Source organism: Urocitellus parryii, chromosome 5, assembly GCF_045843805.1.
Source record: "Urocitellus parryii isolate mUroPar1 chromosome 5, mUroPar1.hap1, whole genome shotgun sequence".
Lineage (NCBI taxonomy): Eukaryota > Metazoa > Chordata > Mammalia > Rodentia > Sciuridae > Urocitellus > Urocitellus parryii.
The window spans coordinates 17970475-18114653 of record NC_135535.1 but is presented as its reverse complement, the minus strand read 5'-3'; the positions used below and the strand labels follow the sequence as shown (position 1 = coordinate 18114653).

At 39.8% G+C, this 144179-nt stretch overlaps 1 protein-coding gene across 1 annotated transcript; it reads right to left on the bottom strand.

Annotated features, from left to right (window-relative positions):
- Nucleotides 1-33027: 33027 nt before the first annotated feature.
- C5H12orf42 (chromosome 5 C12orf42 homolog) lies at nt 33028-120245 on the bottom strand. Its single transcript, XM_026398226.2, is given in 6 exon segments — nt 33028-33101; nt 33104-33481; nt 37393-37791; nt 88413-88494; nt 114593-114661; nt 120235-120245. Coding segments are annotated over 5 exon segments (987 nt in total). The 5' UTR covers nt 114647-114661; nt 120235-120245.
- Between the last annotated feature and the right edge of the window lie 23934 nt (nt 120246-144179).

Genomic DNA, 144179 nt, shown 5'->3' with positions numbered 1-144179 from the left:
ACTCCTAATGCCCCCTTTCTGGACTAGGTCTCACATTGTTGACACATGAAGAAGCTCTTTTTAATTAACTGGATAGGAACTTAATATCTTCACATATGCAAGGCAAATCAACTTGCCCAGGCAACCAGATACACCAAGCTTTGTATATTAGTTCTGCTCTTTTGCTTGCAAGTCAAACTTCTAAATCATGGGCATTAAGGTAAGGTCTCAAGTACCAGTTTTGTACTCAGGTGGTTCTTGGGGGAAATTAGGATACGTTAACTAGTGGCACAAAGTGCAAGGTGACCTAGGAGGCTAAAAATTAATAATCATAAGAAGAAACCAAAAGGTCTCCAATAAAAATATCCAGGAGACTAATTTGCTGAACACCACGTTGTCCTCACTGAATATGGCTAAGAGAACATTGGAGCTTTGACAAAATATGAAACCGGGAATTAGACATATTAGACATATTATTTTCTGAATTAGACATAGCTTATTCAGAAGCCATTTCTAACAAATCTGAAGTGAGAGTTTTGCCACCTTAAGGTAGAGGTCAATATCTAGGCCATATTTTCATTCTTAGGATTAGTGCCACACTTTGGTAGTGTTTATGCCCTTAGTTGTCCCCTGATCAATCACTTTAACAAAACTGAGGGTGGTTATCCCCAAAATACAGTATCATTTCTTCTGACACTTTCATTCTGATTTTTCCCACTTAGGATAATTGTAAAACTTTCTTATAAAATTTCTTAGTTGTATGTATACATCTTCAAAATGTTCTGGGCTTTTTAACAGTTCTCTTTTATCTGAGACCACAAACTCTGTGTTTATTTATGAGATTATAAACATGTTAAGAACAATTATCATTATTTATATTTATTTATAAAGGTGCCCCATCATATATGGTTCTTCACACACACATTCTCCAGATCAGGAAGTGTTGTCTTTTTATATTTCTGTGTTCCCTAAAACTTAACCTAGATGATTACCTAAAAGGAACACTCAGTAAATTATTCTTTGAGTGGAATTAAACTTGTTGAATTAATTTTTAAAGATTTAACTCTGCTTTGGATAATAATTTTATAATGTTTATTGTTCCCCTCGCTCAAGAAATATTTATTGAGCCTATACCATGTCCTCAAAGTACACTGGATTTCTTTAAGACATTTTTTCCCCAAGATAACAAAAAGTAAGATCATAGAACTTTACAGCTACAAGGAAATTTAGAGGTTATTAGGTCAACACACTCTTCTCAAAGAAGACAAAGATATCTTACAAGAGTTTGCAAAAGCGAATTTGGACAACTAAGTTTGCAAGACTAAATGCAGAGCTGAAGGGAAAATAGCTAGTCCATGGTAAAATGAAAACTTAACACTCAGATTTCTTAACTTTGCTGCAAGGAACTTTCTCAGTCATGAGATACTTTTTGAATTTTCAAGTATGTTTATAGTTTAGAAGTTCATAAGAGTATGCTGTTTATTGAAATACCTGAAAATTGGGGGGGGGTAATTTTTTATCACCATAATGCTACTTTAATAAAAGAACTCTGGCCAGATGTGGAGGTGCACGCCTACAATCCCAGTGGCTCTGAAGGCTGAAGCAGAAGATCGCAAGTTCAAAACCAGCAACTTAGTGAGATTCTGTCTTAAAATAAAATATTTTTTAAAAAGAAAGACTGGAAATGTCGCTCAGTGGTTAAGCAGGTGCCCCCCAAAATAAAAATAAAATGAAATAAACCTGTATTAAAATTTGCATAATTTAGTCAAGAAATTTAAAATTGTATGTCTTGATTCAATAAAGCTACTTTGGGGAATTTTTCCTAGGGGAAAAAAAAATAAAAGATACAAAGATTTGTGTACAAGACTATCACGGTGTTTTTAAAATAAAAAAATATCTAAATAAAGACTGTAGTATATATGGTAGAATACCATGCACTTTCAAAGGATGTGTAATCATACATCAAAATATACTTAGTCTAATATTAAGTTCTAAAAGGCATACAGTCCATTTCTGATTTTGTAAAATGAAATTGGATGTGTGCACCCGTGCGTTCTAGTCTGAGGAAAATTAACTAAAATCACGACTGCTCATTTCTAAGTAATAAAATCACCAGTGATTCTGTTCTCATTTTTTCTTCATGCCCACTATTAAGAAACAAACACATATGCAAATATAATAAGGGCAGGGAAAAGGCGTATTACCTTGGAGAGAACACCTTTTCTTCATGGTTCACCGAGCAAGTGGCCAAACTGAACAGTCACCCATAAGGAAAAAGGTGGATTTCTATGAAGCCCCCAAACTCCCCAGTTTCATGTCCCCTTCACGGTTGGCTTTCCGTAGTGTTCTTTCTCCTTGTGGACTGCCACAGGGAAGGGGCAGGGGTGACACTCTCAGAGTCCCCAAGTCCCAAGGAGACACTGCCTCTGACAGCCCAAGCCCTGGCAGGACAGAACTCTACCTGTTCCTGGCAAGGCGCCTCTCTGCCCTGCCACATACGCTCAGTCTCACCATCCTAAGCGGCACTGAGAAGATAAGGCTAAGCCACACACCTCCACCTCCCTGCTTATGATTCTAGGTCACCCCTATATAATCCAGACTCTCATCCTCTGTGGATGTATGTGACGAGTCCAGTCTCTCACACTGCAGCATGATCCCCAAAAAGATTCCACTGTAGTCTTTGGAAGGTGTGTGATTAGCGGCAAATAGCCCTTGATCGACCTCTTGATGACAGTTCCCTTCAGTTTTGATCTTCAACTGAAAGTCAGCTGAACACCTGGGGCTCCTGCTTATGAGGAAGTGGCCATTTTCTCTCCCATCCTCTACTGTTGCGCCTGAAAAGTGGGTTATGTTTCCTCTTTGTTTTTCACTGTGAATCACAAAGTAGTGTCCTCTTCCTTAAAAGCAAAGTTCATGCTATCACAAAGTATCCTGCCTTGGAAATACGTCTATCCCATGTCTTGCATGGCTAGCATCAAACCTGAGTCAACGACAACGTCTCTAAAACGTGTCTCAAGAGCAAATCCCCACACGAAGGTCCACCTGGTCTCAGGTCACAGATGAGATGCAAGACACTGTGATTATAAAATGAATTCTGCCCTGTGCATCCATCCTACAATGAGATAAATGTTCGCCATAGACATGTCTGAAATGGTCAGAGGAGGAAGTGGTAGGATTGACAGTAGACTGCCCATGGGCCGCTGTGCCCCAGAGAGTAAGAAAAGGGGTGCCACCAACCAGGAGTCCAACATCTGATGACTCAAAGAGCCCTGTGGACCTTGCCATTGGCAAGACCAGGCATAGTGCAGGCACACAATAGGGCCTCCATAAACGCTTATTAGCTAACTGACTAGTAGGTTTAATGCCTTCCGCACTCCAAACTAAATATAGCCTGCATAGTCCCACAGCCTGACATTTCCCCAACCATAACCCACAACTTAGCATGTTATTTTTTCTTTTAGCTTGAGTGATATACTGAAAGACCAGAATTTGTAGGGTCTGTGTCTATGATGATTAACTTCAGGGTTCAACTTGACTGGTAAGGCATTATTTGGGTGTATTTGTGAGGGTATTTCTGAAGGAGGTCAGCAAGTGAGTAGGTGGAACTGGGTTAGGAATCTCCGCCCTCAATGTGGGTAGACAGCCCTCAATGGACCAGGGGCCTAAAGAGAATTAAAAGACAGAGGAAATGCAGATTTGGTCACTTCCTCCTAGAGCAAAGATATATTTATTCTCCTGTTCTCAGGCATAAGATCTCCAAGTTCTCTGGCCTCTGGACTCTGGAATTTGTACACACACTCCTCTCCCCTGGGTTCTCAGGCCTCTGTGTTTGGACTGAGTTACACCAATGGTTTCCCCAGTCCTGAGACCTCCAGACTTGAACTGCCATAGCACTGGCTCACAGGTGGGCTGCCTTGGAATACTCAGCCTCCATGATCATGTGCATCAATATCCCTAATAAATCCCATCTCATATCTATTATCTATCAGTGTGTGTGTGTGTGTGTGTGTGTGTGTGCGTGCGCGTGTGCATGTGCACACACAGATATATTGAAGAACCCTAAATAATACGGTTCCATAGAAAACTTAAAAATAGATGGAAATAGAAGCTAACAATTATGCTTATTTGGAACTCCAAAATTAAAATCTGAAGTGGGAGCATACTCTATTTATATGACACTTTTATTTGGGTGGATAATCATTTCCATCTTTTCTAGTTCTTCCTCCCCTCCCTTACTTATCTTGGAGAATGATCCTAAGCAATATTATAATTCCTGTGTTAGTTCAGGTTGCTTTTGCTATAACACAGTACCATAGCCTGGTGTCTTATAAACAACAGAAATATCTTTCTTATACCTTTGGAGCCTGGAAGCTCAAAACCAGGTGCAGTATGATCGGGTTCTGGTGTGAGCTCCCTTCTGGGTTCTAGACCACTGTCTTCTCATTGTGACCCCACAGGGTAGAAAGATGGCAAGGGAGACTTTGGGATTTCTTTCTTCAGGGCATTAATCCCATTATCAAGTCCTCATGACCTAATTACCAACCACAGTCTCCCCTTCCCGATACTATCACATTGGGGGTTAAGATTTTAGCACATGCACTGGGGGGAATATGAACACTCAGTCTGTCACAGATCCTTTGCAACACTTGCAGTTTTGAGCAAGTTACTTACCAAGTGTCTCCTATGTGCCCAGCCACAGCAGCAAGTGCTAGAGAGGAAATAACAACCTTGACTGCTCAGAGCCTTGACCTGCTTATCTTTCACTGAAATGGCAGATAACTATTTCACATATTTTGGTTCTACTTTACTGTTCTCTTCTCAGAGAATTGGAATCGTATCATAAAGTAACAAAAACCAATATTTCAATAGCAGCTGAAAATTAACAAAGCAATTTCACATCCAATATTTTTATTTGATGCTCAAAAATGCCCCATATGGCAAGAAGAGGAGTTAGTTCTGATGATGTCATTATACAGATGATGGAGCAAACACAATGACATTAGCGGGACTCATTCCGAGGGTATGTAGAAATTGAGACATGGGGTGGGTGGGGGACCTGGGAAATGTCAAGATGATGAAAGCAGAAGCAAGCATCTGGTCGGTTCATCACCGCTTCAGCAATTTCCTAGGTTTTTTGTCTTGTCTAGTTTTGACTTGCATACAGCACACGCTGCTACAAACAGCCCTGCATGAATACTTCACCTTGATGGGGATCTGTTGGTTGAGACCAGCTTTGATGTGCATCCTGAACAGATACCTTCTCATGGGCATTTGGTGGGAAGGCCCCTCTCCCTGTGTAATGTTTGATTCAGAAATGACACTAACATTCTGATACCCACATATCCAAATAAAAAGAGGAAGTCCTATAAAACAAAAATCTACAGGACTAGCTGTATTTTTGTCAGTGTTTTTATGCCATAAGGCAGACGGCCCGCCCTGGGCTGTCCAGCTGATAGCTATGATTTGGAGAGTATGTGTGCAGCATCACGGCAGACATCAGGAATGGAGAATTTCTATGAGATCTGATCTGATCAGCCCCCTTTTCAAGATCTTTCTCTCCAAATAAATGTCGGTGCATTTGTATCCCTTTGTGGCTTTCAAATTCTGAAGAAATAATAAAAATTAGGTCACAGGAGTGTCAACCTGGTCAAGGTAGCATGTGCAAAAGCGGGAGCCAGTCCTTGTGCCTCCTTCCTAGAGGGAAGGGTGTACAAAAACTAACCGCAGGCAGATGGAGACCAGGCTCACCTTGACTGTTTCTTACTTCATTTGACTATTTAAACTTTTTAGTTTGGTTCTTTTCTGTTCTACATCATTAAAAAAAATGGTGGTGTATTTTTAGATTAAAGAAATAACATATTCTGTGAGCAGGTGGAGAGCTAGAAAATTCCAATCACCAGGTGTCACACTATCAAACTGCACACACCCGCTGTAAAAAGTGGAAAAATGACCTTCAAGGGCACCTGGGGAAAATTCCAAGAAGGGTCGGACGAGGATCATCCTAACCGCTGGCAACCATTTTGTTTTTACAACCTGACCACAAAGAAAACAACCCTGACAGAGAAATATACCAATTAGGAACACCATCTAAATCCAGAACAGCACACAAAGAGCAGAACGGAAGCAGTCAGCACCTGTTTTGAGAGTTACCTGCTCTGACCCACCTTACTCCTCAGCCTGAAAGGGCTGCTGCAGCCTATCTGTGGGAATCCGCATGCCCTCCCCATTTCAGACAAGAGGCTCTCAGTTCCAGGAAGCCTTCTCTCACTCCAGCCAATCAGCAAACATTTGTCATTCACCAACACTAAGCCAGGTACCGAGGGGCCGGCAGCTGTGAAAGCAGACTTCGGCCTGATGTTGTCAAGGACCTAATAGAAAGAGAGAACCTCTATATTCAACAACTGAATGAGTACCCAGAGGGGCCAGGCATTCTTCCAGAGACATGTATTACTGGGGGTGAATGTCAAAGTCCAGTGCTAAGTAAAAAGACAGAGATAGCATATATGTATCGTCTTCTGCATCCTTGGGGAATTGGTCTAGGTACCCCCTGTCCCCGGGAATGCTAAAATCCACAAATACTCAAGTTCCTCAAATAAAATGTTCTCGTATTTGCATGTAACCTACACACATTCTTCCATACACTAAATCATCTCTAGATTATTTACGATACTGAATATAGTATAAATTCCATCTAAATAGTTGTGACACTATATTGTTTAGGGAACAGTCACAAGGAAAAAAGTCTGTACATTTTAGAATAAGATGCATTTTTTTTCCCCAAATATGTTCAAACCCCACTTGGTTGAATCCAAGTGATATGGAACCTGCAGATACAGGGGACAGTCTAGTCTGTGTCTGTGTGTACATATATACATACAGACTGTGTTATTGAATTTATGCCAGTGATGTGTGTAGATGTGAATTTATGTAAAACTTACGAGCACACAAGTTGTAGTCACGATTTTTTATAAATACAATTAGAATTATTAATAAAGCAAGGATAAATAGCATTTCCATAATAATTTACAACTTACAAAGCACTTCTGATCAGCATTTTATCTAATGCCCAGAAATAGCCCAGTGCGGCAGGAAATATAGCTAGTTCTGATGACACCATTTACAGGTGACGAAGCCAGTGAACAAGAGATATAAACATGGAGACGTCGAGTCTGCCTGAGGTATTTCCATTCTTTTATTTAAATGCCATAAGATATTCTGCTTTATATAGTACCGAGAGCCAATTGTTTCCCTGTCTTTGTTTTCTAACAGATTGTGAGCATCCTGAAGGCAGGGATCCTGCCTCAATCTCCCTTTGATACCCCTGAACTGGTGCCTCTCTGGTTACGAGGTAAGTAGTAAACCTTTGTTGTAAGACACACTCACACCACAAACTGGGAAATTAATCCTAAACTGTATTAGCAGAGTCTGTTTTCTTTTCTTTCCATCTTTCATCAGAATTCAAGAATGAAAAAGGAAAAAAAAATTAACACCACCACTCAGGACCAAGCTCACAACGTCTTTTAGTGTGGCTGCCGGGAGTCCTCCTGAACTAGTAAGCAAGATTTGTTTGCATTGTACTTTGAGAAAAATGAGGATTTGGTATCGATTTTTCCCCCCCCTGATTCAAAGAGAGTGCAGGTGTTGAAGCACTTATGAAATTGATTGACTCCCCTCTAGCAGCCAATTGATAATAAGTTTAAGCTTCAGAGTGAGGCTGTAAAGGTTTGATTATAGGAACAATAGTCATAGTCATGGGTTCATAAATCTTAAGAGAAAGGATGCATATGTCAGATATCATGCATGAAAAAGTTGTTCTTTTATCATGGATAACTCTCTATTGTGTGGAGGCCCAGTTGATCAGCGATTCCATTATTTGAATAAGTATCTGATGTCTTGTTTTCTTTCAAGGAGGCAGGTGCAGGAGGAAGCAGGAAGGCTGCCAAGAAAAATGATAAATTACCATTCGGTACCGGCGACCAGAGCTCCAGGAACACAGGACTGCCAGGAATTAAGAGGGGGAGAGTAACCAGAAACGAGGAGGGAAATGACTTCTGACTCAGCTCCAGAGCTGTGTGCTTTTTGTCTTCATGATCTTCATGGTACCGTAAGGGTCTGCGTCCCTTACTTACAAAATGAAGTACTGTTTCACACGACCAAGCGCTACCTCCAGATATGACACCACACCTGCTGGGGTCAAATGAAAATCAGAGTCGAGAGACAGAGCTGGTCAGTGGAAGCCAACAAATGACCCAGGTAGACAGATGGGAAACCAAGGTGCAGTGCTGCTGCAGCGCCAAGGGAGAGCCCCTGGGCCACTCTCAGCCAAGGCCTCCTGCCCACGGTCACCATGTGGAACTGGGGTATGCTCGTATGTGTTGTGCATCACACACGAAGACTCAGAAGAACAGAAATCCCAACAATGTCAATAGTGACACATCATCACACATGGATTTTGGAATCAGTCTGTTCTGTGATTATCTCCTACCTACACATTATATTTCTGGTTGTCTTATCGTAAGTTTATAAATCAGCATTTCATGTTCATGCAATGATTCTGTTGAAATGACCATGGACAAGGGCTGTTCTTCATTTATTGAATTCTATAAGAATTTGTTGAGCACCTAAAATGTACCTGGCACTCATCTGGATGCTGGGGACATAAAGACAGGAGACTCAGACCATCTCCTCCAGTTCACTGTTCAATGAGGAGGAGACCAATAGGACCACAGGAGTGTGCTCAGTACTAGGGGGATGATGCAAAGACGTCGTGGGAGAGAGTGGAGGGACCAGAGGAGCCACGCAGCTCAGGAGAGGGCTTCTGAACTGGCAAAGGGAAGAGAAGAGCTATTCCAGGCACTGGGGTAGGGGGAACTAGCTGGAGATGTGGCTGTGCATAACACAACTCTTTCCAACCCTCCAGCTGTGTGTCTGGAACTCCAGATGAATGTGTGAATGATAAACTGTAAAATGAGAAGGGTTCTCAGGGTTTATCTCACAAAGGATTCTGGACTTCAGACCAAGAGCTTTGGGATTCAGTCTGATATTCATGAGAAGAGACTGCAGGATCTTGAGGAGCCATGTGATCAATCCTCATCTGGGAGTAGAAAAGGAAAGAGGGGAGGCTTTGCTTTCCAGGAAGCTGGCACTCTGGGAAAGGGGGTTTCAGAGGATCGGTAGGAGGTCTCCAGGCTCCAAAGGAATGGAGACCATTTCTACCAGATGGGAGGGTATGGGGAAGAAGAAGGAGAGAGGGGAAGAAAGGAAGGAATAAAGAAAGAAGGAAACAGAAAGGCAGGGATAGAGGATGAGAAAGAAAGGAAGGAAGAAAATTTCAACAAAGCATTAAAAACTAAAGAATATCTTGGTTACATTTTAATTCTTTTTTTGTCTTGTTTTAATCATTTAGTAACATCTAAGAAAAAAAACATCAGATTGATAAGTAAAGGAGGTCGTGACTAGTTCTCCCCTTATCAAAATAGAACATTTAGGCCTTCTTTATTTGGTAATATGAGAAGATAATTTTGAAATCTTCCCAGAACAAGGTAGGAAATAAGCATGAAATAAAAGATAAAAACAAGAATCCAGAAATGTGAACTCTATTATTTGTTTTGCTGGGAACAAAGTAGTGATTCTGGAAATGCTTATTTGGTCTTTCCACAACTCTAGACAGATCTTGTTGTATGTTGGGAAACAGCGATGTGGCTTTTACAAGCCACAGTGGCCTCTGTCACCTAGGGCACTCCACAGTTGAGGCTCAGCCCCTGGACGTGGTGCCAGCATCGTCGGCAATCTTTTACAATAACTCAACCACAGAAGTCAGAGGGACCAACCACCGTGAAATGTCATCCTCAGGAAGATGCAGGGTTTAGATGCAATTTCACATACAGGTAATATTAAGTCAGCTCTTGTCACTTCCATTCGTGACCATGTCAAACAGCAGTCCTAGACAGTGGCTTTGATACAGGTGGGAATCATGCAAGCCCAATCGGGCTCATCAGCTGTGATCTGGGTTCTACCATTTGCCATTCATATAACTCCAACAAGATAATCTCCCTGAGTCTTAGTTTCCTAATAGGGACCATAATGCTTAGTTCCCTGGATTATTATGAGGAGTAAAATGAAACAGAAGCAAATCCCCTGACTCTGTGACTACTTATCGAGTGTCAAGTAAATGGAAGCTCTAGAAGAAAGACAGAAAGGCTGGAATTCTCTGGCCAGGAAGAAGCAGATCAAGGACACAAACCACTAGAGAATTTAGTCATGTGGGACCTACTGAGCCCCTCTCAAACATTGCATGTGGTACTATTTCCAGAATGTACATTGAAATGGTCTGATATTTTCAACCATGTTAATCAGCCTTTCAAAAACAAACACAGGTTGGGTGCTGTAGTGCATGCCTGTAATCCCAGCGGCTTTGGAGGCTGAGGCAGGAGGCTTGTGAGTTCAAAGCCAGCCTCAGCAAAAGTGAGGTGCTAAGCAATTCAGTGAGACCCTGTCTCTAAATAAAATACAAAGGGCTGGGGGTGTGGGTCAGTGGCCAAGGGCCCTGAATGCAATTTTGGTACCCAAAATAAGTAAACAAACAAACACAGCACTGAACAACAGTCACACTGTGTTTTAGTGGGGGACTCACCACCCTAACTGCTACAGGAGACCTAACAATGTAATGTAACCTCTGTCAGGAATGTTATAACTTGGGAATATCAATTAATTCTTCATCATATTTTCTTATCTTTAAAGTGAAAGACTTATACTCTTCATCTTCCTGATTGAACATCTATCAAGTTGATTAATATATAGGATACTGTGTCAAAAGACCTTGAGAATAAGGAGGTGGCGTGAAAATAAAATGACTAAATGACTTTATGAATTACTTTACAGTGTGGTGGAGTAAATGAGTATAGAGCACAAAGCACTTTGGGGGGCAAAACGTTGACCACGGCAGGGTTATTTCTAGGCCTCTAGCACTCTGAGCATGTTGCCCTTAGAGACGCTTAGTCACCTGCTCAGCTGAACATATTTAGACCAAGGACGGCGATGATGGAAAGTACATTAGTCAGCTTTCCATTACACAATGAACACCTGGGGTCATCAACTTAGAAAGAGAGGAGGTTTATCTTGACTCACAGTTTTGGAGGTTTCACTCCATGATGGTACCTTAACCTCATTGCTTTGGGGCCTGTGGTGAGACAGCACATCATGGTGGGGAGCATCTGGTGGAGAAAAGCCATTCACCTCGTAGCTGGGAAGCAAAAGAGAGCAACAAAGAAGGAAGAGACCAGGATCCCAGTGGCTTTTCAGGACACGCCCCCAATGACTTAAAGACCTCCCACCAGGCCCCAGTTCTAAAGAGTTCCACCACCTCCTGACACCACCACAGGCCAAGAACCAAGCCTTTAATCCACGGGCCTTTAAAGATCCAGTTTCAAACTACAGCACTGAGTACCTACCATGTGCCCGACATGGTGCCAAAGCTCTGCACCCTCTCCACAGCTCCCTGCACACAGTGAGGCCCACAAAGAGATTTCAGACTCCTCGCCAAGGATGTTCGGTTTGTCCCTGATGATATGAGGCCTGTGAACCTGACCAAAATAGGTGGAGCTACCCTCCTGAAAGAGTGGTTTAAAAACTAGCTTTCAAGTAATGCGTTTTTACTCAAGAGAACCTGATTTTCTCCATACCGAGATGACAGCCGCTTTTCCTTCTAATAGAAAATGAGCTCCTAGGAAATAGTGCACCATCAAGACTGGGTGGCACTTGGCCTTGGAATCGTCCAGAGTCCCTTTCTCTGCATTGAGAGATCGGGGAGTCTGAACTCTGCATCCTACACAGGCAGATCCAGGACCCAGGAAGGACAAGTGACTTAGGACACACAGCTAGCCAGAGGCCACTCGGTGAGCGGGAGCCACAGGCTTCTGACTGGTGTGCGACCTGCCTTGCTCTCTCTTCCTGTCACCCAAGCATGCGTTCTTCTCAGTTTCTCGCCAGGCTCTCTGCTACCGAGAAATCACGAGTTCGTTCTGTTCACACACAACACCTAGCTGGCTCATTTGTTCCAGTTTTATTTTCGTGCCACCTCTGTGTTCCCCTCGGAGACAAGGTAGAACATTCTCTCGCAGGTTGCTTCCCTCCCACTCCCACACCTGATGCCGTTTCACTGCGGGGATGTTAGTCATTCTTCCTATGCTGGGGTGACTCAGTGTGGGACCATCTGGGAGCTAGAATTTTAGGAGCCTTCACCCAAATTCAGTTTAAAAAGGGTCACTAAGTTTGGAAAAAATAAAACACTGTAATAACCAAGTATTAAGAATTCCTTGAGTGTACAGAGCCTACTGTATAATGTAAACTAGGTAAAAATTTAAAAGACATGATGACTGCTTTCATAGTTATTTTAAAAACTAAGCGCAGTGTTGAATTGTGGCCACATTCGAGTATAAAGTGTCTAACTGCTACCGCGCACATCCTAACTTTGTGACTGTAACGGCATCACCTACTCTATAACCTCAAGACATCACTGAATTCCCCCAACCTATTGCTCATCTACGAAACGAAGGGTCCAGACTCTCAGGTTCTTAATTCCTTGACTGAAGACCTGTCAAGTTTATTAACATAGAAGATGCTTTGTCTAAAGGCCTAAGAGGTGAGAAATAGGAGGTGGTATGAGAAGAGGATCAGTGAATCACTTTAAAAAACCAAAAACTGAGGAAAAGAAGAAGAAAGGGATGAGGAGGAGGAGGAGAAGGCAGAAGAAGAGAAAGAGCCAAGGAAAGACGGGAGGAGCCTCTCTCTTACTTGATTATGTCTCAGGTCCAAGCCAGCATTAATCTAGCTGCAGTTTCAGACTTGGAGTCGGGTCCTTGATGCCGGCTATTTTTAATTGTAAAAGTCACAGGTCAAGAAGGGAAAGCAAAAAGAAGGATGCTTTTGACCTTTGCATCGTACTCAATGCAAGGAAAAAACCTCTGAGAGTGGCCTCACACCCTGGTGCCTCTGTCCTTTCCAGAGTGGCAGCTGGACATTACTGAGGGCTTATTCTAGGCCCTGAAACCACACCAAGTGCTTCATTATGTATTTGTTCATTTCATCCTCACAGCAACCTAGGGAGGTACTGTTAGCAATCCCATTTTACAGATAAGGAGTTTGAGACAGAGAGAAGTTAAGTTACCTACCCAAGACCACACAGCAGTCAAGTGACAGATCAGGATTCAGACAGTGTATCTGCAGCCAGTGCTCTTTTGCACTCTGGACTCCTGTGGGAGTCCTGTGTGCTTCCTGAAATACATAGTTAACCCTGGGGTACATCTTTAAACACTGACTCCTTACCTCCCTGGGTTGTAATGTATAGAAGGCTTGACCAGTTTTTTCCTCTTTCCTTTAGAAGTCTCAAGTTAGAAATCTCCATTTCTCAGACTACAGAGCTAACCTCATCATCTGTGTGATTATTCTTCATTTTTCACTCTTTTTCACTGTGATTCCTGGGGCAGCTGGTTTAGAATGCATTGACTCCTCTGTGCATAGAAAAGGTATTTGGTTTTCTCTGGTGTCTGTGTGTCTGCGTGTGAGTGTGTGCACACTCTTGCTTTAAACCATATTTTCCTATGGATCAAATAAATAAATCCTTCTAAGGTTTAGCATTGGCTGCCTGAAGAGAAACAAAACCAGAAATACAGCTTGTTCAAATTTGAAAAACAACGTTTCCAGCTGCTCTTCTTTCAGTCTGGCCAAACACTTATGCTTAATTTGAAATTGGTTTCCTTTAATTTTTAGCCTCCTAAATGAGATGACAGCATTGAACTCTTTTTCCCTCCTGGCATCCTGACTCCTCAGTTCTATCTACAATTTAGTACATTTTAGTTTTCTTTTGGAAGAAAAGATGACTTAGAAGAAAAAAAAAAGATCACAACTTCATTTTTATCTTTTTTTTAATTTAAAAGCTTTATGCTGAATGCCTTGCCTGAGTTCAATTTAATTTCCATACTGAAATAACAACTTTATATTGTTATTGATATCTCCAAGACAATTTAAGACTCAAAACCCCAAAAGAAGTTGTTTCTCTGAGTGATCTTTTAAAGTTTCAGGGATTGTGATTATGTAGAAAATCTGACAAAAAGCAAAGAAAATAGGTTGATATTAAGAAAAAAGAATTTAACTTTTTTTTTTCTTTAGTGGGACCGGAGATTGAACCCAGGGACACTCTACCATTGAACCTTAGTCTTTTTAATTTTTTGTTTTGAGACAGGGCTCCCTAAATCGTCCAGGTTGGCCTTGAATTTGCCATCCTCCTGTCTCTGCCTCCTGAGGAGCTGGGATTACAGGTGTGTACCAACACGTCCAACTTATAACAGTTTATTTAAAACTATAAAAAATATCATGAATAATCATAAACACATAATCTTGAAACCTATATTAAGCACACTGAGTTTGGGAGAAAAACATAAAAAGTCAACATTGACACACCAACTTAATAAAGACATTAAAGTCATGCGCTTAAGGTCCTTTCCATCTCCTCCCAAAAAAGTTCTAGAATCAGGTAGTTTTATGCCAAATTTCAAAGATAACTCTGATCTTAGATGGATTGTGGCAGAATTAAGAAAAATTTTTAAAAAAACAGCCCATGAATTTATACCCAAACTAGGTAAGGACATATAAAAAAGAAAGTATAGTTCAATTTCATTCAATAAAACAGATAACAAAACCCCAAATAAAATATTACCTACCTGAATCCAATAGAATATTAAAAACTATAACATGATCCAATAGGTCTGGGTTTTTTGTTTGACTGATTGATTGATAATTTAGCCCAGGAAAACAAGACAGGCAGACATTTTTTTTTTCCTATTTCATTCAGTTCCCATGAGTAGACTAAAAGAAGAAAGACTAATAGTCATCTCAGTAGGCATAGGGAAAAACCTTTAACTGAATTTTAATGCCAAGGTAATGTAATCTTTAAAAGTTAAAACTCCAGATAGAAGAGAAGTTCTATAATATAACAACATACTACCCATCAAAAAGCAAGTATAAGGGGCTGGGGCTGAAGTTCCATGGTGAGCGATTGCCTAGCATGTGTGAGGCACTGGGTTTGATCCCTAGCACCACATAAAAATAAACAAATAAAATAAAGGCATTGTGTCCATCTACAACTACCAAAAAAAAAAAAATTTTTTTAAAAAGCAAGTGTAATACTTAATTTTAAAAGTTTCCCTCATTTTCTTTAAGATTCCAAAAAATGATGAGCACTCTCATCATTATTATTTTTCTAGTGTTTGTGGAAGACCACAATACTCTCTCTCAGTACTTCCTGTCCTCTGCACCAAGGCCCTCCCCAGCATTTTACCCCTAGCAATGGTGGACTTCAGACTCCATTGTTCAAGTTCCACCATCTCATGTCCAGGAAGATATTTTAAGAGTTTCCACTGGTTATGCTGTTGCTCTTTTCCCTCTGTGAGCTGCTTCTGCCTGGATCCCAGAAGAAAGGAGTCTGAGCTGCTGCCAGTCATAACCAACCTGCTGCTGCTAGGTAAAGATATTGAGACGAAATCTTTAATTTTGTAAACTTTGCTATGTCGGGGTGATATGATTTATTATTGTATCATAGCCTAATGAAAGCTGACCATAGTATCCACTGGAGGTTACAATGACTATTATTTGTACTATTTGAGCAACTAAGAAGGCTAGGATTTTTTATAGATTATTTTGATTTAGTCTTCTTGATCCTACTAGAATTGATATATAGTGATAATTAGTATTACAATTAGGTCAATTGTTAATGGTACTTGGAACAGGATTATGATTAATGCTAGTTTTTGAATTTTTAAAAAAATTATATAAAAAGACTAAAAGAAAACTTTAAAAAATTGTCATTATTAAGTGATATAATGATTTTATAATAAAACTCAAAAAATGCAAAACACTATTAAGACTAATCGAGGTTAGAGAGATTTCTGGATATAAAATCAACTAAAATATCAAAAAATTACAGTAGCAAAATCATACAAGCAGAACTCATTCTTTGTGGAATGAGAACTCAGAACTCATAACTGCTGGCTCTTGTGATTTCTTTTGCAGAATCCCTGAAAGGTATTAGGGACTCCAAGAAGTTTTTGGAACACACACTGAAAAACCATCTTAGTTATATGCATTAGGCTTTCTGTGATAATGTTTTGTGACAAACAGTCCCCAGTAACAGTGTCCTACAACAATAAACCTCTGGTTTGTAGACTGGGTCATAGGTCGGCTGGGCCTGAGTTTAGGTAGACTTGACGTCAGCAGGCTTCCAGAATTCCAGGTGTGCTAAGTCTGATCATCAGGTTCCTCTTTGGATTCACTGGAACGTTATCAACTACCTCCATGTTACCTTTGTCCACCAAAGAATAAGGATGTTAAAAGGCATTAAGCACATGTACTCTTCACAGGAAAGTAATGATTTGTCTCCTATAAGATCTTGCTTAGAAATTAAAGAAAAAGTACATTGTCAAAGAAGAAGTGTATACCCTAAAATATACACCTTCAGAAAAAGAAGAAACCTGGGATGTTTGATTAAGGAGGAAAAATGAAAACTTAAATATATACAAAAATTAGAAAAGCATTAGTTCACAATATTGGATACTGAAAAAATAACAATTTATAAGACAGAAAAAAGAAAAGAAGATCTTCTCAAGATATTTCTGGGTGACCTGATAGTTTGACCCATGGAAAGCAAGATTGTAGCTCAGAGGTGGCCAACCTTGAATTCAGGGTTAGTTTACAACCACGCATCTTAAAATAGTTCTTCAGGGGCTGGGGTTATGGCTCAGCAGTAGAGAGCTTGCCTAGCACATGTGGGGCCCTGGGTTCAATCCTCAGCACCAAATAAAAATAAATAAACAAAATAAAGGTATAAAAAATTTAAAAATAGTTTTCAACACTGTATCAATGAAACTATGTAACATCCTTAAGGTAATAATTTGCTGATATGAAAACCACATATATTTCTGTACGAAATATCACTTTTTAAGAGCAAATTACTACACTAGCAAAACTCATAACTGTAATGTTTCCTTACATATTTCCTTGAAAAGTAAAGAGAACTATAAATCACAGTTTAATGCCATGGTGACAGCAACACCAACTGGGATCTTACTGAAGAGATGCTCAATAAGAAGGAAACAATGGCTGACCTCAGGATTTTTGCTGACTGAACCACACAGCAGCTCTGCACAAATCTCACTGTACTGGCAGCATAAACAAGACAGTGAGCTTGGAAAGCAGTTCAGGAACCATGAAAAGCATCTTAACTAGGTCAGTAATTTTCAAGGACCTGTTTTATTGATGAAAGTTTATAGTTTCAACAGATTTTTGTCCATAATGTTTATACGTTCAATAACACTTTTCATGAATCTATTCTGAGCCAGAAACTGAAAGGATTACTCGTCTCTTAACAGAAATCATACCTGCTACTTCTGTTACCACCACATTCAGCATCCTGCCATCTCAGAAATATTTGATTCATTAATTTACTACTTTAAAGGATCCACTAACCCTCGTTTGTGATAGATTACAGAAACTCCCTTGAAGAACCTAAAGGATAAGAAGTTTGTTCTCACCTTCGATAGCCAGGATGATCCAGAGACACAGAAACAATATAGTAATATATATCTGTATCTATATATTGAGAGAAAGAGAGACAGACCGATAGACAGACACACAGACAGAGATATAGGAAGATAGCCAGAGTCAGGGAGACAGAGTCAGGGAGATGGAGACAGAGAGACACACCATATTAGCTATGCATTGCTAAAAAAAAAAAAAAAAAAGCAACTTAGAGGAGGAAAGATTTATTTTGGCTTAGAGTTTCAGAGGTTTCCGTCCATGGTCAGCTGGCTCTATTACTCTGGGCCTGTGGTGGGGCAAAGCACCACAGCAGAGAGGGTGTGGTGGGGCAGAGCTGCTCACCTCTTAGGGACTGGGAAACAAAGAGAGAGTGGGCAAGGAACCAAGGACCAGACACACCCTTCCAAGGCCTGCCCCTGGTGACCCACTACCTCCAGCGAGGCCCCACCTCCTGCAGCTTCCAACACCTCTCAAGAATGCCATCAAATTATGAACCCATTAATTAATCCATTGATGAGGTCAGAGCCCTCCTGATCCAGACACTTCCCAAAAGCTCCATCTCTGAACATGGATGCACTGGGGACCAAGCCTTCAACACTTGAGCCTTTGGGGAATATTGCAGGTCCAAACCATAACAAAGACAGAGAAAGATAGAGACAGAGAGAGACAACAGAGACAAAGGTAGGTAGAGAGACAAAGGGTTTTTAAAAGCATTGATTCATGCAATAATGGAGGTTGGCAAGATCAAAATCTGCAGGAGAAATCAGCAGAATGAAGTCCCAGGGAGAGTGGATGCTGCAGCTCAAGTTTGAAGGCCATCTTCTGCAGAGTTTCCTCTTCCTTGGGAGAGTCAGCCTTTTTCTTTTGACCTTCAACTCATTGGATACAGCCCATCCACATTATGGAAGATAATCTGTTTTACTCAAAGTCTACTGATTTAAAATATGAATCTCATGTTTTAAAAATACCTTCATAATAATACCCAGACATGTGTGACCAAATATCTGTGGACCCTGGCCTTACCAAGTTGACATAAAATGAACCATCACATGCCCAAATGCAAAAATGGGAACTACTTCCATGGAAATCCTCAGGATCATTCCTGATTATCAGCTAGGTCTTTTCCTATGGTAAAGGAAAATGCAACTAGTCGTTTCAAAACACACTTTTAGAAATTATATTTTTTTTCTTCTATGGAAAATATTCACTTTAAAAAATCATCTCTTTTTTTCTTCCACTAAGAGAAAAAAAATCAGAAATCACAAAAAAACTCCCTCAAAATTATAATATTGTTTGGTCTAAGCATTACATGACTCCTAAGGTCGGGGACTGTCCAGTCGTGTGGAAGGAAGATGGCGGACACAAGAAGAGGCTGTGTGGAGCAGAGTTTGGGTAAGTGTGGATGACTGGTCTCTCCTGGCACACGGGGCATGTAGGTCCCCCAGCCCCATCACCCTGGGAATGTGCTGATAGGAAACAGTGCCCCAGAGAGGTAGGCAGGGCCGTGGAGGGCTTCTTTTGGCTGCTCGCTGAGCATTTCAGAGACTGTAAGTGGGGAAACTTACTCCGGGCTCCATGCCTGTCCTCCAAAAGAACCTAATGGCTAATCCTAAAACAGTAAAATAAAATCCAGTGATTTTTCTCAGCCTTACAACCACAAATGTGCCTGACAGCCAAGGCTTGATAAGTAGGCAAATAATGACTCCTCATTTCCCCTTCCTCCAAGCTCCTGGAAACCATCATCCTAATCTCTTCTTTTATGAGTTTAATTATTTTAGTTACCTGACATAAGCAGGATCGCTGCAGTATTTGTCCTGGGTCATTTCACTGACAATACTGCCCTCCAGGTTCACTCTTGTGGTCACATCTGATGGGACTTCCTTCTTTCTTAAAACTGGATAATATTCCATTGCCAATGGGAATCAAGTTCAGTTATACAAGATGAATAAGTTCTAGAGAATACCTACAGTTAGCAGTACTGTATCGTACACTCCAAATTTTGTTCAGAAGGCAGATTTCAAAGTAAGAATACCCATCTCCAACATAACACACACACACACACACACACACACACACACACACATACAAATGGGCAGGAGGATACTTTTGGAGGTGATGAATGTCACCTTGGTTGTGGTAATGGTTTCACAGAGGTATGCTTATGTCATAACCCATCAAGTTATATACATTAAATAAGCAGATTTTAAAACAATTATGTCCCAGTAAAGCTGCTAAATATAGGTTGCTAATTATATACTTATTTATGTATACCTTTTATATAGCTAAACATATTAATAATATAAAAACAGGCAAGCAAACGTTCAGAAGCAATAGCTGGCAGACAGGGAAACTGCTAACAAAATCAGTTGTCACAAGAACACCCCTTCCATCCATGGTGATTCCTGTTTCCATCAGAAAGAAAAAGTGTCATGAGAGAAGGGAACAAGAGTTCAGCATCCTGATAGGTTTTAGCGGAAGAAGAATTTTTTTTTTTTTTCTGAAATGCTAGCTTGGACTTCTTCTAGGTCTGGGCACAGGCTGGACAGGCAGGCCAGCGCTGTCCTGCTGTACCGCAAAATGGGATGTCACAGCACAGAGACAGCAAGGGGTGCACAGAGGTACAAGGTGTGATTCTTGGAGAAGAGATTTCCTGTTTTCTTGCTGCTGTGTTTAGGCTCATGGCAGGGAACAGACCCAGAAAACAGAGGGACTAAGACCAGAAGTACAAGTTCATCACAGGAAAAAATGTCAAAAATAGGAACTATTTATTGACTTCCAGCAGTTTCCTGGACACTGATAAAAGCATTGGGATTTTAACAACACAATTACTTCTAATAACACTGAATGTGTACACTGTGCTAATTGATTGTGTCCTTGACAATACTACATCATTTAGTTCTTAACAGCAAACCTAAGAAGTGGGTACTACTATGAAGGACATTAGGTAGGCAGGGAAACGGAGGCTTTGACATGTTAAGTAACTGATCCGGGTCCTACAGGCAGTCAGTGGTGGAGGAGGGTTACGGCCCCCAGGACCTGTTCTCTGATATGACAGAAGAGAGGCTCCTTAGAGGAAGTCACATCTAAACTGAGTTGGAGGCCACACAGTCCTAAAACACTGGCAATGTGTACTTCAACCACCCTCTTACTCTAAGGTGCAACCACATTCCCCGGACCACAGTTGCATGGCCTCCAAAGTGATGTCCTGCCTCTACTCCAATATGCTCTGTTCTGAATTCAGAGTACACCTGTCTACATCCAACACTCCAATAGCTTTCCCTACTCTCAAGAGGAGATCAAAATCCTTAGCATGGCCTCCAAGTCCTCACAGTCCAGCCTCCACTAACTTGTCCAACTTCATCTTTGACAACAATCCCCATACCCACTGGGCTCCAAACAACACTAGCCCCAAACACACCAGCCTCTTTATTCTCCAGGGTCTTCCACTGGCTGTGCTCACACCTCAAATACACCTTCTTTATCCTTCTATTTCTTTGGACTACGAGCAAATCCATTTTTTTCCTACTATGCTCTCTTACAGCATCACGTACCTCCCTCCCACTGGCAAAAAGCCCTAAATAAGATAGATAATGTCTTTACACCGGACACTCCTGATGCCCCCCAATACCTTTCTTAGGACCTAGTAACTGCTCAATAATATTTTGTAAAAGAACTGAGCGAGTGCCCAGCTTATCTTCCTTCAGATCTGGAAAACTAAGGCTGAGAGGAAGTAACTCAGCCAAGGAAACAATATTCAGAGCGAATGCAATACATGTTTTGTGAAAAGACTATTCTAATTATCAGGAGGCAGCAAGTAGCATGAAAGCTTTGTGACAACTTCCCTGAGGACATCATTGGGGGATGAGGAAGCACTTTCAAATGACAGAAGCTCATCAGGGACTTGTGATAGAAGTTGTCAGTCTCTCCTCCACCTTGACACCTTGGGAATCCTAATCAGGGCGTTCTCCATGGTGAGGGTTTCTTATATTTTTGGAACTTCAAAACTCCTGTAGATTTCAATAACCAGATGGATGTTTTATTCAGAGCAGCAATGTGCTTTATTTCTATTTGGAAGCAGAGAAACAATGTTTTACTAACAAGTGTCAACCCTGGGTGATGACCCTGGTATTGACTTGAGGCAAACTGGTGGAAAGGAAGAATGAACTAGAAGTGAAATACAGAGCAATCACTCCCCTGTCTTCATGGAGATCCCCCCTGATGCTCTGGGATGTAAGGATGAGCCACTGACCTCCCGAGCTTACAGGCACCTCAGTCGAGTTCTGTTTATCTCCAGGTGACCCAAACAGATGAACGTAGCTACTCTAGCTCCAAGGAAGTGTGGAAATGAAATGCTTTTAATCTGGTGCATTGCTGTCCCGAATGAAACAGAGGTTCTGTTAATAAAAAGGGGACATTAGGGGCCAGGTAGACAGTCAGTAGTGCCTGCATCAATCCGGACGGCCATTGAATTTGGAAGCTCAATCAACCAATGTGCTCATAACCTCTGCCCAGTTCAAACATGGGAAGTTCTAAACCACCCCACCACCTCTGGGGGAAAAAAAAAAATCCATCTGAAGCCAATCTGTTGCTTGCGTGATAGTTCTGGTCGTATGGCCACTTCTGAAACCCTAAGCCCTGGAGCCAAAGAGGAGGAAGGCTGGACCGTCCCAGGCCTTCCATCACTGCTGGCCTCCCCCTCCTTTCTCAGGGCAGTAAATGACCATCCGCCTTCTGCTCCCCGATGACCAAATAGTGAAAATAATTTTCTTTGAGAAGACTTTGTTCCACCTAATTTGTGAGTAAAATTGGGAAAGGGGCAGCAGGGAAAGGCCTCAGATGATGAGGAAGTGAGGAGACCTGCTCTCAAAGCTACCACACACCACTCATCACTTGTTTCTAGGCAGAGGCACGACACCCAGGGAGAGAGAGGTCATGGACCACGTGACCCGCGCCGCCAGGGGCTCCCGGGGCCCTGCTGCTTCCCCTGAGGCACGCACAGCTTTGCCACCAGGCAGAATTCACGGCCCACCTTGGTTTTCCATAATCAGGGGCTCATTTCAGACTGTGGAGAGTTTCTGTGGAAAAACCAAGTGGAAACTCTAGAGCCAGGACAGCCAAGGTGTACAGGACATCAGGGGCACCCAGAAAACAGGGCAGGGTCATCACACAGTTCACAAAAGGAACCCAAGAGGAAATAAGCCTTGATTGCCTTATCTGGTTGAACGTGTCCTTATTTGAAAAGTGCAAGTCCTTTTACCTGCCATTTTCAGTAAGCATTTGATCTTTTATTTTTTTTTCACTCAAAACAAAGATATTTCATCATTTTCCATCACGAACGTTTTCTTTGTAACCTCTGTAACCAGATCTCAGTTTTTCAGACTTGTAAAAAGGTTCTCTGCATTGACTTTGCCTCTCTTTATTGATAAATCAGAGTGGCTTTACAAGGTTCTGAAAGATAGATAAGTGAACATCTCGAAATCTCCCTTAGGGGGCTGGGGATGCAACTCACTGACAGGGTGCTAGCTTAGACTGGATGAGACCCTGGGTTCCATCCCCAGAATCACACACACACACACACACACACACAAAACAAACAAAAAAAATCCAAAATCTCCTGTAGCTATTTCTTACATTAGCAAAACTCCTAATCTCAAACTCCTTATTAGTTCCTTCTTCTATGAATCCTAGAATTTTTTCGGTACTATGGAAAAATAGAAATTGAAGCAAAAAAAGTGAAAAATCACTTATAAGAAGGAACAAGGCAATTTTTTTATTTATTTTACTTTAGAAACACATCCATGTTATTTTGGTTCAATCTGTTCTTTTTAGTCACACTTAGAACAAGGTGTCAGGTAACAACCACATTTAATGGAAATACACAAAAGGTCAAATAGAGAAGCAAATTGGGTAGGTAGGATTCTGTTTTCATATCATTTCATATGTGAAGCAAATGGTATTTCATCATATACTTGGCAAGCCCCAGTACTAGTTCTCAAAGAGAAACCCTCTGATTTTTCAGATGAAAACTTTACCACACTGATAACCAAAGCCAAAAAAAAAAAAAAATCTATGTAGATCTAATTCATCATGACCAATGTGAGTAGGCAAGATGATTTAATTCAGAATCTCCATGTCTATTTTTGGTTTAGGCTAAGTCTTTTCTGACTGATATCACCACTTTTTTCCTAAGCTCTACAAGTCAGAGAGCATGTTAGATGAAATACTTAGGAATCTTTCTAGACATAGGCAAAGGATGTCAAAAGTTATATCTTATGTATCTTGACCGGTAACTCCACTTTTAGGAATTAACAGAATAAAAATAATCAGAAGAGTACAAAAATATATTAATTATATTCATTACAAAAAAATGTTTATTGTAATGAAATTTGCAACTAAAATGCTCCAAAATAGTAAAATGTTTAATTAAATAAAATTCTCTTTATTTAAAATGGTAACAAAGATGACTATCTGTTGGTATTGCGAAATACCCACAGTTCATTGTGATGAGGGGAAATCAGTTTATAGAACTATAGGCATAGTACAAGTCCATGTTTACAAAAAAGAGGTTGATATGTGAATATGCTAAGCAAAATCCATGCAAGGGTACACTCCAAAATGCAAACAATCGTTGCCAGTGTGTCATTAGGCCATATATAATTTCTGCTCCTTTAGACCTGTTGGTAATTTCTTTTGCTTCCTTTCCTTTTTATAAAAAAATGAGAATACTATTCAAGAAGTGATTTCCATTTTAAGAAAAAAAAGAGGGGGGCGCACTAATGCCTCCCTTCCCATCTGGGTTAGTGACATGCGTGCAAAGGGCCTAAAGAGAGAGGTGGAGAGAGAGCAAGAAGGAAGGCTTCAGCACACTCAATGAAAACCAAACAATATGCATATCAGCATCTTAAGATGTACCACTCTGCTGGGAAAACCCAAGACAAAAGAATTATCGGACACAACAGTTCAAAGCATATTGCACCTGTCAAAATGTCTGTCATCTTCTATAGAAATGCACCATTCTAAGAGAGAAAAGGAAAACTTTAGAAAAGTCACTCAGGAACAACAGCTTACTTTGTCTCCTTCCTCTAGCCAACTCCTCCATCTGAAAGCCATTGAGCTCCATGCTAAAGATTGCCTGGAAGGACCAGACAATGGGAAGGTCTCTTTCATTGTCAAGGACAGTTACACTTTGAAGATGACGCTCAAAAGAGGTTAAAATGGGTCAACAAGCAATTGTTGGGCCTATGCAAGGACATGTGAAGAGAACATTGTTAAAGTCACACACACACAAAAAATCTCGATCTCAAAGAATTCAACTCTAACCTAGAGGAGGTGTGGGAAGGAAGGAACTAACACGCAATACTGATTTCACCCCAAAGAAGGGTTAAGGGGGGAGGGGACTGACCTCAAGAGGATTGGTTAATAAATAGTTTAGGGGAATTTTTTTTCGTCATTCCAAACATCCAGCCACATGATAGATTAGAAATACAATTGCAAGTGAGAAAATGGGATTTTAAAAAGTGATATCAATAGATGTAAGTGGTGCTAAGTCTATGTGAGCCATTCTATTTTTCAGAATTATGTTTTCTGGATGCACTTTAGGAAATCTGAGCAGTATTTAGTCAGATGATTGGCAAATGGCTGGGGAGTAAACCAACCATTGGAATAGTAGTGCATATGTATGTGTGTGTGTGTGCACAATTTCTTAGATATCTCAAATAAAGAAAACTTAGAAAGCTGTCCTAGAAACACTGACACAGGGCGAAGCAGCATGGTAAATATGCATCAGCGTGCCTGGGTGTAGGGCCCAGCTCGGCCACTGACATTGGACAAGTAATGTCACCTCTCTATTCTCAGTTTCTTCCTGTGTACAAGGGGATAACAGCAACATGCCACAGGGTATTGTGAGAAACAAAGAAGATAACTGCATCCAGGAGAAAGGAAAACCTTTGTCTACACAGACCCTGTGCACTGATGCTTGCAGCAGCATTACTGATAATAGTCTATGCAAGGACATGTGAAGAGAACGGGGGTGGGAACAACCCCAACCCACAAGCAGATGAATGGATGAGCAAGATGAGGTGCATCCGTGCAACGGAATACTATCTCACCATCAAAAGGAATCACAGGCACACCATGTAACACGTATATATGAATCTTGAAAAATTTTTGTTAAATGAAAGAGGCCAGTCACAAAAGGACATACATTATATATAATTCCACTGTATGTCCAGAACAGGAAAATCTATAGAGACAGCAGATTATTTTGTTTTTGTTTTTAGGGTTTAGGGGTGAAGAGAGAAGTAGGGTAACAGTGAAAGGATACAGGGCTTCTGCCTGAGGAGATGAAATGCAAAACTGACTTTGGTGATGGATGCACAGATATCGGAATAAGCTAAAACCTAGTGATGTTTTTCAGTTTAACTAAGTGACTCCTATGGTATGTGAATATAATAAATCTGCTATATCAGAGTGAACAACTCAAGAAACAATGGCAAAAGAATTCTGTGGCCAAAAATAAATCAATAAATACAATATAGAAAAAGCATGGCAAGGGGAAGAAGCAGGGATACTGCAAAACCAACAAACAAAAAACAGAACAGTGTTGGGCACATTTAGGTACCTGATAAACACTGATCGTCAGTATGGTATAAGTAAAAATAATGATTGTGTATACCTTTGGAAAACTTTTCATGAAAGTATTAGCAAGGCTGAAATTTGCATTGTAATCGTAAAGTATTTATCTTAGAAAATATTCTGAGCCAGGCACTGTGGCTCGTGCTTGTAATCCTTGTTACTTAGGAGGCAAAGGCAGGCGGATCACAACTTCAAGGCCAGCCTTAAATAAAAATAAAAAGTTCTGGGGGACACAGTCCACTGATTAATCACCCTTAGGTGTGTGTGTGTGTGTGTGTGTGTGTGTGTGTGTGTGTGTGTGTTTTATATATATATGTTTTATAGATAGATAAAGATATATCTGTATTACATGTGCTAAAATTGAAGTTCATCTCTTAAGCCTAAAGATAATCTGTCCCCAAATGTCTTTTAAAAATGTAAGCTTCAGGGCTGGGAATGTGGCTCAAGCGGTAGCGCGCTCGCCTGGCATGCGTGAGGCCCAGGGTTCGGTCCTCAACACCACATACAAACAAAGATGTTGTGTCCGCCGAAAACTAAAAAATAAATATTAAAATTCTCTCTCTCTCTCTCTCTCTCTCTCTCTCTCTCTCTCTCTCTTTTAAAAAATGTAAGCTTCAAAATAAAATGCAGCTCCTTCTCTTCTTTGAAGAATTTTCCATTTATCTATATTAAAGAAACTATGATTGCCAAATCCTTAAACTTCCTGCTGAATCAAACATGAGAAAATTGATAAAAGCCTCACACTCTGAAACACACTCACAGTTGGATTCATTCTTTAAAAAAATCATTTGGACTCTTTTCCCAAAGCCACACAAACTATTTATACATTGACTTGTGTTTGTGGTCAAATTTTAAAATCCCAAACAATTCTAAAAAGTGAAATGAGTAACACACACACTGGAAACCAACTCCTTTCCTTTCCCCACATGGCAACATACATGTTTATTATTTATAAATCTTCAAGTACTTTCTACTTATAAAACAAATCAGCCATGCCATTGATCTTGAACAAAAAAGGATTTATGAAGAAACTAATGAAACGTAAGCTTTGGGGTCCTTCCTTTGCAAGCACCCTTCCAATTCTCTCTGCATAACCATATTCATCTTTTTATCCTTTTCCTTGAAGAGGCCCCTTAAAAATTTGTAAGTTTCAGGTTCTATAATAGTGGATTTGCACCTGGTTGGTACTTCCCTCTCTACCCACTATTTGTCCCTTCAAATACTCTGCTTTCTAAAATCAAGCTCTAATTCTGCCTCTGGAAGTTTTGTCTGATTATTTCAACCCAAACTGTTTTGTCTCTCCTTTCTCTAAATTTTCATTGCATTTAATTCACTATAAAACATAAAAATCCTTTTTTCAAAACTGTCTGGGTCAGTTGAGAATTCTTTCATATGATTGCCAATAAACTATGATATTAGGTAATGGAGAATAAATCATGCATTGCTTAACACTATTCAGGCCCACAATCAAATATATTAACACATTTTCATCAAATTATATGAACATTCACACAGAGTAAGAAAAGACTATTAATAGCCTCTCTTTGGTTTGGCTCCAAATGAACTTTTGGTACAAAGATTTAAGATTTCAGTATTGTTGTAAAAGAATTATAGCCCTGATCATTATTGAGTCGTTATTTAATATCTATGTTTATTGGACCAAAATATATCTTCATTGCTTTATCCCCAGCAAAAAAAAAAAAAAAAGTGACTAGCACATAATAGGTGTTCAATAATTGTAGAAAGAATAAATGACAGAACTAAGCCTTACAACAGGCTGAGCTTGTCAAGAAGGATTATGTCCTTTGGGGTCAACATTCCCAGGACCATGGCCAGTGCCTGGTACATGGTGTGAATAAATGAGGGTTGAGTGGAACCAGAGCCCTCAAATCCCTCACAACAACTTCCTAGGATAGTGAGAACCCAGTCAACGCTTCATGATTGATCCCATAAAGTGACTTAGAATATCAGATTGATTCCCAAAGTGGAAAGGAAGCAAAGCAGAGAGGATACAGAGATAGCAATGGGAGTGGTGCTTAGACATGGCAAAGATCTATGGGAAAGAACTGATGAAGAAAATCATAGTTCACAAGGCCTTGGGCTGTGTAAGAAAGACACCACACATCTTAAGAATTCTGGAGCATTTTTCTTAATATCAACTCTTTCCCTGACAATAACCTCTTTCCTGGATCCTTACACGACTTCAAATCTTTAATATCACAATGATAGTTACAAAAAAAGAGCTGTTTTGTTTTTCCCTTACCTGTGTAGTTTCAGATTTTTTTATAGAGTTGAGCTAAAAAAAAAAATCACATTTGGAGAATGTCACCTGCCATTCTGTATTCTAAAATGAACTTTTCCAAACTGAAGTTTCAAAATGATTCACCTGTTAATTGATCAGTGGCATGCCTTGTTTTTAAATACAGAATTTTCTTTATATGAGATATTGCAGCATAACATTCGTGAGCATGCTTGGGGGGAGGACCCTTGGCCATATTGCCTTGTCTATGTTTTAGTTTCTTCACTGGTAAATGGGATAATACTGCTGACTTCAGAGGACCATGATAAAGGAAACTGATGTGGTCTATAAAAGCTTTCAGAGAGGAAAGTGATGACATAGCAGAAATAGTGCTCCAAGGAAGGCAGCTGGATCTACAAGCCCTTAAGTTAGCCCCGCATAGGCAATGACAGTACATATGCTAATGATTATTCAGATTTGTGATACAACTATGCTTTGCATTTACATACTACTCTTCCTTTTCTAAATGCTTTGATTTAATGGTAAATTTAGTCCTTAAATTATTTCTTGCAATAAACAAAACATTTCACTACAATTTATCAGTGAAGAAATTTTGGTCAAGTGGTGGTACTGACACCAAGGTCTGCTCACAAGCAGCCAACGCTTCCCTGGCTTTTTGGATCCAGGTCAGCCCCAGTCCCTTAGCTGTTTCCATAATGCTACCCTACTCTCTCAAGTCTGATATTGATAGACTTCAAAAACCTTGAAAAGTGCTGGCATGTTTCATAAACCTAAAACCACCTTCCCCTCCCTTGTCTTCTGAGCCTTTATTCATGGGGTTTATGTTTCGTCAAACAAAAAGAATTAGGTGATAATAGTCTTCAATGTTGCTATGCTCTCCAAAGAGTTCAAACATACTATTTGTGGTCAATCCACAGTATCACCTCCCATTCTCTCAAGAGTGAAGGCATAGAAGTAGAGTTTCAGTACCGTGTTAGACCGCTGTTCACTGCTGTGACCAAAATACCTGATACAAATAATTCAGAGGAAGAAAGGTTTATTTTGGCTCTCGGTTTCAGTCCATGTTTGGCTGGCTCCATTGCTTTGGGCCTGAGATAAAGCAGAACCACGTGGCAGAGAGGTGCAATGAAGGAAAGCTCTCAGCTTGTGGCAGCCATGAAGGAGAGAGAGAGAGAGAGAGAGAGAGAGAGAGAGAGGAAGATGAAAGGAGCAAGATACAGTCCCCAAAGGCGCCCCCACCCAGTTACCTACTTCCCTCCACCATGCCCCACTGCCTACAGTTACCACCCAGTGGTTCATTCAAATTATTAATCCAGCAAATGGGTTGAGCCATTGGTGAGGTTTCAGGCCTCAGGATCCAGCCAAAGCCCCAACACTGCATAATGCTGCAGTGTCTCTAACACATGCACTTCTGAGGAACATTCCAGATCCAGACCATAATACCCACCTCACCTGTGTACCAACAGCATGGAATAAAAACTCATTTATACATGTTGATGAAACACACACATATTCATATGTACATATGTCTTAGCTTTATGACATCATATGTAATACATATTTGTATATAAAAATTAAAATTTATACTATATAATAATGGAGTTTTAAGCTTTATTTGTGTATATATCTATTATATATGTATATATATAATCATTAAAATGAGGCTTTCTCATCTATGAATGGAGATAATAATAATAACTACTTCGTAAATTATTGGAGAAATAAATGAATTAATATGCATAAAATACTTTGAGAAAAAAATATTTTTTCCATAAAGTGGCATATCATGTTCCTTAGGAGACACTCATGATGTGAGTAATGAGTGTATATTATAATACACAGAAATCATAGACCCCTGAAGAAGTAAAAGCAACCTGAAATTCAGAACCTACCCAACAAGTATTTCATAGCATAAGACCTCATTTCTGCCCTCACTGCCTGGACTATACATAAGCACTTATTGTTTATTTACTGAAATTGATCCATTCTCAATTATGACTGTTTAATTCAATGATTTTTCCAGAAATAATGGCCTTGGGAAAGATTTAACTGTGTTTACCTTTGTTCTGAGCTCTAGCACAATCCTTCAGAAGAACTTGCATGCCCTCAGCCCACAATTCTAAAGTCATTCTTGGCTCTCCAGGGCATCACTGTCTTAGCATGGACAGGACTGATGGGCAGGGCAGGACCAGCTGACCTCCTCTCAGCCACAAGCCCCCAGAATAAGAACAACCACCCAGGGCAGCTCATTTCACTTCTTCTAGAAAGAATGGGATCTTGAAGGGCTTCTTTCTGAGTTCTGATTCTTTCCTTACTTATTTGATAACAAATTCTTAAGTTAAACCCACAGGTGTTCGCAGACTTGGTATGTTCAGAATAGACTTTTGAACAATGTTCTCTCAGCCATTTTCTCAGGTGTGTTCTCAGGACAGTTGGGCTGCTAGATACTGATATGTGTTACTTTTTATTTTTTATTTATTTTTTAGTTGTAGTTGGACACAATATCTTTATTTTATTTGTTTACTTTTATGTGGTGCTGAGGATTGAACCCAGGGCCTCAAATGTGCTAGACAAGCACTCTACCACTGAGCCACAATCCCAGCCCCATTGTGTTACTTTTTAAAAATACAAAGATGTGAACACACACACACACACACACATATCAGGGTTCCTTGATTTAAAAAAATGGGAATAACTGGGCTAAGCAAAGCTTATTAGATTTTTCATTGTGGAAATTCTCAGAGATCTGATGTATTACTATGACTGCAGGAGGGAGCATGGTGGGCCTCATCTCTCACATGTATTTATCTATAGAATTTGCATCTCACAACATGTCCTTCCGTAATAGTTTCTATGGAACACACTTTGGGAAATTGCTTTCGAATATGTTGTACCACACAGGTTACATCTTTTGCCTGTATCCCTTTTCTCAATTCTGAACAGACCCGTTTCTTCTGCAATGCATTGTCAGCAAATTCATTAATTTGCATTTCTACAGCTAAGGAAATCCATCTACTATATCAAATACTTTTTTCTGTTCCTGAAATTAACCTTTCTGAATTTTTGGCTAATTGTTTCGGAATCACCTGAAGCAATGATTTCTTGGCCTGACAAAGAATTCATTGTTTCAACTCATAATCAAAGAGCAAATTAAAATATCCCAGGAACAAAATTCTACATAAATAGAATCAGTTTGCCCATACACCTTTCTCCAACCTGATGACATGAAGTTGAACCATGTCATTGTACCATGAACTCTGGTGAGCAGATGCCATTTATTAGGTACTTGGAGAATTTCCAGCAATCACCTTCAATAGTCTGTACATTCTCTTATAACAAAACTATGCTAGCAGATAATAATAAAAGTAAAAGCACTAAACCCTTATTAATCAAGAACAAGCAAAGCTCTAAAGTTTGGGTGTTACACTTTTCTTTACAAATGCCAACATATAAGGATATTCAAATTTTCATAACAATCTATTCCAGAAACAAATTTAAACCTGAAGTCTTAAATATAAATATAGCCATCATATATATTTTATATACACATATATACCTATATGTATATATAGATTATATAAAAATATATATCAAATGTATAAATTTGATTGGAAGAAAAAATAATGTAATCATTAAGACTTTTACAACTTTAGTATATCAAACTCTATAATCCAAGCCTGCAGCAAATTGCAAGAAACTTGAATACAGAACTACATATGGATCTATTGTTTATATCGATTCCTGTTTCTCTCTGAATATTTAAAAAGAAAAATAAAATGCTATGCTGAAAGAGAAAAACTAATCCCATAAAACCATTTGATAAAGTTGGTCTCAGCATTACAACACGATGAAAAGCTGCTATATTAAGATATTAAAATAACCAAAATTTCAAAATTTTTGCTAAGAAAGATCATTGACAATACATCCCATGAGCCACTCTGGTATTTTTGACTACAAATTACAAAGTTGGAATCTTCTTTACATTCGACTTACTTCCAAGTGTTCAACTTACTTCCCAGGCCCCAAATCAAGATCCAGCTTCAGGTTTCTACCGTAAAAACCTGAATATTGCCTGAAGAATCTCCCTTAGGCTCATCAGGAATAATCAAATTTCATGTGAGCAATTAAATCACAGACATTCAATTATGTTTTTCAACCCTCTGTTTAGAGATGCTAAAGGCCCTTGGAAAGCATCCTTCCACCAGAGCCCAAGTTGGCAAGTGAGACCGGTTACCTGCAAAAGCCAGACAAAGAGGTGGACCCTTGCAGTCCCAGTAGGCACATTGCAAAGTGGCACGCGGTGTACCCCATCCCTATTGTGCGGCACAAATTCTTTGTAACACTGGGAGACACCGCAGAACAAAAATACTATTAGAAATGCTTCAAAAGGAACATTTTTTGGCGGCGATAGAGACTTTTGACATTATTTATTAGGTTCAAAAATGCTTCACAAAAGCCTAACAATGGTTCTGTGGAAACCAGTGCATCTGAGGCCCTTTCTGTTGTTCCGGGCAGGCATTGATTTGAAGATGGGCAGCGGTCGCGGAACAATTCCCTCGCAGCGGTCAGCGTAAGTGAGCATTCACCACCGGCCTCGGGAAAGCCTGTGAACAAGCCGTATGGAAAGGCCGGGGCGGGCGGGGGGTGCCGCGGTGCAGACCTTTATTAACCTCTTGGAGTGGAAATGGGTGGAAGCGCCCGCGGGCCCAGGAAGGGGCTCCTCTGCCAGATTGCCAGAGAGGGAGGACCGGGAGGCGTCCGCCCGCAGCCTCGGCTCCTCCGGGACACGAGGATGCTTGGGGAGCATCTCCGCTACCATGGCAACCGCGCCTCTGCCGACTGTATTTCCGGGAGCCCCTGGGAGCCCTTTGGGGGAATCTGGGTGTGCCCTGAAGTCTACTGTCACCGCCGCCCTCTCCTCCATCCTGGGTTCCGAGGGACTCCGCCCCGCGCTCGGCGGGGCCGAGCGGCTCCTGGTCCTGCACAGGCCGATGGCCGTGGAAGGTCTCCCCGGGGGACCTGGAAGGCAAAGGAGGGCAGGAGTGGAGGGACCGCAGCGCGCCAGCCCCGAGGTCCAGCAGAAACTCCTGCTCAGAGGAGGTCTAGGAATGGACGTTTGTGATGCAGACACACGTTTCTTTAAGAAAAAACGAAAAGCAAAAGCAAAAAAAAAAAAAATCAAAAATCAAAAATGTTGTCTATTCTTTCCTGTTTGCAAGCGTCTACCCCGCTCCAAAATAATTTTTACACATTTATCAGAAAATCTTTCATTTCAAGGTAAATTTTTCAAAACTTCTAAGAAGTGTGTGTTGGGCGGGGGGCCGAGAGATTGGTGACTAAAATAGAGCATCCACTTCTAAATTTGGGAAAAGTTGAAGAATGGGAAAGGATTATGTTGTAGTAGTTAGATATCGTACAAAACATAAAAGGGTGTGTGGCCCATGTAGGCTGAAGAATGATGATTTTTTAAAGATCCAAAAGGAAGTTACTTTGTGGATTTTATTAGAAATTATAAACCAGCTGAAAATTAAACAGTGGATTAACCTGAAGCTATTACTCAACACACATGTACATACTAACAGTAATAATTGCAACTTTGATTTTGTTCCAAAGGAATATATATATATATACATAGACACATATGCATACATATGTATATAATTCCACCTGCATTTTTATGTATGTGTGAACATAATTTTGAAGTTTTTGAGAAATCCTGCCTTTGACTTCCACAAAAAATAAAGCCTAATTCTTTAATAATGTTTTAATAATTCACATGCTTTAAATTACGTATAATAAGTTTTTAAAGGACTTTGAATTCTATGTAGATGTCTAGAATATTTGAACAACCCACAGGATTATTTGCAAATTCAAAAAACATGTTAAAATTTGAAATGCACAATATCTTCCTAACCATGGATGTCAAACAGCCAGCATATTCCTAAGTAATTCAATGTAGTTCATTATACATTGTTCTATGCCTGATATGCATTGGGTACACTCAACATACCCAGTCAAATATGGTGGTGAGGGGCGGGAGAGGAATTAGTGAATCTGATTTGTCTAAAGTGAGAAATATTTCCTGAAAATACAATGGAATGACATTCCAACATCTCCAGAGGTACAAACACTTTCAAACTCATTGTAAAAAGTTAGTAACTATTTGAATATCCAGTCTTGGTAGATGGTCCTTTCACTGTATCAATATTCAGGGCAAGAAGAATCCACAAGAGAATACAGATATGGCTCTGGAATTTGAAGCAAGAGAACATGACTAAATATGCTGTCTTCTGTCTTGAGTCAAGGATAGAATTTCCTTCCCTCAAAGCACTTCGTTAAAGACGCATCTTGCAACAAACTGTCTTAGAAGGAGAGTGTAGTTTAATGAATAAATAAGGATCTTCGATCAGAGTCAATTCTGGCATATCACCTGGCTTAAGCACCTCAGTCCTTACACAAAACATAGAGATCACGTTACCTAATTCACTTTTGGTCTATATGATCCTCCTATATTTGTCCATTCACTTATTAATTTATTAATATTTGAATGCCTGATATGTGCCTGGCAGTAATATCGTCACATTAGTGATTCAGAAGGAAATAGGCAGACAAGATCCCTGAAGAGGGAAAAGGACTCATAAATAAGTAAATAAACAAATTTGTAAGTGTTCACTGGTAATAAAACCTGTGAAGAAAAACAAAGCAAGACAAGATTAGAAAATACCTAAGTAGCTAATATCTATCTCACTAAAGATTTTTTTTAAAAAAATGAAAAACAAGACTACTTAGGTAATAATTGAGGGAATAACATGATAAAATGTTAAGCATTAAGTACATGGTAAGAACTCCATACCCAAATAACATTGCTATTCTATTTAGAACCTTAATATAGGGATACTCAGACCCACAGTTGGAGTGAAAGGCTTAAATTCTATTTTATCCCTGAAATTACAGAACTCTATAGGTCTCAAATTCTGTATCATAATGAAAGACCTAAGCAATTTCATTCTGCTTGGGATCTTATTTTGCTCTGAAACTTAACCTCTGACTTATTGTAATCCTAAAGTCAAGAAAAAATCTACAGAAAAGCTCTGTGGAAACAGTTCAGTTCTCGGAAAAGCCAGAAAAGCCACAGATAGGCCAAGATAACCACATATCTGAAATTCCAGAAGGCTTCCACCTAGGTGTGGTGACCAGTATTTAAACTAGAAGCCCTGCAGTTTGGCACGTAAGCCCCTTGCGACATCCTCACGGTTTAAACCAATCAGTTTAAATGAATCCCTCTCTTGTAGTGACCAATCCTTCCTACCCAACTTCGTTCCCGCCAGTGAATGTGCTAATCATGTTTTAGAATTGTTATTTGATTTTCCCGCGGTGTGTGATGATTTGCTAGGAGATGCTATGATGTGTGTGGCAGTAATATCTGCCTTCTCCAAAGAATGTATAAAACTGCTGCAACCCTGCCTTCTCCAAAGAATGTATAAAACTGCTGCAAAACCTGGGCTCAGGGCCTCTTAGCGTCACCTGTTGCTGTGTGTGTGCGGAGGACCGAGCTAGCTCGCAATAAACACCTCTTTGCTGCTTACATGGATCTTGGGTCTCTGGTGGTCTTTTGGGGGTCCCGAATTCGAGCATAACAATAACAAGAGAAAATAACAGTTCCTATCTTTAGAGGAGGATTATATAGACCAAAAATGAAAATGTACAGTTATATTTTAGTATTTTGCCTTCTACATAGTAAGACTCAAAAAAATGCTCATCAACTAGCATCTTTCTTCTTTGTATTAAGTCAAAATTTGTCCCTCTCTTCTTTGAGTCAAATACAACCAACTGTGCAAATATTTGAAGTGAAATCTACCTCAAATTTTCCTTTAGAACAAAACAGACTACACAATATCAGCCTAATCCTTCGACTTGAAAGTTCCTAGATATTTGGAGAGAGGCATAGTTTACTTTCTTTTTGTCTCTCCTCAGGTATCAGAAACGCTACCATCATCACCACCACCATTTAATCCCTACTATGTTCAGGGAACTTCATTTATATCAATCCTCTAATTACAACAGCTTTTCAAAGTAGTAATTGTCATTAGTTTACAGATAAAAAAAAAAAAGAAAGAAAAAAAAGTAGCTAAAGAACACAGTTGGGACTTTGTGATGGTTACAGAACTGAAATGGGAGACCCCTGAGACTGGGCCCAAGATCTTCCTGTCTCAAAGCCCTTTCCTTCTTGTCCATTTCCTTACTTTTAATGATTTCTCTTACTATTACATATTATTTCAAGGCACTTTATTATCATACCCATTACCTTACACTATGAATTCATGGCTTCCTTAACTGTAAAACAGGAATAATAACATTATTATCCACCTAAGTGTTCTATGAGGATTTCATAAAATAATGTAAAATGTTCAGCAGAGAGCCTAATCTATGATTAGAACTAAAAAAATTGGGCTGGGATGATGATAATAACTGTCATTATTATCTGGTACAACACCTGAACCATCAAATTACCTGTCATCAGTTCAATCATGTACTCTCCTCCAATACAATAATTGACAAAAAGTAGACTCTCAATGCCGGGCACAGTGGCACACACCTGTAATGCCAGCGGCTCAGGAGGCTGAGGCAGGAGGATCGCAAGTTCAAAGCTAGTCTCAGCAAAAGTGAGATGTTAAGCAACTCAGTGAGAACCTGTCTCTAAATAAAATATAAATAGGGCTGAGGATGTGGCTCAGTGGTTAAGTGCCTCTGAGTTCAATCCCTGGTACCCTCCCCGAAAAGTAGACTCTAAGGACTTTCTGGTACAGTTCTTATTGTACCTTCTAAGATATGACCTGCCAGTGGTTCAATACATTTTTTTGTTTATATTGAAATCAAAACGTGATAGGTTGCAATAAGAAAAGAAAAGCTAGGAACCAGATGATACTTACGAGAATTTCCCTTGGAATCGCTCGAAGACTGGTTTTGAAGTCTCGTGTGTCTACTAGTAGCCTCCAAGTACACAGGATGTTCTGAGTGTGGTAGACTGGGTTTATCTGCCATTTTTGGTGCGAAAAATGGGATGCTCCAGGTCTGCTTGGAGGTTTTGCTGATTGTCTTTTGAACTTTCTCCCGGAGTGTCAAACTCAGTGAATCCTCATCCCTTTCACCAGATGACGCTGGGGTGGAACAGGCTTCTTGGCGGTTTTCTTCTTCAAAAGAATCTGTGCTCACAGAAGACCTGGGGATGATGGACTGGCAAGTATGAAGCAGTCGTTCACATGTCACTGGACTCTGAGTTCTTTCTGAAAATATTGCAAAAGGTAAATACATTAGTTTGAAAGAATGCACTTCATCATCACTTTCAGAAAGGATGAAATGCGGTCATGTGGGTTTTTGTTGGTTTGTTTGTTTGATGCTTCTACCATGAGCAAATAGAAATGACCAAGACAGAGACCAAGGTACTTGCATGGGAGAAAAAGAGGAGGTATGAAGAAGGTGGTAAAGGGTGGAGAATGCTTTTGCTGAATTTGAGCTATATTATAGGCACCATGTTGAGATCCTGCCCATGCTTATCATCTAGTTCTCAAAAAGCCATAGCTAGCAGAGATAATAATCTCCATTTTACAAGTCAGGGAGCTGATTTGAGGCTTATGAGTTGAATTGTGTCTCCCCTGAGAGACCTGTTGAAGTTGTAACCGGAAGTACCTGTACATATGACCTTGTCTAGGAAGAAGGCCTTTGAAGAAGGAACCAGGCTAAGACAAGTTCATACTGGATTAGGGCTCACCTTTCTTACCCTCATGAGAAAACTCACACACACACACACACACACACACACACACACACGTGTAAAGACACGGACACACAGGAAGAAGCCAAGCGAAAACAGAGGCGGGGACTGGAGAAATGCTGCCCAAAGCCAAGGAACACTTGGGGTTACCAGATGCTACAAGAAGACTCCTCTCCTGGGAGCTCAGAGGGGGACACACAGCCATACCAACACCTCGTGTTTCAGTCTTCTGGCCTCCAGAATTAAAAGAATGTATTCTCCTGTTTCAGGCCACTCTGCTTGTGATCATTTATTAAAATAACCCAACATAGACTTAGAACAAGTATCTGGTCCAAGGTGACACAAATATTAATCAGCAGATTTGGAACTTGAATTTAGATCCCTCTGCCTCATAGCCCAGTCCTGATTCTCAAGACACTCTGCTGGATGCCCTTCAGAAGACCAAAACCAGGCTTATTGCTTAAAACTGCTCTAGAATATTGTGAAGAAGCCAGTGACAAACTCTACCTCCTACTTTTAGTTCTTATCCAGCAACTGAGGTGAGTTCCTTCCCCCTGACTACTTCCCTTAAGAAACTGATAGCTGCTGTGGCAACGCAGACCACCTGCGGCTACACTACTCATTCTTTGGTAGAAAATCATCAGGAGTAAGAATTCCCAACAGTCAAAGATACTAACAAACAGAACCGATGCAATGCCAGGTGTCCCTGTCACAGAGGATGATGGTCTGGAAGACATAGGAGGAAAGAGAGCTTAAAGAGGTAGCTAAGAATCAACATTGGCTTCTTAGCCAATTGGTAATGGGTTGGTTATGGAGGGAAGAGACAGGCAGAAAGAGGGAAAGAGGGGAGAAGAGTTCTCTGGATTGTACAGCTGGGTGGTATAAGGGTGTGTGTGTGTGTGTGTGTGTGTGTGTGAAGAGAGAGAGAGAGAGAGAGAGAGAGAGAGAGAGAGAGAGAGAGAGAGAGAGAGAAGGGAGAGAGAGAATATAGGCTTAGAATTTGAAAGCACTGAGGTCTCTTTGGGAGGGAGGAGTATTGTGAAGTTGAGGAGAAGAGACAAGATTTATTTGCCTTTATTATCAAATCGAAATCTTTTTGAGACTGCCTCTTTCATGGAATCAAAAAATGAATCCTGGATGGTCTCTAAGATAAGTGCAAGTTCTGGAGTTTGGTGAACTAGGTTTGAATCCTGATATCTACAAATTACAGGTGTGCAGCCCTAAAGGGAAAATGTTCTTAGTTCATTCATTAAATGGCATAATCATATTTACCTTTTAGGAATATTATAAGGAACAGATTAGATAATGTAATAAAGTAGAGCAGCTGGGGTTGTGGCTCAGTGGTAGAGTGCTCACCTAGCATGTGCAAGGTCCTGGGTTTGATCCTCAGCACCACACAAAAATAAAATAAAGATATTGTGTTCAACAATAAAAAAGATACAAAAAGATACAAAATTACACAATTTTTCTTTTTAAAATGAAAAGAATTTAAAAGTTGGAAGAAAATGAACCAAATGAAAAGTTATTTCTCAGTGGTCTAATTCAAACTTCAAAATTTTTATGTAATGTTCAAGTTTTATGCATTATTCTTATGATTCAGAAGATACCCTTAATTAGACAAAAAGGAGAAGACTTTAGAGCGTTAATGTGGTTTAGCATTCCTACTGTGCACTTATTTCATCACCTAATAGTGACATGAATGAGATTTTCCATGGAGGGAACAGAATAACAAGGAGAAAGTTCCAGATCTGCCTGGTAGGGCGTAGACCAGACCAGTGTGGACAAATGAAGGGCAATTTGCAGGAGGTATTGGGCCTGTAGTTATGTGACCAATTGACCTTGTTTGTTTGTTTGTTTGTTTGTGGATTCAACTGTGTCCCCTGAAGAAATGTTCAAGTCCTAATCACCTGTATCTGTGAATAGGACCTTATTTGGAAATGGGATATTTGCAGATATAATCAATATAAGATCATTATGGTAGTCCTTAATCCAATATGAATAGTATCCTATGAGGAGACCAGAGACCCAGGCATGAGAAGACCCATGGGAAGAGGGAAACAGAGGAATGTCAAAGCCAAGAAATGTCAAAGATTTACCAGAAACCACCAGGAGCTAAGAGAGAGGCAATGAACTGATTTTCCCTCAGAACTTCCAGACGGAACCACTGCTGCTGACACCTAGAGTCTGGACTTCTGGCCTCAAAACTGTAAGAAAATTAATTTTTGTTATTTTAGCCATCCAGTTAGTAGTACTTTTCTACAGGAGCCCTAGAAAACCATTGAACCAGAAGAGTGCCAATTTGCAATGTTGTCCAAGAGCAATTATTCACAACAACAACACTTTTTACCAAAAATAAAAAGTATGCAGATTTGGGGGATAGAAAAGAGAAAATCCCAAGATGTCATAGGTATAGAATGAGAGGAAGAAGACATTGACTGTATTGAGTTATATTATGGGGGGGGGCTGTGGCAGAGTATACAGCTGGGAACAAGACACACTTTCCCTGTGTTCAAGGTACAAATGACAAAGAGGGTGCTGGTCACACTGGATGCCAGTGCATACTCCTCCTAAAGCACAGTCATGTCTGCAGAGGACACTCAAAACAGCTCCAGAGGCCAGGCAGAGAGCCTCAATGAGAGAAGGGCCAAGAAGGATATTCTGGAGCTATGTCACATTAGAAGGGCCCCAATGCTGTCTGATTCTGTCCTTTATTGCCATAAGGAAATGTGAGTCTAGTGTAAATAGATGTTATGAATTTTCAGGAGAAGCAGAAATCTTTCTATGTATATTAACTGGTTTTTAAATGTTGGTGACTGTTCAGTCTTTTCAAATATATAGTGTGACATACACAAAACACAACTGTTCTCCAAATAATCACAGGCCACCAGTTTGTGTCTTTGACCCAAGGTCCGCTGTATCAAAGCCACATCGTTATTTACTTCCAGAGAGCATTTTGTTCACCCCTTTACACCCAAAAATACATCTTTGATTTCCCACTCTGTCTCTTCTTTTCTCTCCTGCTTCCAACTCTAGCATGTTCGTGTTTGGAAAATAGACTAGAGGTGATTCTTCTAGAGGGAGAAATAAAACAATCAATTCCCCAAAACTAGTTTTGTTCTTTAGGTACAAATAGTGCTAAACCTAATTGATTTCATCTCCTCATATCTGAAATCAAATACCAACCTCAAACAGATCTTCCACTCATGCTAGAAACTCTTTTATTACATGATTTGAAAGTATTCTTGGGTTATGTAATGGGTTTTAATGGAGTTTCCAACCTCCCACTCAGCTTCTCTCCAAGCTGTGAAGCAAGAGTAATTTTTACGCTCATAGGGTTGAGTCCAAGAGAGGAGTCCCTATGTACCAAGCCCTGGAAGGTGGTAGAGCTTAGAGGCCAAGTACACAAGCTCTGAGTCCAGAGTACTTGAGTCAGATCTATGCTTGACCCCTCCTTGGTTTTGTTACCTAAGCCAAGTTATTTAAATGCACTCTGCTTCATTTTCGCCATGCATAAAATGGAACGAATGTATTATCTACAAACAGAGTTAGAAAGCAGATTAAATGAGTTAGTTAATAAAAGCTTAGAGCATATTATGATTTGGAAATGTAAAGTGCCCTCCTCCAAAGTTCTGTGTTACTGCAGGGATATTCAGAGGTAAAATGCTTGTATTATGAGAATTATAACCTAATTGGCCCATCCTAGTGTGAATGGAGTAACTAGGTGGTAACTGTTAGGTAGGTGGGGCGAGGCTAGAGGAGGTGGGTCACTGAGGGTACCCTGGAAGGATTCATCTTCCTGTAGTTTCTTCCTCTCTCTCAGCCTCCATGAGTGGAGCAGCTTTCCTCCATCTTGCCCTGCCACCATGATGCTGTGCCTCATCTTGGGCCTACAGCAAAAGGAGTCAGCCAACCATGGACTGAACTTCTGAATCTGTGAACTTCTGAAATCAAGTAAACTTTTCCCTCTCTAAGTTGTCTTGTCGGATATTCTGTACACAACAAAAAGCTGACTCGCCCAGAGCAGCACCTGGTGATAGGAAGGACTCACCTGACTTAGTTGTTATTGTTGTTATTATTGCTCAGAATATTCCTTCCTCATTCCTTCTACAGCTTCTGCATGGTTTCTTTCAGCAGTCAAGATTCATGTGGCAATAACGTATTTTTCATCCATCCAGAGTTTCATTTTTCTTATGAATTCCTTCATTCAAAACTATGTGTTGAAGACCTCTTATGTCTTGCCCTGTACCCTGGTCCCCACACTACAACAGAATAAGGCAAATATGATCCCTGTTCTCGTGGAACTTAGAATACACTGGGGAATATGGAAAGAATAGGCCATGAATAAATGGTCATAGACAACAGTGAGTGATATCAAAGGGAACAAAAGAAAGCTGAGATAGAGATGCATGTGGAGGTGACATTTCATCTGAAACCGACCTGAAGACTCAAAACGGTTTATTCATTTCAGGAGTGGAAGAAAAGAACATGCCTGACAAGGACTGAGATGTGTTCCTAAAATCAAGAGCAGTCCTGCGGGCTGAAGAGTCAAGAGGGAAGGGGCAGGTGAGGTGGCTGGAGGTTGCACAGCATGCGATGGAAGCTACTAGAAGTTTTACATAGATGAATGATGATGGCAGCATTTATCTTTGAAAATTCTCTAAAAGTAAAAATGAGTAGAAGAGACAAGAATGGAAGCCAGGTAGAAGGCATTTGGCAGCCATCCAGGTAAGAGAGAATGGCAACTCGGATGTGTGTGGTCGTTTTGGATAAGTGGTTAAAAGCAAGACAATCTAGTATTGATTCTATTCACATATAAAATGGGGATTATGACAACAAAGTTGTTGGTGAAAATAAATGAGATGGACTTCTGATTTCAGCTCCAACATATAAACAACTCAGCAACTGACACATCTATCCAAGCAACGAGAAAGAACTGAACAAACTAAATAACTAATGTCTTTTCTTGGACCCATCAGAAAACTTAGTTTTCAAGACAAACTTCCACCCACAAAATCTGGGGATAAAGTCAAACTAAGAGGGGTTTTCCAGGAGAAAATGGAGCCATAAATTGGTAGGAACTTTAAAGTAGTAAATTGGATGAATTGCTAAGGGAAGGGTATCCATAAACTTGAGAGTGAGAAACTCCCAGATCAATTTTAAGTGATTTCCCACATTTTGGTAGACTTTACCTCAAGGAACTCCACCAGTTTCTCAAGGTGAAGATCTGAGAAAAAAGTCCTTTCATGGATCTGACAGGGAGAGGGAAGAATAATTGTTGTAAAATATGCACAGATAATTTTCTATAGCATATGAAAGTCTCATGCTAACTATGATTAATATGAGCTATAATGGCAAAACCAGAAAATATGAAAGAACAGGTGGGTAGGGTAAACAGAGAAGACGACTAAAAATAAAAAACAAACGGTCCAATTTTAAAATTCTGAAACAGAAATGAAGAATGCCTTTGATAAACTCATCAATAGATTGGATATGGCCACGGGGGGTGTGTGTGGGGGGGAAACAGTGAACTTGAAAATAGGTCAATAGGAACTCCTCAAACTAAAATGCAAAGAGAGAAGGGAATTTTTAAAAAAAGAGATTAAGAGAACAGAACATACAAAAACTGTGGGACGGGTTTACCATTATATACCCATAATTGGAATACCAGAAAGAGAAAAGAGAGAGAATGGAACTGAAGAAATAATTGAAGTAGTTATGGCTGAGAACATTCTAATATTAATGATCTGCAATAGATCCACACAGCTCAGAGAATATCAAGCAGAAAGTGCAAAATTGAACCAAAACCAAAACCAAAAGTCCTACATCTATGAATATCATATTCAAACTTCAGAAAACCAAACAGGAAATTTTGAAAGAAGCAGTGTGGCTGGGGGAGAAACATATACCTTAAAGAGGAGCAAGGATAAAAACTATAGCAAGATATATATTGCACAACATATAGCTAATAATAATGTAATAATGTGTTATATTTTGAAAGTTACTAAGAAGGTAGATTCTAGTGTTCTCACTACAAGATAAGTATGTGAGGTAAAGCACAAGTTAATTAGTTCAAATTATTTATTTCACAATTATATATATTTCAAAATACCATGTTACAAACACACACATATATATGCACCATTTGTATTTCCCAATTCAAATTAAATTTTAACAATAATTATAGCAAATTGTTTTCATCAGAAGTCATGCAAGCAAAAAGGAAGTGGAATAAAATATTTAAAAATCTAAAAGACAAAAGAAACCCAAAAAACCCATAGGTCTATATACAGAAAAATTATCCTTCAACATTAGAGGATAAACAAAGACTTTTTCAGGCAAAAAAAAAAAAAAAGGAATTCATACCAGCAGACTTGTCCTGTAAGAAATGTTAAAAAAAAATTCTTTGGGAGAAGGAAAACAATATAGGTCACAAGTTCAGATCCACATAAAGAAAGGAAGAACTTGGAAAAGGAGCAAATACAATAAAGCCTTTTTTCCTTATTCTTAATTGATCTAAAAGAAGCAGAGTCTCCACTTTTTTTTCCAAATGGGTTCCTGTGCCATCTATATTATCACTCCACTTCTTTATTTTTCTTCAACTAACATAGCAATGCAATATGTATGTGTTTTAGTCAGCTTTTTTCTGTTGGTGCAACCAAAAGATTTGACAAGAACAATTTTAGAGTAAAAGTTTATTTGGGGCTCACAGTTTCAGAGGCCTCAGTGTATAGAGAGAGCCTCACCACAGACAAAATACATATCCCAAAGGCACCTCCAATGACCCACCTCCTCCAACCACACCCTACCTAACCTACAGTAACCATTTAGTTAGTTTCTACCAGCAGAATAATGCACCGATTAGGTTAAGGCTCTCATAATCCAATCATTTCACCTCTATGCTTTCTTGCATTAGCTCACACATGAGCTTTGGGGGGACCTCATATCTAAACCATGACACTATGTATAATTGCTTATGAGTGCGATGCCCACATCCCTCAATAGAATGTAAGCTCTCTGAGGGCAATTACCATCTCTGAATCACACTCCAAGCACCTGGCACAGAGTAGACACTAAGAAATATACCTTGGAAAGAACAAATGAATCAATAAAATGTTCTCCTCTCCAGTGGATGCACTTTAGCATGCCTGAGTTATCCTTCCCGTGTTCACCTCTTCACCCTCCACCCTCCCCTTCTGCAGAGTCGCCTGGGGTAACACTTCACTTCTTTCCTCAGAGCTTGGCCCACATGGACAGCTCATCATGACCACTGTTCCAGCTCTAATAACCTTAGTGCCTCGTCCAATAGGAAAGACAACAAGCCAGTTTTGTCTCGGAGTCCCTCAAACTTGGTTGTGGCACCAATGTTTTAAAACGAGTTCTAGGACTGTGTTTGGTTCATGGGGCATGGGTGATATCTGCCATGAATGTGGGACAGTGAGTAGCCACCAGCAGAGCAGACATTTGTCATAGCTCAGGCATTCTGCTGAGTGTGAGGTCAGTGCCTCTGGAGAGAAGGATGTTCCTTCTCACAGTCCCGCAGGATCCCCTCTTCTTCCTAGTGAAGGGACACATGGAGCCAGCCTCTCACCTGTACCAGAAGGTAGAGGTAGTGCTTTCTGATGCAGTTTGCCCTCCATCCAGAGCAAACCTCTTCCCATGCCATGATCAGCCTTTAATGCTATTTAATCACAGAAGATCTCCATCCCAACACAGATGAAAATGCTGGGATGTTTCATTTTTAAACTTCTAAACATATTTCAAACATGAGCCATAATTTAAAGATTGGTCTGAGAGCCTGAGCATTTGATTATAATGGACTCATTGATTCACTGACTGAACCATGGACCTGCTGATGGTGGGTTCCCCACCTGCAGAAGAATGAAAGTGATCCCTAAAATCTTTTCCAAACCTAAAAATCCTGTAAGTGTCCAAGTAGATAGTTTCCATAACTACATGGAACAATTTTTAAATTATTTTTATTTTTGAAACATTATTTTACCATTTTGTAGGTCAAAAGTAGCCAAAACAGGCAATTTCATATATCACAACTATATGACACATACAAAAGACTACACGTATACATATAATTTGAAGAGGATAAATAATGCCAGATGCCAATTTTATTATATGAATATCCATATTGATTCACCCATCCTCTTATTGATGGACATAGGAATGATGCCCATTTTTGTTTTTGTTTTTCTTTTAATTTAACAAACAAGGCTGCTATGTGCATTCTTGAACATGCGTTTTTGTGCACATACTCTAGTTTCCTTAGGAGTGGAAGAGCCAAGTCATGGTGTATGTATATCTTCACCATTAGAGAATACTCACTTTTCCGAGGTGTTCATCCCAGTTTGCACTCCCACCATCAGTATGCACTGTGTGCTGCTGTTCCATAATCTTGCCAACACTTGCTACTGCCTGATATTTCCTTTCCCCCTCACCCCCCATTCTGGTGGGTATAAAATGGTATTAACATTGTGGTTTTAATTTGTATTTTCCTGATATAGAATGAATTTGAGCATCTCTTCTCCCACTAAATCTTTCATCCAAATGGCTTACAAGCTGTCCAATTATGGTCGGGGTTTCGTCCCCCTTCCTCTAACCAGCTGGAGAACAGTGACCTAACCCAGGAGGACCCCGTGGGGAGCACCTGGGTAATCCACAGAGTCAATAATCTGCCTCTAAATGATTAACCAGGAGTTGACCTTCAGGGATTGTACTCACACAATTCAACTGCCATGACCCACAGTAATATTTCACATCTTGCTAAAACTCTCTGCCAAGCACTATTTTGCATGCAATTAAGTACTTGGAAGATTCTTTCATCTAAATGATTAACTTATTTCAACCATAGCTGGCTGGAAACACAAAAGCCTTCTGCTTCCTGCCTCTATTATCGCTCAGGACAGCACCTCAGCCTTCTTATATGAAGTGATGGCTAAGTCTCACCCTTCCCGACCAAAAATCTCCACGATTATTTTAAAATGGGATACCAAGATTGGAAAATAAGGCTGTGTGTGTGTGAACATTTAAAATCACCCGGTTCTAGGGCCTATATTCAGGAAACCAATCCCTCATTATATTTATTCTATAAAAGAAAAACTAAAGTGTTTTCCACTCCAGGGAAAGAATTCAACAGGAATGATAATCTTCCTAAAATGGTTCCACAAATAAATGAATAAAATATGGAGAAGGTTGGGGGGAAAGTCATACATAGAGTCAGAAACGATTGAAAAAGGAATCCAGGCTCCTGCCACCCCCGGCCTTTGTTGGAGGGATCAGCAGAGATCTACACAGATATTATTTTAAAATTTAGAGCTGCTGCTTGTATGAACATGAATCCCCATGCTGAGTTTTTGCGTGCCTCAGTGAAATAGCAAAAAAGAACCCGACAGACCCCATTCTGGCATTAAAGCATCATGCTATGGAAAGCCTGAAAATAAACCATCTATGCTTGATTAATTAGGTTTGTACGTATTGTTTCAGAACCAAACAATATTTCTAAAGATTTCAATAGTTCAAAGATTGCCCTATGGCCGTCGGGCCAATACATCTTCCAACACACGCCGCTTACAAGCATTTTTCTTCCCAATATGTTGTCTTTGGTTGGTGCGACATTGTTTGAGCGAAGGGCTATTTGGGTCATAGTGGTTTTCTCCCCTGCACAGCAGTGGTGCTGAGCACAGCACTTTGACCATACATCTTCCATGTCATTTCCATCAAAGGCACATGATACTTCCTGGTGACCAATCAGGAGTGGTCCCGCATCCTAACAGAGGGCATATTGGCAAACCAAGCTTTCTTAATGACAGCCATTGTTCAAGGCCAACAAAAGGGAGGTCCTGAATATTAACATGTGGCCTTGTGTAAAGGTCACCAGTATGGCACATCCATCATATTTCACAGCCGAGAAAGAGAACTTTATAAGTTCTGTCAGAACCTACTGTTGTCCAAATAAAGGTAATAGGCTGACGGCTGACACCGAGGGGCGAGTGATCTTGAGCGATGATCTCCTCTTCAAACAAACATCTTTTCACTTCTTTGAAGTGGCAGCAGACATGATGGAGAGAGAGAGAGGGATTTTAAGGAATATACCTCGAGGCCACAAGGGGTTAGAATCACCAGGCAACCCAATTAAAATATTAATGTAATCACATGTAATCATTAAACCAAATGGCATCTCCTTCTAACAGACACGCCACACTGGAAAGAAACCACATATTTCAACATCCCTGAGTCCTGACTGGTGTTAATGGTAAAGACACACAAGTCCTTGAAAGTTCTAATAGTAAGATGTAGACTGTTAATACAAAGGGTGCAAGAGAACTCAAAGGCCCAAGCTTATCGACAACACTGTGCTTTTGTGCAAAGCGAAACATGACGGCAGACTTGAATGGAACTAAACGCTGTCCCATGCCTTTAATATTAAATCTAAGAGCAGATGACAAGCTTTCTTACTTAGCAATCTTGATGAAAGGTAGTTCTGTGTTCAATAGTACAGATAGGAGGTTCTGGTTATGAAACACTGTCTTGTTTTTGTTTTTGTAATTTATTTATTTATGTATTTTGATTAGGTATATATGACACCAGAATGCATTTTGATTCATTGTACATAATTGCAGCACAACTTTTTGTTTCTTAGGTTGTACACAATGTAGCACTGCACTATATGTACAGTCATACATGTACCTAGGGTAATAATGTCCATCTCATTCCACCATCTTTCCTGCCCCCATTTCCCCTCCTCACCCCTCCCTATCAAAGCTCCTCCATTTTTCCCATGTCCCCCCCATTATGGATCAACATCCACTTATAAGAGAGAAATATAAGGATCTTTTGGCTGTATGCTCCCACAGTTCCTTGGACTGGCTTCATCATAGCTTGTCTTCAAAAATCATTCCAAACCCCAAGAGGCAAGAGGCAGGATATGTCTATTTCACTATTGTAGGGGCTCCATAAACACTGTTACATGAATAAGAACTTTCAAAAGTAAAATATGACCCACATCTATCACCTCTTGATTCAAAATAAGTTTCTGTTAAATGAAAGAAAGTCTCATGCACATAAAGAAAGAAATCAACATTGGAGCAATTTGTATTTATCATATGTTTTAGTCAATTTTTTTTTTTTACCACTGTGATAAAAAGAACTGGCGAAAACAATTACAGGAGGAAAAGTTTACTATGGGGCTCACAGTTCTAGAGGTCTCAGGCCACAGACAATCAGCTCCTTTCCTTGGACCTGAGGTGAGGCAGAACACTGTAGCAGAAGAGTGTGGTGGAGGAAAGTATCTCAGAACATGGCACCAGGAGGCAGAGGGAGACTAAGTTTAGCTCACAAAATATATACCCTAAAGGCACTCCCCCAACGACCCACCTCCTCCAGCCACACTTTTCCTATCTACAGTCACCACCCCATTAACCCATTCAAGCCGATGATTAGATTAAGCCTTTCAAAACCCAATCATTTCGCCTCTGAACTTTCTTGCATTGTCTCACACATGCACTTTTGGGAGACACCTTGCATCTAAACTATAACATTATATTATAAGGAGAATACCAAATGACTATAATGCAGCCTTATTGGTTTATGTTCCCCTGTTTCAGAACAAGGCATAATTAGATCAAGGATAGGAAGAAAGCAACTTGTTAACTATCTTTGAAGAAAACATTTTAAAGCAAATTGGTTGTATAAATAATATATCAGAGACAAAATTACTGAAAATAATAACTTTCATCTACTTGTCTTGGCATCAAGCCTTTCTTTCCACCTCTGCACTTAATTCCAACTAGAATTAAGTAGAATGTCCTCCACCTAGAAAGTTCTCTACCCATTCACATCCTATTATTTTCCAAGGCCCAAGATAAGCACCATGCTTTTCATGAAACCTCCTCCTGTTTCTCATGCTCACATCAATCTACCTGTCTTCTGAATGGCTCTTCAGGACATCCTCACCAGACATGTTGTAATTGAATGTCTTAGGTAAGTTCTTTCTTGTTTATCAATAAAATTATTAAAGGGATGAATACACACCTTATACTTTTCTGAATCTAGCCTAGTGCTTACCATGCTGTACTCTGACTATGAAATCAAATGTTGCTAAGTAAATGCATTATCAGACAAAGCTTACCATTCCAAGAACGTAAGCAACTATTTTAAAAAATCTCTTGTTGGCAAAGATTTTATTAAACTTATATGGCAACCATGTTTTATTATGTCTACACACACACACGCACATACACACACCTTTTCTACAGTCAATGATCCTGTGATTCTAAGTGGTTTAAATGAGAGCTTCCTTACTCCTAGATGCTGCTCTAACTACAGTGAGAAAATCATCCCAGGTGGTATCCCACACCTCACCCACAGTTGACTGGCCAATCCATACTTGGACCATCCGACTCCTTCAATGGACTTTTGTTCAGAGACTACATCTCAGTTCTTTTTTATCTTCAAGGCAGATATTGTGAGATATGAGCTGGGAGTTATTAGAAACCATGTTTGCAGTCTTAACTGAAGAGACCAAAATGAGGAAAAGAAGATGACATGCAGGAAGAATGAGAGGCACAAGATGACGAGTCCTAGGGGCTCCGGAGACCCTGGCTCAGATCATCCCTGAGGTCCACCTCTCCCTGTCAGTTCCATGTGTAAACCATCCTCTCCCTTTTTGACCAATGAATTTCAGATGATCTTTGTGATGACTAATCAAAACAACTTTAGTAAAACCAATCCTTATTCTTGTATTTAACTTATTGAAACTGCATTTCTTTATAAGTTGAAACTAGTCTTGCCAGCACAAATGTCTAAATTCAGAAGAATGCTATTGGGTTTGTTTTCTTTTCTCTTAAATAAATGGAGTGCTTTTGTAAAAGATGCTTAGATAAGTTATGAAGACTTTTCATCCTCATTAATAATAACTTTTCATCAATGCTAAAATATATTACTACCTCTTAATTCAAAAAACAAGAAATAATAACAACAAGGCCCCAGGTTACAATAATGCATAATTACATATTTCCTACCCATTTGTAAAATATCATTCATTTTTACTCTATTTGTTCCATGCTGCAGATGAAGAAGAAAACAGGCTTAGAGAAATTAAGTTACTTGTCCAAAGTTGCCTAGCTTTTCATCGATATAAACAATCTTCTGGGCCTGACTTTAAAGGACCAAAATGCTGTCCTGCACCCCACAAATTCACATAGCCATTAATTCTCCTCCATCTCTTTTTCCTGCAAATTCTGACTCTTTTCCACTTCATACTCCTTGAGTGCTCTAGGAACAACTCCTGTGGTTGAATTCTAGAACCTCCCTTTCTGACTTAGGGCAGCCCCTAATCCTCTGTCTCTGTTTCTCATCAAAAAGAAAGACAGAAATAGTTATTATGTTCATCCAACAAAAAGGAAATTAATGGTTGATTAGATGCCTGTTCAACACAAGGAGGATAAAAACCAGTGTTCATGGTGAATTATTGAATTAGGGGGCCAACTTACAGTGTGGCTCTGTCTACACAAAGCCAAACAGCCCGTAGATTCAGCCAAAGGGAAGGGAAAAAAAGGACAGTTTAGCAATAGAAAAAAAAAAAAATGAAGCTTGCTGATCAGTACTGTGCAGACAAAATAAAACGAGAAACAAATGTCAATGGAGTAGAGCAGTCATAGTAGAGTACAAGTAGAGTCTACAAACTTAAAGATGGGAATAAGTAAGAGTGAGACTTTTGATGATCACTATCAGCAAGGCAGAGATTCTGTTGAATATACAAAAAGAGATGTATTAAATTTGTTGCAGGGAGATACTTCTTCTCCTTCCTCTAATATTTCTATCTCATTTTCAAAATTCAAACATGATATAAATCAAGAAAAAACAAAGACAGTGTCCAAAGATATTGCATTATGCTCCATCCCAGGATATTAAAAAAAAAGGATCCTCTTTTGATAAGTCTGGCACATAACATATCATCCTGTAGTTATTCAACCTGACTTGGTTTCATATTTGGTGAATTAAATATCATCTTCATTTCCCATTGGGCACAAAGTATATTGAGATGTGTTTTTATCTATAAGAGTTCAAAGTAATAAAACTCTTTGGTGTTCCAAATCTCGTTTTCCCAAATCTTCTTTAATACTATGGTAAAAACTTAAAAAATCCTCTTCAAAGTTTGTGATTTTCTGTTTATTTCTTTATATGTAGCTGTTGAATAGCATCAGAGGTATATGTATGTCAACTGTGCTTTGAGAAGATGTCGTTTTTATTTCCTGTATAATTTTTTGTTTCAATTATAAGCACTTGCAATACTCCAGTGCTATAATATTCAGAACCCATAGACTCCAAATAGGCTCTAAAACTGAAATAACTTTTCATAACAATTGACCCAGGAGGATAGCAAGAGAGAAGATGGTAATTTTATGAGTAATTTATCACTTCATTAAGAATGAGATACAAACTCATGAAAACTGAAGATCTTAATTAATAACTTATTAATTTAATTGTCTCCCTAACACTAAAAGAATCAGAGCCAGGAGCTACACAAAGGAAGCATTCTTCAAGACAAATTGGAAAGGATCATTTTGTGAACTGAGTCCTGAACCCAGGAATGAACATTTGCAGCTGCCACTATTTTCCATTACCTTAAATATTACTGGGCCATATGGAGCTGTTCTGAGGACTTTCTATTTTTAAAATGTTCTGTTCATATTTTATACTTTTCCATATGTCTCATCATTACTTCAGAGTTCCTATTCATTTCCATAAAAATAAGAGCTTTGTTCTGCAAGAGTCCATTTTCCCCTGTCCCCTCGATTCTATTATGACCACAAACCTCCACTTGAGGCCAGATGATTGTAGCAAGAAGAATAGAGAATTATTTGAGAGGAAAAGAGACATGGAAGGATGGCCTATGGGTTGTAAAGTTTCTGTTTTCTTTGCTCATTCCAACTAACTCAGCGTTGCTTGAGTATTGAACTGTTTCAAAAATGAATCAAATGTGTATGGAAATCATCACTGAAACCCTAAGAGAAGTACTGAAGAAAGATAGAATCTGATTAATTGAAGATTAACCAAAATGTGCTTTCTGCAAAAGGGCGCTCCCTGTAGTTTGGGGTTGACTTCAAGCAATTATCCAAACAAAACAGTTGGCGCCTGTATTGGTGACCAAGTAGTGTTTGCATAAAGTAGAAGAAGGAGACAAATATGCATGAAAATTAAATTTAGGTCTTTGGGACTACCCTTTGGGGGCCATAGAAGGGCCGATTTCATGTTCACAGCTAGAACTGGTGTTGGCAGGCTGGCCTTATTCATGGGCAGAGGGAGGGACTCCCTTTTTGAGGGACACTCTGTAGCAAAGCAAGAATGGCAGCATCAAAAGCATCTTGCAGACCCTCAAGCCCCTGGCCTCATGCTGCTCAGATCAGGACTCCAAGCCGAGTTTTCTCCACTGAGAAAGAATGGTGGCTCAGAGCATATGTGTCTGCTCAAGTAAAGGTCCCTGCTCACATCCCTCCTCTCGTTCCCAACAACCCAGAATACATTAGCAACTTTTGCATTTAGAAGATACCACATGTGCCCAGGAGAACAGCCAGTATTCCACACGACAGAAGGGCTGAGTCTTAGAAAACCAAGTTGAAGGTCATAACATGATGCAAAAGCTATCTTAGAAAAAGGTCCCTCGACTACGTCAATACTTGAAAAAAGTCCCTTGAATACATCAATACTTGAAGGTGTGTGCTTTAACAGGCAATATAGATCTCTGGGCATGTGTGGAAGTAGGTCACAAAACCTGCCCCAATTCTTCACCCTTCCTTTTCAATGTGACATTATCCTCTATCAAGATAGAATCTGCCTCCCTTCCCCTTAATCTGGGCTGGACTTGTGACTTGTTTTGCTCTATAAAAAAATGGCAGAAATAATAGAAAAGAGAAAAATGTTCTATGACAACAAAAAGCAGGAAGGATTATAAAAAATAGCCTGATGGATGGGAGACATGGACAGTTATATCCCATGTCAAAAAAAGAGCATGTTATGCCCAAAGAAAATAATGTCTACATATATTGAGCTCTTTGATGTGCTAGGAACTATTCAGAGCATTTTACTTATATGAACGAATTTAATTTCTCCACAAAAAAATAATTGGATGAGGTCATTTTAACCCTCTTTTATTTTTTTTTTCTTTTTCAAATTAAGAAAACAAGACCCACAGTGGTAGAGTCCTGGCTAACATCCCACAGACCCTAATTGGCAGAGCCTGATTCCAACCCCAGGCCATTTGGCTTCAGAGCCCATCCCCTTCACCATCATGCTACAGTGCTTTTGAAAGAACTAGAAGGAGCTCAGCAGGACATGAACAGGTTGTAGAGTGGGGAGCTGGGACTTCAGCAATAGCCCCTCAACCAGGACCAGGTTCCACTGTTGGACCCCTCAGTCTGTTTTCCATGGAGCCACCAGAGGCATCCTTTTAAAAGTAAAATCAGGTCTGGCTGTTTCCTCACACAAACACTTCCAATAGCTTCCCACTTCACATACAGAAAAATCAAGTTTTCTCATCACCACCACAAGGCCTCCCACCGTCCACCTAGACCCTTCCACCCTCTCTGCTTCTCTACCTGACCAACCTCCACCTTTCACACTGCACTCTGGACACACTGGCCTCTTCCTACCTCTTGACTACCTTAAGCCTGCTCTGGTCAGCTCCTTCCCACTCAGGTTCTGAATCTTTGCCGTTACCTCTGCTTAGAATGTGGTCCCTCCAGCCCTGGACATTGGTGCAGCCTCTTTTAGCCTTCAAGCTCTACACAAATCTCACCTCCTTACAGAGGCCTCCCTTGATCACCTTATCTAAAATGACACCTCTTAATTACATTGCTCTGTCTTTACCTCAATTTTCTTCGCAGGATTTACCACTGACATTATATTTGTTCGGTTACCTATTTGATCTCTTGCTGCCCCACTAAAGTGGACACTTTTTTAAGGCAGGGCCTTTGGCATTCCTATTGACTGCCTAGACAAGTGTCTGGAATAGTAAAAACTAATAAAACTATAAACTTGGATTCCATATAAACAATGAATAGATTGCACAGAATATGCTTATAGTAAAAACTTATTTGAAGAATAAACTGGATGGTCTGTATTATATCTGAAACACTATATGGACCCCACTTAAAGAAACATGGTATTAAAAAGGGAAGTGAAATCAGTCTGGAGAACATAAGTTGTGGAGGAAATGACATGATACATAGTGGCACTCAACACTTAATGAGAAACAACCTCTAGTGTCTGCTACTCTAGAAGAGGGAGCTAAGGTCAGATGATTCAGTCATCAGGTGACATGCTTTCATTCTCTGGAAATTTCCAACACGTGTGGCCAATGGTGGAACAGGTTGCCTCTCAGAGAACTGGGATTCCCCCTCCAGGAGTCGCAAGCCCTGAAGTGGAAGGAAATGAATGAATGTTGAAGAAAGGAGTCTGTTCAGTGTGCGGATGGAATAAACCAGTCAAAGACTCTTCCAACGGTAGGAATTCAAAAAGTGACAGAGAGATAGACCTCTTTGGTGTTTCTTGACCATTTCTGAATCTAAAACAACAACAGGGTACCTTCTAATGTTCTGTTACTGTGCCAAATACTGGTAATAACTCAAGTATAGTACTTGTCCTTCAGAATAATCAGACCTGGGAAAGGAGCAAAAACATTGCAGAGGAGATTGTGACATGACATGCCAAGGGTAGGGAGGCAGACCCATGTTCAGACAGAGCTATAGCAGCACAAAGGGGTAGCATGAAACCAAGGTTACTAAGGCCAATGATCTTTACAAAGCACAAGCCTGCTAGTATCCTAACAGTAAACACTTACTCAGTCATTGTACAAAATAAGGCAAATTTTAAAAAATGGAAAAAGGAAAACAAGGACATAAGCACTATAAGAATTTTGAATTTTTCTCCTATTTTCACCCCAGCCTCCTCTAGATCAATAGATAATTATAATAATCACATTAACCAGATATATATATATATATATATATATATATATATATATATCATGTGATCTCTGCATATCCAAGCACGTGAACATTCATAAAGTGATCCTGATGACCTTCGATTCCACTTTTCACTTCATTCTCCATCATCAAACATTCCATGTGCCAATGAATATTCTTTGAAGACTTTTTACAACTCAGTAGTTGGCACTTTTCTTTGTGTGCAGTCTTTTTGACAGAGGCAATAAAAAGAAATTATTAAGTAAAAGGACTCATTTTGGCAAGCAAAGATATCAAACTTCAAAAGGATCTGAGGTCCACAACTCCAAAAACCCTGAGTACAATAAGCTTTAAGGGAGATTAAAATGACATTGGATCTTTTTTGTTCATTTACTACTCTAAATACAGAGTATAGATTATTATATGAAATATAATTAACAAGTCACTCATTGATTATAATATCTTTCTTCACATTCAGACCAACAGTGAAGAAATATTTATTATATTTATAGTGATGGATTGGGATGAATATTAGTTTGTTACAATGCTGTAAAATAATTTAATGAGTCAACCCACCACCAGATGGACCCATGCATAGAGGACGTGGCTCCTAGTTTGGGACCAATAGATAATTGTAATACACAATTTCTTACCCTCAAGTTTACTGTATCTGTCATTAATATCACTAATAATTTTCATGTTGTTTAATCTTATTTTTTAAATCCAAGAATGAGGAAGGAGTTCCACTGGAGGCAAAAGAATTTCTCTCAGGACTACACAAGTGCTTCTACCAAGATTAGGCCAATTAGTCTCAAAAAAAATCTCTTGGTGCCCAATTCCGGACAACCTATATATGACATTATCTTTAAGCTACTCCTCCCTAGAACACAAAGGCTCTCTGTGGGTCTGAACTTAATTCAGATAGTTGACCATGACAAGCATAATAACATGGGGAAGGACAAAGGCCATCTGTTCATGATCACTATGAATCCTAAATGCTTATTTCTAGCTTTCCAACAGTATTAGGTTTGGGTTTCTCTCTCTCTTCTAACTTTCCCACTTCCTGCATCATCTTGAATGATATTTACCTATGTCCTTATCTGACTCCCTTGTTTGCAAGGATTATTCACATCTTTTGTATCTACTTCATTTCCATTACTTAAAATTAAGTATAGAAGGAACCCAGTGTCAAAGTTTTAGCAGTTTCCTTTCTTACTCCAAAATTTATTCCTCTTCCCCAAATAAGATTGGCCAGATTATCAGCTCCAGAGATCATTACACCTGCAGGCAGGAAAACAGGCTTTATGGGTTCCATTGCAGTTCCATTTTCTTACATATCTGCTCTCGTACAGGGCAGACCTATCTGGTACCTCCAGTCACCATGTTGTGAGCATGCCAACCAAAGCTGCCATACATCCCCCCCATACCCAGTTCCACTACTGTTTGGCAAAACTGAGGCTTTGATCCTGTTCTGGATCCTTGCACCCACTCTGAATTAGAGAGAGGGAAGGGTTAGTGACCTTGCCCCTCACTCACTCCCAAACTCCAGCGTTTCCATTCTCTAACATGAACCAAAACACAAGCTCCTGAGTGCACCCAGTGAGTGCCACTAATATGTCCACCACATCCTGAAAAGGACTTTGTTCCTGACATCATTCATTCTTGAGGAGGACGTACACCTTACAAGTTCAAACAGCAACTGAGTTCATAACATCTATTCTTTGCAAGGCATTGTGTCACAGAGATCCACAGATGAAGACCAATCTCCATCTTCTAGAGGCTTTAGTCTAGAAGGATAAGGATCAGTAAAAAATTACCATGTTGTATAACAAAAGTTTTCATGGCTGTAGTTCTGTGACACAGAGTCAGTGACAATAATATTTTCATTTTACAGAATAGAGAACTGAGGCTCAGAACAGCTAAGGAGCACAAGGTTGCAAGGCTGAAGATAGTCAGAAAAGGCACTGGTACCATGCATTTCTGCTATAGTTATCTAATATTGCCTTAAGTTGATACTCAGTCAATATAGATATTGTAATTCTCCAAATCACTTTTATAAATCTTATCGTTGATGAAAAATCTTCGAGCATCTGATTTCAAGCTGTACGTATTAGTCAGTTTAAGGCAAGTAATATTGCAATAACAAATATGTCTGAAATTTCAATGGTTAACTGAAATGTACACTAATTATTATCATTCACAATTCATGTTCACTAGCAAGTTGGCTTCAGTTTTGTTCCACACAAGCATTACCATGGGCCTCTGTGCAAGGAGCAGTCCCTATGTGGGACACTGCTGGTCTTAAAGCAAAGGGGAAAAGAATGTGGTTCTCGCTGCTTCTGCTCAAAAGTGACACATTTCTGTTCAGACTTTGCTAAGCAAAGCTTGTCTCATGGCCAAGCCTGATGTCAATGAAGCAAAGAAATCAAATCTTCCCACAACTGAGGGCAACAAATGCTTTGAACAATAGCCCACCACCTCACTCATAACTATGGAGGTCCAACTAGACATGGAAACCGGAGACCTGGGGCTGAACACGAGCTCATCCAATGCAGGTGGACTGAAATAAAATTATCTGAGCTGCAAACAAGGGCAACTGTTTCATTCAGCTCAGAAGCTTGAGATGAGATTCAAGCGACAACATGAAGGAAAGTTCATGGTAAATCATGGAATTTACGGCTCTTATTCTCACATAACACTTCACGTTCAAACAGCTTGCCCCAAGTTCTAGATCAGCAGTTGCAAACTCCGATATCCACAGAGCCAAGCAGATAGCACAAACAGAAGCATGAAAGTTGCTTGCCTTCAAAACAAAAAGAAATAAAAACCTAACACCCACCTATTTACATTTTTTTGTGGTTTTGGTTTTTTTTGAATTTTTTATTATTTATTTTTTAGTTCCCGGTGGACACAACCTCTTTGTTTGTATGTGGTGCTGAGGATCGAACCCGGGCCGCACGCATGCCAGGCGAGCATGCAACCACTTGAGCCACATCCCCAGCCCAATTTACGTTTTCTTTCTGGTGATTTTTTTTCCTTTTCCTTTGTACACTGCTTTTCTGGGCAAACCAGTACAATCAAGGACTGGATCTAGCTACAGAACCTCTATAGAGAGAATCTGACTGCAGCCCACAGCTTCAAACACAGTTCTACCCCACAGAAAAGACCTGCAAAGCAAGTGGAATTGAAGTCCATCGTTAGGAGGAACATATTTAGGTATAGAAGGCAGCTAAAAAGGATTAAAGAACCTAGAATGACAGTCAAGGCCACACTTGCTAACTCATGGCTCCTCCTTAATAAAATAAGCCAATTCTCTACATAAAAGATTGTAGCACTTTAGGATTAATCCTGATTCAATCACCAACTACTTGAACTGCAAGGGAATATTCATTCCTTCATTCCTTCATCAAGTGTTTGAGTGACTGTTCGTGGTAGGGCTGGGCCCGGCTCTGCTCTCCCTGAGTCTACAGTATGGTTAAAGGATAGTGAGGGACTCTGGCGAGTCAGAGGGGAACAAAGGGGGAGCAAGTGGCCCAGTTCACTCAGATGAAGGATGCAGGAGACTGCACCGTGAAAAACTGAAGGCTGAAGCAAGATTGAGGGGGAGAAGGACAGGAAGAGGAGCGCAGCACAGAGTCTGACCAGAGGCTGGAGGTGAGCAGGCCTGAGCCAGGCAGGGCATTGGTAAGGCTGTAGATGAGCAGGGCATTTATATGCCTTGCCCACAGAGGAAGACCAGCACGGCAGCCTAGGCAGGAGGCAGGAACTCCTAATGCAGAGTTAAAACAAGGAAGGGTTGATTCTGTGCAGTAGGGAGAATGGGGATAAATGCACCATGTTAGAGAAATCTGAGAGGTTCCCTGCTGTAGTTTGAATGTGTCCCCCCAAATTCTTATGTTGGAAACTTTTAATTTCCAAATTTGTAGGTTATTGGTAGTTGGAAGTAGGGCCTTTGGGAGGCACTTAGAATGAGACAGGGTAAGGAAAGTAGGGTCCCATGATAGACCCCAGTCAGCACACTTGCTCTGCCACACCATGCAGTGCCCTCTGCTGTGTTATAATAATGCAGTGAGAAGGTCCTTACCAGCTGCTGGTGCCAGGCTCTTAGACTTCTCAGCTTCCAGGATCATGAGCTAAATAAACCTTTACTCTTTATAAATTACTGGGTCTCGAGTAGTTTTTTATAGCAACAGAAAATACACTAAGATAATCCCAATTAGCAGAAAATAGGATGAGGGAAATCTAGTAAATATATAAAAGCAGAAATTAAGAGCATGTGAATGAAAACAGTCTGGACAAAAGGAAGCATAATGAAAAAAGGAGTAAAAAAAGAGAATGAGAAAACAAATATGCCATGTTCAAACTGTGGATTGATGATTTCCTGAGGCAGCTCTGTGTCTCAGTTTAATAGGTGTAGCACTCTGGGCTTAGCATTGTGCACTCAGTATCTTATTGAATCCTCATAAATAATACATTTCATTCATAACAAAACTGAACCATTCTTTTATTTTTTTAATTTAAAAAAGATTCACCTTTATTAAAGTGTAATTCATGTATAAAATATTCACCAATTTTAATATTATAAATTGAAGTGTTTTGACCAATGTGCATGGCCACAAACCTCTCTTGTAGGGTCAATATAGAACATTTCTATTGCTCTGTAACACTCCCTCATGCTCCTTTCCCCAGAATTCTGCCATCCAGGGAACTGAATTCTTTCAAAATAGCTTGCTCCAAGTTCATCAACTTAATTCTTCAGGTAACTTTATATTTTCCCAAAGAAATTTTAATCTTGATGTAGATTTTAACTCTTAATCTAAAAAAGGGGCAACGCTTTAGAAACAAGAAGCAACCTCTCACAGGGAGTAAGCTATTAAATTTTCAGAGTTGGCTTAAAAACAGCCGCCAATTAAGAAAGTGCTTGAATTGAACAATTCTGATATCTCAATTCTGGCTATTTCTATTAACTTCCAATATTTTACCTGATTAATCTATTTATAAATAGAAGTGCCATCAATGTAAGCAATAAGAGACAAATTCTCCCTGTATGGAAGTCTTTCACAGTGTCTGGTTCACTCCTACGTCAACTGATTGCCAAAGGCATAGTAAGTCAGGTGAAATCAGCGCCGGGGACCAGTTCCTTAGACGGTGGAGTGCAGGGGGGATTTGAAATGGGAGACGGGGAACAGCAGAGGGAAACTGCTGAGTTAGCCATTTAAGAGTCCTCAACATACTGTTCCAGCCCCCAAACCACCTGAGTCTCTGTATTGAAACCTTTTTTGATTTTCTTAATTGCTCTCACCTGTCTCTGAAGTTATTCTGTTTATGTGCTTGTCTGTCTCTGGTCCATGGAGACTCCTTAAAGGGAGGAGTGTGTCAGGCTGGTCTGCCACTGCATTCTCAGTAGGCCTATCCCCTACTAGGTACTGTGGGTTGAATTGTGTCTATCGCCACCAAAGACTTGTTAAAGTCCCCACTGCTGGGACTGGGACCATGTTTGGAAAACAAGACCTGTTAGATATAATTAAGATATGAGTAATTTTACAGACCACAAGCTAAATCTTGTCCATCTGTGTCCTACAAACTCTAACCTACTGACTACCTTGACCTTTACAGAAAAAGCTTGCTGACCCTGGATTGCTGACCAGCCTGCCTCTCTGCTTTGAGAATCTAACCAGCATTCAGGAAGCCACACCAGGCTGCACACATGCAAGCCAACAGGCGTGGTGCACAGAGAGAGGAGCCTCAGGAAGGAAGGTGTGAGCGTGGAAGGTGCCAATCATGCATTTCACATCAGGCCATAAAGGAATCTGAGTGACAGACATGCGCTCACTAACCATCAGCAGGTCTCCATCTCTTTGCCACAACTCCTAAAGTCACCCCATTCCTTCTTTAGAAAAGAGACAATAGAATCTGGTGACTAAAATGAGAGACTTTGAAATCAGACAAGCCTGGGTTTGAATTGTTTCTCCAAACACTTCCTGACTTCAGGACCTCAGACAAATCAGTTACCTTCTCTGGGCCTTCGTGTGGAGTTGTCATGATTACCAGAGATATTATGTATAAAGTTTTCTTAAGAGTGTTTATCACATTGTAAATGCTCAATAAATGTCAGTCATTATTACCAACAGTTTGTTCATCCCTGTGACCAAAACACCCAACAATAACAACTTGGAGGAAGAAAAGTTTATTTGGGTTCATGGTTTCAGAGGTTCAATCCAAGGTCATCTGGTTCCATTGCTCTGGGCAGAACAGTGCGGTATAGGAAGGCTGCTAAGTTCATGGCCATCAAGCAGCAGAGAGAAGGGGATGGGAAGAAGCCAGGGACAAGATATGGTCCCCAAAGGCAAACTCCCAATTACCTATTTTTTTCAGTCATGACCTCCCTACCTAGAGTTACCACCAGGTAGTACATTCAAATTATCAAACCATCCTGTGGATTAATCCATTGAGGGTATAGCTCTCCTAATCTAATCTTTCCACCTCTGAATATTGCTGCAGTACCTAACACATGAGCTTATTGGGGGACACCCTCATATACAAACCAAAATAATCAGAAGCCAGAATTTTATCTGACTTTAGTTCACATAAGAAACCAGAAAACACTCTTTAGAAAACATAGCTTCATTTTCAAAAGTTAAGTTATGGTAGACTTCCCAAAAGTCAAAAGTAAATTTCAAAATCGGGGAAGAAATGAAGAATTAAAAACCACTTTTCCTTTTTCAGTTACAGTAAAGCAACTGTCTCAGACTCTGAAAACTCATATCCAAGATGAGTTGAAAAATCCCCAGGGTCCTCTTTCAATATTATTTTGTACTAGGACCAAATTTTCAGTGGTAGTGTTTCAAAATACACAACATGAGAGTTTCAACTCCCCAAGCCTCTTCACTTTTAAAAGCACACAAAATGCAAACCCCGTCCCTGGCATCCAGTATGCTCTCTCTGCGGGGAGTCAGCTTTGGAGGCCAACCTTGAGAGTGAAGGCCAGGGTCTCATATTTACTACAAGCGCCAACCACGTAACAGCAGCATTAGTAGCTGCCTGGGGCAGTAATTCCAGTGCCCCAACTTCAAGCAGCTGCTTCTTAATTAAAATTTAAGTTGCTGATTGTGAACAATTTTAGCTTAATCGAATTTTTATGCATATAAATGCCCCGTTAATCTCTAATTGGCAACTTCCCGCCTCCGTCTTCCATTTTGTTCCAATGTCAGATCCAAAAAAGCACCCAAGTTATGCCCATTTACATTACTTTCAGTTTTCCTGCATCAGACTCCCCTGAGAAGAAAAAGAAGAAGAAAAAAAAAAAAACCACAAAAACTCATTTCAGGAGATTGGAGTATCCTAAATCTAAACCAGCTCGTATCTTAACTTGCCTCTGTGAGATTTACAAACAGGAAGAGAACAAATAAGGAGTAATTTAAATTTTAATTTAACACCCCCCTCCCCACTATTTTCTTATCCCTTATCAAACTGCCAGCATTTTGCCTGCTGACAATAAGCAAGTGACATTGGCATAGGCCAGACCCTACCCACAACCAAGGAATCTCTTTCATCTAAACCCCTGATCCCTTTAATAAACAAAATACGAAAAGGCAGTCGAAATTACGCTGTGGCTTTATAAAAGAAGGCAGGGAAATCCTCCGAGGACAATCCCCTGCTTGTTATTTTCACATACCATGTGACTCCAAGTCATTCTGAAGGATAAAGAGACAGGGGCTGCCACTAGGTCCCAGCCATGATTTCCCCTGCGTTCCCAGCCTGGCCCATCTGTTCTCCGGAGGCCACATGAATGGCATATGTCAAGAGAGTCAGAGCTGTGCAAACTGCCCAAAGAAATCGCTCGGCCAACTTCCCTTTGCTTCCACGGCTCCAGTAATTGTTGCTGAGCCAACCACCATATGGCGAATAATTAGTTTTTCGACCCCACTCAAGAAAAATGTCCGCCTCATTGCCAAGCGTCAGCAATATGTGTGTTAATGAACAGTGGGAGCTGAATGCCTATACATTAACAAAAGTTGGGATTTTTTTTTTTCTTTTCTAGCTTCAAGCTCTGTCCCTTTTGCTTTGCCCCCTTTTCAAGTAGGTGACAGTCTGAAGTCCACAGCATTTAGGATCCAACTGTATTTAAAAAAAAAAAAAAAAAAAACAAGCTATAACTCAATGGGAGATGCCCAGTTTTCATAGCAAATGTCTTCCTTTTAATAGAAGAGCTTTAATTTTTTGTTCAAAATAATGAATTCCGTCCATATGAATATCAGGACTTTGAAGCAAAGGAACAGGTTGATTTCTGCTATGATGTGTCAAAAGATGAATATGAATGTATAGGGAATGTCATGAGTGCCCTGTTCTCAAGCAGGGTGCACCAATTTGGCCTCTTTAAATAAGCACTTATCTCTTCTCTCCACCTGAAAATACACAGGATGCTTTTAGCTTGAAGACTGAAGAACCCAGTTAAGATTTCAAGTTCACTTTCCCCAGAAAAGAAGGCAGATAAGGGGGAAAGGTCTTCATGTAGTTAGAACATAAACATTTACTCAACTTCTATGGTGCAAAATTAAAAAAAAAAAAAGTTTGCATTCTTTTTTTTTTTTTTTTTTTTTTTTTTGTATTTTCTGGAGCAAGACAACACTGATTTCCCTCCCACACACAAGTTTCCAAGCTAACTGCTTTCTGACCTTGGCCTTTACATTCTCTGCATGCAGACATATGAACCCTGAGAAAAAGAGAGGGGGAATTGAAATGTTCTCTAATACAATTCTCAAAGAATCTTGCTATAGGTCAGTGGTTCTCAAATATCTCCAGTTTGCAGACCATCGTACCATGGCAGAATCCCCCAACGATCCTCCCTCCCATTTGTGGCTGGAAAACAGAATGCCTTGCCAGAATAAATCAGCAGAGGGGCGCTGACTTAATGAGACAGCCGGGCGGCATCACACACGCAAAATGCGAATCAGGGTCACACACACAAGGAGAACTGTTATTTTCTTTTTATACTTGTAATCAATTGGAATCACACCTGCATCATCCTCCAGACTGGAAACTCGCTGAGGATAAGATTGCTTCTGTTTTACTCACCACATTACATCAGTACCTAGAGCTCGCTTCCCAGCTGGGTGTTAGGGATACAACAGGGATTTGCTCCATAAATACTTTAGCAATCTTGAATAAGAGACCAGCCTAGGTACCACAGGCATTTCATAGGTCCCATTTTGACAACTTTGGCCATGGGCATTGTGAAGTGATACCAAACAAGGCACCTGGTGGCATCTTCAATGTCCTGTCATTATTATTGTCCCTCTGCGTACCACTGGCCTCTGCACACAATGTTTACGTCTTTCTGCTCTAAGATTCGAATGGTGGGGAAAACATGTTCCACTGTGCTCCACAGCAGCTCTTCTAGTGTCTTCCACACACTTGCACCTAGAAGGTTTGGGGGGACACACAACAGCAAAATTTGGAAATTCTAGATCCGGGCCTTCACTCCAAGTGTCATCATTGACGCGCTCCCTCTGGATTCCCCTAAGGCTCAGTTTCCTCAGATGTTTACAAAGGGGAGGGAGGGGAGAAAAGAATCCCTCCTTTATATCATTTGGTGAATTAATCAGCAGGTTGGACAAACTGCTTACTATGACGCCTGGCACAGCAGAACACCTATAAAATGTGGCTATTTTTGAGTTGTGATCAAGGAACCTATCCTCCAGCCCCAAATCTACTTAATGCCCAAGAGCTTCAGATTTTAAGGAACACTGAATAAACACTGTCTTGGAACATAGGGACAGTTAATTATGGATCTACCCTCTTATTTTAAGCAAAGCTCTTTTTCAACTCATAAGACACTGAACATGAATCAGTGGGAAAAATAAATAGCTTGAAGTGGCTTTCTTTGTGATGCAAACAGTCATTAGAAACAGGTTTGCTTTTGCTTCCCACCCTGAGGGAAAGAACAAAGGATTCTCAGGTCTCTGGAGTCGGACCTTCTATCTTTGGTGGGCATCATACCTGAGTCTAGAAATAGCCCTTCAAAGAAGGATGGGTTGGCAGCCTGGCAGCCTCACCAGCAACGCTGCTCTGGTGAAAGGGATACTTGGGTTGCATAACCCAAAATGTCATCCTGCAGAGTTGCAGTTCAATTGTGCCGAGGTGGAGGGAAACTTATCAAAGCAGGGTTGCTGTTCTCGAGGAGCAACCAAAACAAAAAGTTTCAAGTCAACTATAAATGAGGAAGGAACTGCTTGTAGAGGTCATCTGTCCCAGGCGATAGCTGGCCCTTTGTGCACAGCTGAAAAGTTTGCTCCTATCTAGCAGCTTATAAATCCCAGCTGGAGGACTGGGGACAAGGCTCTGAGATTGTGAGGAGGAATAGACAGGAAATCTGGTGGGCAGGGGATTTTAATATAAGATACGGCTTATCACATAGACCATATCCCTCTAGCTGGGCATCACCTAATAATCCACACACACTCTGGCACTTTGTACTGATCTGAGCTCATAGTCTTCTCCTTATCCCCCAGGCTCACCCCACCCCAAGCTTCCCCAATCAATGGCTAAACAGCTGCTTTGATAAAATGAGCCTCTGAATATTGCCCTGCAAAATGCAGCTGTGCTTCAAATGAGCTAACTGGGTGAGCTGGAGATGACAATCAGGGTGAATTCGATGGAGGAAGGAGTGGGCCCCCACCCATGGAAGGTAAGCTGAGGTGTGAAATAAAGTGTCCCTTCCTCTCTCAGATTGTCTTTAGTTGGCCTTCCTACTTGGTTACTCCCAAACTCTGATCCTTATGCTAGTCATGGTCAGGGTTAAAAGACTGTCTCCAGAAGGTCCCCACTTAAAAGCCTACATTCAGTTGGTAGGGGGTGCCACATTAAACTCCTCCGCCCTGGCACTTCACCTATTGTTGACTTTCCAGGTGGCCCACAAACCATCTCCATGCCCAGCGGGACTTCATACTGCTCTTAAGATTGGGGACACCCAGGCTGAACTGCTGTCTCCCTTGCGTTCTCTTTCCTGTCCTCTCTTCTTTGCTGAGACACTACCAGCCTCACCTGGCTCTCTTATTTCATTCCCTGACGCTTCTCCCAGTACCCTGTTGTGTTCATTGTCCAGGTTCTATTGGAATTTTTTTTTTAAGAGAGAGAGAGAGAGAGAGAGAGAGAGAGAGAGAGAATTTTTAATATTTATTTTTTAGTTTTCGGTGAACACAACATCTTTTATTTTATTTTTATGTGATGCTGAGGTTCGAACCCAGCACCTCATGCATGTCAGGCGAGCGTATTACCGCTGGAGCCACATTCCCAGCCCTATATTGGGAATTTTGATCTCTTCTTTCATCCCTACAAATGACCCCTCTTAGCCCTATTGTTACTATATGGTATGATTGTCTTTCCCTTTACCACCAAACTTGTAGAAAGAAGCGACAGTCATCTGAAACAGTGGACTCTACCCCCCAGTGGCTAATAAACACTTGAAGAACTGAATATTAAATTTTCCAGGATTTTAATTAATTGACATTCCAATTGCTCCTTGTGACTAGCGACTCCCAGGTGGAGTCGAGGAACCCTGAAGTTCTGTCTCTTCTTTTTGCTCCTCTCTTCGAAAGTTGTGCCTGTCCCTCTGCTCTCTAGTAAGACTACAAAACAGACCCCCCCCCCCCCGTTTCCAGTTTCCTTCTGAGGATCCACCTATACCAGGTCTCTCTCCCACACCTGGGCCTCAGCCTTTCAGATTTCCTCTTTCCTGTTGTACGTGTGCACTTGAAATGCGTGTCTTGCCAGGAACGTTCAGAGCAGCTCTGATTTCTGGGCCTCTGCTCTGCTGAGAAAGCCTGAAGAAAGGCTTCCAGGTCACCTGTGATTCCTCCAATGCATTTCATGTCTACAGTGCTCTCCTTCCAGATCATATTTCTTTATGGAGCCCGGCTCAAGGGAAGAGCGTCCCAAAGTGGTCTTCACTCTTTCCCATTTTCAGACCAGAGAATGGAAGAGGAAGGAGGAATTTCAAAAACAAATTATGACACTTTGGGAAGCAATGGATATGTTCACAATCATGATTGTTGGGGTGTTGGTTCCACGGATGTATACCCCATGTCAAAACCTGTCCTATTTCTGTGCCTTGTATGTCTGCGATTTGTTTTATGCCAATTACACTTCAAAAAAGTTAAAGTGCCTAGCTTAAGTCTATTTTACGTTTTTAAAAAAGAGGAGAAATACATGGTACAATAGCCCATCATCCTGTGGGGGGGGGGTTGTTCTAAAATGTCTACTACCTGCCCTGCTTCCATTGGATATGTAATAGAATCAGTGTTTCAAATAAGCAAATAGGTGGATGAGAGGTGGGAAGTGAGAGATGAGAGAGTGTTGATTTTATGCATCAACTTGACCAAGAAATGCACAAGTAGCTGGTAAAATATTATTTCTGGCTATGTCCATGAGGGTGTTTCTGGAAAACACTAACATTTGAATCAGGAGTCTGAATAAAGAAGTTCAGCCTCAACCGTGTGAATAGGTATCACCCAATTCATAAGAACAGGGTAAAACAACAGAAAACCAAGGGAGGGCAAATTTACCCTGTCTGCTTGAGCTGGAACAACCACCCTCTCCCATAACTGGACATTGGAGCTTCTGGTCGTGGGCCTTGGGTCCCTGGGACTTACATCAGTTCCCTCCTCCACCCCTGGACCTTGGGTCTCAACTGAGAGCTATACCGTTGTCTCCGCTGGTTCTCAGCTTTTCAGCTTTTCAGATTCTGACTAAATTGCAACCAGCTTTCCTGGCTCTCCGGCTTGCAGGCAGCAGGTCTTGGGATTTCTCAGCTTCTAAAATCATGTGAGCCAATTCCCATAATAAATCTCCTCATATAGCTCCTACTCTCTGTTTCCCTGGGGAATCCTGATTAAGAGATGATAGGATGGATGGATGGATGGATGGATAGATGGATAGATAGACACACACACACACACACACACACACACACAGAGGCAGGCAGGCAGGCAGAACTTATCCAAGCTAATCAATTTGCAGGCACATCTGTATGTCTACAGACCTTCCAGGTGAAGAGGTGCTAAGTAGGATACCTCTAGCACATGGCAAAACTCAAGGACTTAGTACACATATCAAAACACTTGATAGGCTCCTCAACCTTTTAACAGAAATCCCAATTTTCTGAAACCCGAAGGGTTGTAAAGATACCAAGTAATTGTCAGATTCCATCTCTTGTCACATTTTAGCCTGGGATACGTTACCTTCCTCTTACAGAGAGCTAGACAAAGAATAATGCTTTATTGGATCTCATTATAGAATGATCTCAAAGAGAGGGGAATGGAGAATATACTAAGCACCTACTATGTGCCAGGCACTGTTCCTGGTGTTCCATATGCAAATTCTCATCTAACCCTTCATTCTGCCCCAGTGTGGTGTTAATACCCCATAATATAGACCAAGAAGATGCTTAAATAAAGTTAACCAGAAAGCTTGTGAATTAGAAAACACCAGCTCCTTTAAGTTTCAAAAATATTTTTTTAAAAAGAACACTGAGTTTGAAAGATTGTGTGTGCCTTTTTCACATCTGTCTATAAAAAACAAGCCCACACTTAAATTCCGGGATGGAAGCTGCAGACTGCATGCATTAAATTAGAAAGATTACATCAGTTTCCAAGGGTCGACACTCATAGCAAACCTCATTGTCCTGTCACCAGGGTCTCTGCTCTCCTTCTAGATGTCAGAAAGAAAATAACCAGACAAGTACTGGGGAAGATTCGAGGGCACTGTGTGAGAACTCTTTGCCTTCTCACCCTGTTTACGACTTACATTATGCATCCACCACAAAGTTACAAGCATCTGTCAGAGTTGTCCCACCATTTACAAGGTAAAAAGAAAATATGTAAATAGTATGAGATTTTAGCACAAATCTAAATGGAATCATCCACTTTAAAAAATATCAATGGTTGCTGCCAACATGGCTTAACAAAATAAAAAATTTCTAATGCTCACCAATAAAAACAAGTCTCTTCTATACAAAGAACCCCACAATTTCCCAGAATGTATTTCTATAAAAAAATGGAAACATACAATATAGACTTTTAATTTTTATAGGCATTTAAAAAATCATAAAATCAATTTCTTTGCATGGACTTCTTTTTACTTTGATAAAAATAACCCAATGCATCAAAATTAAAACTTTGCTTTAGCCGGGCATGGTTGCTTACACTTCTAATCCCAGCGACTCAAGAGGCTGAGGCAGGAGGATCACAAGTTTGAGGCCTGCCTCAGCAACTTAGGGAGGCCCTAAGCAACTAAACAAGGGCCTCAGAATAAAAAAGTAAAAAGAGTTGGGGGATGCAGTTCTTTGGCTCAGTGGAAAAGCACCTCTGGTCCAATCCCCAGTACCAAAACCAAAACAAAAAGAAAAGCATTGCTTTAAAAGGAAAACATGCCAAAATAAAATATATTTTTAAATTAGACTACAGAGTTTTCTGTTTCAAAAAAACCTATTTATAACAGTAATTATGCAATTGAAAGGTCTTAAAAGAAGTAATCTGGTGAACGGAGGAATATTTCCTAACATGCATTTTGATAGCATTTCAGAAGCCTGAGATTTTATTAATGCCCCAATTGAAATATAAGGAGAAATATCTGTTTTTCTCTGGGCTGTTCATTTTAATGCTACAGCCATTGACCTGGTACCATATCAAGCACTACCTCAATGTCCACATCTAGAGCCAAAGACACATATCTTTTCATCTAAGGAACAATGGCAAAGCCCAAGCATGTTACCAGATAGATATCACCTGATGTGACCAAAAGAGAGAGAAGCAGAAGTCTTTTCCACATTTGGGCAAGGCTAAGTCATTTTCAGCTGTTTCCATCTTTCTTGTACAACAAAGATGGAGGCCAGGGCAGCTAGATGTTGGATCAAGATATAGAAGTCCTCCTGACCTCAACCACAAATATAAAAAATAATCTAATTCAAATTTCCTAAGCTGGGTTCTCCTGGTGCAATGAGAACACCAGCTGAATGTTCATGTTCATGGCCAAAGAGGGGATATCACTGCACATGGAACTTCTCCATGCAGAAATATCCATGAAAACTCTGCACATGGGCTGATCAGCAAGATACACCCCAATTCTATTCCCTACTTAGAAAATTCTGAGGGCTTGGCCCTGATTCCAGTCAATAATGATATGTCAAACCCTGCTTTGCTGCTGGTATCTCCTTCTTAGAGAATGTGGCCCACCCACACTTTTGTATCATGTCACCATCTGCCCTAACATGGAGCCTAATAGGGCTACCAACTGCCTGGAAAGTCTAGAATAGGACATGGAAAATTTGTGACTGTGCATGACAGTGTGCATATAAGAGAAGAAAAAGGTGTTCTACAGAAGGAAAAGAGGAGGCAGAAAGAGAGGAAGAATAAAAACAACCCTGGAAAAAAGGCCATGCAAAAAGATAATCAAAATTACAATTGTATATTGGAAAGGACATTAACCTAGGAGAAGGGACATAGGTTTCGTTTACAATTGGCTACTGCTTATGAGTTATCTCTGGTTAAATCATTTCACTTCATTTGATTTAGTTTCCAGAATGGCAGTCCAGCCTAAGTAGCTAAGACTTCAGCTCCTTTGGGATCAGGCAGAGTCTCAATCTCTGATCTTTACAAGTACTGTGACCTCGGACGTTTGACTTTCTCTCTTTGCCTTCAAATATTTTGCATGTGCAAATGGGAGTATTAATTACCCTCTTTTTAAGGACTTGGGAGAATTAAATGAAGATATAACTGGTAAAACAGTTAGCACAATAATGAACATAAATCATACAGGAAAGGAGGTATTCGCTCCATAATAATTAGGAATTACTTGGCTCTCCTATGTATGTTTTCTCTTCTATGAAATGGAGATGGAGTACTTCACTCATAGGGTTGCTGAGGATCAAGTGAGTTAATACACACAAAGCACTGAGAGGAGTTCTTGGCACATAGCAAGGGCTCAATAAATATTTTATCACTATTATTGCTGTTGATGATGTCATTATCATTACCAACCTCATCATCTTCTTTATCATCATTAGCCAAGTGCCATCTAGGGCTTGGCAGCATCTTTAATATCATCACTTTTGCAGATTAAAACCAGTTAATCATAAAATTATGAAATTATGTCCACCTCTGTGCAGAACTTTGTCATTCTTAGATGCTGAGCTAAGGCTACTTTTTGCTGATACGCCTATTAAATATGCAACAAGAGCAATAGTTTATTTCAGTGAAATTCTTGGATTCTTTAGAGACAAGTTTGTGATTATTCATGAAAAGAAAAAAAAATTAAAGCAACCTAAATGTCCCACAAGAGAGAAATGTTTAATACAATGATAGTTAAGTCAACAGCACATAATACTGTTAAGCAATTAAAAGAAAATGTTGGAAAGCTTATTGAACTGAACTAGGAAGAGATATAGAAAGATGATGTAATGGTAAATTAAAGAAAAATATAAAATGGTACATACCCTAGGATTGCAAATCCGTAATAACTATGCACATAAGGAGAGTTGAGATAAGTCTTAGAAACAGTAAATTTTGTCGATTTATGAGGATCAGAGAACTTCTCCCTCCATTAGTCATATACTTTCTGGATATAATTATAGAAATAACTCCAACATGTTCTATTAATTTGAATCCTCCAATGTTAACTATAGAAAAATTCACAGGAAAAAAACATATTTTTGTTGTTTTCACATAGAAGTGGATAACAATCCTCAGTGGTTTTGAATATAATCACCTTCATTAATTACATTCCATTTAGATATTAAGTTAGAACTGATCAAAGGCTAAACCTTTAAATAAATAATAGTATTACTGCTACAATTACCAGGTTAACCCATATTAATTCATTATATCACATAACTGTAGTGTATGAATGAATCAATACCATAACACTATAACTTAACTGTATGTAAATTGAGAAGAACTATAGACAGTTATGGTGTACCACATGGTGTTTTAAAATATATATACATTGCTCCACACCATTGCCCCCAGAAAGCAAGAATTGGTGGACAAAAAGAACCATAAAAAGCATAGCCACCCTGAGATTAAGTAAACTGACTTTTTAAGGTAGGACATATACTACTCCGATCCCTGCCTTCGATCCTGCCTATATGCAGGAAGAAGTAAGAAGAAGGGCAGTTGTAGTCTATTCCAGCAGTCAGAGACCCTAAAAATAAAACATTAGGTAGGTGAAAAGCCTCATGGTAACAAATGTTTATAGGAGTTATAGCCACTCTTACAATCTGTGGGCACTAGAAAACCAGACAGTGGAGGAAGATCTACCTTCTCATGAGACTATAGGCAGAACCCTGGGAATAGACCTGGCCATAGGCCTGCAACGTACCTTCCAATGGATAATGAACAGAGGCAAACAATATCTGCTCTGCATGTCCTCCAGAAACACCAAGGCCCAGAAAGACTGCTGCTCACTACAAGAGGTCAGAGTTCTAATTTATATAATGCTAAATATAAATGTAATATATATCATATATACATGGGTGATATATATTTGTACACACAATATATATATAGATATATATACATCAAAATAGGGAAGAGAATACACCATCCCAAAGACTCAGAAAAACCTCCTACAAACAGTCATTTGGAATCCTTAATGGAATAAAAAAGACATAACCTTACTGAACAGGAGCAGAACCCTACAACAGAGCATGATAAGTTGAAATGACAAGAGCTTTAGATGATCAAAAACAAGATGTGCAACCAAGAAATTAAAGTCCAGTGGCAAAATGGATGAGTACATGCAATAACTACACACACACACACACACACACACACACACACACACATACACACACATCAAATCCTAGTAAGGTGGATACAGCAGATGCTGTTGGTGCAAACAGAAGCCATGTTTTCTGCAAACAGAAGCCATCTTTCTCATGTACCCATACCTTATGGAAGGAACCCTATTCCCAGCTCAGGGGATAACCCCATTCCTCTTCCCATGACTAGTTTAGAGGGGCACCTGTAACCTGTTGAAGTCTATGAGGTCTGAGGTGAGGTCAGCTGAAGATGATACACCGGAGAACTCACTGGAGCTTCTGGAACATGAGGTCATCTTCTAAGATAAGGGAAACTAGACAAGGGTGGGGCCTCGACACTGGGCACAGCAGCCTCTGTTGCATTTGACTGATCCTGATGTGCATGGCGAACTTGAGAAGCTCATCCTTAGTGAAGAAAACAGGACAAGGAAATGAAAACCAGGAAATAAGAGTAAATATGGGGGGAAGATAAGGACAAATAGAAATGAAATGTAAGAAATGTAGGTGTTCCTAGAAAAGACTAGGGAAAGATGTTATGGTTTGGACATGAGGTGTCCCCCCAAAACATGTGTGAGACAAGACAAGAAAGTTGAGAGACGAAATGATTGGGTTATGAGTGCCTGCTGTGGTTTAGTTGTGGTGTCCCCCAAAAGCTCACACGTAAGACAATGTCAGAAGTTTGGAGGAGAAATGATTGGGTCATAGCCTTAACCTAATCAGTCGAATGATCTCTGATGGGATTAACTGGGTGGGGACTGGAGGCAGGTGGGGTGTGTCTGGAGGAAGTGCTTCACTGGTGGTGTGGCTATGGGTATATATTTGTATCTGGTGAGCTCTCTCTCTCTCTCTCTCTCTTCCTGATGCCATTTTCCCAATTGCTTGCCTTTGCCATACCATTCTGTCATGAGGTTCTGCCTCCTCTCCAGCCCAGAGCAATGAGTCCATGGATTAAGACTTCTGAAAGCATGAGCCCCCAAATAAACTTTTTCTCTTCTAATTGTTCTTGCCAGTCTTTTGGTCACAGCAGGAAAAAAAAGAAAATCTGACTAAAACCAAAGAGCAACTGAAATCTATGCAATAAGCAAAGATGTTATTGCATAAAAATAACTGAGGTTAAAAGTAAGTCTGGAGAATTCAAAGTTAAAGAGCTCCCTGTGTTTTGAGAAAAATTAATTTAAGGTTTATATATTGGCTTGTGCTAAAATATTTGGTCTTTCTTCAGAAAGAAAAACTGGTAACAAAAAGAAGAAAAACTGTGCAACTATCCAAGAAGAGAAGTTACAAACGTCTACCTCTGTACAAAAATAAGATTGGGACTGTGCTTCTTTGTATGCAATTTTAAATGGGAGAGACAATGGACAATCATCTACATACACCAAATAATTTTGGTTCTCATTAAGTTTTCATTCACATAGCAAAACAATAAAAAAATGCTTTCTTATGATATGCAAGGGATCAGAAAATATACCAAGTAAATGTGTTTCTTTAAAATTTTCATTGAAAGTATCCAAATTCTAAATTACATAAAGACTGAGGAGCGAAGCAGCATTGGGAATAAGCATAGTTAATTAAGCTTCTTGTTTTGTAAAAGAAGGTGTCAAAATATACTTTTTTACAAGTTTTCTAATCAGAGAAATATAGATTGGAGAATATTCTGGAAAATGTTGAGGGTAGTGACTAAGATAAAGACCCTGTTATTGTCCACCATGTTACCATGAGAAGAAAATGTATAATACCTTTCCTTAGGAGAAGATTAATACTGTTCCTTAGGAGAAAAGGTAAATATGTCTCTGATCTCAAGATGAGCAAGACTTTCCATGCATTAAAATGAAATCAAGGTGGATTTTGAACAAGGATTTCTTGGTCATGTCCCTCTGAAAAGTGTCTCTGGGAGCTGAACAGGATGGTCTTCCACATCATATGCTGAAGACAGTAGTATAATGGTTAGTTAAGAGTTGATTCTGAGGCCCAAACTCAAAGTCTGAAATGTTAACTTTAGGAACAGTTGCAGGGGGTTAGTTATATGGTGATTAAATGAGCTAACACATGCAAAGCACTGAGCAGAGTTAGTTAATGACACAAATGTTCAAGGAACATTTCCTATTATTATTATCGCTTCTATTTAATCTTTTTAATGTTGAAAGAAATCGCAGCCCACCAGGCGTAGCTTGTAGCTACTTTTAGGTCAACACTGCTTTTAGGTCAACACTTCTCAAATATACACCTTAGCCACATAATGTACTAGCAGTATTCTGCTATGAATACCTTGTAGAATAGCAAAATTAATTTCTTCTTAAAAAGCAGAATCTAAAAGCAGATGGAGCACAGTAAACATTTAAATATCACCTGAATTTCTCAAATACTTCCTGTTACAGTATGCATTTCTGTAAAGTGAATTAGTTCATCACTGGTAAATAAGATCAATATAATCATCAATATAATGTCACGTTTTTCATATGTAATTTTTCTCACTATCTTAATGTTTGAACCACTAGAGAAAGTAGCTGAAGGCAACTTGCCCTGCCATAGCAGAGCCTAGCAATTGCCAGAGGAATAAGGTCGTCCATACCCCCTCAACACCTCATTCTTTTCTACGCAATTGGACCCTGGGTTTCTATCCTCCAAAGCTGTTGTGCCAGTCTTCCATATCTTTTTTCAAAATTTGGCAGCCTAAATCCTTCACCTATTTCTTCACATTTATCTCCTTAAAAGAATTCAAAGTGTGGATATACTGTCCTTGTTCGTTACAGGAAACTCAACATACTTTTTAGTCAGAACTTTCACTGGGGTTGTTATTATTTTGTGGTATATCAAAGATGCACATGTTGTTATTAATCAGCCCCTTCTGATTTTTACTACTTTTGCACACTATTTTACAGAATGTGGGATTTCTGAGAAAACTATAGATCATATAATAGTAGAAACAACTAATTCCTGAAACTAGCCACAGCCTTTTCCTTCTGCCTCCTGTCCCTGTCTGTCCCTTCAAATGCCCCATCCAACCCAGTTTTATAGACAGTTGTAAAGAAAGACCTCTTGGAGGTCTTCTGTCTATTAATATCTGGGGAAGATAGCAGAGTATATTCAATATTTGAAGTGACAGATGTCACAACAGAGCGATAATCAATGATCTCTCTCCAAGGCCAGGTACCAGGCAAAGGACTTCTCATGCATGCTGAAAACAATGTAAGGATTATTCTGTAAGAAGAGTGTATTTTAAAAGTATATGTCTATAGAGGAAGCTCAGAATTCACTACTCAAATGATATTTAATAGCAAATGTCATTGAATTTTGCAGATGTTCTTTGATAATGAGTAATTCATGATTCAAGGCAACCTCACATTTCTTGAGTAAGCATGGATTCACACTTCTAAGACATAACGCATTAGGATCGAAGAGGATGGGCTAGTTTAATGTAATCCACTAACCCAGACTCAGAAGTGATAAATTATTTAAGTCCCAGGGTGTCTTAAAATGGAATGCTATTTTCAATGAGTTATAAGGAAAGCTTAGTGGTGGTACCACGTTGAAGATCAAGGATAGTATAAGCCCTCTTGTAATTTGATTATGTCCAAAAATGGTCAGTTAATAAAAAATTAGTCCAGCAAAAAAAAAATTTAAACATTTTAATTTAAAACATATGTATGTTCATTTTTACCGTTTTTTTAAATAGTGAGCCAATGCCTTATCTTTGAACATGTGCTGCTGATGGAGTTTGAGTTTCCTTTCTTGAAAATATAGCATTCAGAATGCCTAGCAACAATTGCATAGTAATGGTGACTGATTTCCATTTCCTGAAGTTCACTTAATTTCTTCCTAAAAAGTATGAAGTATTTCAAAAAATAATTGAATGCAAATTCTTTCTAGATATTAATAATTCACTTCTAAATTCTTGCAGATGTCTGAAATTTAACAAATTTAAATCTGACTTAGAAAACATTTCTGAAGTACTTGAATTAATTTTCAGATAAGTTTTCCACTCATCTAATATTTGTTATGTGAGCATAACAAATACAACTGTCATGAACGGTCCAGGACTAGACAGCTTACTCTTGGCAAATATGCTACTCAGTTAGGACCAGCTAGGCAAACCCCAGAGCAGCTTATCGCCATTGTGCTGGGAGTGTCTGAATGTTCTACAAAGGAAATGGAGAACATTTATTAATTCAGAGGAAATGAAAGACTAATTGAGACTTTCTAATAGAATATTTAGTATAGTCTGGAAACACCTAGAGCTTAAGGCACCCAGAGCTTAAGGTTTTGCCTTAATTGCCTTAGTTGCAACCCAGATACCAGGTGTCAGAGCATTGATAAGAAATCTCTCAATAGAGGATATTGCTTAGAGTTAAAATATTAGGAATTATCTAATCCTATGTCTTTATTTAACAGAGGAGTAATTTTTAGCCCAAAGAATGTGGGTGACTTGCCCAACCCAGACTTCCTCACTACAGAACCAGAGTTTTTATTTCTAGGTGGGTGCTGATTATTCTCCATTTTCTGCTGCATCTCCCATAACTACTTTCTAGTCTTTTCTGGCAAGATCTGTGCCTCAGAAGACTTGTCTCTGTGGACTGTGTCACCTCAGCCCCATTCCCAGTGGCTGGGCTTAGATAACTGAGGCACTAAGAGGAGAGCAGATGGTTGCAAGAGAAAGGTGTGGGTTCTCTCTCCTCCTGCCTCCTCCTTGTCTTGCCTCAGTTCAGGTAGTGGACATCTTCTTCTTCCACCTGATTCCAGTCAGGCATCAACTGTGTGACCCAGCTGTGCTGGTAGAAATATTTAGAAAAGTAATGGCCTCCCACTGATTCTAGTCCTAAATATTTCACCAACCCACTCTACCTCTCTGCATGTTATCCCTTCATTAAATTATTTCCTGTGGAACCCTTTTGAAAGTATGCCAAATGTTGCTGGCTAGTCTCTCACGCATACAACAAGTGATTAGATAATTTTCCAACCAAACACTAAATCTTCACTTATGTATTTGTACCAGGAATTTAAGGGTTACAAACACCTTGATTTTTTCCTTAATTTTCAGAAGTTCTATTACAGTGTGGGTTAGCCTAGATCTCACTGGGTGACTCACTTAGCTGTTTGAATATGTGGTTTTATGTCTTTAACCAAATATAGGAAATGTTCAGCTGTTATTTCTTCATATTTTGTATCAGTCACTCACTCAACTCTCCTTCTAGAACTCCAGCAACACACGTTAGCATTTTTACTATGATCCCACATATCCTCCATAAATTTTCTTTTTCTTTTTTTTTTTTTAGACTTTTTTTTCTCTATTGTTCAGATTAGGTAAGTTCTATTGATCTCTCTAAATACTTTGATTTTCACAAATGGAGATGTGAAGACATGTTATTAGAAATATATTTCCTAGACATTTTCCTAAAAATGAGTAACTTGCCTTTCTATCCAGACTTCACGTAACTGAATCCTCATTTTATAGATCCAAGTTGAACTGTCGTTTTTGCAGGGAGTTGCTTCACATTTACTTCCTTCATCATCCCTTTTACAGTCCGTAGTTGCGTTGTTTATATACTTTAATGGCTTTAGTTTCTGCTTCCTCCCCTAGAAAACAACGTCTCCAAAGACGAGGACCACGCTGTGTTCACTCCAGGGTTTTCACAGAGTAGGCATTCAGCGAGTATTATTTTTGAATAAAAAGTGAATAAATATATCACATGTCCAAAGAGAAGCTAGTGATAGTTCTTGCCTGCTTTAGTGATGGAGCTGAATTTGGACCGAGAAGATAGAGGTAGCATATGTGCCCATATCCCGGAGACCTTAAGATATATAATCCCTCAGGTGAGGAGCCCCTTTGTGGCCCATCTTGACTTAATAAAATAAAATAAAAAAGAAACCTGACATCCAAAAAATAATTAAAGATCACTTGAAATCTTAATTTCATTCTGAGGAAATACTGGAGAAGGTTCAGATTCATAAGGCATTTCAAATTCTTCCAACCTTCACCCTCTCTTCTCCCTTCCTGTCCCCTTTCCCCTCATCTGGTTTCTATTTCTCCCCCCACTTTCTTGCCATAAGTACACCAGCTGTCCCCACTCTTATCCTCATCCTCTTCCATCCCCAGGGCCCTAAAGCCCTCCGTCAAGCCCAGCTGGCACCACAGGCTCCCTCGTCCTTCCTCTTTGCCCCACTTGATGTTATAATTTTTCTCTTTCTCTTACTACTAGCATTTTATTTTATTATTTTTTTGGTTCTTTTTTCTGATTCTTAACTTACCCATTGCCCCAAAATGCATAAGAAAGGCCAAGCAGCTAATGAGGGGCAGAATTCTTTGCTCCTAATTTGAAGAAGCCAAGTGGACTAAGGTAAATGAATTCTCACACAGAGAGAGACTGAGAGAGGAAAGTGCTCTGCAGGAGAAAATAAAAATAAAATATTTCAAGATTCTGCTTCTTCTCCTCTGGTTTTAGCCCCTCTCTTGTTCTCCATCCACTTCTTCCTCTATGCTGTTCCTTCCCTGTGAGGCTGAGAATAAAGGTTTTTGAGCTTCTGAATAATAACCACTCTGAGCTGACATAGGAACTTACCTGCCACATTACCTTATCTGGTTGAAGAAGGCACCGCACATTAAGAAACACTGAAACACAGGCTGGGAGCATGTGTCAAATTTTTGAAGATACAAATAAATAAGGCTTAACAGACAGGCTTTCAGCAAGAGAGAAGAGCAGCCAGGGTTCAAGTCTAAGTTGTCTCAACTCTGCCACTTGACAGTAGCATGAAATCCAGTAAGATATTGAACATCCCTGATCCCAGTTATCTTGCCAGAAAAAAATGGAGATGATAACATATCTGTCCCATACCGTCCCTCTGAGGATTTAAACAACGCCTGGCACACAGTCAAATTCAATGAATGTTAGTGATTATTGGTGTTGAATTAGACAAAGACCAACTAGTCTTATCCTGGAAAACAGGGAGGTGTGGGCTCAAACAGGCTCCGTAGAGTTGAGACACATGCATCCACCTAGCCCAGGCCTTTGGCTAATGCCCCTCATGATCAGACACTCTACGGAGCCTTTGCTCTCTTGGCATGATACATTTTGCTTTCAGCAAAACTCTACAGAATGTAAGCCGCCCCCAAACACCCAGAGTTATTCTCCATGGCACAGACATTACCATAGAGGGACAAACAAGAGTTCTGCATGCTGAAAAATTCAGGGAGCCTACCTTCCCGAAGGGTGGACCAGTGGCCCAACTGTCATGTTACTCAGAGAACGCCACTCCTTTGTCCCAGCAGAGTTTCATAGAATTCAAAAAAGGTGGGGGTGGAGGGGGCAAGCACAAAGGCTAGACAGCACCAGTGAGAGAAGGCGACTGGGTTTTATTAATCCATGTGATTAATCCAGAATGTTAGATTCTTTACAGAATCAAAACTTGCATGGATTTGATCCACATGGATTAGAAAACACTGTGGCATTCACCGCCAGTTCCTCCTTGGCTTGTGCTGGAGTTTTATTCTTCAGAGTCTGGAAGTAACAAAGGAGAAAGAGCATTTATATGGGGACCAGCAGCACAGGCACTTTGACAAATGTCCTCCCCTCCTCTTCTGGGAGACACTTTCTGAATTTCCCAAGAACTAAGCCCTGGGTTTGTATTTGTTTCATTTTCCCCCAAAAGCTGAACAACTGGAAACTGGCCCCCAAATGCAGATTTCTGTCAATCCATGAAAAGTGGTTTTCACCCAGGAGTGAGAGGGCAAATCCCACCCCAAGCTCTTTGCAAGAAAGTGGTGAGAATGGTAGAGAAGTATTCCAGGTGCCACTGGGAACCGCCATTTCTCCAGGAGGGTGAGTGCCCTGAAGGAATTCTGTCAGAATGTAAGAGCTTTCTCCCAAGCTTTAGTGTGAGCCCTCAGATAAGCCAAAGAAAGAACATGAAATCATCAGGGAAACAGAGAGGGTGCTGCCTTTCAAGGCCCAGGCAGGCCTCATCCGCCCTTCAGTCACCCAAAATATAACTCAGAAGTGCCAGGTGGTATGTGTGAACAAGCTTAGACATTACCAAGCCATTTCAACTCTTTTTATTTCACCTGAGAGAAGCAGAAAATGAGTCTTTTCTAGGAAACCTCTGTGGTCTATAACACAGGGATCTCTGACCTTCGGGAAACTTTTACAGTGAATGAATTGAGCTAAGCCCACTCTTACTGCCAACAGAATGGTAGTAGACAATGAGAATCTCAAAAACCTTCCCAAAGCACATTTGTGCCCCTGAGAAATGCTGCAGTCTCCATTCTTTCATGTGAGATTGGGCCAGTCCCGGTAAATGGGATCCCAGGTCTCCCTTGCACCTTCCTACTGCCCATCTTCCCACCTTCTCCAAGCTACGGTCCCCTACCTATTGCAAAGACTGAGGCCAGTAGCTGGGTCACCACCATGTGACATTCTGAGGTCACCTGAATGAAGTCAGTCATAAGAAAACTAAAAGTTTATGAGGCTTCATTGATTGATAGAAACAATTTTATACTCCCCAACCCCTATAAGAATTTGTCCATATTTTTCTAAGGGCTACTCCCAGTACCAAGGACAGTGGTTGGTGCAGAGAAAGCATTTAATAAATACTTATTGAACTCATTGTCAGTCAGCTAGCTTATTCTTTATGAAAATTCCCAATCTCTCTCTTGAGGACAATCACCCTGATAAATGTATTTGTGTGTCCCTCAATATCTAACAGGGTACCCAGAATGAAATAAGAAAAGGTGATAAAGTTATCCATAGACTCAACATAGGCAGCAGTCAGTCTGAGACTGTTTACCACCCTTGAAACTCTGGGTGGTATAGCAGTTAGTTTTGCTGTGTAATAAACCATTCCAGAACTTAACTAGTTCTTCAGTTATATATATATATATATATATATATATAATGTTTATTTATATATCATATATATGTATGTATAGATGTATATATATATATATATATATATATAGTAATGTGCATGTATAAATAATATAGACATACACATATACATATTACTTCCCATGACTCTTTGGATTGACTGGGCATTTCTGCTTGGAACCAACTCACCTTGAGCTTGATACTTGAAGATGAACACATACTCTTTCAGGTCTGCCCACAGTCAAACTCATTGGTGTAGAAGGAGTCTCACTCACCTGTCTGCTACCAGCTGGGGGTAACCAGCTCATTTCTCATCATTCGGCAGGTTAGCCTGGGCACATTCCTAGAAAGATGGGATGTTTCCCAGCAGTGACAGGGCAAGCCTCAATTCACAAGCCTTTCCAAATTATCTATTTATATGATATTTTCAAGTGTCCCATTGGGCCAAACTAGTCCTGCAGCTGAGTTTCAAGGGGGTGGAGAATTAAACGCCTCCTTTCGATGGGTAGTGTAGAAAAAAACACATTTCAAGGGGCCACATTCAAGAAGGCAATGAATTTTTGTGGCTATTTTTGCAATTCCATGACATTTTGCTTAGCCAAGCTCTAAACAGAATAGAAACTAGAGCCACCTCATGGACATGAGATTGCTGAGGGGTTTTGAGAGATAACGGGACTACATCTGGGAAAAGCCATTTCAGGGATAAGAGCAATTAATCCAAATAGCATTTCAGAGTTTGTGACTGAGTCTGGGTGGTGGGGGGAGGGTGACACTAGGTCTTATTGAACTCTGTATTTTCTTCTTTAAAACAGGTCTTCACTCAATAATAATCCAACCCAGTAAATGGAAAAACCATCACCCTGACTCTCTCTCTTTTTTAATTAATTAATTAATTTTTAATTAATTAGTTTATCTATTTTTTATTTATATATGACAGCAGAAGGCATTACAATTCTTATTACACATATAGGGCACAATTTTTTATATTTCTGGTTGTGTACTCACCCTGTCTCTTCAAGCCAAAAATCAAGACTTGTCCTGGATCCCTGACCCACATATCTTAACTATTAGCAAATCTTGCTGGTTATATCCATCCAAAAATGATACCCAACACCCCCCCACACACACACACACACTCATCTCTATCTTCTCCATCATCAGCCTCACTTGGCCCCTTCCTCTTCCACTTGGACTTTTCACTGTAGGCCCCCAGCTTTCTTATTTGTTCCCCCTTCACTTAATTATCTAAACAACAATTAGTGTTTTTAATTTAGTGTTTTAATTTTTTTTAAAGTAAATGAAAAGAGTAACAGGTCTACCTAAACTCTTCAATGGCTTCCCCTTGAATTTAGGATAGAACTAAAATCTCTTTATTCTAACTTAGAAAGTTCTTCCTAATCTGGAACCTGCTTGCTTTGTTTCTGAATTCACTCTACTCTTTTCTTCCTTCTGGATACACTCATCTCTTTTCTCTTTTCTGAACACACCTAATACACATATCTCAGGCTGACTGTCAACTCCTCAGAGACATCGTCCCTGTCTTCCACATTTAAATAGGCCCAATCTTCTGTTTCCCAGGTAACTCTCATTAATTTACTTTTTTCTCATCTTTCTTATTCTTATCTTTTTTTCAAAGTGTTTGATATGTAAGCTATTTTAATGTAAGATTTGTTAAAGCAAAATCTATATAGAGTAAAATTCATCTTTTAGCATCCAGCTATGAGTTTCATTCAATATGTAGATTTGTAACCCTTGTCATAATTAAGACATCAAATGAACATTTCAACTATCTCAGCACAATTGCCCAAGAGGGTTTTCCAATATCTGAAACCACTTCCATGTTTTAGATGATGTGTGAATAAACAAACCATGGTAAATGCATACAATGGAGTATTACTCAATAATAAAATGAATCTCAAATGAATTATGCTAAATGAAAGAGGCTAGTTTTAGGAAATTGCATATCATATGATTTCCACTTAGAGGAAATTCTGGAAATGGCAAAATTATGAAGGTCTTAAACAAATTGGCAGTTGTCAAGGACAGGAGCTGGGGAGAGGCTCCCTATGAAGGAGCATGAGCGAACAACCACTTCTTTTCTTCAAGCTCTTATTATAATGTATAATCATCTTGATTATTCAATTACTTATTAATCGTTGCCTTCCTCAAATGGTTCATTTCACTTCTCTGCCTCCAAAAGCTAACATGGAACCAGTCATTTAACAGATGTTCAATCACTTTTTGTTGAATGACTTAATGGATACATAAACGCCACCCAGATCAGCCTTCTCCCTCAATCCTCATCTTTAGTCCATAATCATGTCCTGTGAGCGTTACCTGCTCAATATCCCTCCTACGAATTCCTTTTCCTCTAACTTCACTGATGTCTTCATGTCCTTATTGTTTTTCACTCTCATGATTATAATAGCCTCAAAAAATGTAGTTTTCCACCTGCAATATTGTCTCCTCAATCACTACCTTTAATCGCTGCTGGATGAAATTGAATTATATCACTTCTCTGCTTTAAAAAATAGTAATGGTTCCCTATTGCCTAGCAACCAACCTAGCTGTGGCTCTTCTCTCCTTCCAGGTGCCTAACCCTAATCATCATCCTTCTTACTATTGACAGGACTCTGTTTCTATCCAGAAATGGTTCCCAGAATAAAAATGCTGCGTCCATGTGTCTTAAAAAATAAGGACTACTTTCACCCAAGTGAGTCCCTCATGCCTGGACAGACCTTGCTTACTTTCTAGTCCTACCCATCAATGCCCTGTCCATCCCACCATGCCTGTGGCCTCCATGTGTCCAAATTTGAGATAAATATTAAGGAATTTGGAGTTATCAGAGCAAGTTGTATAATTTTAAGCCGTGAGGATTCTCAAAGTGATAGCCATAATCTCAAGACTGCACATCCTGATATACTGAATCTTGAAGAAGTCATATAATTGTTCAGATAGTAATAGTAGCTAGTGTTTATTGTTGTTGTTCCTTCATTTTATTTATTTGTTTGTTTGTTTGTTTTTTGCAGTGCTGGAGATCAAAACCAGGGCCTCACACATGCTAGGCAAGCACTCTACCACTGAGTTATATCCCCAGCCCTCCTTGGTATCTAGAAAAGAATTAAGAAGTTGGGGGACTGGGGTTGTAGCTCAGTGGTAGAGTGCTTGCCTAGCATGAATGAGACACAGGGTTCAATCCTTAGCACCACATAAAAATTAATTAATTAAAGGTATAAAAAAGAAGTTGGCATTTACTTTTATTGAATTACATCAATTGCCTGGAGTCAAGCCTAAATTACTCTTTCTATAACACTAAAAATAGTGGAATAGGTAAAAAAAAAAAAAATTTTGTACCAGGAATTGAACTCAGAGACACTCAATCACTAAGCCACACCCACATGCCCAGCCCTATTTTATATTTTATTTAGAGACAAGGTCTCACTGAATTGCTTAGCATCTTGCTTTTTCTGAAGCTGGCTTTGAACTCGTAATCCTCCTGCCTCAGCCTCCCCAGCCACTGGGATTATAAGCATACACCACTGCACCCAACTCAAAATCATTTTTTAATACATGCCATCAAAACCCTAAACTATGAAATCCATGTTACAGTCATCTTTCAGTTTCCACTGGGGATTGATGCCAAAACCTCCCTCCGAGGATACCAAAATCTGGATACCAAAATCTGAGCATGTTGAAGTCCTTTACATAAAATGGTATATATTGACAAATAACCTACACGCAACCTCCCATTACTTTAAATCACCTCTAGATTACTTACCATAACTAGTACAATATAAATGCTATATAAGTACTTGCTAGACGGTATGTTCAGGGAATAATGATAAGAACAGAAGTCCCATGGTGCTCAGTGAAGATGCACCTGTTATAGGTCTACCTCTATTATTGATCTGCAGTTGGTTGAATTCATGGATATAGAACCATCTGCAGATATGGAGCACCAAGTGTATTAGTTCTAAAGAATCACCTCTGTCCACCAAATAAAATGAGCTGAATACACTAAGGTATGCCATAAAACCTGCTACTCTGAAGTTAAAAGAAAAATGTACCAGGAATCTCTCAATGAACAGATGTGAGAGAGCTCCAAGATACAGTATGAAGTGAAGTCAGCTAGGTGCAGAGTATGGCTGCCCACCTGTGCTCTTGTATTTATTCATATGCACTTGCATTTGTTCAGAGAAAGTGTAGAAGGATTCTCAAGAAAATGCTGAAAGTGTTTCCCTGTTAAGAGAAGAGACATGAAGCAGAATGGACTTGGGGCAGGGATCAAAACTCTCCATTGTACACCTTTCTATTTTTGCTTCTTGAACCATATGAATGTATTCTTTCCTCAAACTTTTCATATTTTATTAAATAGAAACAAGTTTGAGTGTATATTACAACATGTTTCTTAAAAGACTCCATTAAAATTACATTATCCAAGGACATTGAAACTATTTTAAAACTTATAAAACCATCAAAACTTTCCAATAGCCCTGACATACCAATTCCAAACATATAAATAAACATTATTAATATATAAGTTTAAGTGAATAAATAAATGAGAACATTCTAAAAATTTTTTTAAAAAAGTAAAATAATACATTCTCCAAGTGAAATAGCAGTTACTGCTTTAAAGTTGTCTCTAAAAATTTAACTTTTTCTTAGTAAGTTGAACATGTGAATGTATTTACCCTTTCAGGTCAGTGGTCAGTGAAATGATCATCAAAATGCAGCTTATAGAGAGTCCCGGGTTGTCATAATGGACTCTGGTGCCCATATTGTATAGAAGATAACTGACATGATCACACATCATTTTGACATGATACTCTTTATCTTGCCCCATATCAATTTATTTTGGATTCCTCCATTTCTCTCTCTCTCTCTCTCTCTCTCTCTCTCTCTCTCTCTCTCTCTCTCTCACACACACACACACACACACACACAATTTTTTAAAACTCAAATGCAGCTTTTGAGCAAATGGCCCATCTGATAAATCATCTCCAACTCAAGAGTACCAAATTTGGCCAAAGCAGTCATTGGGAAAGATGGGACAACTTTTACTAATAGAGGGCAAGAGAGGGCTTTTGAGATTATAAGCTTTAATGTGCACCCAGAGCTGACAGGGCACATTCTTCCTATACTTTCCAAAAAGAAATGAACCCAACATGAGAATCAAGTGAATTTTTAAAAAGAGAGATATAAAATCATAAGAACAGTAAATCCTGGGTCCAGCCATGCTGAGCCAGTGTCCCTTTGGATTTATCAACTGAATACCCCATGAGTCCCCTCTTCTTTTTTATTTTTTTGTGGTGCTGGGGTTGAACCCAAGGCTTTGTGCGTGTGAAGGAAGCATTCTACCAACTGAGCTCTGTCCCCAGCCCTAATCCCCTCTTTTGATGTCCTTTTGGAGCACAGCTCAAGTGATCTTCAACAAGGTCTTTGTGATTTTTACCTGTAAATTCCAGAGGTTTTTTTTGGAAATCCCAATCTTTCCTGAAATTAATTCTTAAGTTACCTGGAAAACGTAGATTATTACATTTATGAGATTTGGAGAAATTCTTCATGTGAGTGACAAATCTTGAGCAGGGCAAGACAGTTCTTTCATGATGAGGGCTGGGCTGTAGGGTAGAAGAGAAAAAGAGACAATATAAAATTAGGTCTGTGACTTCAAAAATAATCCATGCCACCTACTACTCCTAATTTCCTAAAGGAGTGAAATTTTTCAAGTATGTACTTCTTTATTCTTTAAATGAAATAACCCAAGAACAATTGCAATTGACTCTAGTTACCTATGACATGCATGCATGTCCTTCCTATGTATTTCATTAAAGGGGTTAATTACTATAGTTTCTATTCATTCAAAATATCTTTATGGAGTTATATATACTGTGTACCAGGCACTCCTCTAGACACTGTGCAAGAAATGAAGTTCCTGTCTTCATGAAATGGACATTTGATGTAGGGTGACAAAAAAAAAAAAAAAAAATATATATATATATATATATATATATATATATATATATATATATAACGTATCAGTCAGTAATTTTTACATTGCTAAAGTAAAGAAAAATACAAGGTTAAAGGGGCTGGGAAAATGACAAAAGGAATTTATATAACAAAGTAGGGGATGGCTTCTCAGATATGGTGCCATTAGAACAAAGACTTACAGGCAAAGAAAGGGTAGCCATGTGAAGTCTTCAGCAAAGGTCATTTTGAACCCAGTAAACAGCCAGTATGTCAAAGTAAAGATGCAGGATATAAACAAGGGGCCAGAAGATGGGAGAGTGGAGGCTATCAAGTCAGGCTTGAAATAACCAAAACAGAAAATAAAGAGAGAAAAGAGCTACAAAGATATTATATAAATAACATAAAATAAGGTCACAAGAAAAGACAATTTGGTTATGTTTTAATTAAAAGCAACTTACTAAATGTATAGTCAGCAGTAATTCCCCATTAGTGTTTATGTGCCGTCTTTATTGTTTGGATATTATTGATTTGGATATTGAATGAATATTATTATTAGGATATTGGATATTATTGTATGGGTAGCATTGGTTAGGTATTATGAATAGTATGTATTCAGGGTAGAATTAACTTGCTGGGCCTATAAGAGATCAAACCATCCCTGCATGAGAGACAAGATCTTATGTGTGAGGTTTTCATCCTATTGCTCCACACAGCTAGATCACTCACCCACCTCCACTGTTCCCTAAGGAAAAGGCTTATGTCTCTAGCCAGAAACTTTGAGCTGAGTGGGAGGGTCCCAAGGCAGCCTTAGAGTATGAATTTCCCTTTGCCATGACTGTACACCACAGAAGCAGGGATAGAAGCTTTAAAGATACATCTCTCTTAAATGTCAGCAAGAGATGGGAGCTGAGTGAACCAGACCAGCTGTTCCTGTGACAAAGTGGACATCAACTGAGGAGGGATTAGAAACCTCTGCACTTTATAATTGGCTGCCAGCATTTCCTTTTTGTCTTCTTGGTATAGAGTGAAAGTCTTTTTAAGAAATCATCACAGATAAGCCAAGAGAAGTGGAAAGAAGGGAATTTTTGCCATTTTAAGGGGAAAGTGGTACCACAGGAAATAAGAGAGACCTTGAGACAGAAAGAAAATGATGGAAGAAGTATATTCATGACTCAGTGATCACAACTGCCCACCTGGAGAGTTTCTATGCATGCACTTTGGAGGTAACAGTTGAGGAAAGGAGCTACAAATTCATGGTAGTCCACGTCCCAATCTCATCTCCACTCCTTTTTGTGCCCACTGAGGTGACACCCTCTCTGTCCCTCAATTTCTACATTTGCAATCGTGGACTAATGCTTTCTCCCGACAATCATTATCCCCATTTTGCTGATGAAAACCTCAGTTACTTACCAAAAGTAGGTAAGTTGTCAGTGTTGGAAGCAAGCCTCAAAATCCACTCTTTTCAAAAACCACATTCTTAAAAAAGAATACCATATTGCCTCCTTGTCTTAGTTGGTTCAACCAACAATTCATATGTCAAAACTGGAATGGGGAAGGTCACCCTTGGCTTCTTCTTTTACCTCTTAGCTCCCAGATCTACTCAACACAGAATGCTGTCAGTTCCAGCCTCTCAAGTCCTTTCAAACCCACTCTATCCTCTACAGTCCTTCTGTACCCATTAGCTGTGTCACCACAGCTCTGTTTGCAGTCACCTCCGTGGGATTCTCACAAGAGTGGAGATGAGGTTTGGACACAGACCGCCATGATTTTGTAGCTCCTGCCCTGAACTGTTACCTCCAAGGTGGCCATGCATAGATATTCTCCAGGTGGGCAGTTGTGATAACTAAGTCATGAATAACCTTTTTCCCTCATTTCTTTCTATCTCAGGGTCTCTCCATGGGATTCCCCTCTTCACATTTTCTTTCTAAAACCTGAGTCTAATATGGGACTTGCCTTCTAAATAGTGTTCCGTGATTTTCCATCATGTAAACAGTGGTTCTCAGACTTTACCATGCATAAAAATCACCTAAAGAACATGCAAAAATGTAAGTTTTGGTATAAAATGCCTATGGTGGAGCCTAGGAATCTACATGGTTACACAAGTGGATGGAGGTGATGATTTGTTATGATTCAAAGTGTGGCCCTGTATCACTCATGTCACCTGGAATCCTGTTAGAAGTGGAGATCCTCTGGCTCTGTCCTAGATCTATGGAATCAGAAGCTGAATGATGACAAGGCTCCATGCACATTAAAGATGTAGACCTTACTTTGATCTAAAGGATCAAATATAAAATCCCTTCTCTGATCTAGAAGGCTGGTCAGCACTCCCTTCTGTGATCTAAGTATGACAAATTAGGGAAACAGACAGATCCAAAGCTAAGGCAGAGACCTCCATGTTCTTCATCTTGATCACCCTAGTGCCTTGAACAGTCCCTACTACATGAGCCAGACTGCTTTGTCAACCGAACGGAATCGATTTATGTTTTAACACATATTCTGAAACACAGCATTGTATTCAAATTGGGCCTTTCATCAAAGTAGGAATTAACTGAAATGATAAAGAAGAAAAGGAAAAGAGGCTATGTCATCACGGTGGATCTTACTCCTTAAAACTTGAAGCATTTTGCCTTTGGGCAGGGAAGGGGTACAAAGTCCTCTGTGAAGACCTTGGTGCTTTGGGTTGATTGCAGCCAAATCCATCTTCTTGTATTAAGCACAACCCCCACCGTTTTTTTTTTCTTTCTTTCTTCCTTTTTTTTTTTTTAAGAAGAACAAACTTTCCCCACAAAGATACAAGAACAGCAAATATTGATCTTCTTGACAAATGGTGCACCTCACGCCACAGGCCACTCCAGCATCTGCTCATTACCACCCAGCCCTCCCCTTTGTCGGGAAATAATGCCAAGTGGCCCTGTGTGCTATCTGCGGCAGATTGCAAATATTTAAAAGAAATAAATTTCTCTGAATGAAAAGCACCTTTCTTTGTTATCTCACCCCCTCTCCTCCCCAGTCCTGTTGATTCAGGGGCTGTGCATACTCCCGGCACCTGTACTTTCCAATTGTTTGTTTGCCAAGATCATCATGGTTTCCTTGCCCGGTTTTAGGAACCATTCTAAGCACAGTAACCAATGAACGCATACCTTCTTTCTCCCTTGGCAGTGGGTAAGGAAAGCTACCCCAACGGTAATTAGAGGACATGGGGAGGCTGGAAAAAAAAATTGGAGCTCATCTTTCTCACTTGTTCCATCTGATAATGGGACAGGTACCAGGTACCTCCCCTGCAGACCAAAAGTACATGTGAATGTCTTAGTGTCAGCAGAAAGTTTTTAAAATTGGTTCCTCTGAACCATCCTTTCATGGAATATTAATACCTGAACAATGAAAAACAAGAATGGAAATTTGACAAGTGGAAAATTAAGTTGTGGCATACTCAGCCAAGCATCCAGATATAAAGATTGAATAAAACTATAATTTCTCTGACATGAAGCATGATCTATGTGAGGTAGTCCAAGTATACCCTGTGTGGTCTTGATCATAGCTCTTCATCTCTTTCCCACTGAGCCGTGTGCAATGCAGAGTCACAGTAAAATAAACTGCTGGCCAGTGCAGTTCTGCTGGACAATGGAGATGCCAAACTGGCTTCGGAGACAAATAGCCTGAGTATAAAGCTCAGCCCCTTCACTCACCCTAAGTGGGATTCTACTTCAATGAGAAAGCTAGAGCCTCTACTGCCACCACCCCTGGGGAGGACTTTTGTCACTTGATACTGTCCTACTTACTTTTATTTTCAATGTACAGGTATTTGGGAATCTACTTTTCTCCAGTCTTAATCCATATGGTTTGCATAAAACAAATGCTAAGACCTGCACATATCAGCACATCATCTTCTTTTGACTACAGAGGTTTTGTTGAGACTTCCAGAATGGAAGTTTGACAGTGAAAGGTTACAGAGGCTGGGGCTGTTGCAGCTATCCTACCACCAGTAGGCAAATGTCTCTTGGCTTTGAATCACTTTTCTGATAAGACATCTTGAATAGGGTGAGCTGCATTCTCTTGCTTATGCTTCTTGGTACCCATAGATCTATATTTGGGAGATCAGAGTTCAAAAGGCTGACTGTGTTCATGGAAGTTTATTTCACACCAGGTGCAAGTGACCAGTCCTGATAAGGATAGTACAGATAAAGAAGGTACCCAATTTGCCTTCGTTGACATCATTCTCCAAAGAGTTGGGACAAGGAAATCCTAGGTAATTTACTTATCCTAAAAATGAAATAAATGGTTCTTGGTACAAAACCCCTACATCTAAAACAAAGAGGTGTTTTGTTGTCACCAGTGTTAGCAAGCCATGGAGTGAGGAACGGACTCCCTCTGTTCTGTGGAGGAAACTCTCCATGGATAGTGCAGCAGTTGTTCTGAATAACAAATCATGACTCTACTTTCAGTTTCTTGTAAGAGTCAAAAAATTACAGGAAATGTCAGAGGAAATATGAAAATGTTGTTGCATAAATCTCAACGGAAGTAAATTCGGACTTACACAAAACCGAATTGTATGAAGAGTTCAATCTTATTAGAAAAACTACTCCGCAAGAATAATCCACTCTAAAAGGAAAAATAAATAAAGAAGGGATTTCAGCAAAATAGAGGAAAGATGCATAGAGTAGATGAAAGGGATTGAGCAGAAGGAAAGAGGGACAGGAAAAATGAAGAACAGTGGAATGAATCCAACCAAAGTTCCCTATGTACATACATGAATGTGCCACAGCAAATCCCAACATCAAGTATAGCCACAGATGCTGGTTTAAAAAAAAAAACCTATAAATAAATTATTTTGAAAAACAGTAGAGTAGAGGGAGGGGGAAGTTCTGGGGACTGAAGATTTTCAGGTTGTAAGTTCATATTGACGCTCATGTATACCCTGTGTGGTCTTGCTCATGTATTGCTATTACCCCTATTACATTTTTATAAATAATTTTTAAAGGAAAAAGCTTTATATCTTATTACTATTAGCTATCCCATTTCCTACTTTTTAAATAAGGAATCTGGCATTTTATTTGGTACTGGGCTTCATAAATTATGTTACCTGGCCCTGATTGTATCTATACAAATTTTTCAGACTAAATCTTAAATTCTTACAGTCACATGGACAAGGTCAAAAGTTCTGAACCAAATGAATGAATTTGGCACTTCTCACCTGTCATTCAAAAGTGGCCCTTCTGTCCTGGAAGATCACTTCCCACCAGAGCTTAATGAAGAGACTAATTAATATCTTGCCACAGGTAAAGAAGATGATAATCTCTACCATCTTCTGAGTATCTTCAGTTGACCATACACGGTCTCAAGTTAGAAGGTTATCTGTTCAGTATGTGTATTTTTTTTTTTTTTAGAATTTCTCTGTCTTTTGGCATCAAAAACTGATGTAGTCTGATTTGTGTTCTTTTGTGGTCTGTCTAGGGGATATCATGCATCTTTGAAAACTCGTATGATCTCTTTTTTGTCACTATTGAAACAAATTTTATAGTAAAGTGTCTTAGTGTAGGTTTTTTTGTTGTTATTGTTTGTTAGTCTGTTTTCTCTATGCTGGGCACTCAAATAATTTAAACCTGGAAATTCCTGCTTTGAGGTTTTAGGAATTTTTCTTCTTCTCCTTTTCCTCCTTCTTTGGGTGGAAACAACTTCCCACCTTCTGTTCTCTCTCTCCTCTTCCCCTTTACTCTTTCCATTTTCCGTTTTTTTTAGTTTTCTTTCCTCTTTCTAAGGACTTCTTTGTCTTCTCAGCCTCATACAGCTTGTCACACATGAGGCGTATTACACATTGAATTTCCAATGTTATTTCTTGGTCTGAGCATCACTTTTCTCTTTTAAAAAATACCATCCGACTCTGACCTTAGAGTCATTCTGTCTTCTTTGGTTTCTCTCTCTTTCGATTTGGGATTTGGGTTTGCCCCAGTACTGCTGACTTCTGTTAGCATCTCTGCGTCCATGTCCTCCAGTCTCCTCTCCTCTGTGTGCTTGGGCTTATCTCAGGTCAAAAGCTTCCCTCAGGGTCCTGGAGAGCCTCCACCACCTGCTGCTCTGTGATGGGTCCCATGGACCTCAGCTCCGCATTCACTTGGGTGGGGCTTCTTGTCTAGTGGGTCACAGCTGCACCCTAGGCCATGAGCCTGTCTTTCCTGTAACAGATCCCTAAGTGTCAAATGTGAAAGGCATTTCCCTGGCATGTCACCTGCCCGGGAAATATCAGGCTGCAAGCATTCTGGGCACAGAGCAGGAAGAAATGGCCCGAGGGTCCCACAAGCCACTAGATGAAATTTCAAGAAAACCCCATTTGGAGTGCCCTTGTCATCCCTGAGTTGGGAGTCTTCTATCATAATTTTTCTAGAGACTAATTCCCACCCTGAACTGTAGAGTGAGCCAAGAGGAAATGGAACTCTATATCCAGCTCAGCTCCTCACCAGCTCCCCCAATTTTTTTTTTTTTGGTACTAGAGATTAAACTCAGGGGTGCTCAACCACTGAGCCACATCCCCAGCCCTATTTTGTATTCTGTTTAGAGACAGGGTGTTGGGTGTCGTTGAGTTGCTTAGTGTCTCTCTTTTGCTGAACTCACCATTCTCCTACCCCAGCCTCCAGAGCTGCTGGATCCAGGCATGCGCCACCACACCAAACTACCAGCCCCCCTTTTAAGCCCTATACCCATTCTCTATCTAGAGGGTGTGTGGGAACCTTCAGAACCCAGGCTTCTTGGAGATAGCATAAAGGGACTCACTTCTTGTCAGAATTTACTTCTTAACCAACTTCACAGCTTTTGAAAAATTATAGAACTGCTCATCTGATAGGGTCTCATCTCTTTGTCTTTATCCTTGAGGGTGAATGAATTTAGTTTTTGTTTGTTTTTGTTTTTTTAAAATTTTTTGTAGTTGTAGGTAGACAGCATGCCTTTATTTTATTTGTTTATTTTTATCTAGTTCTAAGGCTCAAACCCAGTGTCTCACATGTGCTAGGCAAGCGCTCTAGTCCCTGAATTTTGTTTTAAAGCAGCCCTTCTTGATCATTTTTAGAATATATGAGACGTTAAAAAAAACATACAGTTCTTGTAGGAAACAGTGGTAACCAGCTGAGGCTACTCAAGGCCAAGGACAACCAGTGGGATCTATTCTGGCTCCACAAGGCCACTAAGAAGGCCAAATAATTTAATCTCTCTGCCTCCCTGTGACCCATTTGCAGCACACCATTTAGAAGTCTCTGTTCCACCACTCATGTCTTGGGCTTGAGGAGAGGGATAGGAAATACATAAGTGTGGACAGTCCACCATACTGAATGTAGAAAGATGACCCTCATTCATCTACACTGTCTAGATTAGATGTTTTCTTGTAGAATCCAGCTCAGGGTCCTATGGTGTCCACCCAGCCTTTTCAAAAGATGCCTTCCTAATATCTTTCACCAGGAACACCACAGGCAACTGCTATATATGACTGTTCCCCCATGGAAGTCATGGTGCCACTGCCACCATATGAAGCAGTCCCTATGATGAATCAGTTAAGGTCCAAGAGAGCCTGGACCCCAGATACAGTCAGCCTAAACCCTGGTGATTGAGAAAAAAAGGAGCTTCTACCCCCATCAATGAATAGAACTGCAATGAAGACAAAAAAAATTTTGAAAAAAGATAACATACAACTATACAGCTTGTCAGGGCAGCAAAACAGGATCTGAGACCAGGGGATTTGAATTCATCATTCCTGAGTTGCGATTCTGCTTCCAGCATTCGCTGGATACGTGATCGATCCTAGGAAAATTACTGCACCTCTCTGAGCCTCAATCCCCTCATCTGGAAGGTGGAATATAAGAGCAATCCACATTGGGAATGTTTAAGTGGGGGAAGAAACAGCAAAGCACCTACCACTGAAGGGGACAGGGAATGGGGGGAAGAAAATAGCGATGATAATTAAAATTAAAAGGAAAAGATATACTTGCAAAGGAAAAAAAGAGGTTCTTAGAAAAACATTAAGCAGAAAATAAAACATTAAGCAGGGCCACAGTTTACATATGCAGAGACACTTCGTCCCCACTGTCGACCATGAAACATGTCTATATACACATGATCACAGTTCTCAGTAGCATCCGAGGTCCTCCTTTCCTCATGTTGTTCCCAGGAAAAGAACAAAGTTACTATCTCCACTTAGTTATTAATTGGTCTTCCAATGGGGTCAGGCAGCCTTACCAATGGGCCTTCTTTTTAAAAGACCATACATAAAACTACAAGTGATCTCTCATCTCCTCATTTGTCTTTCTTAGATGTCAGCCCATGCATTATTCTATATTGCAGGAAGCCCTGTGTCAATATTTGGGAATAGAAGACTGAGGACGCGTAAGTGTGCAGGGCCCAGAACATCACACACAGCCAGCCGGGTCCCCCAGTGTGTCAAGGGGAAAAGAAGAACTAAAATGGAAGCAGATGTAAAATAGGTCATCCTCTCCCTGACAACCACTGAGAGAAAAACCTAGACACGTTGCTCCTCAAGGAAGCACGAGTTCAAGTCCCCCCCCAGGTTCTCCTGAGCAATGGGGTTTGGAATCATACTAGGACAAAGGAATCATAATTCAATTATCTGATGATTTGTTACAAAGCACTTTGCTCACATAGGATATTGGGATGGGCAAACATCAGAGCACCACCCCCCGCCTTCCATCCCGGGCTTCGCATTTCAGATTTCATTAGCCAATAAAGCCAGGTTTATGTATAATAAAGTTAAGCCCTTCAAACCACTGACCATGGAAACCAGATTTTGAAATAATTCAGATTTGTGTTTCTGTTCTTTCTAATTAAGGGTAATATCGGGAAGCACAGACAGTGGGGAGCATTGTTCGAGCACCATGGGTTTAAGCAAGAAAATCTGATTATCAGCTCATGTCAGAAGCCAAGTGATAATGCAGCTTAGCATTCGTTTGGGCTTTTGCTTTGGTCAAAAGATAATTACCGTTCGTGAGGCCTTACGTAAGTGTATCTAATATCTAAGGCCCTAAAATTTATGAATAGCCAAAGCACACAATGGGCAAAGAAGAATTACTGTATTTATTATTTCTATGGCTTCTTCCACCATGATAATTTCATTATCTAGCTAAGTCAAACCTCCAAAATCAAAGCATAATTTCTTAAAGGACGAGAAGTTAAATATGCCTGGCAATGTTTTTCTGCCCAGTTTCCTCTGGTGAAAGTTATTTCTAACAAATAAGTAGTGGAGTTGCCAGAATTTCAATACGAAATTTACTAAAAGGGACTCAGAGTTACCTATCGAGGTCATTGCACAAACAGATGTTCAGCTTCTATAATGAGATTTTTTTTTTATCTTTCTTAAACTGTTATTTCTCAGTCTGATGATATTGATTATAAATGTAATGCTTGCGATGCTCCCTACAAAGCAACAGCAAAAAGGGATCGGGATATAGCTCAGTTGGTAGAGTGCTTGCCTCGCATGCACAGGCCCTGGGTTCCATCCCCACACTGCCAAAAAAAAAAAGCAGCAAAAATCTGAAATTGGAAAAGCACTTCTTGGCAAAAGCAGGTCAGTGTCAGAGTGAACATTGCCAAATACACGCAACATGGACATACTCAAAGAAAAACTGCTGGGAACCCAGAATGGGAAAATCATGTGAACCAGGAGCTAGCACTTCAGTATACAAAACCAAATCTAATTCTGAGAGCACATAAAATCAAGTTGTGAAATTCTGAAGATAAATTTGCTGAGATTCTCCAAACCATAAAGAAGTATTAGCTTTTCAAAGAAGAAAGGTTACATGATTGCCCTCCACTATAAATTTTTATTTCTTTAACTGTAAATTTTATTTTCCTGCTCATTATATACCAGCAGGAGCTAACATTTTATTGAGTTCTTACTGTAGACCAAGCCTTTGGAGAAACACTCTAGACATTTTAACTCATCAGCCCCTCATAATAACCTTATGAAATCAGAATTTTATTTACCACATTTTGCAGATGAGAAAAGTGGGTCACAAAGAGGTTAAATAACTTTCCCAACTGGTTCTTAGCACCCGCAAATTGAATAACGAGGGTACTTGGTCCTATTCATCTTCTTCATTAGAGCTGGTTTTCTGCCTCAAACTTCTAACTTCTAGTTGATATCATATTTCCCACTAAAATGCCCAGAGTTTATTTATCCTGAGGTTGCTGGTATGAGAGCCAGGCTCACTCAGACACCATCCTGAAGGAAAGAGAACTGGCAGGTTAAGACTAAGGGGAATCACACTGTTGGTACCAGCACCAACCACCACCTTTCAACCTCAGGTGAATCACTGAACTCTCTGCTTAACAGCAGTTCAATGGGAAAAGGTTCCCTTCTCTGCCTCCTTCCTTCCCGTGGTTCTTCAGACAGGATGGGGAATCCAAAGAACTTTAGGAAATATGCAATATTATGAAGGAGTGAACACACTCTCAGGATTAGCCAATTGGTGAAGATTGGGAGCACAGGACAGATAAAAGTCAAGATGGCTGCCATATGGTCAAACACACACATACACACACACACACACACACACACACACACACACATGCTGAGGGCCATTGCCAACTAGGAATGACGCATCGAAATTTCCTTGCCAGCGTACCCCATGTTAAATGGAAATTTGCTGTGACATTGCATGTGTCTTTGAGAAAGGTGACCCTGCTCAAGGACCAGGGTGGATCCAGGTTTAAGGTGTATCCTGCAGGTTTTAGGAAGTATCCCAGTTTAGGATAATTTGGGTTTAAGGCGTTCCCGGTTTAAGACAATCTGGGTTTTAGGGAAGTTCCAGGTTGAAGGTTATTCCTGCTGGGAATGGGGCTTTCCTGCTGCCTGAGTTCCTGTTGAGTTCTCGTGGAATTCAGAAAGTATTTTGGGATGTGAATTGGCGGGCAGAACTTGGATTTCGCCAGAACGTGTTTGTAGAGGGCCAGTGTGAGTTCGGGAATAAAGAATTGCTGTTTGAATCTACAAGGCTGTGAGTGGCTCGTGATTTTGTGCCCAGCCAAGACTGCGGCACACACACACAGCGCAAAAGTCCTTTCCTGAGCCTTACAGATTAATGAAGGAGGAAGACTGCCTCACCCACCATATGCAGAGAACTGACTCTGCCAGAGGAAGCCATTTTCCAGAATCTGACAATATACTTGCAAGATTTGAGAAGTGTTGGAGTTACCAGTTTTTCCTCTTGACTTGGACACTCAGATGGACTTACAAAACTTGCAACCACCCTTATTTGCATCAGTTTCCCCCCCTACTGGACTTGATACAAGCCCAAGCCTACTTTGTCTCAGCAGAATTTTGGTCCAGCCTGGCTGAATATACTTCCCAATTTGCAAATCTATTCTGCACCCTAAGAAACAAACCTTTGCTTTGTTCTACACTGGCTTATGACTTGCTCATGACTTCTTTGTTTACAGGGGAAGGTATCAGAGGTAAAGCTATTAGAATCCATAGCTTACCTTCCTCGTGCTTCTATTTCACTCACTGTACAGCCTAGGTTTACTTGAGGGAGGAGGAGTAAGGGGGAGAAAAGCAGAGAGGACAATGACAGCACTGCTGACAGGCAATGTGTGCAGGGGCCCACCACACAAACCCTGAAGCCAGGAAGCCCAAGAGGAATCCTGGATCTACCACCTGGGCAAATTGCGTTACCTTTCTTTGACTCCATCATTTCATCTATAAAATGGAATGAATAACAGTCCCTACCTGACTGAGTAGTTATAACAATTCATTGACATTTAGGATAATCTGACAGAGAATCACTGCTCTTTCCATAAACACTAAGGGCTGTGAATCATGGTATAACTAATTGTTTGGTAGAAGGTACCATCTGTTCACCAGTTATTGTCTTCATTAGTTATTTAACCCAGGTTAAAAGATGAAACCATGACTTTTCTATTTTCTATCTTGCTGAAAAATCAGGGATTCTTTTTCTACTTTGACCAAACAACTAGAACAGGAAATTATGCTTTACAACTTAGGTGGCTGGTTTCCTCTACTTTCTGTTGCTTTTATAGAAAGTATAAAAAAGGAAAAAAGACTTAGGGAGAAACTACCTGCATTTTAGTACTAACATTTTAGTACTAACAAAATATCTTCTTGAATATTGTAGAACCATGTTAGACTTTGGAACTTTGGCGAGGGGACTGTTTATGGAGATACTTAAGGCAGTAAAAGCAGAGTACAAAATAAGCAAGTCAATAGCAAGCAAACTCTGAGGAAACAAGAAGTAATAAATGGTGTGTCTTCTAACTCCAAAATCCGTGACCATAGTCCTTCTGCTATTGTTCTGCCCTAGTGGCACATTGACGCAGTCTGGCTGGGCACAGAATCACGAGCCACTCACAGCTTTGTAGATTCAAACAGCAATTCTTTATTCCCAAACTCACACCGGCCTCTACACACTTTCTGGGGAAATCCAAATTCTGCCGCACAATTCACGTCCCATATACTTTCTCAATTCCACGAGAACTCAACGGGAACTCAGGCAGCAGGATACGCCCTATTCCCAGCAGGAATAATCTTAAACCTGGAACTGCCCTAAACCCAGATTGTCTTAAACCGGGAACGCCCTAAACCCAAGGAGCAGGATACTTCCTAAAACCTGCAGGATACACCCTAAACCTGGATCCACCCTGGTCCTTGAGCAGGGTCACCTTTCTCAAACACACATGCAATGTCACAGCGAATGTCCAAGGCAAGTCCATTTCCACGAGTCCTTCCTCTAAGCAATATGGGGTACGCTGGCAAGGAAATTTCGATGCGTCATTCCTACTTGGCAATGGCCTTCAGCAGGACATAAAAAGGAAGAAGAACAAATATAGCAGAAGTGTACTAAGGTCCCTGTGGCTCAAACTAGGTGTTTACATCAACTCACTGAATGCTTGCCACAACACCATGACACAAAGTACACTGTTTCATTTTACAAGTGCAGAAATTATGGCTAAAAGTAACTAAACTTATGGAAGGTTAATTAACTCTTAAGGAATGGGAAGGAGACTTAGGGAGAAACTACCTGCATTTGAAGAGGGAGCTCAGAGTCCCACATCACTGATGGTTCAACATCACCTGTAATGATTCAGTACCAAGCAAATCAAAATTTCACACTTTTGGGAGTGTTTTCTTCATATGTTTAGGACTGGAAATTTAGCAACCAAAGATCCAAACTAAAGATTTTCTCCTAACAGAATGTTGACTTTGATTAAAATAAAGTGAGCTACCAGCCTTAACCTTATAGCAAAGCTAGGCAAAGACACTACCAAAAAAACCACAGACCAATATCCCCAAGCAATATTGATGCAAAAATCTTCAACAAAGTACTAGCAAAGCAAACTCAACAGCACAAGGAAAGGATTACACACCAAAACCAAGTGGGATTTACTTCTGGAATGCAAGGATGGTTCAATGTATGAAAATCAATCAATGTAATAAACCACATTAACAGAATGAAAAACAAAATTCATATGATTATCCCAACTGAAACAAGCGAAAACATTTAACAAGATTCAATTCACTTTCAAAATAAAAACACTCAACAAACTAAGAATAGAGGGAAACTACCTCTACATAATGCAGGTCATATATGAAAAGCCCACAACTAACTGGATACTCAATGGTGAAAGACAGAAAGACTTTCCTCTAAGGTCAAGAACAAGAGTGGTGTCTGCTCTCACCACATCTAATCAACATAGTATTGGAAGCCCTATTCAGAGTAATTAGGTAAGAAAAAAAAAGCATAAAAATTAAAAAGGAAAAGTAAAGTTATCTGCATTCACTGGTGATACAATCTTATATATAGAAAACCCAAAAGATTATGCACAAAAAATTAATAAATTCTGTTAGTTTATGAGTTAATTCAACATGCAAAAATTAGTTACATTTCTATATAATAATGATGAACAATCTGAAAAGGAAATTAACAAAACAATTCTACTTACTAATATTGAAAATAATAAAATATTTAGGAATAAACCTAAACAAGGAGGGAAAATATTTGTACTCTGAAATGGCAAAACATTGTTCAAAGAAATTAAAGAGGGGCTGGGAATGTGGCCCCAGCTCTTGTCTGGCATTTACAAGGACCTGGGTTCAATAGCCAGCAAAAGAAAGAAACCCAAAGTTAAATGATGCATATATAAATTGAAAGACATTCCATATTCATGAATTAGAAGATTTAATATTGTTAAGATGTTAATTCTATGCAAAACAAATGACATATTCAATGCAATCACTATTAAAATCCCAACTATTTTTCAAAATTGGAAAAATCCATCCTAAACTTCATATGGAACCTCAAGAGACACTGAATAGTCCAAAGAATCTTGAAAAAGAGGAATAAACTTAAAAGACTCACATATTCTAATTTTAATTTATATTACAAATCTACAGTAATTAATACATAAATATGAACATGCAAACCAATGGAATGCAATAGTTATCCCAGAAATAAAATTTTGCATACATAGATCAGTGATCATCAATAAGAGTTCCAAGACCTCTTAGTGAGAAAGAGAAGCCTCTTCAAAAAAATAGTACTGGGAAAACTGGATACATACATGCAAAAGATTAAGTTTACCTTTATCTTACACCACATGCAAAATCAAATAAAAATAGATTTAAAAAATCAATAAAAGAACAAAAACTATAAAACTCCTAGAAGAAATTATAAGGGGAAAAAACTTTGTGATATTGGGATTGGCAACAGTTTCTGAGATGACATAAACAAAGGCAACAAAAGCAAAAATAGACCAAGGGACACATCAAACTTAGAAACTTGAGTGCATCAAAGGACACAATCAACAGAGTGAAAGACAATCGCTAGAATGGGACAAAATATTTGCAAATCACATATCTGATAAGAGTTTAACATCCAGACTATCTAAAGAACTCCTAAAACTCAACAAAAATTAAATAATCCAATTTAAAAATGGCACAAGACTTAAATATTTCTCAAAACATCTTAGATGAATAACCAACAAGTATATGAAAAGTTATTCAATGTCACTAACCATTAAAGAAATGCAAATCAAAGCCCAAATGAGATATTACCTCATAAAATAACAGGTTTTGGAGAGAACGTGGAAAAATTAGACCTGTATGCCTACTGGTAGGATTGTAAAATGGTACCATTGCTATGGAAAATAGTATGGCAAATCATTTAAAAATTAAAAACAGAATTACTATGTGATCCAGAGATCCCACTTTCAAAAGAGTTGAAAGCAAAGTCTCAAAGAGATATTTGTAGAACCGTGTTCGTAGCAGTTCATAATAGCAAGGGGCAGAAGGGAAGCAACTCATATGTTCATTGAGATGGATGAATCTAAAAACAAAACGTGATATACTGTGTGTTTGCTGTGGAATATTCTTAGGTATTAAAAAAGGAAAGAGATTCTGGCACATGCTTAATATGGATGAACCTTGAGGACATGATGCTACATGAAATAACTGTTACAAAAACACAAATTTTGTCAGACTCCACTTAAACGTTGATCTATAGTTGGTTTGACACAAATAAAAAGTAGAATGGTGGTTCCAAGTGGTATGGAAGAAGGAATTTCAGTTTTATAAGACAGAAAAGTTCTGGAGATCAGGTATAAAACGATGTGTATACTAAATTAAGACTACTAAACTGTATACTTAAAAGTTAAGATGGTAAATTTTATGTTGTGTATTCGTATTTTAAAAACAAATAGATTCTCCTAGAGAAAAAAAATCCAAATGGCTGTCCAAAATGTATCCCGTGGACTTGCACAGGATGGAAAAAGAGAAGAGGGCATGACACAGGACCCTGTGATGGAAGAATTAGAGGTCCAAGATCACCATGGAGGCTCCCAGACTCCTGCTTCTGCCTCTCCTGCGCATCAGTAAGGAACCTTGGGGCTCAGGCTAAACTCACTCTATGGGTCTCTTCTGAGCTCACGTTGACTTCGGTTACTTTTCCACTGATTCCCCACCACTAAACTTTCCTCTTGCATTTTTCATACATTTTTTAAAACTTTTGCTTCGCACTTTGGAAGATGTTCTGTGACTTCTTACAATCTTCTACTAAAGTTTTGTTGTTGTTGTTGTTGTTGTTTACTTTCAGCAATCACTTATTGGATACCCTGAACTCTTTCTGTTTGTTGATTGCTTCTTTGTAAAGGCCCCAGCTGTTCTTAGTTTATGGGTTTTCTGAGAATCCCTCCCAGGATACTAATTAGACATCTTTTTAAAATGAAAATTTTCTTCTGGGTTTCGGAATTAGGTGGATGTCCTCTGATGCCGTTTTCTCTATTCAATCTTCTTGATCCTTCTTTTTTATGCAATCGGCTTTCCTTGAATTCTGGAAGTCGTTGGTATTTTGAGTGATAGGTAAGGTTGATGAGTTTCTTCTCTCTTTCTGCAGATGTGATTCTCTTGCAAAAGAATTCAGGGCTTCTCCCAATGACAGTGAGCGTGATAGAGAGGATCAGGCATGGAACTGACTGGCTTCATTTCAAGGGTGGGCATGGGCTTGCAGGGCATGTCCAGATGGCAGAATGAGAGGGCTTTGCTCTAGGGTCCCATTTCCAAACCACAAGTCCTGATTCTCCCCCTGAAACTTTCTTTGCTTTCTTTAGTTTTACTCTGGAGACAAATCCCTGCCAGCAAATCACTTCTGCCTTCTCGACTGCTTGAGGCAGGGTGCCTTGCCTGATTAAGGAATTTGGGAGGAAGAATTAAGTGACTGAGGCTCATTGTCTTTGAGGTCTGTCTTTCTGCCTTTAGTTCTAAGGTAAGGTGATCAGGTAAAGAACCTCCCCATGAGGACTTGGGGGATTCCTGAGTACTGATCTCGTTTTTCACCTGTCTGCCATTCTGGGAGTCATGATAGGAAGCCCCCTTTTGCCACGCTCCTAAATCTCATTCCCAGCCCATCTGATATTTTGACCTCTAGCAGCCAACCTCTCGCTCTCTCTCATTTGAAATTCATGCAAGGAAAAGAAGAATTGCAAGAAAATGCAAGAAATGCAAGAAAAGCATTCACAGCTTACATTCCACTATAGGTATCTTCTGGTGATTTGTTTCGGTTCGGTTTTTTTCCTTCTGTTTCATTTTGTTCCACCTGGCATCCAATCAGTTCCTTGCTGTGTGGGGAGGCAATTCCCCACTGGGAGACAGCATCTAGTGGAACAGGATGGAGCTGACCCTCCAGTGTCTCCCCAGCCCCTGGGCCCCACAGATGCCTGCTTCTTAATCCTTGGCCCTGGGCCTGGAATGCTGGTTTCCATGCTCGGTCTTCTAGACCCAAACAGGCTAGGAGGCTCTGACAGCCTGACTGTGACTAGAAAGTAGCAGGGTCCTTGCTGGTACACTCCCCAGAGCTTCTGCGTGGAAGTAGAGTACTCAGGGATCTATCTAGATCCTCCCTTTACTGTGGGAACTCTGATCCTGCCAAGAGTCTCAATCTTATTATTTCAACTTACGGTAGGCATTGGAAGCAGTTTTCTCCAAAATCCTATATTTTAAAGACTTTTGAAGCAAGAACCTAATTTCTCAGGCATAGCTCTTCCACATAAGAGAAATGTTGCAATTCCACTTCATGAGAAAAATTTATAGAGATACAAACTATATCGCTAAAGTATGTTTTCTTCTTTAATGCTCATTCTAAAAATCTTAAATAGTATAGAGCATCATTCAGATTTCACTATTCCCAAAAGGCAATTAAGATTTTAAAATGTTCTTGGGTGCTTTCAGGAAATTTTGGTGCATAGGTATTGCACCAAAATACATCGGCTCTTCTTTACATAAATGAGATGACAATAAAACCAAATAAAGCTGTTTCCTTGGGGCTCACATCAGGATTCGTGCCACATTCAAAAGAAAGTAAGCCCTGCTTCCAAAAACCAGTTAGCAAGCAATCAAAACCTGTAGTCATTTGAAAATAAAAGAAGTGTTACCTTGCATGGCGCAGAGTACTGCTCTTTGAAATTCTTCATCTTTTCCTCTTTCTCCCTAAAGCTTCACTTTTTCTTTTCTTTTTCATATCAGGGATGGAACCCAGAGGTGCTTAACCACTGAGCCACATCCCCAGCAATAAAATATATAATAAATTTATTATATATATAACTTAGAGACAGGGTCTTGGAGTCTTGCTGAGTTGCTGACAAGCCTTGCTAAGTTGCTGAGGCTGGCTTGGAATTTGTGATCCTCCTGTCTAAGCCTCCTGAGCCACAGGGATCATAAGCATGCATTACCCCACCTGGCACAACCTCACTCTTTACAACAGGGTTCTTTCTCTCTCCCTCTCCCCTGCCCCCTCCCTTCCTCCCAAAACTGTCCCTTCAAAACTTAGCCCACTCCAGCTCTGGTCTTTCCCTACTTCCTGCCTTGCCACATATTCTTTTTTTGCTTAGTAGCTTCTGTCCATTCCAAAATCACCCATGGCCTTTCTAGAACTCTTTCAGTTCTTTTCTGTACCCATTACTGGGTTAACCTCATAAGGGCCAGACATGACTGGCAGGTCCAAGACACAAAGGCACTTCCTTTTTCAAAGGCCAGTATCTCTTTACATATGAAGAAGTACAGATGCAATTGTTGGCACTTGTTGGCAATTGTTGATTTGTGTTTGTCTGGTGTGATTTCACATAATAACAACTAATGAATTTTTTTTTAAAAAGTCAGTGAATCAGTGAACAAATATATAGGTAAGCAAGTAACTGAGAGTGTTAATAATACAGCTAATGCAGGTCAGACAGCGATTCAACCTGGGTTACGGGATTCCGCCTCTTAACCACTCTTAAATTCAGTTTTCTTCTCCTACTTAAAACAGGCAAGTATTTTTGAAAATCTGTTACATAGACTAAAATGAAATATCAATAAGGTGCCTACCCCAGAGCAATGTAAGCTATGAAAATTGAGCAAAGATATGCATCCATGTAAATCACTTAATAAGCTAATTCTGAATGCTGTGAACATTTCATAGATGATAGAGAAAAATCTCTGGAAGATTCAAAAGCCACAACATGGAAAGAGCTGTCTTCCAAACCTGAGCAGGGCGCAGGGGTCTTCCTGACTCCAGCCCTTTGGATGGAATTCATAGCACTATCTTAAGGTGTTATGTGCTTTGAACTTCCAACGACAACTTGAAAAATTAATTTTACAGGTACATCATTCATAGTTCTCAAAATAAAATCCTACAATAGGAGCTACATAAGCACTTTAAGTTTTGGACAATTTAAATGCCATCATAAGCAAACAGTCTTAAACACTTGCTCCCATGCTAGGTGATGTTAAGAAAACCAGTGTGTTTCTGGCCCTAGAAGACACAAAATAGCAACTCTAAATTCAGTGGAAAGAACGGTGGAGCCTCCTAGACCCAAGTTTAAAGTCCAGTATTTATTCCTTTACTCGTTCACTCAACACAATTTAAGTGATTTGTGTGTCAGGCACTACATTAAGCTGTGGTTAAAAACATCTTCTCCACCGTCATTTGAAAGACAGTGAATCCTACACTAAGTGATGGAGCTGCTCTTTGCCTAGTTGCAATATCAGCTCCAAAACTTTTTAAATAAAGGCAACACCTATAAAATACATAGCACATAGGAAAACGTTGGTTTCTACCATCTCCTCTCTGACCCTTAAACTACTCTCTGAGTTGAGCTGCAATTACATCAGCATCCTCACAAGCATGTGCCAAGGAAAGCGTTCACCAAAAGGAGGCTAAAGAGTGGAATTCAGCCAAGGCCAGGAACTTCACAGTGCTCCTGAGCATGGGAACAGGCACAGAACTTGGTACACGACCACCACTCGATATATTAAATCATGAGTTCAGATAATTAGAGCCCCACATTTGACTAGAGGCAAAACTTCTGTGGCCTCAGTTTCCTCATCTGGAAGCTAGAGGGTTAGGCTACTTCCTTCCTAAGTAATCCCAGGTTAAAAAAAAATAGTTATTGAAGCCTCAGGCCATCAGTTTGTAGTTTATTTGCTCTGCCTGAAATTGAATGTGTACATCTTCTTCCAAAATTCAGACATGGTATGCATCCCCAGATAGGTAGACTTGATCGACGTAGCCCGGTTTTATCTCTCATTCTAGATTATGTAATGTATAGACTAGTAAGTTAAAAAAACACTCAGTGCTGGAAAAAAAAAATATATCGTTTGAAAATCTAAAGACTAGAAATTAACCAGTCACTTCATGTTTTTAGCAAACACACTTACCATTGTGTGGGGCTTCATTGTCCCCCTGGTGAATAGAGCCTTTAAAAATGTATACGCCTGGAACTGAATGCCGTGTCAAATCTATTGGCACTGCATGTTTAAACACCTGCATCTCATCACCAGCCCTTCATAATATTGTTAAACAATAATTATACTTATGATGAGTAATGAATCCAAATATATTCTTCCTTGAGATGTACTCATTCTTGTGTGATAAGTAACCCATTAGTAGCATAAAAAAAGCTACTCAGGTAGAACAGGATGCCTACCTACATCCATATAATACCCAATGAAGTTTTTAAATGATTATTAAAAAATTGTAATGATGTCACCTTCTTTATTAGAGAATTCTTGCTTGGTTTTTATGAGAATGTAGCATTTTTATTTACCACAGTTCTAAATTTCACTTGCTTAATCAAATTTAAATAATATGTACATATGCATGTGTGTATATGTATGTGTGTGTATGCATGTGTGTGTATGTATATATATATATATATATATATATATATATATATATATATATACATTTATTTATTTATTTGCTTTGAAATTTAACCAAGTTTAGTTTTGTGTTCTCCATATCTGACCTAAAAATTAAAACTTGAGTTAAAGACTAGGCTTGCCTTGGACAGCACCCACACATTTTGCTTAAAACTGACATCAACTTTTATGGGTTTAGAGAATCTCAGAGGAGCTAATTCGAGTTACTGGAGTTACTAATAAGTGGCAGAAAAACTAAAGCATGACAATCACTAAAAGGAGCAACTCCATCAAAACAAGAAAAAAAAGAGAGAGATACAAATGAAAAGGATATCAGGCAAAAGAAATCATATTAAGAGCTAACAAGAATGGCAGCTCAGGGCTAGGCATTTCATATCTAACTCTTGATGCTCATTACAACCTTATGATTTTCATGCTATCATTACCCTGTTTTGCAGTTAAGGAACGTGACATTTAAAAAATGAGACAATATCTCCCAAAAGTCACAGGGCAGAAAGTGGCAAAGCCAGGACCTGAACTCAGCCTGTCTAGTCCCAAGTCTGGCTGTATAATCACTATCCTCAACCTTTTTTCAGTTCCCACCCTTCCCACCCACTAAAGCCATCAGAAGCAGCCATCCAAAAGCAGGTAACGTGTGGTCATACCAACTGTCCTTCCAGTTTCTCTGTATCCATATCTTCTCACATCCTTGATCTAACTGGGGCCATTTTTGCTCCTTCTTGAAACACTGAGCCCTGTTCCTGGGAGCCTACCCTTAGTTCTAATCCCATAACTCTCCAAATGATACTGTGAACCACTTAATTTTATTTTGTTCAACTCTTCTCGTCCATCAACCAGAGTCAGCTTCTCTTGTTTGCAAATAAGAGTCCCACTTAGGACCCTATCAACAATGGCACGTGCCCTTCTGTTCTTATCCTGCTTTTTCTCTACTGTACTCATCACAATTTGACCTAACTATTTATTATTCAGGTTTTTAATCCCACACTGGGATGAAAGTTCCATGAGGTCAGAATCTTTGGTTTTGTTCACTTTTATGTATTTAAAACAATGCCTGGTATACATTGTCCTTAATACAATTTGTTACATGAATGAAACATCTAACACTTATTGATCCATTTAACCCTGAAGATTATTCTGTTAGAAACCAGAACCTATGACATTCTTCCAGGATTCTATGCCTAGGGTTCCACCTCTAGTAAGCGACACTTTCCAGCTTGGTGTGGTATGATTCTAGGCAGAGATATCAGAGGAGCCCTGGTGAGATCTTTTCAGGTATGCAAATATGTCCCTCTTATCATTTCTGTAGGACACAGACTTGCCAGCTATCATCTGGGCCAATTATTACTAGTTTTATTTTGTTCAAATGAACATTTGCCCCTTTTTAAGACGTTCATATTGAATATTAGAAAAGTCAAGCCTTTACCAAAATTTTGGGAGGCCATTCTTTATATAAATGTTGTTCCCAGATCACCTCGGCCACAGCAGGAGTTGTGAGCTCAGCACCATGTCATGCTAAGGTCTTGGAGACTCTGCTTCTCAAATTACTCTCATAAAAGAGCATAAAATGTCTCCCTGTTCTCATCTGACTCACACACACCTACCAAGAACCCAAGTCACATGACCTACAGCTCTACACAGTTCTGACTCCTAACAGTCCTCAGAATGCCCGCAGCACGGAAGCTTCCATTTCATTCTTCCGAGTGTCCATTTTAACACTTGCTGTGGGGAAAAAATGCATTCCCGCATTCTGCACGCAAAAACACAGCTTCCACACAGTCCTTAAATGGCACATGATTTCAAAATATATGCTAGTGTATGATCCCTGATTGGGCTATGTACTTGAAATGTGGGATTGCTTGAAAGCATTCTTTCCAGATAGCAATGTGGTTTTTTGTTTTGTGGGGTTTTTTTTCCCACAAATGCAAAATCATTTATCAACAATACTATCAGGAAAGGGTCCAGCAGAGCAAAAGAAAACCAAGCACTGCAGAGTGGCACTACCGGGCAGCTCAGTGGAGAGGGAGATATGGTCAGAGTCCCCTTTCCAACCCTGTGCAGAAGAAGGACCCAGCAACTGAGGCTGACTTCAAGTTGGAGCTGAGCAACCCCACCCAGCGCTGGACCACATGCTGAAGAACGAAGGGAAGACCAGTGAGGGCTTTGGTGCAGATGGAGGAGCTGCCAGAGACAGCAAAGTCATTGCAGGAATGGAGAAGCAGGGACACAGCTTGCAGAGCACACCCAGCACCTACCATGTGTCCAGCTCGTCCTTTCGTTGGCGCGATAAATACCAAGTCAGCATCTCCTCTGTGCCAGGGGTTTCTGCTGGAGATGGGACTATGACAAATCGCAAGAGACCTGTGGCCCTGCCCTCGTGGAGCTTACATTCTGGGACACAGCAGCACTGAATACATATTTGTTGAATTCACCAATTGAATAAACTACTGAGCCAACGTTTCTCTTTATTCTAGTATGATTTCTTCCTCTGCCACATTACAAGGTAGAAAAGGGCCTGGGAGGGAGGGGGCAGAGGGGCTGAGCAGAAAAGGGGCCACGGGAAGAGGAAGAGCGCTGGGGCCGGGAGGTCCTGGAAGCCATCAGAAAGACTTTGGACTTGATGGTCAGTGAAACCGAAGCCCACTGGAGGTTTGTGAGCAGAAGAATGATGTCATCTGTTTATATTTTTGGAAATTTATTAAATCTTTCAATCCAACTTTGACTGGAATTTATTTCTCCCACCATCTGTTCATCTTTTGTATCTACATCTCAAATAACTTTAAACTGAGAGGGAAAAGCAAAGGTGGATGAACTTATCCCCTGAGCAATATTATCTATCATGTTAAACAAATAATTCTATAACTTGACTGTTTTCATTCTGCATTAAGTTACCAAGATTTATTCTTGATGGTGAGTATAACCATAATTCATCCTTTAAGCTACTTGCAATGGTCCAGTGTATAAATACTCCACAAAATATTTATCCATTCTTCTGTTGATGGACATTTATGCTTTTTAAATTTCCCATTATAAACTGGATGTCTCAGAAAGCAGTCTTCTACATGGCTTCATTGAGTAGAGAGTCTCTGATTTCATACCCTGGTGGAAATGATTGGGTTGAAAGTGTTTGCATTCCACGACTGTGTTAGATTTTGAAAATGCTCTCCACAGTGATTCTGCAGTGGTATAGATGAGACTTCCTACTTCCCTACACCTTTATCAACTGATGAATATGAAATGATCTTTATGGTATTTGTCTGCATTTCTCTCAACACTAGTAAGGTCAAACATCCCTTAATATATATTAATAAATTACTCCCTTAATCTATTAATATGCATCCCATACGTTTATTTTTATCTTAAACTATTTTTTGCACCACTAGAAATAGCCCTACTTGATTAGATAGGTAGGTAGATAGATAGATATAGATGATATAGATATATCTCTGAAAGTATTTTTCAGAAACTTCATTTAATATTTTTCACAAATTAGATTGACTCATAGTTTGTTTCTTTTTCTAACATCAAAAAAAATGAATTATGTGGCTTTTTCTCTTCAGATAAGGATTCTCTATCATTCTAAGTCTTAATGAAATTCAGCTACAAAACCCTCTTGGCATGTTTTGGGGGGCAATAGAAATTTCTGATCCCACATAGGATGGAAGTGGGTCCCTAGTCCTCACTTCAGCTGCCACAGAAGAGTGACACCCAGGCATCTCTTGTTGGTAAGCTCCAGAAGCATGATCTCACTATCTCAGTGTAAGCTAATGAAGGGGCCTGTGATCCTCTTTCAGGAAGCTTTGCCTTCCAGAGCCCTTGACGCACAAATGAAATGACTCCACCACAGAATTCTCCTCCCCAACACAGTCCACGCTGGGAGTCAGAGAGTCCTTTAGCTGCATGGAATCTTAAGACATCAATTACTTGAAGTCTAAATGGAAGATCAACTAATGAAAAGCAGAGTGCTGGTGCCTTATTCCAGTGAATTCCTCTGCTTTCACAGAGTAAGAACCACTAGGAAATCAGGTCAGATTTTCTAAAACTAAGTGATCTTTTCTATACTTCGTCTTTTTCTTCCAACTTAAAATGGGAGTTTCCACACCTCTTGATTTCTACTCTTGAATTCCACTTTCAGTAACCTTCTTGCCACTTCTCAGCAAGCAGTACCTTGGGGCAATCCTCCTTATAAATGTTGGAAAAGAAAGACCAGAGAAAAAAACCAACTAATGTAGAGTCACCTCCTGCCCATATGCTAAGACTTAGTGATTCCATCAGGGTCTCTGGGCTACGTGGTCCTCTTTAGAAGACATTGCAAAGACCTTCATGGCAAAGGGAAGGAAATAAAGGTAATCAAAGCCTTTGGTATGTAAATCTCAGTACTGGTTGAAAGGTTCCTTTTCCTCCAATCCTGCTTTTATAAACAACGCTCTAGTGGGACTAAATCTGAGAAGCTACCACAGCTCCATGACAACTGGAATGGCCAGCCAGCCATGGAGACCATCTCCATGTGCACATCACAATCATTTACAGAGACTCCCATGTTCATTGCAGGGACAAACATTCACTTTGGCTCTCACTAAGAGCAGATGGTTAGCCAATGAGTGGGAAGTGAGATGGGAAAGAACAGTCCTGACAGACCAGGCAGCTTTGCCTTTCTCCTGGTGAAGCTGGTTCTATACTTCTATTGGTTATAGTAAAACAAGAGGATTATGCTAGTTTCTCTATGTTGTGCCACATATAAGCACTGTAAAAGTGCCCCAGGCACTGTGATTTCTATTCTTGCTATGAGATGAATGCTGTAGGTTTTCCTCAGTATTCATATCTGTGTGTACAAAATAAAGAAACAGTACGATTCTCAAACAGGATTCAAACTGCTATAGGTAATATCTTTTAACATCTTTCTTAGTTTATAATTTTAAAAAAATAAATATTTTATAAGTTATGAGGTCAAAAAGGCATAAAGGGTCAAATCTCAGGCATGGAGTCCCAGAACCCAAAGGGATGACAGTGCAAAGCAGCCCTGCACAACAGGACCCCTGCTTACTCACTTTTGAAGGTGGCATGTTTCTCTCCCACAGGGTCACACTGTTCACAATGGGCATGTAGCAAAAGAATGTCTGAAAGAGTCGAAACAAGCCATTCAGTATTGCTTTAGTAATCCTCCACTTCTGTTCCAACGACGACTTTGAGGCAAATCGGAGGAGAATGCTCCCAACAATAGCTGTTCATTCACTGAGTGCCTGAAGAGAACCATGGTGAGCCCAAAACACAGTCACCACCTTCAAGAGTCCAGAGCAAGCCACAGGTAGGAACTAAAGAATCACATAAATACATGTAAAATTTAAATGGTTACACATGTCATCATGTGTCATGTTGATACATGAAGGCAAAAGACAAAAAATTTTGAGAGTATTATAATACGATAGGATGAAATAGAATCAAACACGTACAGGGCTGGGGTTGTGGTAGAGCATGTGCCTAGCATGTGTGAGGCACTGGGTTCAATTCTCAGCAACACATAAAAAGAAATAAATGAACTAAAGATATTGTGCCCACCTACAACTAAAAATAATTAAAAAATAATAATAATTGAATGTGTACACTCTTTGCCACGTGACTTTGATGTACCTTTCATAGCCTGAGTCAATCCCAGCTCAGCCCAATACAGTCAAGTCAACCCACAGACCCGTGAACACAAGTAAGAAATGAATGCTGCTTGCTGCATGCTGGTTTGGAGCTGTTTGTTATGCACAATAAACAATATACAATACATGAGAGATGATGCCCATCCAGGTCAGGAGAGGCATCCCTGAGGACCTGCCATTTTACTTAAAATATCAAATCTTAATAAAGCTAACATCAGAACTTGTTTTCAGACTTCTGGTTTTCAGTTTGATACTTTTTACTTAGCTAGTCACAAGGCTCAAGGTCCTTGACATTTTGTTGCCTGACATTTGCTAAAATTGTGCTTCCGCCTTTGATTAGCCTAGGAAGACCAGTGCCACAGAGAGGAGGCCAGGACACAGGCAGGGGCCGGACAAACAATAGCAAGCCCGTCACCCCTTCTCTTCGAAGTGCCTGGCATCTAAAGCAGAGACAGCAGCCAAGCATCCCACAAGCAGAGATGTGAGTTCCACACCATTAGATGTCATGAAGGAGAGACAGAGAGACATTCATGGAGCCAAGGAGAATTGTTGAGAGCCGCAGCCGAAGGGGCCCCAGCAAACTTTCAGACTGCCAGCTGATGATTGGCTCACAGCGGCCCCAGCAACATCTAGCTGATTGGCTCCTCTGCAGTGATGCTCATTGGGCTGTTTCCCTGCCCTTTCAGACCACGGAGCTGCTCATTGGGGGACTTTTTTGGCTCCGCCCACAAGACCCAGCCAATCCGCCTCAAGAGCAGGAGGATTGTGGGAGGTGGAGAGGCTGGTGGTTTTGAGGGAGAGGCTTGTGGGAAGCCGGTGGTGGCAGTTGGGCTCTGAGGGTTTTTCCTGAGGAGCTGTTTTGTTTGGCCTGTGTGGTTCTAAAAATAAAGTTCGTTTCTTTTGACAAGTGGCTCCTGAATTGTGCCCAGCCAGACTGCGGCAGAGAATAAGTGATATTAGACATGGGGGACACAAAGGAGACTCCCAAATGGGGCAAGAAGACAATGGCTTCTCTGACACCCAAGACCAATACTGAAGGATGGTAGCAAGAAAAGGAGGAGGAGGAGGCAGGTGAAAGGTAAAATTACTAGGACCTGGAGGAAATCATTGGGGAGGGTAAAAGGTCTTCAGAGCACTGAGATGCAGGAGTAGGGGAAGCACACAATACATGCAGGCACAGGCCGGGAGTGTGAGCCACACTGATGTCCCCCGTGAAGTCAAACAGTGTGCCCCTTAAGACAGAGCATCCCTGATATCAACTCTGCCAGGCACAATCAATGGGCTTAAAGAACGCAGGGGGTCTCTGCTGAGATCCCAAAAAGAGTCGCAGAGTGTAAGAACTGGAGGGAATCTGAAGTCCCATCTGCATGTGACAGATCAAGACACCGTCCAAGGTCACACAACCACACAGTGACAAGCCAGTGCTATGCTCAGAGTCCGGACTCTGTTCCACCCGTGACCCTCTGCTGAGATTCCAGCATATGCACGCAGCCTTCAAAATCTAGCCCCTGGTCTGATTGGGAGAGTGATCCCCTGTGCGAGGGAAGGAGAGGAATCTCATTTAGAAAGCCAGAATCACCCAGGGGGAGACAGGGACATCCCATAACCTGAATCTCGGTTCTCACCCTCAGTAGGCTCCTGGCCTCCCTCCAACTGTGCACTTTCACAGATCCAGTGTCTTCTATCAAAGGTCACCTGTGCCTGGGGTGGGCAGCGCAAAGCACTGAATCCCGCCCCTTCTAAGCTGCTCTGAATGTTTAGTTCTGTGGCCAAGTCTCAGTGCTGTGCTCAGAGTGAGCAACGTCGTCGCAGATGGCACAACCGTTTGGCTTCATTCAGAGAAACTGTGACGAAAAAACAGTGCCTCTTAAGAGTATTCGGTCCACCACCTGAACATGGTACACAGAAAGATTTCTGCTTTGTAAGCAATTAAGGCTTCATGGTAGCCAATAGCCAAGGAAATCGTCTGCATTCCTATTGTTTTGTTTTTGAAATTTTGTACAGCTTTATTGAGCTCTAATTAATTGATATACAAACACCTGCATATAGCTAATGCATACAATTTGATGAGTTTGTAGGAATCCTCAGGAGAAAAAATAATAATAATCAAAGACTGGGGTTATCTGATTCCCTGGAAAAGCTTCACCTTGAACTTTAAAATGCAGGTAAATTCTCTTTTTAAACAAAAAAGCTATTGTCATCAACAAGGGGGAAAAAAGGCTTGAAAGAATAAAGTAGCTGGGATATTCATTGTCAGTCATTAACCTGATTTTCTAATGAATATGGCATTAGGCATTCATTAACAATCATTTGTGTTTATGTTGAGCAGTGGATGTATAATGAAGGTTGGTAAATGAAAGCAAAATTAAACCAGGGAATTTTGGACACTTATAAAGCAATTAGCTTGTTTGGCAGTAATTACACATTGAAAGCTAAATCAAGTGCATTTAGAAAGCCACAAGAGTCGCCCCATAAACCTGAGGTGCTTTGCTCTAAAATAATAATAATAATAAAAGCCTCTCTTTCCTTCCAATGAAAAAGAAAGGCAAAAATGCGGTATAAACGACAAGCAAGACTCAGGTCCAATGAAAAGAAATAGAGTTACAGTCCATATGTTAGAGAAGAGGCGAGTTACCCAAAATTAGGACTGCCCAGCCAATTTAGAAAAAAAGAAGAAGAAGAAAGAAAAGAAAAACTCTTTGAAACATGATGTGAAACCAGGTAGCATACACTGAAGGGTTCAAGTTTTGCTCTGTCTGTGTTCACAGGCACACACACCAAGTTTACATACTCCAACCTCCTACCAGTTGCATGAACAAGAAAAACCTAATGTACAGTCAGGTACCTGGCGGCCACGCATCTCGGTGGCAGGCTTTTGTAACTAACAATTTGGTCTCTAAACCACAATCTTTCATTTCACTTTCAGGGACTCTGTTTTTTTAAAAGGAAGAGAACAAGGTAAATAATTTGAAAAGGATTGGAGAGAAAGCACTACTGAACACGTGATAAAGCAAAAGAAGTAAAATGCAAAACTCCTGGCAGTCACAAAATTTGTCAACAGAGATGTGACTACTCCAAAAATATATGCAAAATCCAATGAAGCTTTAGGGTGAAGAGTTAATATTTTTCAGAATTTTTAATCTTACAGTATTTAGCTGAGAGATATTAGAAAGGTACTGTTTAAGTGTATGTGTGGGGGTTTCCTTCCAAGGGCTACAAAAACATGATTATGCTGTGGGAGAAAATCTTCAGAGGAGCCCCCAGGTCTGAGCAAAGGGACAGAGGCTTTCAAACTGGAGTCAAAGTCTCCGTTACCCTCCTCAAAAAGGTCTGAAGATTCGTGAGCCCTTCTCATCAGACAAATACCTTTGCAAATAAGGGGTTGCAAGCTCTGGAGGGTTAGTAACCAAAAGAAAAGTTCCCAGGGGGATCCACAAAGGGCAGCTGGCTTTGTGGAAACATTGGCAAAGTGCTTGGGTGTAGACTATGCTAAAAGCAAATACTTGCTTTGCCTCTGGGATTGGAAGGGAGAACAGAAACCAGGAGATAGCTTTGAAATGCTCTCTTCAGTCATGAACTGCTATCACATTTTAAAAAGCATGTTTGCCGTGATGAGGTAGTGCATTTCTTTCAAAAGATGTGGTCCCTCCTTTAAAAAAATAAATTATTTTATTTCTAAGCAGAGGTTCAAGATGTTAAACTGAGGCTCGACAAGGTGGCGCACGCCTGTAATCCCAGGGGTTTGGGAGGCTGAGGCAGGAGGATTGCAAGTTCAAAGCCAGCCTCAGCAACAGCAAGACGCTAAGCAACTAAGTGAGACTTTGTCTCTAAATAAGATGATAATACAAAATAGGGCTGGGGGTGTGGCTCAGTGGTCAAGTGCCCCTGAGTTCAATCTCCAGTACCCCAAAATTTAAAAAAAGATATTAAGCTGAAGACCTCATTTCTCACTTATTTGAACCCTTTCTGAAATATTAAGATCATCTACTTAGTTCTAATCTAAGGGGTATTTCACTTGCAGTTTTCTTGGTCAGGGAATTCCTTCCTGATTCTGATCAAGAGCTCATCAATGGACCAGTGCACTATTTGGTTCTCTTTGCAACAGTCCCGATACCTTTTCCTGAGTCTTCATGAACAAACACATTTATGCATCAGGAATTCCAGGGAGTCCACTATTCTCAAAGGCAACCGCTACTAATCCAGTGCTTTATTGTGCATTCCAGTCACCTGGGGACCAGTTCAAACACAGGTTCTAACTGAGGAGGCCTCTTGTGTTCCTTTTTTCAACAAGCCGCACACAGTGTCAGTTCCCAGACAACAAGACGCTGATCCACACCTCCTTGTGGAGTACATCCCTAATACAAGGAGACCTTCAGATCAAGACCAGGGGTTAATGAAGCCCTAGAAGTAGATCAAATCTTCTCCAATAAGAGACCTGGAAAGTGCCATGATCCAGAAGACCAGCAAAGGAGGAATATCCACTAGGATTGGAGCGCATGAGGAAGTGTCCATCGCCACTCCTAAGCGTCTGGGGGCTTCCCGGCTGCTCTAGTTTTGCTGTCCACTTGTCTAATTGTTGAAATCAAGACAATTCCATTTATCAAATAATTATTGTTATGTCTTGCAATATGCCCAGCATCAAAGGTACAAACATAAATGCAGCATGATTCCCAGAAGTTTCCACCAGCATGACACCTGCACAGCGTTGAGAGACAAAAGGAGAGAGAGTAGGCAAGGGACAGTGAAGGTGGACATGAAGGTAAGTATGAAGACAGCCACTCTAACAGACCTCTACATCCCTGCTTCTCAGAAAGGACACGTCCCCATCTTGCTGAAAGTGACTGCATAATCCATAACCAGGCCCTTGACCATTGCAAAATCAAAAACCAATCAAGAGGAGCTTATCAGCTCCTCCTCACCTGCCTTTAAAAGGAGGAGTGAGGCAAGACTTCAGGGGCACTCTTGCCCCTTCGGGAGTGTTCACGCAGAGTTCTGAATCTTCCTCTCACTTTCCCTGTTAATAAAATTCCAGCTGGCTTGCTTACCTTGATGGCGCTCTCCATGTCCATTCTTGACTCCAAGGAACACGAGCCCAATCCCAACTCCTGCAGTGAAGGGCAGGAGGGACGTGAGGTACCAGGGAAACGCCTCGCCAGACCTAAGCTGAAGAAGGTTCAGACAAAGGAGAATCATCAGGAACCGCTTCTTGGAAGGGATGTCAGTTGAGCTGAATTTTGAAACAAGAGCAAAATCTATATCTAGTTGGAAAAGAGGGAGTAAAAGTGTAGTAGCAGAGGATTGGTATGCAGAAAAGTCTGGCCTGGAAGGACATTCTCTCATGGCAGTTACTGCCAGACACAATTATAGGGTGTCCTTACAATAAATAGTGCCCCAATCCTCCGCCACAGCACTTTCTTTTTATTTGTTCTTTTTAGTTATGCATGACAGTAGGATGTATTTTAATATATTACAGATATGTGGAGTATAATTATTCTAATTAGAATCCCATTCTTGTGGTTGTACATGATGTGGTGTACACTGGTGATATATTCATCCATGAACATAGGAAAGTTATGCCCAATTCATTCTACTGTTTTCCTATTCCCATCCCCCTACTTCCCTTCAATCCCCTATCTAATCCAATGCACTGCTACACTTCCCCCACCCCCGCCCTACCTCTTATTGTGTGTTAGCATCTGCATATCACAGACAACTTTTGGCCATTGGTTTTGGAGGGATTGGCTTGTTTCACTGAGTATAATATTCTCCAGTTCCAGCTATATACTGGGAAATGCCATAATGTCATTTCTTCTCTATGGCTGAGTAATACTCCATGGTGTACAGATACCACATTTTCTTTATCCATTCATCTGTTGAAGGGCACCTAGGTTGGTTCCATAGCTTAGCTGTTGAATTGAGCTGCTATAAACATTGATGTGGCTGCGTCACTGAAGATTTTAAGTCCCCAAAGGACTATTCAACAGCCACTATTTTTATCATTGCATAGTTTGTAGTTAAAAAATTAAGAAGCCCAGGGTTGAGGATACAGCTCAGTTGGTAGAGTGCTAGCCTCACGCGCTCATGGCCTGGGTTCAATTCCCAGCACCACACTCACACACACACACACATTAAAAAAAAAAAAAAAAAAAAATCAGAAGCTCAGGAATTTAATGACAGCCAAGGCAACACCACTATTAAGAGGTGGAGTTATGATTCCAAAGTGAGGCTGCACAGTTGTAAAGCCTGCATTCTTTTCACAATGTTCTAGTGTCTTCCATAAGTATTTCCGAATGCCAAGACACAAGGTATGTGGCAGCAAGCGAAAACACAAGAGATTGGCACCAAGTTTCTACACAAAGATTTCAGCCTCTATTTTTACTTCCCTCAACTAGTACTTTATTTACACAGAAAAACAATTTATTTCCCAATTCCGTGGTGATTTAGGATTTTAATAGCCTTGGGCAGATCTCCTATTGACCAAGAATTTGAGACTCTCTAAACAACTATGATTTTACTTTTGGTCCCAGCTTATATATCACCTTTTTTTTTAAAAAAAAAAAAAAAAAAAAAGGTCTAGATTTTAAAAAGTGAGATCAGACAGGACAGCTGAAAGTGGGCCAACAGGATGGTTGACCAAGCCACAGCTAGTCCTATGGAGCCCTCAGACAAAGTTAAAAAGAAAAAAATATGGCACCCTCTCTTGGCAGATACAGACACATGACAGGACGTGGTTTGGTCAGTAAATACCCTTGTGTAGGGCAAACCCTTCCAACCTCACATGGTCCTGGCTGTCAGCTGGAGTACATAGCACAAGGGTGAACACAAAAACCAGATTCCAGAAAGAGAGTGAAGCGGAAATACCAGCCGTGGGTATGGTACACACTACTTTTAGGAGTTTAACCATGAATGGAGAACAAGAGATGGGACAGAACCCAGACAGGGCAGCAGGGTCAAGTGTTGACTTTTTCTCCCCCTAAATAATTAGAGAGATCTGGGAAAGCTTGGAGACAGAGGAAGGGGGTGTGGAGGTGAGGAAGTAGGCTTAACACACACAATAGTCAACTTTAAATTCAAAAGCATCAGTTCCTAATTCTAATCCTCTCCTCAAGGAAAACAAAATCATCTAGGATTAAAAGACTCTTTGAATCTAAAAGGAGGTAAACCTGATTCCCCTCTCCAAATAAGTAGTAAGACTCAAGCTTGAATAAAATAACTCATTCTTTGTGTATATCATGATTATAAATTGATTTTTCAATTTCTCATGGCCAGTCACTGATTTCAGAAGCCCAAGGATAATAGTGGGAAAAATGAATTTACCCACATATTTATATAATTATTCTTTGTTTTTTTTAAAGCATAACTCATAGGTAAATTCCTTGTTCCTTTTACACCCAGTAAACTGTGAAAAACCAAAACTACATATTCTTTTTTAACTCCTCCATTTACAGTTTTGTAGCAAAAAGCACTAAAATAACCTTTGCTAGAATCTCTTCTCTGTCTTTGGTTGCTGGAAAATCCAGGAGATATACAAGTTATAGTACATATGGCCAAATATCAGCAACTTCCTTAAAAATTCAATGATCATAATTTTTAAGTGTAGCTAGACCTAGTGAACTCTTACCATGATTCACCTAAGTTTAGCAATAACTATCAGGAATACAAAGAGTTAAGGTTTGAGTTAATTGCATATTTCATCTTTTGACGTGGTTACCATTTCAGAAGACTCATTGAATTTTTAGAAACCCACCAGCCCAGTCAAAAGAAATCACAAATCCTTAACTAACATATGCTAACTTTTCTTTAAGGAACAAAAGAAGCATCTTTGTTTGTTCCTCACCAGCAAACACTGAGCTATCTAAAAAAGAGTTCTTTCAGTGGCAATGTTAGCAGGGAAATTCAATTGTATTTAATTAAGTTCTTCCCCAAAAAACTGCACACAGAAGCATCAAAGAGGTTATCAGAGGTCAGATGCCTGTCATGACTTTCTGACCCTCCCAAAATGCAAAATAAAAGATAGTGGTATCCCCGCTGGTAAGACGGGCTTCCACATTTGTGTCTCTCCCTTTCTGCTTTAATTTAATAGCAATCAGGACAATATGGCTGCTTTTTTCTGAACAATGGGACGGGCAGAAGTTAGATTTACAGCGCTGCAAGGGGGAGGCTGGAAACAAGGGAGGCTCACTATGGCTTTTAAGGTTCAATAAGAACATCACTTTGATACTCATAGAAAAAAACTTGAAAATCTATTTAACATTCATTGTGGTCCAAAAATGGACAGATGTGCACTTCTGAAATCTCATATTCTAGAATTACTTTAAGTTGTTTACTTTCTTATAGATCCTTTTTAAAAGGGATGTACACCTGAAAGGGATTTCTTCTTCCCTATCCAGAAATAAATATGTCTGGTCATGCTTTTTAGCAGCTCCCTGACTTTAAAATATTAAATATTTATGACCCTTATTTTTCTAACTGTCATGATTTTCACAAGTCTACAAACAATCTTATAATGAGAATGTATGGACATCACTAGAAGTTCTCAACATTTTTCATGGAAACCAGACAGAAATTAATTAAGCCAAATGCTCTTTGAAGTCTTGCATGTTTAATTACAAAGGAGTCCCAGACATGGAACTTACATCCCATGTTTAAGAAATTATATAGTTAAGTGACCCAGTAAAAATAACCTCAGAATCTGAGACCCAGAAGACATCTTAAAGATCATCTAATCAACATCCCAGCTGATATTTGAATCTCCATCACACTCCCAACCCACTAACATTTAGTCTTTAGTTAGATAATTTAAAAATTCTAAATTCATCCTTCCCTGTGGCCACCCATTTCCAAGGAGATGATATCTTCATAAGCAAAATTTTGAAGACCTAAACTAAAAGGAGATTAGTTTTGAGGCCCAGAACCCCAAATTTTAATTCTAGTTGTGCAACCAATTTAGGAATTCAAAATAATTCATTTAATTACCCTGTCCACTCATTTTTAAAAAGGTAAAAGCATTTGAGTGATCATCTCTAAGCTAAGATCCTTGTGTTTTTGTGTGCTGATTTTTTCTGAAGGACTAGTTAGGTCAGGAGAGTGAATCTTCTTGGTTAGGCCAGGAGGGTGAATCTTCTTCAACTTGAACACCAACCCAGCTCAACTGGGGAATGGCTGCCTGGAGACCCTTACAGGTTTCACAGGAAAGAGCACCTTGACTGACATCGTTATCATGGATAGCCACAAGCAAGTCCCACAGTGGATGGGAACCTATACCCATATTTACTAACTTTGCTCTGGGTCTTGACTTGAAAAGAGCTATAAGGTCATTTGGGACTATAACTTGCTTAAGCAAGAATAGAAGGGAGAACAGAACAGGTGGAAACAGAGATTATTTCCATAGTTGTTCTGGTCTTGGGAAACTGAGCAGCTGACATCCTTTGTTTCAGATCAGGAAAGCAGGCTAACAGTAGAAGACTGTGTGCATTTGTGTCCACTCACCCTCCTGAAAACCACTGAAGAGGGGAGAGTAAGGGTCAACAGTTACTGAGCACATCTCTGCAACCATAAGTAGGAGGGACTATGATCTCCAGTCACATAAGAAAACATGAAAGACTAGATTCCAGGTCCAAGGACACTCAGTTACCAAACATGGGGGATTGGAACCAAGATCTGGGTGCAGTGTGCTTCCTACTAAATGCCAATAACTTTTAATATTGTATTTAATTCCCCTTAAGAGAAAATACAGAAAAACACTGTGCTGCATTGGCCTCCTTCCTCGGCTGTCCCCTGGGCAGCACATTGCACACCTGCCATTCATTTGCCAACTTGACCCATGACATCAAGCTGACAGGTAGCTAATTAATTTGCTACATATCCAAAAAAGAAAAAGAAAAACACCAATCTCTTTGAGTATTCACATTATTCTAATAGGGCTAGATTTCATCTTATTAATATTTCTCAGTATGCAAAAGCTTTAAAAGAAAACAGTGATCAAAGGAGGACTTGCTGTGAGTTTTGCTATGTAAAACTATAGCAATGTATTCTTTCCATAATCCTCTACTTTTGTTCCATAAGGCATGGTATCCTTGGGTACTAGAAAATACAGTCATCACCCAAAAGAAAATTTACAGAAAGTAAATTCATTATGGACAAGTATCACTATGGTCAAAATGTCTCTCTCTAAACCTCTTGTGTTGAAATCTGTAATACCCATGTGTCAGCATCAAGATGTGGGACCTTTGGGATTGACGAGGCCATGAAAGCAGAGCCCTTATCAGTGGGATTAGTGGCCTTATAAGAGTCCTGAGGAAACTTTTTTTTACTCCCTCCACCATGTGAGGACACAGGAGAAAGCACCATCTTTGAAGAAAAACCAAACCCTTGATAGTCATGAATCTGCTGGTGTCCTGACCTTGAACTGCCCAGCCTCCAGAACCATGAGCAATACATTTTTGTTGTTTATAAATTACCTAGTCTAGGTAATGTTGTTATAGCAGCCTGAACATACTAAGACAATGATATAGACAGTCACATAATACATATACACAGGGCCAGACAGAGAAAGAGATGAACTAAAAAAAAAAAAAAAAGGATTATTTGAATCCCTATTTCCACACTAAATATAAATCATGAAGGAGTCCAATATTGTGTCCCCTGGTAACAGACCAACTGGCCTATGCAGCAAGCGCTTGCTACTACTGTGCTCTGAGTTTGTAGAGCATAATTAAGTAGACTATACTTAAAACACAGGTGTGCACTACATCTGGACTTGTTACCAAGGCAGCAAAACACCATCTGATACACCAGGAGAAAGCCCATGCTCTGGAGCTCTTTCTGCAGACTAACACTGAACCCAGTCCAAATTTTCAACCTTTGAATCAGCAAAGTAAAATGTCATAGTTCAGAATCAAAATGGAAACTATGTTGAACACCAGGACCATTTTCATTTAGTTTCATTTGATGAAACACTAAGAGTATTTTAACTTAACTAAACAAAATAAATGGTACTGTAATACAAACATGTGCTAAGCTTTTTGTCAGATAGACTGCAATAAAAATTGAAAGAGACTAAATCCCCACAGCAAAGAAAAAAACGTGTCTTTCCTTTTCACACAGTAGGAGTGTTGTGGGTAAGGTGGGGAAACATGGGCTTCAGAGCATACATGCTGCATTCCTCTCCCGGTGCTGGCTCTGTGACCTTCCGTAAGTAATGGCAAAAGCAACCATTTATCAAATACCTGAGCTGTCAAGCATCATCGTATATATGCTAGATCTTTTAATCATGGTCTGGTGATGTAGGTAATTAGAGAATTAAAGTGGTAAGTAAAACTTACAATTACACATATTGTCTCTATATAATATTATATATTACACACACACACACACACACACACACACACACGATCAAGTTAAAGTTGCGTTTTACAATAAACCATTTTAACAATCTGAGGAAAAGGCAGCCTACCCCAAACGTAAGGACAAAATATACAAGAACAATGGAAAACTAGGAAGGTCCGTTAATGTGGGAGGCCACCCGTAAATTATTTGAGCTTATTTAAGCGTCTTCACTGGGCCTTGAGCCAGGAAAGTTTAGGTTTGCCATTGCAAACTATTTTGTGGCTCTCCTCCCACTCAATGGATTGCACGAGGCACGTGGCCTCTGTCTTCAGTGGGCTAAGACCACTTTCTAGTAGCTCTGAAGTTGGGCGGAACCAGTTGGAAACTGGATATCCCACCTCCTACTTTAATTGGCTAAGAACATTCTGTGGAAAACCTTTGAGGTTCCCCCATATAAATAAAGCAAACGGGGGGCTCTCGCTCTCTCTTTTCTTGTGGAAGTTTGATCCCTAAGATCGGACAGCCCTCCTGCCCTACCCGACCCCCATGCTTTCTAAAATTACTTCCTGTGTCCTGTGGTTGCTTCATCATTTTCTCTTTCTTGGTTTTATTTTGCAGCCAGCCCATTACACACAGAGGAAACCCAAATTCCAGCACCTGCGCAGGACATGAGCAAAGAGTTAACACCAAATTATGTCTACAAAGTGTAATAGAATTAGCCTAGGTGTCCATCATCAGATGAATGGATAAAGAAAACGTGGTTTATATACACGGTGGCATATTATCCAGCCGTGAAGAAGAACAAACCTATGTCCTCTGTAGGACAATGAATAGAACTGGAAACTATGTACAGCTAAATAAATCAGACTTATAAAGCCAAGTACTGTATGTTTTTTCTCATGTGTGGACATTGGGGGGAAGGAAAAAAAGGACATCGTGAATGGAGAAGGAAGACCATTAATTTAGAGGAAGAGGATCATGAGGACTAGGTGAGAAGAGGTATTGGGAAATGAAATTAAATGTTTATGTGTTATGAATACGACACAATAAAACCCACTATTCTGTGTGATTAATACGTTCAATAAAAATGGTTTGTTTTTTTTAATTTCCTGGGATTCAATGAATGGTCCATGTGTGACATTGAACATGCACCCGGTTCTGCCAAGAGAGGACTTCATGGTTAGCACTAAATATGACCCTGAGAACCATGCAATATGGTTATAAAGATGAAGCACGCAGACCTGGGAGATTGCCCTCAACATAGGATAGACCTCACACAACTCAAAAGAATGGATAAAGAAAATAATGTGTAAGCAATAATAACTTGTTTAAATTTTTATGCATGTCTGAGAAGAACTGCATGTTCTTTCTCTTCAGAGATTCTGGTCAAGTTGATGAAATTAATGATTATATAACTACCATTCTCAGTGTCTTATCTATGGCTCAAATAAGTTAGCCCTGATATTGGGGGTGGGGGGAGCCTTGGACTTGGACACAAGAGCCGTTAGGCAGACTAATCCTCAATGACTTGCACTTCTAGCACCACCTAAGAATGTTGTATCTGCCTGGAGGAGGATCAGACAAAGAAGTTATTACCTGAATGTTCTGGAAAATCAGGAAGTTCTACATCCAGCCGGATGCCACATCTGGTAAGAGGCAATGACCTTGGGGCTAATCTCAGACCTCTTGAATGCAAAGCTCATTTCTCTTCCACTGTATTTGCCTAACACTGGTCCATAAATCAATTAATATAGCTATGGCACATCATAAGCATAGAGTAGATGCAGCTCTTGGCTTTACAATTTTAAGACAGCTGCTGGACAATCTTCTGTAAAATATGACAGTCTGTGAGTCTGAGCTTTACAGTAACATATGCTTTCAGTGTTTAATTCGGTTTTGAACAGGATTGAATGTGCTGAAAATCAGACTTTAAGATATTCATAATGAGGGACAGAACACAATAGTCACCTTACGTGAAGAGCAATTATTTAACAAGAATTCTCGAATTGCTTGATGGTGTTTTCTTGTGCAGACAGGCACAGCTGCCACGATGAGAAAGTGCCAAATTTTATTCTTTTTTTTTTTTCCTCCTGTTTCCAGGAAGAGAAAACCCCTCTGCCTTGTGCAGGTTTCTTCATTCTTCTCAGATGGGTCCACATGATTTAGCAGGGGATTACTGAGCACTTTTGCCTTTTTTTTTCAAAGTGTTTTCTTATTTGGCCTTTGTGCAGGAGTGTATGTGGACAGTGTACTTGTGTGTGACAAAGTGTCATTTTCTTTGCCTGTCTTTATTATGTTTAAACATTTTTTTTTTTGTCTAACAAGGGCACATTTATATAAAACAATACAAAATTTGACATGGAAGCAATGTTGATTTTTAAAAAAGAGTTGTGATCCCCAGAGTTTTTTCAGATGGTCCCTAGAGCTGATGAAGCTCTCGGCATGGAAGAGAATCTTCCATAAGCCAAGTTTTGGTGCATTAGAAGAAATGGGAGGAGTGGGTGGCATGTTTCTGGGGTAGCTCAACATATTAGAAATGCACCCACTTCCTTGGGGGATTGATAGCCAGTTGGTTGTTTTCAACAAGACAGGCAGGAATGATGAGTTCATAGAAATAAGACACTCTTGCTGCTGAAGGAAGCATCAAGCACTCCACCCACCTACCCTGAAAAAGGAAGGAGGGTACTCACGCCCCAGCTCTGTTTACTCCTATATGTAAGCAGTTAAGGCAGTTTGCTTTGAGGATGCAAAGGTAGATGTTTGCCCTGAATGACAACTTTCCACTCTATCCACTGGGTGAAAGGGATCTTTTGTTCTATGCTTTGCATGATTTTGATTTTATTTTCTTTCAAATTAGTGACCTTGAGAACTGAATTAGAATTCTTCACCTCTGTTTTAGACTTCTATACCCTGAGCATTGTGTTTCAACACCAGCTATGTTATCTAGTTAAATATTTGTTTTCACGGTTGTTATACAAAAGACATTACAACTAGTCTGTTGCAAGGACAGTGGATTGGTTTCTAATGTTGATGTTACTTTCACTAAGAGTAAGAGCCTGACTTCCCCACCTATTACACGTGTCTTCCCCCCAAACCTTCATATGTCACTAATAAAAGCTACCTGCGTGTGCCAGTTCTGAGTCAATTCGAATATAATTTTCCCAGGTTTATGACAGCATTCACACTCAGTCATCGGCCTTCCTCCTTATCTGCATCCAGGTCCCAATCTTGATGATACAAGGGACTATTATTAACCTTTAAGCACTTTGTGAAGACAGACTATCTTGCTTATTTTTTAATTGTCTTAGTAACTAACTACTAAGTTACTAGGGAGATGCTAGCTAGAGGAAGGGATGGGTGCAGAGAGAGAGGGGAGAGAAAATGGTTGGACTGATGGGTAACTGGGTGGGAGGATGGTGAATGCATAGATAACTAGATGAACAAGTGAATCATTCAATGGTTGGATGAATGAATGTATGAATGATATCTGTACATGAGTTGCGCACAACAGAAACCACATTTTACAAAAACCAATTAACACTAGAAAAAAATTCTGAAAAATAACATCAATGAATTCACTGATTCTGGCCTAATCCAACTTTGTTCACAAAAACGTTTTTAGAAGATACATTTGTTGGGCTGGGGTTATGGCCCAGCGGTAGAGCACTTGCTTAGCACGTGCAAGGCCCTAGGTTCAATCCTCAGCACCATGTAAAAATAAATAAAATAAAGGTATTGAGTCCAACTACAACTAAAAAATAAATATTTTTTTAAAAAAGGAGATACCTTTGTTCCCTTCCTATGACCAAGAGCTATTTAAAATAGTTACTCTACAGCTTACATAGAAATGATATTTAAGTTAACATCAACCCAGATCTATTTCTAAAGTACTACATATTAGAAGATTTCCTCCTTTCAATGACTTAGGAAATATATTCTCTCAATGCAGTAAACTTTACACTGGAAAAAAAAAATCCAGATTTTTGGAGCTATTAATGTCTAAGCACAGGTCTCCTCATATCCAAAGCAAGGGCCATGAAAGACAGATATCAATATTCTTCCTAGACAGTAACACATGACCTCTTCTTATCTAACATGCAATGTGGAGATAGTCTGATCTCCAACATGCAGCAAATCACAAGCAGCTACTTTGATACAGGAGGAGGGGACAGACTCAGACCAGTTGCTTAGTGCAATAATTACTAGTCGTTTATAACCAACAGCTAAGCATGGGCCAGAAACTGTACTGTGAACTGTTTAGGAAGGTCATCTTGGGATTTGGGGCTTTGGGGCTTTGGGTTTTCTCTCCTTTTCTTGCCATACTACCAGCTTGCTTATATCCACCATTGACAAAATGATGTTGTGTGTGCTTCCTGAGCCCAATCGAGAAACAGGATTAAAGAGATGAGTCCCAAAGAGCTGTTCTAGAGGGAAGACACCTAACCTGGTCTTGAGATGCCATGAAAGTGCCACCCAGACTTGGACCTGAATGGAGGATGGGTGAGAACATGAGGTCAGGCAGGGGGCACAGAACTCACAATAGCTGCAGAGATGATGGTGCATTCAGGAGCCACAAGGAGTTCAGGGAGATGGCACTGTTCCAAGGGAAGAGAGTTTGGTGACTGATTAAAAAGTGTAGAGGAAGCATGGTTTAGACAACCAAGGACCTTAAGAACCTGTAGAAGAATCTGAAGTTTTTTCTGAAGGCAATGAAGTGTCAAAAGTGTTTAAGCAAAGGAGGGAATTCTTAAGCAAAGGCACAATTTAAAAAGGTCACTTTGGCTTCAGTTTAGAAGGAATGTGGCTAAATAGATAAGAGGTAGAGGTGGGATGTAGGAGAGATTAATAAAGAGGAAAGAAATCTCAGAGAAGAGAAGCCCTTAAGCTCCTGGCCTGCTCCTGTAATCCAGTCCTGAAGCAGTACGGATCATGCTATTGATGGTTATAAAGACCTCAGTGGCTCCAACTCTCCAAATGACACCTGTCCACTATCCTCCAATCTGAATTTCGAATTCTGCAATTTTTCTCAGCATACACGCCAGTCCTTTGGACCTGGGTCCACGCTTTTAAAGGAACTTGACTTCTCCAGCTTCACCTTTGGCCTGTTCCGAGATGATCAGGTCACAATCACCCTGTGGTCATTTCTACCCCTGGCTCCCTCTGGTGGATACCTTTTGCCTCCTGGGACCCAAATCCTGATATTAATTCCCTCCAGTGTCTCCCGGGTAGGGGCTTTTTAAAGAGAGTATTCTGCCATGAGACTAGATTTGTGCAGAAGATTTTCTGCCCCCCCCCCTCCAAAAATTGTAATTGTTATTAACTGCATAAAATTGCATAATACCAATAAATAAATATGTATCATATAAAATTGCATTTTCTAAAACCCAGGGAAATGTTAAAAGGGGAAAAATTTTGCTGTCCTTTATAAACACACATTTTGCATAATCCTTATCACCATAGACATTTTTTCCATGTAACATTATATTGTAAATATTTTCCTAGGTCTATGGCTTAATAATATTTTAAACAATTTAGTTCCATTGTCTTAGCTCGAGTTGCCACACCCATTAACTGAACCCTTTATACAAACAAAACCAACCAACACATTGGGGAACTCTTTCTTCCCCAGACTTGAAGACACTGATAAAAATATCTTTGCTAAATCAAACTAAGGATGAGGCTCCAGGGTTGCCCCCTTGCACTCTGTGCACCCCCTTTTGATTGCTTACAGACTGCCTACATGGGAATTCCACCTTCAGATGACCTTCTAAAGTGGTTTTTTTTCCTAAAGCTTTGCGTTCAATTCGTTCAATTCTTTGGCATGCCTCGAATCAAAGGTTGACACAACCAATGGGTTACCCATGGTTTTGAATAATTCCCAGCAAAACAGCACTAATGCCACTCCTTCTCTCCCATTCCAGAAAGCATACCATAATGAGAGTTCAAGTGAGAAGACACTGAATCTATTCCTATATATTTCAAAAATATTTGCAAAATCTTATACTAAATTATACAAATTACTTATAAAAATTACTTTTTAAAATTAATTACTTATTAAAATTAATATGATTATAAAATTACTTATTAAATAATTATAGTGCACCAAATGAGAAGACGGCATGGCTTGGTCCTGGTGACCAAGACCCAAAAGCCTCTCTTACTCTTCTTTGCAACCTTTGTCCCATAGTGTCTCCTCTGCTAAGGGGGGAAAGGGACATGGGGTGGGGTGGGGTGAGGAGGAAAAGATTAGGGAGGAAAAGACTTCAGAAGAAAGGTAAAGAGGCAAAAAGAAAATAAGGACAAAAAATGCAAATTTAAGAATTCTTTTCAAAACAAAACTTACTATCTCGATGTGATATACTAACCAGAAATGGCAAAAGACACAAATAAAACGTGAAAAACTTGTGGGGGAAAATACCCTAATATTCCAATACAGTAGCTCTGTGTTTCAACATTCCAAAGTAATCGTTCCAAAGCATCCTGTGGGGCTCTAATTCCCTCTGACTGAAGACTGAAGACCTGAAATCTACACAAAAGTTTCTGCAAAAGACACAAATGTTTTGCTAAAATTCTCAGACAATCACTTTCCAAAGGATGACTCACAGTACAATACTTCAAAACTCCCGGCATATCCATTTTCCAAAGATTGAAATGAGATACAAATGACCAGAAATGATGTCATTTGTATCTAAAACATATTCATTGGTAGCAATGGGATAAATTTATTTATGAAAAAGTATCAAACTTGATTAGATTTGCCACTGAATTATTAAATCACTTCTTAAATTTAAAAAAAAGGGGGGGGGGGTGTGCTCTCTAAGGGAAAGAATGGAACAAATTTGAGTGAAAGCTCTCTTTGGGACGGATCTCTTGTTCTATTCAAAACTCTTTAAATTCACTGAAATGAATTTGAGTCCTGTAAAGGTCATGACTTAAAGAAGAAAAAAACCAAAATTGATTTAAAGGGGTTCATCAAGGAGGAGATTTGCAGTACTTTTAAGAAACAACCTTCCGAAATGGAAGAGAATTGGCCAACAGTTCCATTTGACTGGGCCACACGTGAATATAATATCCCAATTCATTCTTTTTTCACAAGGTAACGACTCTGGGCCGTGAATTGAGAAAATAAAATGATGGACCCGACACACGCCTCAGAGGAAAAGTGTGGGTAGGATCTGGGGCTTTTTACTAGATGTGGTACATTTCATTAGTGGGTCTGCGTCTCCCGCTGGGCTCTTATTTCTAAGCCTTTTGTGTGGGATTTTTCCTTTTAAAATGATACCTCAATGCAAATGCCCACATTAGTGTAAGAAAACACTAAGCACATGTCTCAGAAACCTGTAGAATGGCCGTGGAAAGCCCAGAAATTTTTTTTTAAAGAAGAAAATAAAGGGAATAAAATGGAATATTTTAGGCTATCCTAGCAGGTGGGTATCTGGTGGTGGAAAAAATGTGTCTCCAAAACAAGCAAGACTGTAACTGTAGCAGGAGAAAAGACACTTGTGTTCCAATAATCCCAACCAAACTAAATTGCAGACCTGAGAACATTAAAAAAAAAAAAAAAAAAAAAGACACAACACCCTTCAAAAGAAAAATAAAACAATGCTTCCAAAATAGGCCCCATTATGTGGGTCACTGCATACTGTGTATTTCCCCTGTAGAATTTTATCGTGGTTACTGTTGCCAGGGGACACTTGATGCTCTCATTATATATGTTTGTCTTTCACATCCACATCAGAGCCAGTTTTTTTTTTCTTCCCTTCGATGCCCCCAGAACTGTAACAGAAATAAAAATAAGGAATGGACCCCATTATTACACAAATACCTACAAAGCAGAGGGAGTGACCCCCATGGGTCACCATGTTGTCCCTGGAAGCATTGATGCCCTTGCCCCGGGGGCCCCCAGCCTTTTGTCACAGGGTCAAAGCCAGGACCTCAGCTGAGTATCCTCTGTGAAGAATTAACAAGTGTGACAATTTGTGGGCCCTCCCCCCTCGGCCCCTGGTCCGGCCTGCCTGAATGCTGTAAATAGAGACATCTGGATAGAGCCCTTTCACTGCAGTAATTGAAAATGAACACGGATCAAGTTCTGGCCTGTTGTATTCATAAATCTTGAGGCTTAATTACATTAAAGGGAAATCTAGGGCCCAGCACTATGGAAACTGCAGATTCTATCAGGCGCTTGAATCATGAATCTTTAAGATAAGTGGGTTTTCTCTCCCCATTCCACCCCCCCCCAATTCTTTAGTCGAGTTGAATGGGAAATTTTCAAATCAAGCCTTCCCGTATTAATGCAACAGAAAACTTCTCAAGATTTTGCACTATTTGTACATGTGTTTCCACTGCGTGTTCACCGAGTGACATTTGCAACATTCCTCCAAGCGGATCAGCATTCGGAGGCTTAAAATTAGACACATTTCCATGAGTAACAACGACAGACTTGACAGATATCTAAAATATGTTCCCCCCACCGCCGGCCCCAAGTTGAGGAGAAAGAACGTGCATCTAGTTAAAATTTAATGAGTTTCAAAAAAAAAAAAAAAAAAAAGAAAAGAATTATGGCAATTTAAGATTCCAAATGAAGTCAAAGCTCTCTCAGAATCTCCTCTAATGATAACAAGCTGAGAATTATAATCCTGGAGAGTTCTACTAACATTTATAAATAACCCACTGCAAAATTTCATCACTGCTTAATGTAAAAAGTTCCGTCAACTCCTTGACCTGAAGATGGATTTCAAGGCAAGTGCATGACACCAGTAGTTTGTCCTGTTGATGTTTTTTATTTTGATTTTATGATCTGGGTGATATTAAGGCCACTTTGGCCATGGATGAATAGACAGCATCGTGACTCTTCTTACTGCGAACAAACCCACACCAATGGCCATGGAACTGAGGCCCTCTAGGGCAGGCTCCAGTGGGGTTATTGACTGCCAGTGGGATTTGTAGACCGTGGCCCTGCACCTGATGGGCCCATATGCCCACTTGCTGTGGGCATACAGTAAATGCCAGGGAAGTGAGCTAATAAATGAATCTGCAAGTTGAATCTGTCTCTCTGTATCTCAGCGGTAACAACAAAACTTGTTACTACCCTCTCTTTGTCTTTATCACTTGGTGGCTATTCCCAACATCTAACAAGAATGTCACTGAGTATAAAAACACGTCCAGGAACCATGAGGAGACAGTGATATTAGCGGATACTGATCAAGAATCTAAGCTCTCATACATTGCCAGGATGTCCACGTTATGTCTCCCAGCCGCTCACAACTGGGAGATGTCACTGTTTCCATCTTCTTGATTGGAAAACCATGGCTGAGAGGAATTAGGAGACCAATACCACACAGCTAGGAGGGATATGGTTGAAAATTAAATCAAGGCCATTTTGATGCTAGAGGTCCATGTCATTTCCACCAAATGGTATTAATAGCAAACGTTTGAAGGATTCTACCATCTATAAAACACTTTCCTTGATATTGTGGGTAGCAAAACATTGGGGTAAGACCATGAGCTGTGGATTCAAATCCTGGATCCTGCATTTATTGTATGGCAACCCAGACAACGTAGTCCCTCTTGCCTCTCAGGTTCAAGGGAGAATGATAATAATAGTGATAATAACAACCAGCTCCGAGAGTTGTTGTGACAATGAAATAGCATAATATACACACATTCACTACTTCCCCTGGCCCATCAAAGGGCTCAAGAAATAAGAATGCATGATTATTCCCTCATCCATACAGCTTTTTTTAAAGATTTTTTTCTATTATGATTTGATTTGCTAAAAACCTCTTTATAGGAACTTACTAGAACACTGTCAGGGGTGCTAAGGGATTTTTAAGGTGTCACAGAAGGCTCCAATTCTCTAAAGAGGTTTGCAGTCTAATGAGGGAGATAATGGACAAATATTCAACTTTACTACTTATTATGAATTGATTAAAGTGAGTCCCTCCCTCTTGCCCTAAATAAGTCCTAAAGCCCCAAGAATGTGACCATTTAGAGTAGAGGTCCCTAAAAAGGTAATTAGGTTAAATGAAGTTGTAGAGGTGACTCCTAACTCAATGTAACTGGCATCTCTATAAGGAGAGGAGAGGAGGACCCAGGACACACTGAGGGACGGCCACGTGAGGACACAGCAGGAAGCAGTCTTTGCAGGTCAAGGAGAGGGATCTCAGCAGAAATTAGCCTGCTGACAGGTTGGCCTTGGACTTTTTAGAACTGTGAGAAAACACCTTTCTGTTGTTAATCCATCCAATCTGTGGTATTTTCTGAGAGCAGCCCTAGCACACTTATCCACTATACAAATAGGTAAAATAATCATAACCAAACCCAGAGGATTCATAGAACCAAGCACAGTCTTTATATCTGACATTACATGGTCATTTTTTGACTCAACTGTATTATCCAAAAGCTTCCCAAAAGTAGGGTATAGATACATTTGCTGGCATTCAAAAGATATTCGTTCAATAAAAAATCCATGAGAAAGTCTTTTTCTTTTCTGTTGATGACAGAAAGTGCTTCCTTATGGAAATACTATACCTAATAAATTCAGACAGAATGACAGGATTAGGCATGTGCCATCTTGTAAACCTTAATGCAAAAATGGATCAAGCCAATGATTAAAAGTTAATTCTAACTTATTATTGGATGGTGGGTGGGGAATTATCCTGTTGACAGCATCTGCATGATCTCTCGACATATAAATGGTGGGTGGTAGGTATCAAGTGCCTCATGCTGTGAGACAGCTATAAGGACATTACAACATCTTTGAGGTATATCCCCTAAGAAATTATATCAGCATCTTAATGGACCTCTAGCTATAACTACCTCTTTTCAAAAATAAAGGGAATAGAAGACCAAGTTAAAAGTATGTCTGTATGGTGATCAGCAAAATCCAGGAGGTGGGAGGGATATTTCACAAAGAAATGATTCTTTTTTTTTTTTCCTAACAAAACAATGGTATGGGCTAGTCTGGAGAAGAGAGGGAAGTTGCAACAAACTAAGGTGAATTTCAGTCATAACACGTGCAGAATGTGCAACTCATTTGGATCTTGATTCAATCCTACCAAATGTAAATGTGACAAATTTTGGACAATCTCAGAAAGAAAAATATGGAGTATCAGTAATTGTGTTGCCAGATAACCTGACCACTTAATGTCATTGCTGTTTCTTTTACTAAGCTTAATAACAGCATGGTTAATATGTAAAAATATAGAGATATAAATCTAGGCTTGGATATAAATAGCCTTAGCAATAAATGGCACTGACAAATTTGTACATAAAATGGCCTATTGTATGAGAATTTCTATAACAGTTTCAAAACTAACTTGATTCTCCATAATTGCTCTGCCAGAGTTTTTAATTTGTTTTTGATGCTATGGATGGAACCTAGGACCTCATACTTGCTAGGGATGTGCTCTACCAGAGAATTACCCTCTACCCTTTCTATTTCATTTTGAAATAGGGTCTGGCTAAGTTGGCTGGCCTTGAACTTGTGATCCTACTGGTTCAGCCTCCTGAGTAGCTGGAGCTAAAAGTGTGCACCATAGCACCCAACTTTCCATGGCAGGATTTGTTTGGTTTTTAAAAGTTGGCACTACAGAATGACTTCACCAAGCAAAGATGGAGGCATAAATTTAACATTATGGTGCAAACAACCCTACCAAGTGTTTTATATGATTATCTTATTTGATCTTCACTACAAATACCTGAGATGTGTGTTGCTAGACCCACTTGCTTGGTGAAGTCATTCTGTAGCGAAGTACCTGAGTGTGTAGGACTGAGTCAGAAGATGAAGCTCCTGCTACTTCCTGATGGAGTGACCTTGTAAGCTCCTTAACCAAGAGAATTGCATTTCCAGTGAAGCAGGGGGCATCACAATACAGAACTTAAATTATATTATAGAGGTATAGTAACAAAAATGGCATGATACTGTCACCAAAACAGACATGAAGACCAATGGTACAGAATAAAAGACACAGAGACAAACCCACCTAATACAGTTATCTCATACTAGACTAAGGTACCACAAACATACATTGGAGAAAAGATAGCCTCTTCAACAAATGGTGCTGGGAGAACTGGAAATCCATATAAAATTAGACCCCTATGTCTCACCCTGCACAAAACTCAATTCAAGTTGTATTAAGGACCTAGGTAGGCTTAGATCAGAGACCCTGTGTCTCCGAGAAGAAAAAGTAGGCCCAAATCTCCATCATGACAACTTGGAAACCTAATTCCTCAACAAGACTCCTAAAGTGCAAGAAGTAAAAACAAGAATCAATAAATAAGATGCTATCAAACTAAAAAGCTTATTCACAACAAAGGAAACAATCAAGCTTATAAAGAAAGAGCCTACAGAATGGGAGAAAATCTTTGCCACCTGCATATCAGATAGAGCATTAATCTCCAGGATATATAAAGAATTCAAAAAACTTAACACCAAAAAAAAAAAGTAACCCAATCAATAATTGGGCAAAGGATATGAACAGACATTTCACAGAAGAAGAAATAAGATCATTCAACAAATATATGAAAAAAATGTTCAACATCTCTAGAAATTAGAGAAATGTAAATTAAAACTACACTGAGATTTTATCTCACTCCAGTGAGAATGGCAACTATCAGGAATACAATTAACAACAAATTTTGGTGAGGATGTAGGGGAAAAGGTACATTCATACATTGCTGGTGGGACTGCAAATTGGTACAACCACTCCACAAATCTATAGAGATTCCTCAGAGAACCTGGAATAGAACCACCCTTTGATACAGTTATCCCACTCCTGGGCATATACCCAAAGGACTTAAAATAAGCATTCTATAGTGATGCAGCCACATCAATGTTAATAGAAGCTCAATTCACAGTAGCTAAATTATGGAACCAACCTAGATGCCCTTCAATAGATGAATTGATAAAGAAAATGTAGTGTATATCCACAGGGAGTATTACTCATCTATTAAAAAGAGTGAAATTATGGCATTTTCTGGTAAATGGATAGAACAGGAGACTATCATGATAAGTGAAATAAGTCAATCCCCAAAACCAAAGACAGAATGTTCTCTCTGATATGCTAATGCTGACTCACAATAGACAACAGGGAGGGAAAAATAGAAGTTCACTGGATTAGATAAAGGGGAATGAAGGGAAGGGAGTGAGAGGGGAATAGGAAAGAGAGTGGAATGAATCAGACACAACTTTCCTATGTTCATATTTGAATACACAACCAGGGTAACTCCACATCATGTACAACCACAAAAATGAAAAATTACCCTCCATGTGTGTATGATATGTCAAAATACATTCTACTGTCATATATAACTAAAAATAACAAATTTTAAAAATAAATTAATTTTTAAAAGAAAAAAAAACAAGATTAAGCTAGTATCAAACAGCATGTGCTTCATTTTTAAAACACCTAAGCAGATGATATTAGTTACACTGAATATTTTGTCAAGATAATTTTACTGGGACGGGGTTGTGGCTCAGTGGTAGAGCACTTGCCTAGCACATGTAAGGCACTGGGTTACACCACATAAAACTAAATAAACAAAGGTATTGTGTCCATCTACAACATAAATTTTTTTTTAAAAGATAATTTTATTGGTCAACTTGTTGTTATGTCTGATAGGTGTCAGAAATTTCATACTACAGAGAAGAACGAGAAACAGAAGCAGAAACTGATATAGGAAGAATACTCAGTCAGGGGCTCTGGCTAGATATTTTCACACTCATTCTCTCGCCAAAATCCATTAACTTTCACAACCACTTTCTAAGTCTGAAGTTTTTTCCATCTTGCAAATAAAGAGAGATTCAGGATTTTTTTTCTACCACAATCCTGCTGTTGGGTGGCAGAGTTGGAGCTCCATCCCAAGAGTCTTCCTCCGTGGTCCCCAGTGGGGACTTGCTCATTTTTGCTGTTCTGAGCAATGCTTCTGTAAGCATTCTTGACCATAAACTCCATGTACATATGTAAGGGTTTCCTGGGTATACATTTGGGAGTGGAACTGATGGGGTCACAAAAATATGCATAGATTTAAATATGCCATATAGTACCAAATGGTGGTTCAAAAGAGATGTACAGATTTGTATTGGGTCTAGTTACTCCACATCCTTACCAACATGGGACTTACAGGGGGTTTTGTTGTTGTATACTTATTGCTCTCTCCTTTTGAATTTATTTTACATTTCTTTGATTTAATAATGATAAGCAGCATCATATTCGGGTTGACATAGGCTATTCTGTAAAATGTTTGTGCAAGTTCTTTGCCAACTTTCCTACTGTGGTATTCACTGAGCATTAAGTCTTCCTGCATTATAGGCATTGCAAGTATCTTCTTTCATTTGGACCTTTATCATTCCCTTTCCCTTAGGTTCCTGAATGAACAGGACTAATTCTTAACGTGCTATACTCATGAAGACTTTTATGGTTGGTGCTCTTTGGGTCTTATTTATGAAAATATTTCCTAGCTCAAAGTCAAAAAGATGTTCTTTTTCTACATTGTTTTTCTAAAGATTTGTAGATTTGCATTTTATAGTTAAGTCTCTTATTCATCTTGAATTGATTTTTGTATATGGTGTGAGATAAGGGTAAGCAATCTTATTTTTCTACGAGATAATCAGTTGTCCTAGCACTATTTACAGACTAACCCATAATTTCAACATCAATCTGCAGTAACTCTAATATTACAAAAACAATAGTAACAGTAGCTAACTTTTAAATAGTGCTTGCTACATGTTCTAAGTAGCTTACATGTACTGTTGGCTCTCTGTAATGCTCTCTCAGAAATCAGATTTCTATAGTTATGGGTATCTATTCCATTTCATTGGGTTATTTCTCTGTATTCATGCTTTAATTGCTATACAACTGAAACAATTCTTGCTATTAATAAGGCAATTTCCTCCAATGTTTTCATGCAACAATATCTTTGCCATTCCTTCCTTTTATCCTCCCATCTAAACTTTAGAATCCTTTTATAGTTCTTTTTCTAAAAAAAAAAAAAAATCATTCACTTTTAAGTGAAACTGCCTCAACTCTAAAATTAACAGGAAGAAAGTCCAACATTTTAATAGTGAGTCTGCAAATATGAACACATTATGTATTTTTATGTTTCAGTTTTATTTGATGTGTCTCCATACATTTTTGTAATTTTTTTCATAAAAGCTATCTCTAGCTTTTTAAAAATATTTTAGTTGTTGATGAAATTATATATTTATATGCTTTGCTGAGAATCAAACCCAGTGCCTCACACATGCTAGGTAAGCATTCCACCCCTGAGCTACACAACCCCAGCACTCTCTAGCTTTTTTAATGATTTTATAAATGGTATGTTGTGTCATTAAACTTTGTCTTCACTAGTACATAAACTGCAGTTAGTTGCATATGCTGACTTAGTATCTAGATTAAACACTAAAGTTAGATATCTCTCTTATCAATCTGCCTTCACTTTCCCGAAATAAATTTAACATGATAATGTGATAGACTTGGTTCATAAGATTTGTGTTTAGGATTTTTTTGCATCAATATTGGTGAGACTGGCCTATAACTTTCCTCTTCTGCATTATCCTTCTAATTTTTTAAAAATTTTTTTAGTTGTAGATGAACACAATACCTTTATTTTATTTGTTTAATGTTTATGTGGTCCCAGGGATCGAACCCAGTGCCTCAGGCATACTAGGCAAGTGCTCTACCCCTGAGCCACAACCCCCGCCCCTCCATTTAACTTTTGATATCAAGATTATACATTGACTGATTTTTCTAATATTAAGTCATTCTGGCATTGCTGGGATAAACTCAGTATTCTGGATTCAGTACACTAATATTTTGGATCAAATTTTTATATCAATGTTCATGAAATTGTTCTATAATCTTTTTGGTTTTCTTTGATTAGTTTTAATATTAAGATCATCCTAACCTCACACACACAAAAAAAATCAGAGGGAGCCAGGCACGATGGTGCATGCCTACAACCCCAGCAGCTTGGGAGGCTGAGATAGGAGGATTGCGAGTTCAAAGCCAGCCTCAACAAAAGTGTGGCGCCATGCAACTCAGTGAGACCCTGTCTCTAAATAAAATACAAAATAGGGCTGGGGATGTGGCTCAGTAGTCAAGTGCCCCTGGGTACAATCTCTGGTACTGCAAAAAAAAAAAAAATCAGAAAAGGGAGGAACATCATCTTGCTGCTCTGCTCATGCTCCACAGAAATTCTGGAATCTCACTGAGCAAATGCTGCCAGGTCAGCCCCATCCCTTGCAAATGGGGAGATGCCCTGGATTAGGTCCAGTTTTACCCTGGAGTGGCTCCCCAGCTCCCTGTTCATGGCTCCTAGCTGTGCCCTCTGAGTTGTGATGCCTTTTTCATTACCGCCCTCGGTTTCTTTTGAAAAAGAAATGGATTGTACTGACCACTGAGGAACCATGCCAGCCTGTTTCCTGTCCAGAGCCTAGAAGCCATTGTAAAATGGATCCAATCTCAGTTTACATCACTTCAGGTTGATGGAGCACTTTTTTTGTAAGTTTTTTATTTGTATATGACAGTGGAATGCATTACAATTCTTATTACATATTTAGAGCACAATTTTTCATATTTCTGGCTGTGTACATAGTATATTCACACCAATTTGTGTCTTCACACATGTACTTTGGATAGAAATGATCATCACATTCCACCATCATTAATTACCCCATGCCCCTTCCCTTCCCCTCCAACCCCTCTACCCTATCTAGAGTTCATATTCCTCCCATGCTCCCTTCTCCCTATCCCACCATGAATCAGCCTCCTTATATCAAAGAAAACATTCAGTATTTGTTTTGGTGGGATTGGCTAACTTCAATTAGCATTATCTTCTCTAACTCTGATGGAGCATTTTTTCTAACAACTCTCTCAAGAACTCAGGAGACCTTTTTATGAATCTGACTCCACGCAAATGTATTTGCCAAAAAGTCATATCCACAGTTGTTTTTCACACTCCTTCCCCCAACCCATCTCTCTCCACCAACAGATACAACTTTGAGTGTAACTATGCCTCCTGCTTCCATTTTGAGCAACCATTGCCAAAGAGACTGAAAGATCCATTTTACTTCTTAAACCATAAAATCCTGGTCTTTTCCGATGCCTCTAAATTTTGTCTACAGGTCAGTTCTTAAACTCATCTCTTTCTTGCCATACTGTATCATCCACAGACTGAGGCCATCAGCTGACACCTTCAACATTCCACCTGGAATGTAGCCAAATGCAAATGTTTACTAGCTCTATTTTTCCTCTTCCAAATTAAAGCAGGAAATACTGCTACCTCTGGTTTTACTACTTATGTGACCCTTTTCCAGCCTCTCAGAACAGTGTTCTCTCCATTCTCCCAGCCTCTGCTTAGAGCCAAGTTGCACAACAATACCACAGACTTCAGGTTTTGTTATGATAGCACTGCATTTCTAGATACCAACTTTTCTCTCAGTTATCTCTTGCTGTGTAACAAACTACCCCAAAACTCAATGACTTAAAACAATAAGTATTTTCATGAGTTCATGTATCAACAGGAAGGTTCTATGATCCAGGCCAGATACAGATGACCTCTTCTGAGGTCACAGATGGATCTGTCTTCAACAGGAGACCAGCTCTTCTAGGAGATCCTTGTCCACCCACCAAGCCTTTGTTTGGCTAAGGGCCTGCCGTGA